The sequence below is a fragment of the Hypanus sabinus genome, chromosome 6 (assembly GCF_030144855.1).
Source record: "Hypanus sabinus isolate sHypSab1 chromosome 6, sHypSab1.hap1, whole genome shotgun sequence".
NCBI lineage: Eukaryota > Metazoa > Chordata > Chondrichthyes > Myliobatiformes > Dasyatidae > Hypanus > Hypanus sabinus.
Genome location: NC_082711.1, coordinates 12,746,783 through 12,890,961, shown reverse-complemented (window position 1 = coordinate 12,890,961; position 144,179 = coordinate 12,746,783). Strand labels below are relative to the sequence as shown.

At 47.3% G+C, this 144,179-nt stretch overlaps 1 protein-coding gene across 1 annotated transcript; it reads right to left on the bottom strand.

Moving 5' to 3' along the window:
• Nucleotides 1-81,595: 81,595 nt before the first annotated feature.
• On the bottom strand, nt 81,596-128,409 carry ghrhrl (growth hormone releasing hormone receptor, like). The gene is made up of 12 exons (XM_059971316.1): nt 128,307-128,409; nt 124,737-124,844; nt 121,844-121,941; nt 112,515-112,612; nt 110,772-110,904; nt 103,398-103,551; nt 101,406-101,466; nt 91,904-91,973; nt 89,188-89,279; nt 86,105-86,234; nt 83,157-83,198; nt 81,596-81,694 (listed from the first exon to the last, which is right to left on the bottom strand). The coding sequence occupies exons 1-12, from the start codon at nt 128,407-128,409 to the stop codon at nt 81,596-81,598; spliced, it is 1,188 nt and encodes a 395-aa protein (XP_059827299.1).
• Nucleotides 128,410-144,179: the final 15,770 nt, after the last annotated feature.

The following is a 144,179-nucleotide window of genomic DNA, read 5'->3' as shown; positions in this document are numbered from 1 at the left end:
CATACACACACACACCCACCCACACACCAACACCATCACACACACATCCCAAAACCACACACACATACCACACAACACACACCAACCCACACACACCCAATCCCACACCCACATACCCAACACACACACCCAAATACCACACACCCACCCACACACCCAAACACACACACCCAATACCACACACCCCAAATACACACACACCCAAATACACACACCCCCAACACCACCCCACACACACCCCCAAATACACACATCCCCCAACACACCCCCCCAAATACACCACCCCAAACACCCACCCACACACACACCCCCAAATACACACCACATCCCAAATACACCCACCACACACACCCAAATACACACACACCCCAAATATACACACCCCCAAATACACACCCCCAAATACACACCCCCCCACAATACACCCCCCCAAATACCACACCCCCCAAATACACCACACACCCCACCCCAAATACACCCCACACCCCAAATACACCCCCAAATACACACACCCCCAAATACACACACCCCCAAATACACACACACCCCCAAATACACACACAGCCCCAAATACACACACCCCCCCAAAACACACACCCCAAATACACACACACCACCACACACACCCACCCCCACCCCAAATACACACACACCCACCCCCAAATACACACCCACCCCACCAAATACACACACACCCCACCAAATACACACACACCCCACCAAATACACACACCCCACCAAATACACACACACCCCCAAATACACACACACACCCGCAAATACACACCCACCCCCAACTACACACCCACCCCCAACTACACACCCACCCCCAACTACACACCCACCCCCAACTACACACCCACCCCCAACTACACACCCACCCCCAAATACACACACACCCCCAAATACACACACACCCCCAAATACACACACACCCCCAAATACACACACCCCCAAATACACTCATTCACACACATTCCAAATACACACACATTCCAAATACACACACATCCCAAATACACACACATCCCAAATACACACACATCCCCAAATACACACATCCCCAAATACACACATCCCCAAATACACACATCCCCAAATACACACACATCCCCAAATACACACACATATCCAAATACACTCATTCACACACATATCCCAAATACACTCATTCACACACATATCCCAAATACACTCATTCACACACATATCCCAAATACACTCATTCACACATATCCCAAATACACTCATTCACACACATCCCAAATACACTCACATCCCAAATACACACATATCCCAAATACACACATTCACACACACATCCCAAATACACACACACATCCCAAATACACACACATCCCCAAATACACACACATATCCAAATACACTCATTCACACACATATCCCAAATACACTCATTCACACACATATCCCAAATACACTCATTCACACACATATCCCAAATACACTCATTCACACATATCCCAAATACACTCATTCACACACATCCCAAATACACTCACATCCCAAATACACACATATCCCAAATACACACATTCACACACACATCCCAAATACACACACACATCCCAAATACACACACATCCCCAAATACACACATCCCCAAATACACCCCCCCAAATACACACACCCCCAAATATACACATTCACACACACATCCCAAATATACACACATATCCAAATACACTCATTCACACACATATCCCAAATACACACACATCTCAAATATACACACCCCCAAATATACACACCCCCAAATACAAATCCCCCCAAATACACACTCCCCCCAAATACACACACATCCCCACCCCAAAATACACCCCCACCCCAAAATACACCCCCAAATCCCAAATACACCCCCCCCCAATACACCCCCCCCAATACACCCCCCCCCAAATACACACACACCCCCAAATACACACCCCCAAATACACACCCCCCCAAATACACACACACCACCAAATACACACACCCACACCCAAATACACACTCCCACCCCCAAATACACCCCCACCCCCAAATACACTCATTCACACATATCCCAAATACACACACACAAATCCCAAATACATTTGTACACACCCCCTAAATACACCCCCCAAGTCACACACACCCCAAAGACATACACACACAAACACACCCCAAACACTCTCACACCAAGTACACACACTCTAAAGATACACTCTCCAAATACAAACTCCCCCTCTCTCCCCCCTCTCTCCCCCCTCTCTCTCCCCCCCTCTCCCCGCTCTCTCTCTCTCCCCCTCCTCCCCCCCATCCTTCCCCCCCCCCCAAGTATACCCACACACTCCAAACACACAAGCAAGGATTTTCTCTGAGGGGTGATCATGTTAAGTGCCGAGCTGAAGTTAATGAACAACTTTCTGGCACAGGAGGCATCACTCTCTCGGTGGGACAGGATGGAGTGAAGGGCTGAAGTTCTGGCTCCATCGGTGGACTGGTTTGCAGAGCAGGCGGACTGGAAAGGGTCCAATGTACTGGAAGGTGAGATTTTATACGATCCATTACCAGTGGCTTGAAGCACTGTTGATGTCAGTGCCACTTGGCGGTAATCATTTACACCAGTTACCGTTGCTGTCTTGGGCACTGCAATGATAGTGGCTTCCATGAAGCCTGCAGGGACAGCGAGCAATTGTAAAGAGATATTAAAGATGTACATGAAGACCTCTGTTAGCTGGGCCACACAACCCCTCAGCTCCTGACCAGGTATGTAGTCCAGCCCCGCAGATTTACCCTGGCTAGGATCCCTGTGGCCAGATAGGGGTCTATTCTTCAGAGGGAGAGCAATCTCCTTGTTGACTTCATTCAATATGTCAAAGCGCACAAGAAGGAATCTCACCTATCAGGAAGGGAGGTGCCGTGGTCATTGATACGCAGGGTGGATTTGTAAAAGGGGTACAGTTTACATTCCGAGCCTCGTGCTCCTGATATCACTAAGGTACCTCTGAATTTTCTGTGAGTACTCTTGCTTTGACTTCCTGATGACATGGGAGAACGTGTCCCTTGCTGATCTTAAACTCATCCCCAGATCAGAAGTGGAGAGAGTGAGCAGCTTCAAGTTCCTGGGTGTCAAGATTTCTGAGGATTTAACCTGGTCCCAACATATCGATGTAGTTATAAAGAAGGCAAGACAGAGGCTATACCTTATTAGGAGTTCTTCTATAGTTGTACTGTAGAGAGCATTCTGACAGGTCCACGTCACTGTCTGGTATGGAGGGAGGGGCTACTGCACAGGACCGAAAGAAGCTGCAGAAGGTTGCAAATCTAGTCAGCTCCATCTTGGGTACTAGCCTACAAAGTACCCAGGACATCTTCAGGGAGCGGTGTCTCAGAAAGGCAGTGTCCATTATTAAGGACCCCCAGCATCCAGGACATGACTTTTTCTCACTGTTACCATCAGGTAGGAGGTACAGAGCCTGAAGACACACTCAGTGATTCAGGAACAGCTTCTTCCCCTCTGTCATCTGATTCCTAAATGGACATTGAACCCTCGGACACTACTTCACTTTTTTAATATACAGTATTTCTGTTTTTGCACATTTTTAAATCTATTCAATATGCGTAATTGATTTACGTGTTTATTTATTATTATGTTTTATTTTATTTATTTCTCTCTCTCTCTCTCTCTCTCTCTGCTAGATTATGTATTGCATTGAACTGCTGCTGCTAAGTTAACAAACTTCACGTCACCTGCCGGTGATAATAAACCTGATTCTGATCTTAGGGAAGTAAATGGCGCCCTGTAAGCACTTTACTTTCATCTTTGAACTTTGAACTCTGTGCGCTCTGTCAATCCTCAAATGACAGATTGTAAGGTGAAAGGGAAGAGCATCAAGGGATGATAAGGGGGAGAAAGGACTTGGGGAGGATAAGGATCAATAATGTGAGTTGGGCTGAATAACCTGGTAAATTCTTTTACAGCAGTTAATGTTAAACTGAGAGAAAGTGAAAATGATGAGAACAAATCAGGTTCTAATCTGCTGGCTGGGTCACCAATACTCTTGTTTGCAAACAAAGAGTTCTGTTCAGTTTGAACAGAGAACTAGCCAATTAATCCACTGAGCTCGTGCTCATTCAACATCGATCCTGGGAGGCGTGCAGGACTTCTGGCAGTCCTGACCTTGGGCCTGTCTGGACAAAGATTGTCCTCTCAATCAGAAACCTGATGCTATCTTTTCACAGTCTCATGGTGCTCTCCGATTCGATCCTGGACCAGGACACACTTTTGACCAGTTTATAACTTTCATTCACTGCTTACCTCAGCTGGTGGGCTACTTTTGGAGACAAATGTAAAAACACTTGGGGCTCTCAGCAGCCATTTTATTGGGTACCTCCTCTATTTAATAAAGTGGCCACTGAGTGTATGTTCATGGTCTTCTGCTGCCGTAGCCCATCCACTGCAATGTTTGACATGCTGTACATTCAGAGATTCTCCTCTGTATATCACTTTCGTACTTGAATCACTCTGACCACTTTTATTAATGAAGTGTCTTCTCTCCCGAAGCTGGACAGTTTTGTTTGTATTTTGTATCATTCTCTGTAAACTCTAGAGACTGTTCTGTATGAAAATCCCAGGGGATCAGTTCCTGAGATACTCAAACCACCCTGTCTGGCACCAACAATCATTCCATGGTCAACGTAAATTAGATCACGTTTCTTCCCTGTTTAGTCTGAACAACAACTGAACCTCTTGACCATGTCTGCATGTTTTTATGCGTCGAGTTGCTGTTACCTGATTGGTTGATTAGAGATAAAGAGCAATGTATAGATGTATCTAATGAAGTGGCCACTGAGTGTAGATGTTGATGAGGGGACGGGGTTTACAGGGAGTCTGGCAGATCTGACCTTTGGCAGATGCAGCCAATGAATGTCACCTCGATCAGAAGAAAGGAAATTCTAGGCCATTTAGCCTAACCTCAGCGGCTGGGAAAGTGTTGGAGTCTATAGTTAAGGACGAGGTTTTGTGGTACTTGGAGACTAATGATAAAATAAGTCAAAGTCAGCGTGGTTTCTATGAAGGGAAAACTTGCCTGACAAATCTGTTAGAGGTCTTCGAGGAAGTAACAGGCAGGGTGGACAAAGGAGAGGCAATGGATGTCATTTACTTGGATTTTCAGAAGGCATTTGATAAGCTGCCACACAAGAGGTTGTTTAACAAGATAAAATCATATGGCATTATAGGAAAGATACTGGCATAGGTAGAGGAAAGACTGACAGGCAGGAGGCCTATAAGAATAAAGGGGGCCTTTTCCAGTTGGCTGCCAGTGACTAGTGGTGTTCCTCAGGGGTCAGTATTGGGGCCGCTGCTTTTCACATCGTTTGTCAGTGATTTGGATAATGGAATTGATGAGTTTGTGGCAAAGTTTGCAGATGATACAAAAATAGGTGGAGGGGTTAGTAGTGCTGAGGAAGCAATGTGATTGCAGCAGGATTTAGAATAATTGGAAGATTGGGCAAAAATGTGGCAGGTGGAATACAGTATTGAGAAATGTATGATAATGCATTTTGGTAAAAGGAACAACGGTGTGGACTATTATCTAAATGGGGAGAGGTGCAGAGGGGCTTAGGAGTCCTCGTGCAAGACTCCCAGATGGTTAATTTACAGGTCGGGTCAGTGATAAAGAAGGCAAATGTAATGTTGGCATTTATTTCAAAGGGAGTAGAATATAAAAGCAAGGAGATTATGCTGAAACTTTATAATACACTAGTCAAGCCACACGGAGTATTAGCAACAGCTTTGGGCCCCATATCTCAGAAAGGATGTGTTGTCATTGGAGAGAGTCCAGAGGAGGCTCACGAGGATGATTCCAGCAGTGAAGGGGTTAATATATGAGGAGCATTTGACAGCTTTGGGTCTGTACTCACTGGAATTTAGAATATGTGGGGATCTCATTGAAACCTACTGAATGTTGAAAGGACTAGATAGGATGGATGTGGAGAGGATGTTTCCTGTGGTGGGGGTATCCAGAAATGGAGGGCACATCCTCAAAACTGAGGGGTGAACTTTTAGAACAGAGGTAAGGAGGAATTTTTTAGCCAGAGAGTAGTGAATTTGTCAAACGCTCTGCCACAGGTTGCAGTGGATATATTTAAGGCAGAAGTTGGTCATTTCCTGATCAGTCAGGACTTCACAGGATATAGCAAGAGCACAGGTGTATGGGGTTGAGTGGGATCTGGGATCAGCCATGATGGAATGGTGGAGCAGACTCGATGGGCTGAATGGCCTAATTCTGCTCCTATGTCTTATGGTCTTATGGGTGTATCCATGCATGGCTCATGGTGCTCTCCCATCGGATTATGGACCAGGATATGTTTTTGACCAGTTTGCAACCATCATTCAATGCCCATTTTCTCAATGCTCAACTCAGCCAGGCTGAGGAGGGGTCCTTTTGGAGACTGGAATGTAAAAGTACTTTGGGCTATTTCTAAGCTGTGTTACTCTGTGATTCCATGACCAAGCCAATCTCCATGTGTCATCACTGTTAAGTAGACTCTAAAATCTTGCTCTTGTTCCTTAATCACATCGTATTTACTTGTACACAAGACCAGCCTGGCCCCCACCATCAACCTTTTCTGAAGTCTGAATAGGGAAGAAATGGCTAATATGAGGGGGCATAACTTTAAGGTGTTTGTAGGAAAGTATAGGAGGGGATTTCAGAGATAGAATTATTTTTTATTCAGGTACTGCTGGATGCATGGAATGCCCTGCTTGGGATGGTGGTAGAGGCAGATACATTAGGGGCATTTAAGAAACCCTTGGATAGGCACATGGATGAAAGAGAAATGGGAGGCCCATGCTGAAGGGAAGCATTGGATTGATCCTGGATTGGGCTAAAAGGTCTGCACGATATCACGAGCCAAAGGGCCTGTATTGTACTATGAAGTTCTAGCGTATGTTCCATGTTTTATGAGCAAGTGGGGAGTCAGCAGCTTTAAATTCCAGCCTGGTAACATAACTAGTGACCTGTCCTGGGCCCAGCGCATAGATGCAGTCATAGGGAAAGCACACCAGAGTCTTTACTTTCTTAGGGGGTTAAGAAGGTTCGGCTTGTTACCAAACTCTCTAACAGATTTCTACACGTACACTGTTGAAAGTACCCTGACCTGTTGCATCGCGGTCTGGGCGGGCAATTCCAATGCACAGAAGCATAAGAAGAGAGTAGTGGACTCAAACCAATACATCATGGGCACGCCCCTTCCCACAATTGGTAGCATCTACAGGGGGCATGGTCTCAAAAAGGCAATATCCATCATCAAATATCCCCGTCGGCCAGGCCATCAAAACAGAAAATGCAAATAAGCGCAGGTGAGCTTTCTTGCCTGAGTGTTTACCGCCATTGAGGCTGTTGGAACTGCTTCGTGTGTCGAGCAATTGTTTGAATTTGTTGTAGAGTTTTTCGTAAATCCATTTGTATTTCTTTGTTTTCCTGTAAATGTGAATGCCTGCATGAAAATGAATCGTAACATATACGTACTTTGACAATGAAGTTTACTTTGAACTTTGTACTTATATTTCCCATTGCGAAGAGATTGCGGCGCAGCCCAGCTCTGTGGAGCTGTCCAGCTCTTTGGTTCTGAATACTCGCGCCGCGTGTAATGGGGGAGGACGCGCAAAAACCCAGGAAAATAAGAAAGCCCTTCTCACCTGCCCAGTCATTCAATATGATCTCGGCTGATTTTTCAAAGCCTCTATTTTTATTCTATGCCAGTTCCCTCAGCCCCAAAAACTCCCAATCTTTTTTTTAAAAAATAAACTTATCTCACCTCCTTGTTAAACACCCACGGTAGTCTAGCCTTCACAACTCGCTCGGATTCAGAGCCGAGTATATTGTCACATGCAGAAGCACATGTGTGTTCAGCTGCAATGAAAAACTTACTTGCACTAGATAACGCACAGAAAATGCTGAAGGAACTCAGCAAATCAGGCAGCATCTAGGGGGGGAGGTGGGTGGGGGGAGAAGGGGATGATGCTTCTGGCCAAAAGAAAGGGAAGAAGCCAGAATAGGAGGGTGGGCGAGGGGGAGGAGCACAAGCCGGCAGGATATAACTGAGACCAGCTGAGAGGGAAGATGGGTCGGGGAAGGGCCGAAGTGAGAAGGTAGGAGGTGGAAAATGTAAAGTGCTGAAGAAGGAAGAATCTGCAAAGAGAGCAGAACAGACCATGGGAGAAAGGGAAAGATGGTGGTGAAAGCCGGCGAGGAGAAGAGAAGGGGGTAAGAGGGGAGGTAGAATAGGGAATGGAAAAAGCGAAGGGGGTGATTACCAAAAATCAGTGTTCCTGCTGTCAGGTTGGAGGTTACCCAGACAGAATATGATGCATTGCTCCTCCAACTCGAGAGCGGCCTCGTCATGGAGGAGGTCATGGGCTTTGAACAACACTGAGCCTGTAATGGACGACTCAGATTTGAGGAGAGATTGGAAAGGATAGGCTTGTTTCCCCTGAAATAATGGAGGCTGAGGGAATATGAAAAACAAAGAAGCACACGTTTAAGATTAGGAGAGATCAGATTTGCTTTATTTGTCACATGTACGTGAGGATGTGTGGCTGGTGGGTAGTGGGGTGTGGGCAACCCGCATGCATCACCACATGTGTCTGCAATGCCCACAGCTCACTAACCCCATCCCGTATGCCCTTGAAATGTGAGTGGAGACCAGAGCACCCGAAGGAACCCATGCCATCATGAGGAAAACATACTAACTCCTGAGAGACAGTGGTGAGCATTGAACCTTGACTGCTGATCACGGGTACTGTAAAGTATTATGCAACCCTCCATGCTATCATACATAAGGCGAGAGAAAGGAGCTTTATGTGAAATTGAGGGGAAAGTTTATTTTTTAGACAGAGAGAGTCTGACATCTGAAGCTCACTGGGTGCTGAGGTGCTGGAGTTAAATACAATCACTACTCTTAGAAAAACACAATGGGTAAGGCATAGAGGGTATGGACTTATTGTAGGCAAATAGGACTCAAATTGTCTTCATGGGCATGATGAGCTGAAAGGCCTGTTTGTGTTTGTACAGTTCCTTGACTCAATGATAAACCAGTACCTGATTTATCTCTAAGATCTATGGCTCATCGTTCAGAAGGTGTGTGGTGTGTTACAGTATTGAGTTCAAGAGCCATGAGGTAATGTTACAGTTCTATAAAACCCTGGTTAGACCTCCTTTGGGGTATTGTGTTCAGTTCTGGTCTCCTCAGTATGAGAAGAATGTGGAAGCTTTAGAGAGGCTGCAGAGGGGATTTACCAGGATTCTCCGGATTGGAAAGCATGTCCTATGAGGACTGGTTGTGCAAGCTAAGGCTTTTTTTCTTTTTGGACCAAGGAAGAAGAGATGACTTGATAGAGTGAACAGCCAGAGACTTTTCCCCCAGATGGAAATGGCTAATACCAGGCATATTTGTGAGATGATCGGAGGAAAGTGTAGCCAGGATGTCAGAAGTAACATTTTTTACACAGAGTGGTGCGCGCATGAAGTGTCCCTCTCGTAACGACAGATACAACTGGAATATTCAACAGGCTCTTAGGCACATGGGTTTTAGAAAAATAAAGAGTTATGTATGAGGGAAGTGTTAGATTGGATAGGTTAAAAGGCTGGCACAACATCATGGGCTAAAGGGACTGTACTATACTCTTAATGTTTTAAGCAACACACACAAAATGCTGGAGGAACTCAGCAGGCCAGGCAGCATCTGTGGAAAAGTATTCTGATGAAGGGTCTCAGCCAGAAATGTCAACTGTTCACTCTTTTCCATAGATGCTGCCTGGCCTGCTGAGTTCCTCCAGCATTTTGTGTGTGTAGCTTGGATTTCCAGCACCTGCATATTTTCTCTTGTCTCTAATGTTCTCTGCTCTATGGCAGTATCCATTTTGAGCACAACATTTCCCCACACTACATCAGTGATGGCATTTTACATGAAAATGTTACCTTCAAAGCTCCAATTACATTTAATTGTGGCCTTGTGATATACTTGAATGCTTAAGCTCTAATTATGACTCAAACCTCAATCTGACACTTAATTGTAGGTCAAACTGCAATAAAATTAAAGACTCATACAATACAGAATAGCTCATTCATTCATCATGTGCTGAGCCATATGATATTGCTGATCATGGTCTTCTGACCAGCACTGTTCTGGGCAAATTTCTCTACTGAAGTGGTTTGCCATTGCCACCTTCTGGACAGTGTCTTTACAAGATGGGTGACCCCAGCCATTATCAACACTCTTCAGAGATTGTCTTCCTGGCGTCTGCAGCCACATAACCAAGACTTGTGATCTGCCCCAGTTGCTCATACAACCATCCACCACCTGCTCCCATGGCTTCATGTGACCCTGATTAGTGGGGGGGGGGGCTAAGCAGGTCCTAGACCTTGCCCAAGGGTGACCTGCAGGCAAGTGGAGGGAAGGAGTGCCTTACACCTCCTTGGTAGGAGCATATACAGGCTATTCAATGTCCATTCAGAAATCAGATGGCAGAGGGGAAGAAGCCATTCCTGAATCATTGAGTGTGTGCCTTCAGGCTTCTGTATCTCCTCCCTGATGGTAGCAATGAGAGGAGGGCAAGTCCTAGATTGTGGGGGTCCTTAATGATGGATGCCCCCTTTCTGGGGCATCAGTCCTTGAAGATGTCTTCGATACTATGGAGGCTAGTGCCCATGAAGGAGCTGACTAAATTTACAACACTCTGCAGCCTACTTCAATCCTGAGCTGTAGCCCCTCCCCCTCCAGACCAGATGGTGATGCAGCCAGTAAAAATGCTCTCCACAGTACATCAGTAAAAAGTTGTGAGGTGACATACCAACTCTCCTCGAACTCCTAATGAAATATAGTCACGGTCTTTCCTTCTTTATAGCTGCATTGATATGTTGGGTCCAGATTAGGTACTCAGAGATCTTGACCACCAGGACCTTGAAGTTGCTCACTCTAACTACTTCTGATCCCTCTGCAAGGACTGGGGTGTGTTCCCTCATCTTACCCTTCCTGAAATCCACAATCACCTCTTACATCTTACTGAAACTGAGTGCGAGGTTGTTGCTACGGTACCACTCAGCTAGCTGGTATATCTCGTTCCTGTACACCTTCTTGTCACCTCCTGAGATTCTACCAACAATGGTTGTAACATCAGCAAATTTATACATGACATTTGAGCTGTGCCCAGCCGCACAGTCATGGGTATAGGGAGTAGAGCAGTGGGCTAAGCACATACCCCTGAGGTGCTCCAGTGTTGATTATCAGCGAGGTGGAGATGTTATCACCAATCCGCACAGATTGTGGTCTTCCATTTAAGAAACTGAGGATCCAATTGCAGAAGGAGGTACAGAGCCTCAGGTTTTGTAGCTTATCAATTAGGACTGAAGGAATGATGAGTTAAACACTGAGCTACGGTCAATGAACAGCAGCCTGGCATAGGTACTTGTATTGTCCAGATGATCCAAGGCCAAGTGGAGAGCCAATGAGATCGTGTCTGCCATTGATCTATTGTGGCAATAGGAAATTTCTGTGGAGTTGATTCAGGCCATGACCAACCTCTCAAAGCATTTCATCACTGTAGATGTGTGTGCAACTGGATGATAGATGTTAAGGCAGCTCACACTGCCTTCATGAACACTGGTATAATTGTTCTTTTGAAGCAGGTGGGAACTTCCAACTGCAGCAATGAGAGATTGAAAATGTCTTTGAACACTCCTGCCAGTTGCTTGGCACAGGTTTTGAGAGCCCAACCGGGCACTTCATCGGGCCTTGTCACCTTGCGAGGGTTCACCCTCTTGAAAGACAGCCTGATGATGGCCTCTGAGACAATGATTACGGGGTCACTGGGTGCTGCATGGATTCTCATAGCTGTAATTATATTCTCCCTTTCAAACCAAGCATAAAAGCTCATCTGGGAGTGAGATCATCCACTTTGGAAGGAATAATAGAAGAGCAGATTATTATTTAAATGGTGAAAGATTGCAGCACGCTGTTGTGCAGAGGGAATTGGAAGTGCTTGTTCATGAATTGCAAAAATTTGGCTTGCAGGTACAACAGGTTATTAAGAAGGCAAACAGAATGTCGGCCTTCATTGCTAGAGGGATTGAATTCAAGGGCAGGGAGGTTATGCTGCAACTATACAGGGTACTGGTGAGGCTGCACCTGGAGTACTGTGTGCAGTTCTGGTCTCCATACTTGAGGATGGATATACCGGCTTTGGAGGCAGTGCAGAGGAGGCTCACCAGGTTGATTCCAGGGATGAAGAGGTTAACCTATGAGGAGAGTTTGAGTCACCTGGGACTGTACTCTCTGGAATTCAGAAGAGTGAAAGGGGATCTTACAGAAATATACAAAGTTTTGAAAGGGATAGATAAGATAGAAGAAGGACAGTTGTTTCCATTGGTAGGTGAGACTAGAACTAGCAGACGTTGCCTCAAGATTCAGGGGACAAGATTTAGGACAGAGATGAGAAGAAACTGTTTTTCCCAGAGAGTGGTGAATCTGTGGAGTTCTCTGCCCAGGGAAGCAGTTGAGGCTTCTTCACTAAATATATTTAAGATAAGTTAGATAGAGTTTTACATAGTAGGGGAATTACGGGTTATGGGAAAAGGCAGGTAGATGGAGCTGAGTTTACAGACAGATCAGCCATGATCTTATTGAACGGCGGGGCAGGCTCGATGGGCCGGATGGCCTACTCCTGCTCCTAATTCTTGTGCTCTTATTCACATTGTTGGGTTTTGCTTTGTAGCAAGTAAAGTCTTGCAAACCCTGCCAGAGAGGAAGTAGAAACATAGAAAACTTACAGCACAATGCAGGCCCTTCGGCCCACGGTTGTGCCGAACACGTCCCTACCTCAGAAATTACTAGGCTTACCTATATACCTCTGTAGGTGTATCCGATGTCGCCTCCAACCTCATTCAGAATTCCTCCTTGGCTCTTGAAATGGCCCTCTGCAGATCATAGCAGGATTTCTTGTACAAACCTGGGTAGCCAGACTTAAATGCCACAGATCTAGCCCTCAGCGGACTACAAACCTCCTACAATCTACAATAAGTTCTCTCAGGCACACACTGATCCACGCACGTTTTAATGAAGTCAGTAGCAGCTGTGGTGTACTCATCCAGGTTCGAAGATGAATCCCTGAATACAGTCCAGTCCACCCGATTCAAAGTCGTCCTGTCAGTGCTCCTGTGCTTCCCTTGTCCAAACCTTCTTGGTCCTCACTGCTGGTGCTGCAGTCTTCGGTCTCTGCCTGTATTCAGGGAGTAGAAGTACAGCCAGGTGATCAGACTTCCCGAAGTGAGGGTGTGGAATAGCACGGTAGGCATGCTTGATGGTGGTGTAACGGTGGCCCAGTGTGTTGGTTCTACAAGTGATTTGTTGGTAATAATTTTTCAATGAAGGGGTTAACGTATGAGGAGTGTTTGGCAACTTTCGGCCTGTACTCACTGGAATTTAGAAGAATGCTTGGGGATCATGTTGAAACCTACTGAATGTTGAAAGGACCGGATAGGGTGGATGTGGAGAGGATGTTTCCTTTGGTGGGGGTATCCAGAAATGGAGGGCACAGCCTCAAAATTGAGGGGTGACCCTTTAGAACAGAGGTAAGGAGGATTTATTTTAGCCAGAGAGCAGTAACTCTGTGGAATGCCCTGCCACGGACTGTGGTGGAGGTCAAGACCGTGCATATATTTAAGGAAGAAATTGATTGTTCTCTGATCAGTCAGGGCATCCGAGCATATGGTGAGAAAGCAGGTGTACGGGGTTGAGTGGGATCTGGGATCAGCCATGATGGGATGGTGGAGCAGACTCGATGGGCTGAATGATTGTTGAAAGAGGTAGAAGGCCATGGAAGAAAGAAAAATGGGGGGAGCGCCAGAGGGAGGCAATGGACGGGCAAGAATTTCTCAATCTTCCAGTAATATTCCCCCCCCCCTTCACCATTTCCCATCCCTTGTCTCTCTCTCATGTTATCTCCTTGCCCACCCATTGCCTCCCTCTGGTGTTCCCCCCCCCTCAACCTTTTCCTTTCTTCCATGACGATCAACTTCCCAGCTCTTTGCTTCATCCCTCTCCCTCCAGGTTTCACCTGTCACCTGGTGTTTCTCTCTCCCTTCCCCCAACTTTTAAATCTACTCTTCAGCTTTTTTTCTCCAGTCCTGCCGTAGGGTCTCGACTCGAAACGTCGAGTGTACTCTTTCCACAGACGCTGCCTGACCTGCTGAGTTCCAGCAGCATTTTGAAGCTTATTGAGGGGATTGAATGGTGAGCTGCAGTCGATAAAGAGCATCCTGATGTATGCAGCTTTGCTGTCCGGGTGTTCCAGGGTTGAGTGAAGAGCCAGGGAAATGGATCAGTTTTGTCAGTGGGAAAACTGAAGTGGATCCAAGTCACTTCTCAGGCAGGAGTTGATATGGTTCATCACCAACCTCTCAAAACACTTCATCACTGAGGTTGTAAGTACTGCTGGACAATAGTCATTGAGGCAGGTCACCAGCTTCTTCTTGGGCCTGTTTGAAGCAGGTGGGTACTTCAGACTGCCGAGTGAGAGGTTAAAGACATTGGTAAATACTCCAGCCAGTTGATCAGCACAGGTCGTTAGTACAGGTACCCCATGCAGGCCAGATGGTTTCTGTGGATTCACCATCCTGAAGGATGCTCCCACATAGGCCCCAGAGACTGAAATCACAGGGTCATCAAGGGCTGTGGGAGTTTGTGATGCATCCTCCATATTTTGATGGTCAAAGCAAGCATAGAAGGCACTGAGCTCATCTGGAAGTGAAGTCTTGTTGTCACCTATGTACTTTCACACTAAATTTACTTCGACTTTTGAAGATGAAAAATAAAGAAAAGCTGGCCAATGAGATAAAGGAGGATAACAGAAGTTATTTCAGATATATGAAGAATAAAGGGGAGGAAGAGTGGATATCGGACCGCTGGAAAATGATGCTGGTGAATTAGTAATGGGGGACAAAGAAATTGCAGGTGAACTTAATAAGTATTTTACAACAGACTTCACTGTAGACCAGGGATGGCCAACCTATGGAGCATACACCAAAAGTGGTGCATTGCACCCCAGTGATAATAGTAAAAAAGTAAGCCTATTAACCAAAAACCGATTTGTGGGAAAAAAGAATCTATAACAGGAATTCAAGTAGCTTAGAGCTAGAAATGGGTTTTACCGAGAATAAATCTAAAACTTAGAAATTATTTTTAGCGATTTTATTATTTTGTGCACATCTTTTGGTGAATGTTATCTTCTTTCACATTAATCTGTTTTCAATTTTATAAAAATGTTCAATGAGTCAAACTGGGAAAGAAGGACGTCTGTTCTGCAGTCGTTCCATATCTGTTCAATACGCGTTCGATTCTTGTCTGATCCTGAGGTGCCAGGCGTCCGCACCAGCGGTGCGTCGCAGGTTTTTGCCAGTCAGTTTACAATTGACACTCGTGCGCTACAGAGTTGTGTTTTGTTCATCCTTTGTGAACAGTTGCAGTTTTGTACTTTTTTGAAAATTAAGCCTTGTTTTTACGTTCAGTTACCCATCACAGTGCAAAAGAAAAGCAGAAAGTGATAGTAAGCGTGAATTCAATGAACAGTGGGAAAATGAGTTCTTATTTATAGCGGGTCCGTCAGGTAGCTTAACAGTTTGGCACAGTCGAGATGGGCCGAAGGGCCTGTTTCTGTGCTGTAACATTCTGTGACTCGATATGAATGTCCGTGGCAGTTGCCATGGCAACAGCCAGCTTCGAGAAGAACCTGAATGGTGGATCGCCTCTCCGATCCCAGCCGAGGTCAACACGTGCCCTTGGCCATTGAGGCTTCCTGACAAGACAATCACTGCTTTAAGGACCTTGTACTGGTGTCAGGCTGGTGAAAACCTTTTCACGACGGCAAGAATGACAAGAAAGCTTCACTCGAGGAACCCTTAAGTCAACAAAGAAATTTGTTCAGTGCACTTGAGGATATTCAGATGCACAAATAAGCAGCCTGTCAAGGTATTACTGATTCTTCTAAAGCACCCTGGAGTGAAGTGGGGGAAAAAAATTGACTAATACTCTGTCTTCCGCTACCTTTACTGGAGGAATCCTTAAGTTGTCAAAGAGATTTGCTCAGTGCCCTTGACAATATCCAGATGCACGAATAAGTGGCCTGGAGTGAAGTGGGGGAAAAGAAAAACTGCCTTTTCAAAAGCTTGCCCGGACAATAAGGCATTCCTCAAATCAGGATCAGAATCATTAACACTGACATGTGCCATCCTGGCCACTCTCCCTCATCAGTCAGTGACACCCAGCATCACGTTCTCTCCTCCTGCTTAGAATCGGGTTTATTATCATGGATTCACAGAGTTACAGATGATCAGACACAGGCCCTTTGGCCCATCTCGTCCACACCAAACTATTACGCTGCCTGGTCCCATCTACCTTCATCTGGTCCTTTTACCACTCTTTACCTTTACCCCTCAAACATCAGGATCTTGAACCAGAGGGGATAACTTCACTGATCCCATCATTGAAATGTTCCCACAACCTGTGGACTCACTTTCAAGGACTCTTCATCTCGTGTTCTCAATATATTTTTGTTTTTTCTTTTTTTTTTCTTTTAGTATTTGCAAAGCTGCTGTGTTTTGCACACTGGTTATTTGTCTATTCTTCATCTCACGTTCTCGATGTTTGGTATTTATTTAGTTGTTATTATTTTTGGATGCTGAAAGTCATTGATTGTATATTGGTTATTGGATTTACTGAATACGCCACATGCACATCGAAGACTACAATGAAATGCACAATTTGCATCAATGACCAGCACGGTCCAGGCAGCTGCTGATCAATAATGAAACTGAAACGTGAATCTGTGAGAAGCTGCCCCTTGGGTCCCTTTTAAATCTTTCAACCCAAATCTACGTCCTTCTTTACTCTCTCTTCCTGGGAAAAAGAATGTGTGCATCCACACTATCTCTGCCCCTCATGATGTTATACAATTCTATAGATTCACCCTTCAGTCTCCTACACTCCGAGGAATGAAGTCTTATCCTGAACAGCCTTTCCCTATAACTCAGCCCTCAAGTCCTGGCAATATTCCTTAAATCAATGAATCTCACCGATACAATAGATTAGTGTGCTCTCATTTCTGAGGGGTACGATGAACCTAACCCTTTTCACATTGTTTGTCAGTGATTTGGATAATGGAATTGATGGCTTTGTGGCAAAGTTTGTGATTGATATGAAGATAGATGGAGGGGTGCGATTGCCGCAGGATTTAGACAAATTGGAAAAATGGGCAAAAATCTGGCAGATGATGGAACAGTGTTGGGAAATGTATGATAATGCATTTTGGTAAAAGGAACAATAGTGCGGACTATTATCTAAATGAGGAGAAGGTTCAAACATCAGAGGTGCACAGAGACTTGGGAGTCCTCGTGCAAGACTCCCAGAAGGTTAATTTACAGGTTGAATCTGTGGTAAAGAAGACAAATGCAACATTAGCATTTATTTCAAGGGGAATAGAATATAAAAACAAAGAGATAATGCTGAACCTTTACAAGACACTAGTCAGGTTGCACTTGGAGTATTGTCAACAGTTTTGGGCCCCATATCTCAGAAAGGATGTGTTGTCGTTGGAGAGGGTCCAGAGGAGGTTCACGAGGATGATTCCGGGAATGAAGGGATTAACATATGAGGAGAGTTTGGCAGCTTTCGGCCTGTACTCACTGGAGTTTAGAAGAATGCGTGGGGATCTTATTGAAACCTACCAAATGTTGAAAGGACTAGATAGGGTGGATGTGGAGAGGATGTTTACTCTGGTGGGGTATCCAGAACCAGAGGGCACAGTATCAAAATTGAGGGGTGACCCTTTAGAGTGGAGGTGAGGAGGAATTTCTTTAGCCAAAGAGTGGTGAATCTGTGGAATGTTCTGCCATGGACCACGGTGGAGGCCAAGTCTCACGGGTATATTTAAAGTGGATGTTGATAGTTTCCTGATCGGTCGGGGCATCAAAGGACATAGCGAGAAGGCAGGTGGATGGGGTTGAGTGGGATCCAGGTTCAGCCATGATGGAATGGTGGAGCAGACTCGATGGGCTGAATGGCCTAATTCTGCTCCAAAGTCTTATGGTCTTATAGGGAGAAGGCTGGGGAGTGGGGCTGAGAAGGGAAAAAAAAGGATCAGCCATGATTGAATGGAGGAGCAGACTCGATGGGTGAAACAGCTTAGTTCTGTTCCTATGTCATATGGTCAGTCTAAGGATGTGCTGGGGGCAGCCCACAAATGCCACTAGGCTTCCAGCACAAACCCAGCATGTTCAAATGACTGAACTGTACACCCTAGGAGCATGGGAGGAAACCCACGCGGTCACGGGGAGGATGTACAGACAGTGGCGAGAATTGAACCCAGCTTGCTGGGGCCGTCATGGTGCTATGCCAACCACAATGCCAGGCCTAAGCCAGTTTGTGTATGAATCAGCTGAGCCCGCCGGCTGGGTTGTGACCCCCTCCGATGTGGGAGGCCGTGTGTGGCATGATAGCGTAGCAGTTAAAGTTATACAATCAGTGACCCAGGTTCAATTCCCGTCACTGCCTGTAAGGAGTTTGTACGTTCTCCTCGTGACCGCGTGGGTTTCCTCCGGACGTACCGTCAGGGTGACTGAGTTGTGCCCAAGCCATGTTGGCGTGTGGTGACACATTCTGACTGCCTCGGCACATCCTCAGTCTGTGCTGGATACTGACACAAATGACACATCTCACTGTACAGTTTGATGTACTTGTGACAAGTAAAGCTAAACTTTGAATAAATTCCTGACCGTAATTTTAAAACCCAGACATTACGGAGATAATAATTGAGCTCTGGGAATAGGAGTAAACCATTTAGCTCCTGCCCTCCCCATCAATATAGTTCAAACTGATCTTCACATCTTCAGCCAAAGGATGGTGAATCTGTGGAATTCGTTGCCGCAGACATTGTGGAGGCTAAGTTATTGCGTATATTTAAAGTGGAGGTTGTCAAGTTCTTGATTAGTCAGGGCATCAAAGGTTATGGGGAGAAAGCAGGAGAATGAGGTTGAGAGGAATAATAAATCAGCCATGGTTTAGAAGAAATAGAACAAATGGCAGAGTAGACTCGATGGGCTGAATGGCCATCGTTTGTAAGTTATAGGAGCCATTCTGCTCCTATACCTTATGGTCTTAAGGAGATTTTGTGAATGCTGAACACATAAATCAGGTTGAAAATAACTAACAGCCTGCTGGAGGAACGCGGCAGGTCGAGCAGTGTCTGTAGAAGGAAAGGAATTGTCAAATGTCTCGGGCTGAAGCTGTGTGTCAGGAGGGAGGCTGTTCCAGCCGAGGTCCTCCGGCAGATCGATTGTTTCACAAGGACACTGCGTGGATTAGGAGAAGTTCACAGTTCAAAGTATATTTATTACCAATGTACATATATGTCAGCAGGTACAACACCGAGATTCATTTTCTTGCTGGCAATCACAGTAAATCCAAGAAACACAGTACAATCAGTGAAAGACTGCCCCCTACAGGACAGAGAGAGGTAGCGCATAATCGGGTTGGTTGTTTCCTGTGGCTGATGGGAAAAGACACAGAGGTTTATAAGAGTGCAAGATGCTCAGAAAGGGCAGAAGGTTTGAGTCTTTTTCTCAGGTAAAAGTATAAAATACAAGATGTACAGTTAAGGTCAGAGGGGAAAGTTTAAAGGAGATTTTCAATGAAAGTGTTTGACACGGAGAGATCATAAAACATAGGGGCAGAATTAGGCCATTCAGCCCATCGAGTCAACTCCACTATTCCATCATGGCTGACTTAGTTTCCCTTTCAACACTATTTTCCCACCTTCTCCCTGTAACCTTCGATGTCCTGACTAATCAAGAATCTATTAGCCTCCCAGTGACTTGGCCTCCACAGCCACTTGTGGAGAGCAATAGGTTCCTGGAACAGGCTGCCAGGGGTGCTGAAAGTGGCAGATGTGAGAGCATTTAGGAAATACTTAGACAGAACCCTAACAAGAAGGGACTGGAAGGATTATGGACTGTGTGCAGTTTAAACTGGTGTCTTTATTCGCTGGAGAGTAAAAGAATGAAGGGAGATTTCACAGGGGTATACAAAATTATTGGGTTGTGGGGTGGAGCTACATCTCTATCAAAGGAGAAGGAGGTATAAGGTTCTCTTTCCCTCTGTTAGCCTGCAGGTCACCCTTGGGCAAGGTGTAGCACCTGCTTAGCCCCCCCCCCCCCACGATAAGGATCATGTGATGTCAGGGGAGCAGGTGGTGGATGGTCGTACGAGCAGCTGGTACAAGTCCTGGTCATGCGACCACTGATGCCAGGCTGACAATCTCTGAAGAGAATTGATAATGGCTGAGGTCGCCCATCTTGTAAAGACACTGCCCAGAAGAAGGTGGCAATGGCAAACCACTTCTGTCGAAAACTTTGCCAAGAACCGTCAGGTCATGGGAAGACCATGATCGCCCATGTCATAAGACACAGCACATAATGAGGATGCTACAAAGTTATGAAGGGTGTAGAGAGGGTAAATGCAAGCAGGCCTTTACCACTGAAGTGCAGTGGGGTTAGAACCAGAGGTCATGGGTTAAGGGTGAAAGGTGAAATGTTGAAGGGGAACCTGAGGGAGAACCTCTTCACTCAGAGGGTGGTGTGAGTGTGGAACGAGCTGCCAGTGGAAGCGGGTTGAATTGCAACATTTAGGCAGATTTTGGATAAGTGCATGGATGAGAAGGATATGGGGAGCAATGGTCCAGGTGCAGAACAATGGGACTAGGCAGAAGATCAGTTTGGCATGGACTAGATGGGCTAAAGATCCTGCTTCTGAGATGCAGCTCTCTATGACTCTGTCTCTGCCCATCATAATTTTATACCCCTCTATAAGATTACCCGTCATTCCCTGACGCTCCAATGAGCAAAGTCCCAACCTGCTCAACCTCTCCCTTACAACCAAGCCCTCAAACCCTGGCAGAGTCCTCGGCGTGAGATTCGGACTCACCATCTTTGCCCTGTACACTACCCACTCGGGCTCTTCACTACAGTTGCTGGTCTATCTCACGTGGGCATGCCTCGTCCCCAGAGCTTCCATTGTACAGAGAACATGCAGATCATCAATTAAGCCCTGCCGCGGTTTCCATGGGAACGTTCTCCCGTGATACAAAAATCTTTGGAAGTTCATTGCTGCTTCTGTTTGCCCGGCACTGCTCACATCAATGTAGTTGGAGAGAGATTTCAGCTGTGTGGAATTGAAAGTCAAAGTAAATTTAACATCAAACTGTGTAACCAGTATGTCGTCATATATTATCTTGAGATTCGTTTGCTTGCAGGCCTTTATAGGAAAACAAGAAATACAACAGAATTTATGATTTAAAAAAAAAAGCATGCCACAATACCCTGAAATGGGAAGTGGAGTAGCCAGAGATCATGGTACATATTGGTACCAACTACACAGGTAGGAAAAGGGAGGAGGTCCTGAAAACAGACTTTGCTTCAGTATTCACCAGTGAAAAGGACCTTGGCAATAGTGGGGATGGCTTACAGTGGACTGAAATGCTTAAGCACATAGACATTCAGAAATAGACAATAGACAATAGGTGCAAAAATAGACCATTCGGCCCTTCGAGCCTGCACTGCCATTTTGAGATCATGGCTGATCATCTACTATCAATACCCGGTTCCTGCCTTGTCCCCATATCCCTTGATTCCCCTATCCATTAGATACCTATCTAGCTCCTTCTTGAAAGCATCCAGACAATTGGCCTCCACTACCTTCTGAGGCAGTGCATTCCAGGCCCCCACAACTCTCTGGGAGAAGAAGTTTTTCCTTAACTCTGTCCTAAATGACCTACCCCTTATTCTCAAACCATGCCCTCTGGTACTGGACTCTCCCAGCATCTGGGACATATTTCCTGCCTCTATCCTGTCCAATCCCTTAATAATCTTATATGTTTCAATCAGATCCCCTCTCAATCTCCTTAATTCCAACGTGTTAAAGCCCAGTCTCTCTCACCTCTCTGCATTAGACAGTCCGGACATCCCAGGAATTAACCTTGTGAATCTACGCTGCACTTCCTCTGCAGCCAGGATGTCCTTCCTTAACCCTGGAGACCAAAACTGTACACAATACTCCAGGTGTGGTCTCACCAGGGCTCTGTACAAATGCAAGAGGATTTCCTTGCTCTTGTACTCAATTCCCTTTGTAATAAAGGCCAACATTTCATTAGCCTTCTTCACTGCCTGCTGCACTTGCTCATTCACCTTCAGTGACTGATGAACAAGGACCCCGAGATCTCTTTATATTTCTCCCTTACCTAACTCTACACCGTTCAGATAATAGTCTGCCTTCCTGTTCTTACTCCCAAAGTGGATAACCTTACACTTATTCACATTAAACGTCATCAAATAGGATGTGCTGGAGCTTTTGAAAAGCATTAAGTTAGATAAGTTGCTAGGACCGGATGAGATGTACCCCAGGCTACTGTGGGAAGCGAAGGAGGAGATTGCTGAGTCTCTGGCAATGATCTTTGCATCATTATTAGGGACGGGAAAAGTACCAGAGGATTGGAGGCTTGCAAATGTTGTTCCCTTGTTCAAGAAAAGGAGTTGAGATAACCCAGGAAATTATAGAGCAGTGAGTTTTACTTCAGTGGTGGGCAAGTTGTTGGAGAAGATCCTGAGAGGCAGGATTTATGAACATTTGGAGAGGCATCATATGATTAGGAATAGTCAGCATAGCTTTGTCAAGGGCAAGTTGTGCCTTACAAGCCTGATTTAATTCTTTGAGGTTGTAACAAAACACATTGATGAAAGTGAAGCAGTGGATGTAGAGTATATGGATTTCAGTAAGGCATTTGATGAGGTTCCCCATGCAAGGCTCATTCAGAAAGTAAGGAGGCATGGGATCCAAGGAGACCGAGCTTTGTGGATCCAGAATTGGCTTGCCCACAGAAGGCAAAGAGTGGTTGTAGACGCGTCATATTCTACGTGGAGGTTGGTGATCAGTGGTGTGCCTCAGGGATATGTTCTGGGACCCTTACTCTTTCTGATTTTTATAAATAACCTGGATGAGGAAGTGGAGGGATGGGTTAGTAAATTTCCCGATGATACAAAGGTTGGAGGTGTTGTGGATAGTGTGGAGGGTTGTTGGAGGTTTCAGCGGGATATCGATGCAGAACTGGGCTGAGAAGTGTCAGCTGGACATCAACCCAGATAAGTGTGAGGTGGTTCATTTCGGTAGGTCGAATTTGAAGACAGAATATAATATTAATAGTAAGGCTATTAGTAGTAAGCGTAGAGGATCACAGAGACCTTGGGGTCCATGTCCATAGGACACTCAAAGCTGCTGTACAGGTTGACAGTGTTGTTAAGAAGGTGTATGGTGTGATAGTTTTCATCAACTATGGGATTGAGTTCAAGAGCCGAGAGGTAATGTTGCAGCTATGTAGGACCCTGGTCAGACCCCACTTGGAGTACTGTGCTCAGTTCCGGTCACCTCATTACAGGAAGGATGTGGAAACCATAGAAAGGGTTCAGAGGAAATTTACAAGGATGCTGCCTGGATTGGGGAGCATGCCTTATGAGAAAAGGTTGAGTGAACTTGGCCTTTTCTCCTTGGAGTGACGGAGGATGAGAGGTGACCTGATAGAGGTGTATAAGATGATAAGAGGCATTGATTGTGTGGTTAGTCAGAGGCTTTTTCCCGGGGCTGAAATGGCTAGCATTAGGGGGCATAGTTTTAAGGTGCTTGGAAGTAGGTACCAAGGGGATGTCAGGGGTAAGTTTTTCACACAGAGTGGTGGGTGTGTGGAATGCACTGTCAGTGGTGCTGGAAACAGATACAATGGGGTCTTTTAAGAAACTCTTAGGTACATGGAGCTTAGAAAAATAGAGGGCTCTGTGGTAGGGTAATTCTAGGCAGTTTCTAGGGTAGGCTACATGGTCGGCGCAACATTGTGGGCCGAAGGGCCTGTAATGTGCCATAGATTTCTGTGTTCTGTGATCTAAGCTAGTATGAGGTGACATACACGTACCTGAAAATAGCTATTTGTTTGTCTTTTGACTGTCAGTTTTTGAACTTCAAAACCGTACATAAACAAAACCTGAGAAACAGCCAATGTGAAAAAAAAGCAAATGTGCAAGTGAAGTAAAAATAATAGTGGGAATGTGAGTTGTAGAGTTTGAAAGTGAGTGCCTGCAGGGTTCACTGAAGCATCTACACCAGACCAGGAGCCTGATAGTTTTAGGGCAACAACTACAATAACTGGTGGTTACAAAGGTCCTGGATTACTTTCCCCAATAGACTACTGAAAGTAGATGGACAGGGTGCTGAAAAGGTGTCTGACACATTGTCCTTCGTCAATGAGGGCACTCAGTCTGGAAGTTGGGTTGTACAAGATGTTGGTAAGGCCATATCTGGAGTATTGTATTTCAGTTTCGGTCACCCTGCTACAGGAAAGATCTCTAAACTGGAGAAAATGCAGAGAGTGGATCCAGGACTCGTGGAACTGAATTGGGCAGGTCGGGATGTTTCTCTCTAGAGTATGGTAGAATAAGGGGTGGTATTATCGAGGTGCTTAAAGTTATGGGGGGCATAGATAGGGTGAATCGCAGCAGACCCAACACCAACTACAAGTCACTGGCAGCCAACCAGAATTAGGGGAGATATCCAATGCAAAGAGCTGGAGCAGGAACTGGCAAGAGAAGGGTGGTACCAGGTGAGAGACTGAACATTGAGATAGAGAGTGGGACTGGCCCTTCTGGCCCTCCAAGCCAGGCCACCCAGCAATCCCCTGATTTAATTCCAGCCTAATCACAGGACAATTTACAATGACCAATTAACTTATCAACCGGAATGTCTTTGGACTGTGGGAGGAAGCCAGAGCACCCGGAGGAAATCTACACAGTGGAAATTGGACCTCTGTAGCAGTTAGCACAATGTTTTACAGTACCGGTGACCCAGGTTCAATTCCTGCCACTACCTGTAAGTTGTCTGAACGTTCTCTATGATCGTGTGGGTTTCCTCCCCCAGTCCAACGATATGTACCAGTTGGTAGGTTAATTGGTCCTTGTACATTGTCCCATGATTAGGCCCAGGTTATACTGGGGGTTGCTGGGTGACCTGGCTTGAAGGGTCGGAGGACCTGTTCCACACGGTATCTCAATAAATAAATGAAAATAAACTACACCACCAAGTAGCCCAGGGCTGGGAGGCTTTCCTCGCCATTCCCAGCACAGATAAAGGGACTAAACCCAAAGCGTTCCCTCCACAGATGCTACCTGACTCACAGAATTCTTCCAGCATCTTGGTTGTTGTTGCAGATTGCAGCATATGCGGGCCTTGTGACATCATTACTATCTACAGGCGAGTCAGGCATCACTTCTACTAATTGCCAAATTTTTACAATATGTATGTTATTTATATTTTTAAAAGCACAAATCAAATGATAAACTTTGGACAGACGCTGTCAAAAGTGACTTCTGCCGTTGTTTGTTCTGCGACTGATCTCTCCGAGTGCCGATGCGGGGGCTTTGAAAGATCAAAGGCTCTGAGCTGCCCTGTCTCAACAGGAATAGAGAGCTGGGAGTGGCGTCTCAGGGTGCTGTGAGGGAATACAGGAAGGATGGTGGGCCGAGGAGGAGGAAATCAGAGGCCTTCAGACTTCAAGGTGGAGGGGGGGGACACTCAACAGGTAGAGATGACAGGACACCGTTTCAAAGTGGATGATCTACAGCAGAAGTTGCTCTTAGTCAATCACTTGCAAACCTGACAAGGAGGCAGGGGGCCAATGGGCCTGGTTACCATGGAAACAGGAGTTTTCAGTAAGCTGCAACTCAGATAAAGGTAGAGAGAAAGATGGTCGTTATTTGCCACATCTACATGGATGGGAGGGCTATGCTCGATGGGACTAAGATTAATAGTTTAGCACACACCTGAAGGCTCTGTTTCTGTGCCTTGGTGTTCTATGACTCAATGGCATTACATACATTGAAACTTAAAGGGAAATGTATCGTTTGCGTCAATGGTGTCCAGCCACAAGTGTTGCCATGCTTCCAACGTCAACATAGAATATCCACAACTCACTCACCCTAACCAGGTCCCACAATCACTCACCCTAACCAGGTTCCACAACCCTTCACCCTAACCAGGTTCCACAATCCTTCACCCTAACCAGGTCCCACAATCCTTCACCCTAACCGGGTTCCACAACCCTTCACCCTAACCAGGTCCCACAATCCTTCACCCTAACCAGGTCCCACAATCCTTCACCCTAACCGGGTCCCACAATCACTCACCCTAACCAGGTTCCACAACCCTTCACCCTAACCAGGTTCCACAATCCTTCACCCTAACCAGGTCCCACAATCCTTCACCCTAACCGGGTTCCACAACCCTTCACCCTAACCAGGTCCCACAATCCTTCACCCTAACCAGGTCCCACAATCCTTCACCCTAACCGGGTCCCACAATCACTCACCCTAACCAGGTTCCACAACCCTTCACCCTAACCAGGTTCCACAATCCTTCACCCTAACCGGGTGCCACAATCACTCACCCTAACCAGGTCCCACAATCCTTCACCCTAACCAGGTTCCACAATCACTCACCCTAACCAGGTCCCACAATCCTTCACCCTAACCAGGTCCCACAATCCTTCACTCTAACCAGGTCCCACAACCCTTCACCCTAACCAGGTTCCACAATCACTCACCCTAACCAGGTTCCACAATCACTCACCCTAACCAGGTTCCACAACCCTTCACCCTAACCGGGTTCCACAATCCTTCACCCTAACCGGGTTCCACAACCCTTCACCCTAACCAGGTCCCACAACCCTTCACCCTAACCAGGTTCCACAACCCTTCACCCTAACCAGGTTCCACAATCCTTCACCCTAACCGGGTGCCACAATCACTCACCCTAACCAGGTCCCACAATCCTTCACCCTAACCAGGTTCCACAATCACTCACCCTAACCAGGTCCCACAATCCTTCACCCTAACCAGGTCCCACAATCCTTCACCCTAACCAGGTTCCACAATCACTCACCCTAACCAGGTCCCACAATCCTTCACCCTAACCAGGTCCCACAATCCTTCACTCTAACCAGGTCCCACAACCCTTCACCCTAACCAGGTTCCACAATCACTCACCCTAACCAGGTTCCACAATCACTCACCCTAACCAGGTTCCACAACCCTTCACCCTAACCGGGTTCCACAATCCTTCACCCTAACCGGGTTCCACAACCCTTCACCCTAACCAGGTCCCACAACCCTTCACCCTAACCAGGTCCCACAATCCTTCACCCTAACCGGGTTCCACAATCCTTCACTCTAACCGGGTGCCACAATCACTCACCCTAACCAGGTCCCACAATCCTTCACCCTAACCAGGTTCCACAATCCTTCACCCTAACCAGGTCCCACAATCCTTCACCCTAACCAGGTTCCACAATCACTCACCCTAACCAGGTCCCACAATCCTTCACCCTAACCAGGTCCCACAATCCTTCACCCTAACCAGGTCCCACAATCACTCACCCTAACCAGGTCCCACAATCCTTCACCCTAACCAGGTCCCACAATCCTTCACCCTAACCAGGTCCCACAACCCTTCACCCTAACCAGGTTCCACAATCACTCACCCTAACCAGGTTCCACAATCACTCACCCTAACCAGGTTCCACAACCCTTCACCCTAACCGGGTTCCACAATCCTTCACCCTAACCGGGTTCCACAACCCTTCACCCTAACCAGGTTCCACAATCACTCACCCTAACCAGGTTCCACAATCACTCACCCTAACCAGGTTCCACAACCCTTCACCCTAACCAGGTTCCACAATCACTCACCCTAACCAGGTTCCACAATCACTCACCCTAACCGGGTTCCACAATCACTCACCCTAACCGGGTTCCACAATCCTTCACCCTAACCAGGTCCCACAATCACTCACCCTAACCAGGTTCCACAATCCTTCACCCTAACCAGGTTCCACAATCACTCACCCTAACCAGGTTCCACAATCACTCACCCTAACCGGGTTCCACAATCACTCACCCTAACCAGACATCTTTGGACTGTGGGAGGAAACCCACACGATCACGGGGAGAACGTACAAACTCCTTACAGACAGCGGTGGGAATCAAGATTCAATATTAAAGTATATTTATCTCATGTACATCGAAATATAGAGTGAAACGTGCCCTTCACATCAACAAACCATACACCTGGGGGTAGCCCACAAGTATTGCTACGTATTCTGGGCGTGTCCACAATGCTCGGTAGAATCGAACCGCGCTATTACAGCTTATGCTTTAAACTGATGGTACTATGGTCATCGGGTCAAGTTTACAGCTACAATCAAGGGGGACTTTCGGAGTCTCTGACCTCTCCTGTGCTTATTGGAGACATAAGACAAGGCAGGAAAATGGATCTGGGCTTGTACTTGCTAGAGTTTAGAAGAATGAGGGGCAATCTCATTGAAACCTAACAAATTTTGAAAGGCCTAGATAGAGTGGATCTGGAGAGGATGCTTCCTATAGTGGGGAAGTCTAGGAGCAGAGGGCACAGCCTCAGAACAGAGGGGTGTCCCTTTAGAACAGAGACGAGGAGGAATTTGTTTAGTCAGAGGGTGGTGAATCTGTCGCAAACAGCTGTGGAGGCCAAGTCATTGGGTATATTTAAAGTGGAAGTTGATAGGTTCTTGATTAGTCAGGGCATCAAAAGTTATATGGAGAAGGCAGCAGAATGGGGTTGAGAGCGACAATAAATTAGCCATGTTGGAATGGCAGAACTGGCTCGATGGACTAGTGGCCTAATTCTGTTCCTATTCTTATGGTCTTATGGAATCTGAAACACCAAAGGACTCACTGGACAAGCAGAGAGTCTTTTGGAGTATTGTGTGTGATTTTGGTCACCCTATTACAGGAAGGATATGGAGGCTTTGCAGAGGATGCAGAAAAGATTCAGCAGGATGCTGGCTGGATCAGAGAGCATCAGCTTTCTGGAGACACTGGAAAACCTGGGTCCTTTTCTCTGGAAGCATTGGAGGGTGAGTGGAGATCCAGTGTAGGCTTGTATAACTATGAGGAGCACAGATAAGGCGAGCACTCAGAGTCCTTTTCTCCAGGTTCGTTTGTTAAGTGCCATGTCATACGAAATGGGAAATCAAGATCTTTCCACGACCATGACTGTCCTTTGCAAATTTTTCTGCGGAAGTGGTTTTTGCCATTGCTGCCTTCTGGGCAGTGTCTTTACAAGATGGGTGACCCCAGCCATTATCAACACTCTTCACAGATTATCTGCCTGGAGTCAGCGGTCACATAACCAGGACTTGTGATCTGCACCGGCTGCTCATACGACCACCCACCACCCGTTCCCATGGCTTCATGTGACCCTGATCAGGGGCAAAGCAAGTACCACACCCAAGGGTGACCTGCAGACTAGCGGAGGGAAGGAGCACTTCACACTTCCTTTAGACCATAAGATACAGGAACAGAATTAGGCCATTTGGCCCATCGAATCTGCTCCACCATTTCATCATGGCTGATCGAAAATTTCTCTCAGCCCCAGTCTCCTGCCTTCTCCCCATATCCCTTCAAGCTCTGACTAATTAAGAATCTATCAACCACTGTCTCCACGGCTGTCTGTGGCAAAGAATTCCACAGGTTCACCACTCCCTGGTAAAAGAAATTCCTCCTCATCTCCATTCTAAACGGACAACCCTCTATTTTGAGGCTGCGTCCTCTGGTCTTAAACTCTCCCACCACAGGAAACGTCCTCTCCACATCCACTCTATCAAGACCTTTCACCATTCGATAGGTTTCAATGATGTAACCCTGCATTCTTCTTTTTTTTAAAAAATATTTATTTATTAAATTTTAGAAATTACAAAGAATAAATGTAATAGTAAAATAGTAAGAAAGATATTAACCCTTCCCCCTCCCCTTAACCCTTCCCCCCCCTTAACCCTTATCTAAAGAAAGAAAAAAGGAAAGAAGAGAAAGATTGCCTGGATATCGGAGGATCCCCACATGCTCCATGGAGTTCAAAATAATTTTGATTTTATTTTTTACTTTCCCCAATTACTATAATTTTATCTTCAAAGGACCTATGTATTTAATCCTATCTTTTGTAACCCAATCTCTCTTTAATTTCTTATGTTCTGTTTCTGTTAAATGTGTTTCTTATATAAAAAAAGCTATATCTCCTTTCAGTTTCTTAATATATGTTAAAACTCTTTTTCTTTTCACAGGTCCATTAATTCCATTAACATTAAAACTTAAAAAATTAAGTAAATTAATCATTCACAGTACCTTGGGAACTCTTTAAAATTCCCCATGTTGCTATGAGTCTCTCCCCAATCATCCAGGCAAAAAAGAAGAAAAATAGAAAAAAAATAACTAATATATAAGAGAGAAAAAAAAACAAAATACCCCCCACTAATGTTGCAATTAGAAAGAACACAACATTACCCCCCCCCCATTTTATGGGTCATGGCAATCGCCATGATTGTACATGTGAAACTCGCAGCCATCAATCAGGAGCACCTCCAGCTCCCCCGCAAAAAAAAAGAAAAATATATCAATAAAGAAAAGAAAAAATATATAATAATTAATGTCTCTACTCTCAATTAATACTCCTCGACTGTTTTTTTTCTTATAAATGTCCATCAGGTCCAACCTTGTTTCAGCCTTCATCTTTAGTCCATTTCATTTCTATAATTCTTTAGTCCTCTTCATGGGCATCAGGTAATTCTTGTACAAATTCCTCCGCTTTCCGGTAGTCAACGAAGAATCTTCTTCCTCCATTATCCAGGAAAATTATCCATTTTGCTGGATAGCTCATTAAAAATTTATAGCCCTTTTCCCATAAAGATTTTTTCACTGGATTAAATTCCTTCCACTTCTTCAACAGATTGTAGCTTATGTCTGGATAAAAAAACTCTTTTCCCTTCTACTATCAATGGCCCATTTCTCTTTTTAGCACCTTGAATAGCTGCCTTCAAGATCATTTCTTTATCTTGATACCTTAAACATTTAATCAAAATTGATCTTGGATTTTGATCTTGTTGAGGTCGTGGTCTTAAAGCTCTGAGTGCTCTTTCAATTTCAATTACTTGGCTTCCTTCTTTCATTTCCAAAATTTCCAGAATTCATTCTTGAAAGAATTTTATTGGATTTTCTCCTTCTGTACCTTCCATAAGACCAACAATTTTAATATTATTTCGTCTACTAGAGTTCTCAAACGCATCCATTTTTTCCATCATCCGTTTTCTTTCTGTTGTCCAGGCAAGATTATCTTATTCTATCTTATCTATTCTTTCCGTGTTTTCTTTGACTTTTACTTCCATCTCTTTAACTTTATTATCCATCTTCTTTTGTTCTTCCACCACATTGTCAAGTGTATTCTGTATGCTTCTTATATCTGTTCTTATAGCTTTAAACTCATTTGCCATATCTGTTCATAACTTTTAATTCATTGTTTATATATATCAGGATATCTTTTGTGTCTCCTTTAATCTCTTCCTACTTTTCTTCTTTTTCTTCTGGATTTCCCAAAGAGTCTGTTTCAACTTCCAACTCACTTTCAATTTCACTTCCAACCGTAGTTAAAGCTTGTATATTTATTAACATCTGTTCATGCATACTTTCGTGCATGCGTCGTTATTGCCGTTTCTTCTTAGACATTGCTGCAACTTCTTTTCCCGCATCATCAGAAGTGCCATGCACTTCGTCGGGAGAAGATCCAACGTGAGTCCGAGGCTTCACCAAGACGGCTAGGCCTTTTTCCCCGCCGATTTGCGAAGTAGTAGTTTTCTTCTGTCTCAGTTTAGGAGCCATATCAAAAGATAATCCTGAGTTACTTATAAGTAGTTTCTAATAGATATTTGTTAACTCTTCTTCATTTAAACCTTATTTCATTACTTTTTGCGAGGGAGCCGGAATCCCAACGTCCCGACCCTACGTCATCACGTGACGTCCCCCCCCCAACCCTGCATTCTTCTGAATTCCAGTGAATACAGGCCCAGAGCCATCAAACGCTCTTCATATGACAAGCCACTCAACCCTGGAATCATTTTCGTGAACTTCCTTTGAACCCTCTCTAGTCTTAGCAATCCTTTCTAAGATAGGGGGCCCAAAACTGCTCACAATCCTCCAAATGAGGCCTCACTGGTGCTTTTTGAAGTCTCAACATTACAAGACTGCTTTTATATACCAGAACTCTTGAAATGAATACTGAGATCACATCTGCCTTCCTCACCACCGACTCAACCTACAAATTAACCTTTAGGGAACCCTGCACGGGAACTCCCACGCTTCCGTTCTTCTGTATTTTCTCAGTTAAACTAGTCCCATTTGCTCATGTTTGACTCATTTCCATCTAAACCAGGGGGTCCCAGCCTGGGGTCCATGGACCCCTCAGTTAATGGTAGGGGTATATGACATTAAAAAGGTTGGGATCCCCTGCTCTGAACCTTTCGTATCTGTGTACCTGTACAAACGTATTTTGTTAAGTGATGTTGATATTCTGCTGTGAACATGAAGAGATACAGCTGTGTCCTCGTCGACACCCGCCAGATGTGGAGCTTCCAGATGTGAGCCTCAGCCTGCCCTTACCAGCTGTGGAACCTTGCCAGATGGGATCCAGCATGATTAGAGTACAGATGCAGGCACTTCAGCCCTTCTCGTTCCTGCCGGCCTCTTTGCTCTTCCACATTAGTCACATTGGTCCACATGAGGACAATGTCCACGTAGCATAGCAGCTAGCGGAATGCCTTACAGTGCCAGCAACGACTGACCTGGGTTCAACGCCTGCCCCTGCCTGGAAGAAGCTTGTCTGTTCTTCCTGTGACCGCGTTGGTTTCCTCCGGGTGCTGGGGCTCGCCCACTCATTCCGCAGACACACGACTAGTTGTGGCGCTGGAAGCATGGCGACAGTTACTGGCCGCCCCCAGCACGATCCCCAGACTGTGCTGGTCGTTGGCACAAACAATGCATTTCCCTGTACGTTTATGATGCACATTAACAAACGGTTCAAAGATTCAAAGTGCACTTAGTATCAAAGTATGTATGCGTTAAACCAGCCTGAGATCTGTCTTCCCAGCCAAGAAACAAAGAAAAATACGAATGTGTTCAAAGAAAATATCAAACACCCAAAGAGCAATAAAATGAAGCTTTGTGAAGTGAAGTGTAGTAACTAGAGTCAGTTTAGCACAGAAACCGGCCATTCAGCCCATCTAATCTCAGAAAGACTGTTATTCCACCTACTCGCCTTTGGACACATATGTAACCCCCTGGGTCGCCTCAGGCTTGCTCAGCTCATTCTTGTCTAGGGGGAGTAGCCTTCGGCCCCGCCAAACTGGGTAATCAGCTGGTGTGGATGCTGTGTGATGTCCCCGCCTCGCCCAAAAACAGACAGCACACCATATGCGATTAAATGAGTACAATTTATAAAGGTTACTATAACTAAGTGATTAATAACGATACAGTATATATGAAGAGAAAAAATAAAGAAAAGGCGCCAAACTTATCAAAGTCCAAACCACTTCGTACACAACCGTTGGAGCTCAATTACTGAAGTCTTCTGGCCACCATTCGATCCCCTCCGAACTCCTCGACTCGCAGCTCAGGACCCTCCGAGTGGTCAACCAAGCACATCTAGCTTCATCTCCTCTCCTCGGAGTACCTCCTGGCCTCGAACTCCCGCTTGGGGTCCGTTCCTCGCCCAGCTTACAACATCACGCCCTCTCTCTCTCACCCCCTCGCGCTGATCTCCCCAAAAGCCCGCCAACAATAGCTTACAGACTCAGAAGAAAGAACAACATTAATCCCAATTGGTTTACAAAGGGATACAATTCTCATTATCAGTAAATTTTCCAGCACTCTCTCACAACAAAGAAGCATTCCTACTTTTAACAAAACAAAGAAGCCATTTTGATTACATACACAGTAACAAAGAAAAAAGAAGAAACCCCCTTTACACATACATACAGTTCAGCTCACTGCCCACGATGATCACTCGTCTCTGCGCTGAACTGAGGCTGTCTCCCGGAACTAACGGACTCCCGGATCGTCTGCAGTGATGACTGGCTTCGTGGCTGGACACTCACTTTTGTCAACTGAAAGAGAAAGAATCAGATAGAGCTCTTAAAGATAGCGGGGTAAAGGGATATGGGGAGAGGGCAGGAACGGGGTACTGATTGTGGATGATCACAGTGAATGGCGGTGCTGGCTAGAAGGGCCGAATGGCCTACTGCTGCACCTACTGTCTATTAACTGCAGTCCTTTGCTTATTTTCATTATTTGCACCATCTGTTTTTTTCCTGCCCACTGAGGGTGTTTGATGGTCTTTATGGGTTCAGTTAAGTTTCTTTGTTCTGTCGCTGCCTCTAAGGAGACGAGTATCAGGGTAGCTTACACAGTATAACAAATGTGCTTTGCACTTTAAGTATTTTGTTAATAAATTTAATCTGAACTTTGAAATTTGAGCTGGGCCAAAGGATCGTTTCTGTGCTGATTAACTCTTCCAGCGCTACCAAGAATGCACAATCTCAACACAACTCCATTTCGGTACCCTCCCACCTGATGGCATTGAAAACAATTTCTCTGGCTTCCAGTAACCATCTCCTCTGTTTTCCTTTCCTCCTTTGTTTTCCCTCATTTCTGTGGCCCCAACACCCTCACAAATTGCCCACCACCCCCTGCCTTTCTCCGGTGGTCCACTCCTCTCTCCTATTGAGTTCCTTCTTCTCCAGCCCTTTGTCTCTTCCACCTATCACCTCCCAGCTTCTTACATCATCCTCCCTCCCCCAGCCACCTACCTTCCCCCTCACCCAGTCTCACCTTTCATAAACTCAAGGTGCTGGAAACCCTAAGTGGCACACACAAAGTCCTGGAGAAACTCAACAAGTCAGGCAGCGTCTATGGAGGTAAATAAACAGCTGACGCTTTGGTCTTGTAATGGTTTGAGGCCCTCACCCTCAACAAACCGCTGAGCTTTGCTTGTGATATTTACCCTCCCACCCCCTGTCGTGCAAACATGAACTGCTTCATTTTCTGTGCAGACATTCCGGGGAGACTGTTTTCATCAAACGTAAAACTGTCAGAGTCAGAATCAGATTTAATATCACAGATTCTGAAGATGCTGGAAATCCAAGCAACACCCACAAAATGCTGGAGGGACTCAGCAGGCCGGGCAGCATCCATGGAACAGAGTACAGTCAACGTTTCGGGCCGAGATGCAAAACGTCGACTGTTTACTCTTTTCCATAAACGCTGCCTGACCTGCTGAGTTCCTCCAGCGTTTTGTGTGTGTTATTTGTCGCTTGGTGGCACCAGTACAGTGCAATGCAAAAATTATTATAAATTACGATAAGAAATATGCACACATTTAAAATATTAAATTAAATAGCAGTACAAAAGAGCAAAAATAGTGACGGCGTGTTCATGGGTTCATTGTCCGTTCAGAAGTCTGATAGTAGAAGAGAAGAAGGTGTTCCTACAACGTTGAGTGAGAGTCATCAGCTCCCGTACCACCTCCCTGATGGTAGTAATGAGAAGAGAGCCCATCCTGGGTGATGGGTGACAGATGCCCCCTTTTTGAGGCATTGTCTTTTGAAGATGTCCTTGATGCTGGCAAGGCTGGTGCCCGTGTGGTTACAACCAACAGCTTTTTCCGATCCTGTGCATTGATCCCCCCCATAGCAGAACCAGTTCAGTATTGTAGGGCTGGCCCTTTGGCCCATGATGTTGTGCTAACCCTTTGACCTACTCTAAGATCAATCTAACCCTTCCCTTCCACATAGCTCTCATTTTTTTTTCATCCATCTAAGATTTTCCCAGTGGGGAATCTAGTCAGAATATTTTTCTGGGGGATTGCTTAATCGAGTAGACTATGTGTGGAAGAGGTTATTTATTGAAAGAATATTCCTCCCAAGTGAAGCTGATTGAAGTCCTTGCCACACAAAGTGATGATTCATTCAGTGAAATTGTTAATGGGAATGATGCACAACCCAAAAAAGATTCCTCTGGGAGCGAGTACTGACAGAATTATGTAGTTAAGGAGCCAGGGTTATTTATTATGAAGTTAGAGGGAAACTTCTTCACTCAGAGGGTGATGCAACTGTGGAATGGGCAGCCAGCGGAAGTGGTAGGTGTGGGATCGATTGCAGCATTCAAGAGCAATTTAGATAAGTGCATGAATGAGAGCGGTATGGTCCGGATGCGGGTCGATGAGACGAGGCAGTTTGGCACAGACTAGGTGGGCTGAAGGGCTCATTTCTTTACTGTAACGCTCTATGATTCTGTCTCTGGGGAGGTCGATGAGAGGTAATGCCTTATAGTGAGATGGTAGGCATGAAATGGGTTCAGTCAATACCTGGTGCCTATGATCAGTTCATTGGACCATTTTTCCTGGGATCAAAGAGTGAGTTCCATGAGACTGTTCAGCCCATCGAGTCAATGCTAGCTCCTGATTGAGAATGGGGAATGCTCTTTTACCCTGCAAGCCCTGTCAATCAATCTGCCATGTCCATTAAATGATTACAAGGATGCTGCCAGGACTGGAGGACCCAAGTTATAAGGAAAGGTTGAATAGGTTAGAACTTTTATTCTCTAGCATAGAAGACTAAGGGGGAGATTTGATAGAGACCAGGGGCATGCATGCAAGGAGGATTTGTCCACTCAGGTTGGGTGAGACTAGAATTGAGGGTGAAAGGTGAAACATTTGAGGGGAACTTCACTCGGAGACTGGTGAGAGTGTTGATGGGACTCGGCTGTTTCTGCGCTGTAGTACTCAGTGTCAATGATCAGCAAGCCTGTAGTGAGTGGAAAGAATTAGAACTCTCAGGAGACAACTGGATGGGCACACAAAGTCATGGAAGACGATAGGCAAGGAACAGGCCTTTCAGCCCATCTCATCCATGCTGACCTGAACTTCTGTCTAGTCCCATCTATGTGCACTCAGACTATACCCCTCCCATCAATGTCACTACCCCAACTGAACCTATATCTACTACAGTGACAGCTTGTTCCACACTCCCACCACCTGCTCCCCCTCAAATATTTCACCTTTCAACCCTTAACCGACGACCTCTAGTTCTAACAAGGGAAATGGCCCAATCAGGTCACCGGGTTGAGTCCAGTCCTCGAGCACTCAGTGAATCCTGCGTAGATGCCATGATGCAGACAGGAGTTTGTGTGCAAATTTAAAAGCAGGTTTCGCTTCCTTTTTCAGCCAGGCAGGCAAAGGACAGGTATGGGAAAAAAAAACAGGCAAAGAGTCCAACTCAGAAATGCAGAAATCCAAATCCAAATTTAGTAGTCCAAGATCTTGGTGCACAAATAGGATCCAAAAATGGCAGGCAGTAAGCAGACATCAAACACACACAGAAAAGCCTTTTTTTAAAAAAAAATACACCACAGGCTCTTGCTGCTAACAAGATCACACCTTCAGACTGAGCAAAGAAAGTACAGGAAGCAGGGTTTAAGTACACGGATGTTAATTGGGAGCATGTGAAGTCAATGATCAATAACTAGACAGCCCAATCAGTTCTGGTAAAACCCTTAGGGAGATACGTCTGCCCCTGCGGGCCAACCCCGGAATAGACTGGAGTGCTAACAGTTCTAATCTCAGCCAAACTGAGGGGAAAAGCCTGCATGCATGCATCCGAATATTTTTTATGCTTCGATAATATCTCTCCTCATTCTCCTACACCCCGTGGAATGAAGTCCTAACCTATTCAACCTTTCCCTATAACTCAAATAACTCATAAGTTTGCTCTGCGCTCTCTCAAGTTTAATATTTCATTGTTTTAAAATCTTTTTTATTAAGTTTACTATTTCTCCTGTAGATTAGTGAGCAGCCCAGCTGCACACAGCCCCAACAATGTCTTGTATGACTTCAATGTACCATCTCAACTCCTGCGGTCATTGCCCTGATTTGTGAAAGCCAACATGCCTAAAGCTCTCTTTATGACCGACTTAGTACTCAAATGATTTTCTCACACTTAGTCCAACACAATAAGCTACCGTACAGGAACAGGCCCTTCAGCCCATCTTGTCTGTGCCAGCTATGATGCCAATCTAGAGGAATCCCATCTTCCTGGACATGATCCAGATCCTGCCATCCCTGTCTCTTCATGTGCCTGTCTAAACAACTCCTAAATTTAAAAGGTGCAGCCTCAGACCTCTCTGTAGAACGGAGATGAGGAGAGATTTGTTTAGCCAACGGGTGGTGAATCTGTGGGAATTCATTGCCACACTTGGCTGTGGTGGTCATGTCATTGGGTATATTTAAAGTGAAGGTTGATATGTTCCTGATTAGTAAGGGTGTCAAAGGTTACGGGAAGATGTAGGAGAGTGGGGTCGAGAGGGAAAATGGATCAGAGCCGACATGCCAAATGGCCTAATTCTGCTCCTCTGCTTTCTGCACTTGTGGTCTAAGTGTTGCAGTCTTATCATTTTATGGAGTTTTCCCCAGGTTAGACCACACTTGGAATATTGTGCTCTGATTGTCTCATTATAGGAAAGCTTTAGAAAGGGTGTAGAGATTTACCAGGATGTTGTCTGGAGTAGAGGGCATATCTTTTAAGGAAAGGTTGAGTGAACTAGGGCTTTCCTCTGTGGAGCGAAGGAGCATGGGACGTGGCTTGATAGGGGTGTGCAATGTTAAGAGACAGACAGAGACTTTTTCCCAGAGTAGCAACGGCTGATATGAGAGGGTATAATTTTAAGGTGATCAGAGGAAAGTATAAGAGGGATATCTCTGGAACTCACAATCTACCTCGTTATGATCTTGCACCTTATTATATATCTTCACTCACTTTCATTGTAGCTGTGACTCTTTACTCTACATTGTTATTGTTTTACCTTGTTCTACCTGGGTAATGATCGGATCTGTATGAGCAGTATGCAAGGCCAGCTTTTCACTGAATCTCCGTACCTGTGACAATAATAAACCAATTCCAATTCTCATTCCTGTGCATCCAGGCACACACTCTCTGTAAAAAAAAACTTACCTGACACATCTCCTTTAAACATTGCCCCTCTCATCTTAAATGCCCCTCTAGTATTTGACATTTCTACCCTGGGACAAAAGGTTCTGACTATCCACTCTGTCTCTTCTTTTCAGAGTCTTACGAACTTCTATCAGATCTGAGCACCAGGGAAAACAACCAATATCAGCACTACCAATAGAAACTAATACTTTCCAGCAGCTGCCTAGTATTTCCCTACTACATAGCCCTTTATTTTCCCTAAGCTCCATGCCCCTCTTGAAAGACCCTATTGCATCCAGCTCTACCACCTTCTCTGGCAGAGCATTCCACACACCCACAACTCTCTGTGTGTAAAACTCACCCCTGACATCCTCCTTGTACCTACTCCTCAGCACCTTAAAATTATGCCCCCTCATGTTAGCCATTTCAGCCCTGGGAAAAAGGCTCTGGGCAACCACACGAACAATGCATCTCATCATCTTGTACACCTCTATCAGGTCACCTCTCATCCTCTGTCGCTCCGAGGAGAAAAGGCCGAGTTCACTCAACCTATTCTCGTAAGGCATGCTCCCCAATCCAGGCAACGTCCTTGTAAATCTCCTCTGTACTCTCTCTATAGTATCCACATCCTTCCTGTAGTGAGGTGTCCAGAACTGAACACAGTACTCCACGTGGGGTCTGACCAGGGTCCTATATAACTGCAACATTACCACACGGCTCTTGAACTCAAACCCATGGTCGATGAAGACCATCACACCATACGCCTCCTTAACAACACTGTCAACCTGCGCAGCTGCTACGGACTCGGACCCCAAGATCTTGCTGATCCTCCACACTGCCAAGAGTCTTGCCACTCATTTTATATTCTGTCTTCAAAATTGACCTTCCAAAATGAACCATTTCACACTTATCTGGGTTGATGTCCATCTGACACTTCTCAGCCCAGTTTGCATCCTATCGATGTCTCACTGTAACCTCTGACAGCCCTCCACACTATCCACAAAACCCCCAACACCTGCAAAAGGAGTATTTTCATGAACTGTCTGCAGGATGTTGCCATTGGTCGCATTTTTGCTGGCACCATCTTGAAGAGAAGTTGCCTTTTAAATCCCCTCACAACTTAAACCTGTGCCCTCCAGTTCTTGATCTCCCAACCATCAGAAAAAGACTGAGTTCATTCACACTATCTTGGCCCTTCATGCTGCTGTACAGGCTGTCTCCGTGTTGCAACCAGTCCACACACTCGGCTGTTAAGCGACAGGTTGGAAGTTCGAGCCCACCCAGGGCCTCTGGGGGTGGCACGGTAGTGTGGCGGTTAACGTAACACCACTAGAGCCCCAGTGACACTGGTTCAGCAGTTGCCACTGTCTGTAGGGAGTTTGTGCGTTCTCCCCATGTCTGCATGGGTTTCCTCCGGGTGCTCTGGTTTCCTCCCACAGTCCAAAGACGCAAGGGTTAGCATGGGTGTGAGGTGATTGGGCAGTGTGGGCTCATTGGGCTGGGAGGAACTGTTACCATGCTGTATCTCTAAATAAAATAAAATATCACCTCTCATTCTCCTATGCTCATTACCTGTGCTGAATAACTGCAACGCCGTAAATAAATGCTATTTTTGGTTCATCAGATATTTTGGATTAGTAGGTCAAAACTGGGCTAGGTCTCATTGAGTTGTAGAACTAGTAGAGGGGCCAAATGGCCTCTCATCTGCACTAATTTCCTTCTGAATCTTCACCTACTGTGGCTGCACACAACGTCCACTAGGCTGCGCCAGTTTAAACAACGCAGTGTAGCAGTCAGCGTGACACTATTACAGCTCGGGGCATTGTGGAGCTCGGAGTTCAATCCAGCACCGTCCGTAAGGGGTTTTCGGCATCAACGCACGGGTTTCCTCCCACAGTCCAAAGGCGAGCTGGTCAGGAGGTGAACTGGTCGCTGTAAATTCTCCTGGGTTAGGCCAGGGTTAAGTAGGTGCCAGGACAGCTTATTGGATTGGAAGAGGCTGTTCCACGCTGTATTTCAAAATATATAAATAAAATGTTTGTTTATAACGCAAACTTTCCAAATTACCAGCAAACAAATGCCAAAAGAAATCTCAGTCAATAAAACCTCCGGTGTTAAAATTACTTCAAAACCAGCCGCAGGAGACTGGGTTTATTCTTGCTGCCCAGTGTCAGTGTATAGCAGAGAGGAGGGAACAGAGCAGGAAGCAGATCGCTACTCATTTATAATTGATATGCTGTGATTGGTAACCAAGGCCATTTTTGTTAACATAATGTTTGCAATTGGGGAAATTAATTTTGAGCTAATGATATTGAATTCTGCTCCACAGACTGACCAGAATGATATACGATGTTGATATTAAATCAGCTGCAGAGATTCTGCTTGCTAGTTAATTAATGCTCATGGTGAAAAGGAATTTCCAATTATCACAGTTAGGCCCAGGCTTGCCAGAGAGAAGAAACAGTACACGCCCGAATCCAACCGAATGACGAGTGGGTTGATGCATGCAGTGACCACTTTATTAGCTACACCTGCTCATTAATACAAATACAGAGAGGAGCTTGCCCACGTGGATTGGTGAGGATACTGGCAGAAGTTTCTGGGAATAGTTCACAAGGCACAGGATAGATATGTCTCACAGAGGAAAATGTTCTCAAATGGCAGTGGTAGGTAACCGTGGCTGACAAGGGGAGTTAAGGACTGCATAAAAGCCAAGGAAAGGGCACAGAAGGCAGCAAAAGTTAGTGGGAAGTTGGGTGGATTGAGAAACTTTTTAAAATCCAACAAAAGGCAATTAAAAAAGCTGTAAGGGAAAAGATGAAATATGAGGGCAAACTAGCCAATGATAGAAAGCTGGATGCCAAAAGAAGGTTGGAATGAAGTTGAATCTAGATCTGGAAAATGGAAAGGAAACATAATATTGGAGTGATTTCAAGTGATAGAGAGGAAAGGCGGGGTAGTTTGAAAATAAGGAAAGAAGTCTTCAAGGCATTGTTTAAATTTGACCTAAAGCAGCCTTCTTCAATCAATCTATTTAAATTAACTACAGAGTTAAAATCAGCCATAGAGAATATAGATTGTGCTGGTACCTTAAGAGAAGGTGATGTGTTAATTGTTTGTAAGGATAAGAAACAGCAGTGAGAAGGCATCATATCTGAAGAGCTGGCAAAAAGATAGCATCTACATTGCCTAATGAAAATAAGGGTGCAGAGGGACTTGGGAGTCCTTGTGCAAACTCCCAGAAGGTTAACTTACAAGTTCAGTCTGTGGTGAAGATGGCAAATGCAATGTTGGCATTTATTAAAAGGGGACTAGAATATAAAAGCAAGTAGATAATGCTGAACCTTTACAAGACACTAGTCAGGTTGCACTTGGAGTATTGTCAATAGTTTTGAGCCCCATATCTCAGAAAGGATGTGTTGTCATTGGAGAGAGTCCAGAGGAGGTTCACAAGGATGATTCCAGGAACATATGAGAAGCATTTGGCAGCTTTGGGCCTGTACACACTGGAATTTAGAAGAACGCTTGGAGATCACGTTGAAACCTACCAAATGTTGGAAGAACCAGAGAGGGTGGATGTGGAGAGGATGTTTCCTCTGGTGGGGGTATCCAGAACTAGAGGGCACAGCCTCAAGTTTGAGGGGCAACCCATTAGAACATAAGTAAGAAGCAATTTTTTTTTAGCCAGAGTAGTGAACCTGTGGAATGCTCTGCCACAGACTGCGGTGGAGGCCAAGCCCATGGGTATATTTAAGGTGGAAGTTGATCGTTTCCTGATCGGTCAGGGCATCGAAGGATATGGCAACAAGGCAGGTGTATGGGGTTGAGTGGGATCCAGGATCAGCCATCACAGAATGGTGGAGCAGATTCAATGGGCTGAATGGCCTCATTCTGCTCCTATGTCTTATGGTCTTCCTTCATGGAAAATGGCAGCATTAGTGCCTATTCTAAAACCTGCAAATCCCCATCGGATCCTTCTGGTTATAAGCCAATGCCATCTGTGTAAGCTTATGGAACGTGTGGTAATAGAGCGGTGGAGTTAGACTTTGGAGAAGAGTTTTATCAGAGTGGATTTCAGAATAACATTGGATTCAGTTTTATGTTTCGGAGATGATTCCAGGAAAACACCAACAAATAAAGAAGTTGTAATAGCGGTATTTTTGACATTGAGAGAGATGATATGTTCTGAAAGGATAGTCTTTTGATTAAATTATGGAAATTAGGAATGAGAGGAAAGCTATATAATATTTTTTGTTTTTTTATGTGGACAGTCTAGTCAGATATGGGTAGGGAAGGTATATTTGGGCTTCAATGAGATAGAGAATTGAACCCCACAAGGTAGTATTTGTAGCCCTTTATTGTTTAATATTGTTATTAATGGTATTTTCTCTGAGATAGGTACTGGAGTGGGTAAAGCACCGTGCAGGTGATGGAGCTTTCTGAATTAGAGGCAGAAATGTCAATTTAACTGTAAATAGGATGCAATTAACTATTAGTAAGGTCTAACAGTGGGCAACTAGATGGGGTTTTATGCTTTCAGTGGCTGAAACACGAGTTATGGTCAAACCCAAAGAAATGTCAGTGGAAAGATTGCTCGGCATGTGGTTGAGTAATAAGCTGACATGGAAGCACCGTATTAGTAAGATAATCGATAAATGTAAAGGGGTATTACTGTACCGGATTATGTGCGGCTTATGGATCAGCTTCATCTTCAGATTTAAAGCATTTGCATATGATTCCAGCACGGGTTTAAGACGGTGTTGTGGTGCAGTAAGGTCGTCTCCTGTTTCAGCTTCACTGGTTGAAACGGGACCGTTACCCTTACAGTTGCAGAGGTTGAAGTTGTTGTTAACCTACTGGGTTCATCTGAGGGGTAAGGAAATGATGACCTTGTTGGGAACATCACAAGAAGTTTGGGGTGGCTGGGTTCTCATCACTCTAGGGTGTGCTGGATTGTGCAACAAGTCCCACTGCAGCTTTCTAAGTAACCCCAGCTTGGTTTTCTCCCCAATGACTTTAGTTCATTTTAGGCTACATGATTTAATGAAGTCCAAGGATCCTGATAGTTCTGAGAGTCTGTCGGTTCATGAATATGGTAAGGAAAATTATTGTGCTACGTTAACCATTTTACTGATGGATCAAAAGATAATTTAACAGGGAATGTTGGTGTGATTGTTTTTGTGCCTAAGTTACAGGTACCAATAAAAACACATCTAATTCACTATTTATCAGTGTATACAGCAGAATTGGTTACTGTCATTTTGGTCTTACAAAATGATTGCTGGTGGAGGAAATTTTTCCTTTCAAAGTTGTAATTTGTTCAGATTATTTTGATTAGTCTTAAAAGAGGCCATTCTAGCACTAGGTCAGATTTACTTCCGGAAGCTCTTCAAACTTTATTTCACATTCGAAGCATTGGTCTACGTATCTCTTCTAATGGGTCTCTGCACACAGAGGTGTTGAGGGGAACGAGCCGGTTGATAGTTTGGCCAAAAAAGCTGTTAAAAGTTCACCTGTGGACTTCCACCTAGCAAAGCAGAATCTCAGGGGTTGGTGGGGCTAAGAATTAGGGGATTATGGCAAGACCTGTGGGATAATGGGAATAAGGGGAGACACCTTTACAGAATACATGAAACTGTTGGATTGAATGGGAGAAGCAGGTAAAACAAGAAAGGAAGGAATTAGATTGACTCAACTTAGAATTGGGCATCCTGTGCTTAATTATTCCTTGTGTCTTATTGGAAAACATCACTCTGGGGTGTATAGGTTTTGTCATCATGAAACCGTTGAACACATTCTTTTACAAAGTGAAGCATATAATTTGGAAAAAAATCAAATACAGACCTTGCTGTGATCTTTGGGGGTTGATAGCTTTCATTTAAAAACTTTAATTTATAGAAGTGACTTTATTTTAACTCACAGTATTGTCTTTCATTGTTTACAGTCTATAGGGCTTTTTAGGGTAATTTAGTTTTCGTTTGATAAATAACTAATAGGGGTTTTATTTCCCAGTTCCCTACCCCACACTCCAGTCCAGTTAAAGACAGTAATGCATCTTTCAGTTGGACTGGTAATTGCCATTAAAAGTCAAGGGGTTCAGTTGTTGTTCAGTCCAAACATCATAATGAGGAAGAAATGTGACCTATGTGACTTTGACCGTGAAATGATTGTTGGTATCTCAGAACCTGGTGATTTCCTGGGACTTCCATGCAAAACGTTTTTAGAGTTCACAGGAAATGATGTAAAAAAAACAAACAAAACTCTAGGGAGTGGCAGTTCTGTGGCAGAGTATGCCTTGTTAATGAAAGAGATCAGAGGAGAATGGCCAGACTGGTTCAAACTGACTGGAGGGAGACAGCACATGTTATTTGAGTGTTGTGCAGAAGAACATCTCTGAATGCACAACACGTTGAACCTTGAAGTGGACGGGCTACAGCAGCAGACGACCAAACAGACACTCAGACTACATCCACACCGCCAGATAAATCCATAACCGAAGCTTTTTCTCTTCGTTTTTACCCTCCACCCACACTAAAACGGCGTTTTCATCTCCTGAAACCAGAACTTTTCAAAAACGCTTTCCAAGGTGGATATTTTTGCAAACGCTGCTCAGGCAGATCAGTGTGGACGGGGTAACCGGAGACTTTTGAAAACGCTATCAGACGGCAGCGTGCTATTTCATTGTTTTACTGAACGCAACCTAACAATTTCAGAACAGATAGCAACGAGACTGAAGCCAGAAGAGTTAGAAATGTACTCACTACATACTTTGACCCATAACTTACTGAATAAATAAGTATACTCACTTTGCCCTGTTTTCTGTCCTTGCTAGTGTGAAGGTGGTTTACCTATTTATGCAAGTACTTGTCTGACAATGGATGTGTTACAGCCTAATGTAACATTGTATGGAAATACAAGATAACACTGATGCAGACATGTTTTATACATTTAACAAGTTGCCTTATTAATGCAACAGAGTTTGTCAGTTTTTCAATGTTCGTCGTCAGCCGGGTCAATCTGTCCGTGAACTCCCTATCGGTTGCCTCCATATGCTCCAGTATTTTTTTAGTTTTAAGTTTTCTGCATGAGAGCCAACAGCTGTCCATCGTTTTAAGTTTTCCTAGTCTGTAACTGAACAAAGACACACTTTCACGGCGAGATTCGACACCAAACATGTCGCTTCTTTTCGATAGGTGCATCCTGCGCATGCGCAGGAGGAGGAGATTCGCCGAAATCTCCGTTTCAGTGTGGATAGAGATCGTTTCAAAAACGCATAGTGTGGACGGCTATTGTTTTTATGCAAAACCAACGTTTTCAAAATTATCCAGTCTAGTGTGGATATAGCTTCAGTGGCCATTTCATTAGGTATTAAATGTGCCTAATTGCACCATTAATGGTCGATTGTTTGCGTGCAGCTCCGAGTGTATATTAAATGACAGACAAACAAGTGGGTTGCAATTGAGTGTTTATCTACCATGGACAGTTCCTCAGGATTGAGAATAACTTGCCTAGTATAGCAGAGCAGTTAATGCAATTGCTTTGCTGAATCATTGATCAGGGTTCAATTCCCACCACGGTCTGTAAGGAGTTTGAACATTCTCCCTGTGATCGTGTGGGCAGCCTCCCACATTCCAAACTTGTCCGGTTAGTCAATTGTGGGCACACCATGTTGGGGCTGCCAGTGTGACAACACTTGTGACCCGTTAACCAACTAACCTTTAAATCTTTAATCTTCATTCTACCTCGTTGCACTGGGTAATGATCCGATCTGCATGAACAGTGTGCAAGTCAAGCTTTTCACTGCATCGTGGATCCTGTGACAATAATAAACCAATTCCATAGCCAAAATTCCATCACATGGGGTACGGATCCATAGTTCCCTGAAAGTGGCAACAACTGTCAACAAGGTGTCTGGTCCTCTGCCCTTTGTCAGTCAGAATACTGAGTACAGAAGCTGGGATGACCCAGTATAGCTCTAGAAGATCATATTTGGAGGACTCCCCCTACCCTCTACTTCAATTCCCACTCTGGCTTCTTTTCTCTTCTCCTCATCTCCCTCTGATGCCCCTCCTCCTTCCCTTTCTCCCATAGCCTACTCTCTCCTCCTGTCAGATTCCTTCTTCTCCAGCCCTTTACCTTTTCCACCAATCACCTCTCAGCTTCTCACTTCACTCCCTCTCCCCCACCCCCCTGGTTTCACCTTCACCTTCTTGCTCAGGGATGGCCAACCTGTGGCACATTGCACCCCAGTGATAATAATAATTCTCATGCAAGAAGTATTAACCAAAAACCGATCTGTAAAAAAAAATCTATAACAGGAATTCAAGTAGCTTTGAGCTAGAAATGGGTTTTACTGAGAATAAATCTAAAACTTGGCAATTATTTTTAGCGATTTTATTATTTCGTGCACATCTTTCAGCAAATGTTATCTTCTTTCACATTAATCTGTTTTCAATTTTAAAAAAATGTTCAATGAGTCAAACTAGGAAAGAAGGACGTCTGTTCTGCAGTCGTTCCATAACTGTTCAATACGCGTTCAATTCTTGTCTGATCCTGAGGCGCCAGGCGTCCGCACCAGCGGTGCGTCGCAGGTTTTTGCCAGTCAGTTTACAATTGACACTCGTGCGCTACAGAGTTGTGTTTTGTTCATCCTTTGTGAACATTTGCAGTTTTGTACTTTTTCGAAAATTAAGCCTTGTTTTTACATTCAGTTACCCATCACAGTGCAAAAGAAAAGCAGAAAGTGATAGTAAGCGTGAATTCAATGAACAGTGGGAAAATGAGTTCTTATTTATAGCGGGTCCGTCAATGTTGTGCATTGTTTGTGAAAACACTTTCTCACATAATAGAAGACATGATCTTAATAAACACTATAAAACACAACATCAGACTGAAATAGAAGGAAAACTGAAGCTGGTGCTTGGGTCTGAGTTACGGAAAGAATATTATGATTAAGAAAAAGGAAGAAATCAAAAGAAGACAAAATAGATTTGTTCAAAGTCTCATTAAGGTAAGTAATGTTTATTTTGTTTTATATTAAATCAATATATCATGTAAAAATGCTAAAAATGTCTATATTAACATATTTTTACAAGAATTGAATGGGGGTACAAGAGTTGTATGGCGCATCTGAACTCGTGTGTGAAAAAGTTGACGCATGGGATGTAAAAGGTTGGCCACCCCTGTTCTAGCTACTCCTTCCCCCCCCCCCCAATCTTCTTATTCAGGCACATTCCCCCTTCTTTTCCAGTCCTGACGGGTCTCAGCCCAGAACATTGACTGTTCGTTCATTTCCACAGATGCTGCCTGACCTGCTGAGTCCCTCCAGCATTTTGTGTGTTGCTCTGGATTTCTAGCGTCTGTAGGATCTTTTGTTTTTGAATTGGAGGGCTCCGTACAGGTTTGGTGACCCTGCTACAGAGAGGATGTTACTAATTTGGAGAGGGTGATGAAAAGATTTATGAAGCTTTTCTGGAACTGGAGGGCTTGGGTTATACGGAGCAGCTGGTAGAATGGGATGGTTTTCTCTGCAGCCTAGGAGACGGGGGTGGGGGCAGGGGGGGTGACCTTATTGAGGCTTATAAAATCAGGAGTGGCATTGACAGGTTGATTTGGCCTTTTTACCCAGAGTAGGAAAGTCCAACACAAGAGGGTATAGGTTTAAAGTGAGAAGGGAAGATTTAAAGACGACACAATGGGCAATGTTCCCTCTAATTTGTAATGACCAGAGTGAGCAAAAATCTTGTGCTGTGTAATTTTTTGCCCATTGACAGCAACATGTGAGCACTGAATAATTTCTTCAATAAAAACAGTGTAAATAAGCCAGTTCGAAAATCTGCAGTCAAATCATCACAAACTCCACGTTGTCAACACCGTCCGCATCAGAAACCGGAAAAGGAAATGTGACTGTGCATGATTGGCTTAACATGCCAACGAGTTGGAGGGTGACAACCTTTTGTGTGCAGTTTAAATTCCTTTGTGAGCTTGTAGCAAAAGATGTGTGTGCATGTATACACACACATCTTAAAGGGAACATTAACGACGGGCAAAGTTTTCACACCAAGAGTGGAGCGTGTATGGAATGAGTTACTAAAGGAAGTGGTAGGGTGGGTACAATGATCACATTTAAAAGGCATTTGGACAGCTACATGGATAGGAAAGTTTTAGAGGGATGTAGGGCAAATGCAGACAGATGTTGGGTAACTTGGTTGGCATGGATGAGATGAGCCGAAGGGCCTACTTTTCTGTTGTATTACTCTTTGACTCTCGCACAGTCTTGCTTGTCCCAAGATTCTGGGTACGTGGGGTGTATTGGTAGAGTAGAAGTTAGGGCAATCATTTTACAGCAACTGCGGTTATCAGTTGGGGTTCAATTCTGGTGCCATGTGTAAGGAGTTTGTACTTTCTCCCTGTGACTGTGTGTGTTTCCTCCAGGTGCTCCTGTTTCCTCCCACATTCCAAAGACATACAGGTTAGGGTTAGTAAGTTGTGGGCATTTTATATTGGTGTCAGAAGCGTGGCAAAACTTTTGGGCTTTCCCCCTGCACATCCTTGCACTTCATTGATTGTTGCCACAAAAATGATGTATTTTACTATATGTTCCTTTTTGTTTTGCTGTCCACGTGAAAAAATCTTTATCCTGGACACTTGTTCTCCACTCTGAGCCTCTGTTAGGCCTACTTCTAACGTTACCTCACTCCCTGCACATACAAGCACCTCCCAGTCTCTGCCCAGGTAATAGGATTCACTTACCATCTCATTCCAGACTCATCACCGGCAGCCTATTTAACCCCGCTTCTCATCCACAGTCCTTGTTCACTCATTGAACCAGTCGGTCTCAACCAACTGCTCCCTGCCGAACGTTGACCTTGTTGCCTATGCTGTCTAGTTTCTGTTCACTCTAGTTGTATGGCCCCTCGTGGTTGGTTATTTTGCAGTCTACGATGAAAGATATCGTTCATCTCTGCTGCTCTTGAGTCAAGCCTCTTCTACATTTCCTGACAGCTATCAGCGTCCACCCTTGAACCTTCTGCCATCTGGTCACACCCAGGAAACTGCTCTGAAATGAGTGTCTGTTTTGGGTGCTAATGGTGGGGCAAGAGAACAACATCACTTCCAACTTGTACACCACCCCTCCCTCCACCTTCTCCCCCCTTCATTTCCAGTCCTGAAGAAGCATCTTGGCCTGAAACATTGATATTGATGCCACCTGACCTCCTGAGTTCCTCCAACATTTGGACATCTTCCACCTATTCCCTTACAGCTTCATCTCCTGTTTCCCCATCGCCTGGTCTCATTGATGATCTGTCAGCTTGTACTCCTCTCCCTCCCCCTCACCCCCCCAACTTCTTATTCTGGCTTCCACCCACTATCTTCTCCTGCTGAAGGGTCTTGGCCTGAAACGTTCATTTCCACAGATGCTCGCTCACCTGCTGAGTTCCTCCAGCATTTTGTGTGCGTTGCTCTGGAGTTCCAGCACCTGTAGAAACTCTTGGGTCAATAATGTGGGCCTCCTCTTCCCTTCTGCAAATGTTATGCAGCATAAAAATATTCCATTCTGTCAACATCTTCAACAGCAACTAAATTACCAATTCTGAATATCCTGTCCATGCCATACTGGGTGTTCCTTTTCTGCCATCTGAAGCTCTGGGTCCTCCCACTCTACTACAGCACACAATTTAAGAAGGCGACGCGTTGCCAGGGAAACTAGGTAAGGCAATGCTGTTGACCATGTTAGTGACACTCATGTCTCACGGATGAATTGAATTTTTTTCACAGAAGTTTGACACGTACCTCATAAAGCAATAAATACTCAGTGGCCACTTTATTGATCACCTCCTGTAGCTAATGACAAGGCCACAGTGGGCATGTTCGTGGTCTTCTGCTGATGTTGCCCACCCACTTCAAGGTTCGACACGTTGTGCTTTCAAAGGCGCTCTTCTGCACACCCCTGTGGTAGCCCGTGGTTACTTGAGTTACTGTCGCCTTCCTGTCAGCTTGAATCAGTCTGGCCATTCTCCTCTGACCTCCCTCATTAATGAGGCGTTTTCACCCCCAGAACTGCCACTCACCGGACGTCTTTTGTTTTTTGTTTATTGCACCATTCTCTGAAAACTCTGGAGACTGCATGTGAAAACCCTGGGAGATCGGCAGTTTCTGAGATACTCAATCCACCCCATCTGGCACCAGCAATTTCCATGGTCAAAATCACTTCAGTCACATTTCTTCCCCATTCTGAACAACAGCTGAACCTCTTGATTGTGCCTACATGCTTTTATGCATTGAATTGCTGCCATGAGATTGGCTGATTAGGTACTTGCATAAACAAGCAGTCTCCCCATTCTGAATAAAATGACATTCAATTTTATCAGCAGAGGTTTTATGCAGCTGAGGATTTCAAAATATCTGTTGACACACATTGCTTCTCATTGAGAACTGATCAAAGAGATTATTCTTTTATCTCTCTACATATGCCAATGAGTCATTAACTTGCATTTTTGTTTAGAGTTGTATCAGCAAGAGATCAAAACTATAACAAGCTTACACATAAGTTGGAAATCCAGAGCAACACACACGAAAAGCTGGAGGAGCTCAGCAGGTCAGGCAGCATCTGCGGAGAAGAGCAGAGTTGATGTTTCAGACCAAGGTCCTTCCTCAGGGCTGGAAAGGAATGGAGCCAGAATAAGGTGCTGGAGGGATGGAAGGAAGTACAAGCTGGCAAGTTAGACCAGTGAGGGGGTAAGGTGGGTGGCTGGGAGGGAGGGATGAAGTAAGAAGCTGGGAGGGGATGGGTGGAAGAGATCAAGGGCTGAAGAAGATGGATTCTGATAGGAGAGGAGAGTGGACTCTGGGAGAAAGGGAAGGAGGAGGGGCACCAGGGGAAGTTGATGGGCAGATGAGAAGGGGTGGGGACAAAATGGGGAATAGAGAAAGAGAGAAGGGGGAGAAGAGAAGGAAATTACCAGAAGTTAGAGAAATCGATGTTCTCATTGATTTGGAGGCTACCCAGATGGAAAATGAGGTGTTGCTTCTGCACCCTGAGAGAGTAATGAGCTCAAATCTTTCCAAGAGCCTGTGCCCAAGGTGGTGATAATATTCTTTTTTAAAAATTCTCTCATGCCATGGTAATTTTGAGTAGAGATCATCATTGATTAATGAATTATTAACAATAATTATAGATTTTAAAAGGAAAATGATTAATCCTTTCACTTATTTGCATGAATAATGTATCTTTTTATTATAGGTGAGTTTTAAAGAATTGAAGAGTGGCACAACATGTTGTGTCTCTACAAAACGTTCTGTGTGCCTTTTTAGGCACGCGTTCCAAAGGTTCGTCACCTCTGATTTACAAGGTTCTTTAAAACATGAGAGGAGACCATTTGTTTCCCAAATTCTATGCTGGTTCCCAAAATGACCCCATTCCATCACATATTTCCTTGTATTGTCTCCCTCAAGTTCACTAAAAGGCCCCATTTACACTCGCCAATTACCCTCAAACCCAGGGCATTTTTGGAACATGGGGAGAGTACTGAGGACTTGATTATTAACACTCTTTCCTTCAATTGACCACAAGTCACGCTGGTGCATTGAAGGTGGGAAGCTTTGCCATGAATCTCTGCCTTCACCAAGAGGTGGCTCCTGGTCTCTGGGTCTGGTCAATTAGTTCCAAGAACTTGTCATGAGCTTTAGTCTTGGGGTTGATGAGTGTAAAGCACTCCTGGATTCTTCAGTGAAGGGAGCAGTTCAGGCTGGTGGTCCAAGGCTAGTGGTGCTCCACTGGGGTTGGTGACGGGACCTCTGTTTGTGATGTATATTAATATAGGTGGGGGGGCTGGTATGTCTACAGATGTCATAATGATTGGTGGGGTTGTGGGCAGTGTAGGGTGGCAAGGGTTGGTACAACACTCTACAGTGATCAGCGATCGGGACTCAATTCCTGCGGCTGTCTGTAAGGAGTTTGTCCATTCCCCACAGGACTGTAAGGCTAGTACATTGTGGGCATGCTACGTTGATGTGGAAACAGGGCGTGGCTGTGTTGTGGGCAGACCGCGAGTGTCGCTACGCTTCCAGCACCGACGTAGCATGCCCACCGTTTTCAGCAGAACGACACAAAGGATAACACAGCAGAACATACCGACCAACAAAGCAACAGCAGCAAAACAACACCCTAACCCTAACCCTACCCACACACACACTGTTACTCAGGCCGAAATAGAGGACTCTCCAACAATGTGCTTTAGCTTCTAATATTTCTTTAAGTTTTCACCCTCATCCAGCAGGCTGCGTTCACTAAAGACTCAGATTTCTACAGGTGTACTGAGGAGAGCTGATTGCATCACCATCCAGGGTGGAGGTGCCACGGCACCGGATTGGAAAAAGCTGCCCAAAGTTCCAAATTCCGCCTGGCAATGCCGCAGAAAGGTGGCATCCATCATTAAAGAAGCAGAAAACCTACAGTGCGACACAGGCCCTTTGGCCCAACCTTAGAACCCTAGAAATTGCCTAGGGTTACCCATAGCCCTCTATTTTCCTGAGCTCCATGTACCTGTCCAGGAGTCTCTTAAAAGACCCGATCGTATCCGTCCCCACCACCGTCGCTGGCAGCTCATTCCACGCACTCACCACTCTCTGTGTAAAAAACTTACCCCTGACATCTCCTCTGTACCTGCTTCCAAGCACCTTATAACTATGCCCTCTCATGCCAGCCATTTCAGCCCTGGGAAAAAGCCTCTGACTATCCACATGATCAATGCCTCTCATCATCTTATACACCTCTATTCTCTCTATACACCTCATTCTCCGTAAGTCCAAGGAGAAAAGGCCGACTTAACTCAACCTATTCTCATTTGGCATGCTCCCCAATCCAGGCAACATCCTTGTAAATCTCCTCTGCACCCTTTCTATGGCTTCCACATCCTTCCTGTAGTGAGGTGACCAGAACTGAGCACAGTACTCCAAGTGAGGTCTGACCAAGGTTCTATATAGCTGCAACATTACCTCTCGGCTCCTAAATTCAATTCCACTATTGATGAAGGCCAATACACTGTATGCCTTCTTAACCACAGCGTCAACCTGTGCAGCAACTTTGAGCGTCCTATGGACCCCAAGATCCCTCTGATCCTCCACACTGCCAAGAGTCTTACCATTAATACTATATTCTGCCATCATATTTGACCTACCAAAATGAACCACCTCACACTTATCTGGATTGAACTCCATCTGCCACTTCTCAGCCCAGTTTTGCATCCTATCAATGTCCCGCAGTAACCTCTGACAACCTTTCAATGTTTCTCTGTAATGTTCACTGCTGAGGTAACAGTTTCTCTGTAACAGCAATGGCTGGAGATAACGGGACTGTGGTATACATGTTAGTCAATCAGAGATTGCTGTTGTATGCATCCACACAAATGTGATTTCCCAGTTTGGCGAGGCCAAAGGCTGATTCCCCTAGACACGAGCTGGGCGAGCCTGAGGGCTCCACACTATCCACAACACCCCCAACCGTCGTGTCATCAGCAAATTTACTAACCCATCCCTCCACTTCCTCATTCAGGTCAAAAGTTCCCTTTCACCCAGGGTATGCCCTCTTCTCATTGCTACCATCAGGGAGGAGACACACACAATCAATGTTTCAGGAGCAGCTTCTTTTCCTTTTCAATCAGATTTCTGGATGGACAATGAACCCATGAACACTACCTCTTTTTTTTTTGGATTACTATTTAATCAAACTTTTGTGAATATTCCTTATTGTAATTTATTATTTTATTATGATGTGTCGCACTGTACTGCTGAAAAACAACAATTTTCACAGCACATGCCAGTGATATTAACCGCGGTTCTGATTCAATGCACCTCACCATCCTCCCTATCTGTCTCGTCTGTCGATTTGTGTCAGGAATAGCTGCTGAGCAGCACTTTTAAAAATAATCAGGGAAGACTCGTCTTGAAGCCCCAGCAGTGAATAATGAACGCGGGTTAATAAAACATGTTCATGTGCAGCCTGGCGCTGGGAGAACGATTGATGTCAATAAATAAAACCTTCAGAAGCTTCCCTGTTGGAGATGTTGCCAGAAGGAGTGGAGTACATTGACCACAGAGCTGTTGCCATGGCAATCGTTTCCACTTTTCCAAACTTGCCGTTGCATCTCATTACAGGGCCTGCAGGTCTCTCGTGCCAGGGAATGTCCAGTGCCAAGCTTCTGCCTGCATGACAGTGAACTGACCACTGTTTTTCATCCCCTTATATAAGGAAAGATATTCTTGTGTTGAAGGAAGCTTGAAAGGGCTGTATCCAGGACAGGGAGGATGGGAAACAGTTTCTTCTCCCCAGGCCGTGATACCACTAAGCTCCCTGCCATCCCTCAGGTCTCACCACATGTGAAGTGCTAATAGTGTTGTACCATAGAACACGACCCACATAATCCTTAAAAAATAGTACTAAACTCACACTAACCCATAACCCTCCATTTTTCTTTCATCCATGTGCCTGTCCAAGAGGCTCTTAAATACCCCTAATGTTTTAGCCTCCACCACCATCCCTGGCAAGTCATTCCAGGCACTCACAACCCTCTGTGTATAAAACTGACCCCTGATGTCCCCCCTAAACTTCCCTCCATTAATTTTGTACATATGCCCTCTGGTGTTTGCTATTGGTGCCCTGGGAAACAGGTACTGACTATCCAACCTATCTAGGCCTCTCATACTCTTGTAGACCTCTATCAAGTCCCCTCTCATTCTTCTACGCTCCAAAGAGAGAAGTCCCAGCTCTGCTAACCTTGCTTCATATGACTTGTTCTCCAATCCAGTCAACATCCTGGTAAATCTCCTCTACACACTCTCCATAGCTTCCACATCCTCCCTATAATGAGGTGACCAGAATTGAACACAATACTCTGTGCGGTCTCACCAGAGATTTGTAGGGTTGCAACATGACCTCTCTACTCTTGAACTCAATCCCCCTGTTAATGAAGCCTAGCATCCCATAGGCCTTCTTAACTACCCTATCAACCTGTGCAGCGACCTTGAGGGATGTATGGATTTGAACCCAAGGTCCCTTTGTTCATCCACGATCTTAAGTAAGTTCACTTTTAATTTGTGCCGTTTAATTTATCGGTGGTTATGTGTTGTGTGTGAGTTATATGTACTGTGTTGTGCACCTAGGAACGTTTCGTTTGGTAGCATACGTGTACACAGACGCTGGGGATCATCGCGGTGATGAAAGATGCAACAACGGGAGGATGCTCTGCACAGATTTAGGCCTGGTTACAACAGATACGCCATTTCAACGGAAAGCCAGCTTCAAAACGACCCGGAGACACCCTCGATCGAAACACTGGCACCTCCTGCACTCCAGCCTGGTGCGCCAAAAGGATGTGTCGGATGTTCTACACACCAGGGTCATGCCAAGCGGATCACTGACCGGTCAGGGTGAAGGTCTGGCTCTATCAAGCCAGCAATCAGGAAGAGGGGACCATGGTGGATATGCTCTTTGGCCTCTGAGATCTATTCCAGACAAACCACTCCTCCCATCACGTGGTGCTGTCTAGACCCGACAACAGCAGCGTCCAAGGTAGAATACAGAGACAGGTGCAACGTGATTAGTAGCCTGCTCTCACGGAACGAACACTGCACCACACAGACACCAACAACACTTGAGCTTTCTATGAATTGTTGCGTGCTGCGTATGGTCTAACTGGCCAGATTCAAGCCCCTCTGTGCCCATCCGACGCCTCTAGCCTGCTGGCGGACAAGGAAGCCAACATGGGGTGACGGACAGCCTTTTCAGGGATAATCATCGAGTACAGGAAGCATCCGTTGAAATGATCGCCTAGCATGGGGTCAGGCTTAAGTTTGATGGACCGCCAACTCTGGGTGAGGCTGAAGCCGCCATTTCCAAGCTGAAATGCCGTGAAACCGCAGGCACTGATGGCATTCCAGCAGAAGTGTGCAAAATGGATGGAGACGTTATCCTGAATGAACTCGCAAATCTGTTCACACTCTGTTGGGAGAAAGGTCCAGTCCCAAATGGCCTGTATGACACTGTAGTTGCCTCTCTGTGCAAGAACAAAGGGGAGAGGTCGGATTGCTCAGACTACAGAGGCTTAAGCCTGCTGTCCCCCACCGGGAAGGGCCTCGGCAGATCTCTCTTGGAGAGAATCATCCCAACCATTGCCTCACAGAGAGTCAGAGCAGATTCAGATAAACAGAGGCAGCTCCGACATGATCTTCATCCTCAGCAAATACAGGAGAAGTGTTGTGAACAGGACACGGGACTGTACGCAGCATTCTTTGACCTGACCAAGGCCTGAGATGGCCTCTGGAAGATTCTGTCGAAGTCCGGCTCTCCCTGAAATTCCTCAGCATCCTGCAGCAGCTCCATGAAGACCAGGGTAGTGACCCATTCCCCGTCAGTACAAATACTCTTTGTCATCTTTTTCAGCAGGAAGGAAAAGAGACCACCGTAAGACCACGAGACATAGGAGCATTCAGCCCATCGAGTCTGCTCCGCCATTCCATCATGGGTGATCCCGGATCCCACTCAATCCCATCCACCTGCCTTCTCACCATATTCTTTGATGCCCTGACCGATCAGGAAATTATCCACTCCTGCCTTAACTATACCCACGGACGAGGCCTCCTCCACAGTCTGTAATAGAGCCTTCCACAGATTCACGACGCTCTGGCTAAAAAAAATTTCCTCCTTACCTCTGTTCAAAAAGGTCACCCCTCAATTTTGAGACTGCGTCCTGTAGGTCTGGATACCCCCACCAGAGGAAACATCCTCTCCACCTCCACCCTATCTAGTCCTTTCAACATTCGGGAGGTTTCAATGAGATCCCTCTGCATTTATTTCATCCCACCTTGGAGAGCACCTACTTGCGGTTCTGCACCGACTGAAATATCTCTGACCTCTGCCAGCTTCTCGCCCGAGCAAACACCGTGCAAGAGCCCGTTCTCGAGCTGCCGTGTGCAGCCAACTGCTCTTCTCACTCACACAGAGAACGAGCTACAGGCTGCAGTCACAGTTCACCAAGACTGCAAGGGCTTTCAGATTAATGGTCAATCTGAAGTAAACTATGATCCTCCATCAGAAGCCCCCCCATGGCATTTACCCCCCCCCCCCACCTCGGATCACCATTGACGACCACCCTCTCTCCGCGGTAGAGCAGTTCACCTACCTGGGCAGCGTCGTCTCCAAGGAGGGACGTTGACCATCGACAAGTCAGAGCCAGCAGTGTCATCGGGCGCCTCCAGAAATGTGTGTGAAAGAACCGCCAGCTGCGTCTGTCCACAAAAACCCAGGTGATCAGGGCTGCCGTCGTCAGAACACCGCTGTACGGTTCCGAATCCTCGGTCTTGTACCGCAGGCAAATCCGGTTGTTCGAGCACTTCCACCAGCGCAGCCTCCGCTCCATCACGGGAATCAGCTGGCGGGATCGTGTCTCCTGGGGAAGGCTCAATTGCCAAGCTAGTAGCCACTTTGCTGCTCCCATGGACAACGCCAGGTTACCGAAAGCTCTACTCTACGGAGAACTCTCTCGGGGCAGGAGAGATCGTGGTGCCCCACGCAAGAGGTATAGAGACCCAATTAAGTGGGAGCTCTCTCGGGAAAATATCGAGGTCAATGAGTGGCAGCAGCCGGCTCGTGACGGAGTCCGCTGGAGAACGCAGATCCACAGAGCAGCCTGAGGAATGTAGAAGAGCAAGCACTGAAGAGAAAAGGAAGGATCCTACTGCCCAAGCACCCACGTCCCAGCTGTTCCCATATCCCTACCGGTACCGGGCCTGCAGACCCCGAATTGGCCTTTACAGCTGTCATGCCATATCTCCTGAGGACTCTCCTTCCCTCCTCATCTTCGCAAGCGAAGAACCAGCCATCAGAAACATACATGGACAAAATGACGATAAACTCAAACTGTAACTAAAGGCCTGGTTTTTGTGGAACAGGTTGGGCCAAAACTTGGAGTTTACAAGAACACAAAGTGTAATTGAACTGTATGTTTCTGAGGGGGCTCAACGTACTCAAACACCTCACTCACCCAGACATTCGCTCTTGGAGATAGAGCACAGTAACAGGCCCTTCCATCCTCACGAGCCCAGTTACACCCATCTGACCAATTACCCCACTAACTCTGGAATGTGGGAGGTTCATCACCAGATTTAGGAACAATTAGGCCTTTGAAGCAACTTCACACCCCGTCATTGAACTATTCCCTCAACCAATGGACTCAGTTTCAAGGACTCTTCATCTCATGTTTCCCCCTCCTTCACCACTCCCCAGCCCTTTTCCCTCTCTCACCTCATCTCCTTGCCCACCCATCACCTCCCTCTGGTGCTCCATCCCCTTTTCTTGCTCCCCTGGTCTTCTGTCCTCTCCCGTCATACTCCCCCTTCTCCAGACCTGTATCTCTTTCACCAATCAACTTCCCAGCTCTTTACTTCGCCCCTCCCCTCCTTCTCGGTTTCATCTATCACCTTGAGTTCCTCCCTCCCCGCAACCCACCTTCTAACCCCGACTCCTCAACTTTTTTCCTCCAGTCCTGATGAAGGGTCTCGGCCTGAAACATCGACTGTATCCTTTTCCATCGATGCTACCTGATTTCCTCCAGCATCTTGAGTGTGTTGCTCAATATTTATTGCCTATTTATGTATTATTATAATTATTATTTCTTTTTGTATTTGCACAGTTTGTTGTCTTCTGCACTCTGGTTCAACGCCCAAGTTGGTGCGGTCTCTTATTGATTCTGTTATGGTTATTATTCTATAGATTTATTGAAGATGCCCAGAAGGAAATGAATGTCAGGCTTGTCTATATAGTGACATATAAGTACTTTAATAATAAATTAACTTTGAACCCAGAGGAAATGCACACAGTCATGGAAGAATGGTACACAGGTCCTTACAGACAGGAGCAGAATTGTTGTCACTGTGATGGTGTTATGCTAACTGGGCCACCCTTCTACCTGACCCCACCAAGCAAAAGACAAAAAATCCTGGAAGCACACACCACCAGGCTCAAAGACAGCGTCTAACCTGCTGTTATAAGTTTACTAAATGGTCTCCTAGTACGGTACGGTAGGCTTATTCAGAAAGTCAGAAGGCATGGGATCCAGGGAAGTTTGGCCAGGTGGATTCAGAATTGGCTTGCCTGCAGAAGGCAGAGGGTCATGGTGGAGGGAGTACATTCAGATTGGAGGGTTGTGACTAGTGGTGTCCCACAAGGATCTGTTCTAGGACCTCTACTTCTCGTGATTTTTATTAACAACCTGGACGTGGGGGTAGAAGGGTGCGTTGGCAAGTTTGCAGATGACACAAATGTTGGTGGTGTTGTGGATAGTGTAGAGGATTGTCGAAGGTTGCAGAGAGACATTGATAGGATGCAGAAGTAGGCTGAGAATTGGCAGATGGAGTTCAACCCAGAGAAGTGTGAGGTGGTACACTTTGGAAGAATAAACTCCAAGACAGAGTACAAAGTAAATGGGAGGATACTTGTGAGTGTGGAGGAGCAGAGGGATCTGGGGGTACATGTCCACAGATCCCTGAAGGTTGCCTCACAGGTAGATAGGGTAGTTAAGAAAGCTTATGGGTGTTAGCTTTCATAAAGTCGAGGGACAGAGTTTAAGAGTCGCGATATAATGATGCAGCTCTATAAAACTCTAGTTAGGCCACACTTGGAGTACTGTGTCCAGTTCTGGTTGCCTCACTATAGGAAGGATGTGGAAGCATTAGAAAGGGTACAGAGGAGATGTACCAGGATGCTGCCTGGTTTAGAGAGTATGGATCATGATCAGAGATTAAGGGAGCTAGGGCTTTACTCTTTGGAGAGAAGGAGGATGAGAGGAGACATGATAGAGGTGTACAAGATATTAAGAGGAATAGATAGAGCGGACAGCCAGCTCCTCTTCCCCAGGGCACCACTGCTCAGTACAAGAGGACATGGCTTTAAGTTAAGGGGAGGGAAGTTCAAGGGGGATATTAGAGGAAGGTTTTGAGGGGGAATGCACTGCCTGAGTCAGTGGTAGAGACAGATACACTAGTGAAGTTTAAGAGACTACTAGACAGGTATATGGAGGAATTTAAGGTGGGGGGTTATATGGGAGGCAGGGTTTGAGGGTCGGCACAACATTGTGGGCCGAAGGGCCTGTACTGTGCTGTACTATTTATTCTATGTTCTATGTACAATAAAAGGAACTCTTAAGCTCACAACCTACCCGCCATGACTTTGCACCTTATCGCCAGCCGGCACTGCCCTTTCTGTGTAACTGTAACACTTTATTCTGCATTCCGTTACTGTGCTCCCTCGTACCGACTGGATCTGTATGGACGGCATGCAAGCTGCAGAGGGCTGTGGAGACAGCTCAGCACACCACAGAAACCGGCCTCCCCTCAGAGGGCTCTGTCTACACCTCTCACTGCCTCCGCAAAGCAGCCAGCACCATCAAAGGCCCCCACGCGGCCCGGACATCCAGTAGAACTGAGAGATCTGATGCATAATTCCTTGAAGGTGGCACTTAGGGCCGTAGTGAACAAGTCTTAAGTCCATACTGACATCTGTAGTAATCCTATTTGGTCGCGGCTGATCGTCAAGACATCGAAGGCTATTGACCAGCTGCCGGTTAATAGGATGGCTGTAGATGGTCAGCATGGGCACACAGTCATAAAGCAGGGAAACAGGCCTTTCGGCCCAACTCACCCATGCTGGCCATGGGGTCCAACAAGCTACTCCCATTTGCCCTCATTTGCCCTCCACTCCTCGAAACCCCTCCTAATTCTGTACTTATCGAAATGTCTTTCAACTATTCTTATTGTACCTGCTTCAAACACATCCTTCAACATTTTACTTGATGCATGAACATTGAGCCAGACTGTGAAATAAATCCAGCTTTTGCATCGATGACCAGCACAGTTTGAGGGGGGTGCTGGGAGCAGTCCGTAAGGGTCTCCACACTTCCAGCATCAACATAGCTTGTCCACGGCTCGGCTGCACGCCTTTGGAACGCGGGGGCAAACCTGGGCACGCAGGGCAAATCCACACGATCACAGGGAGAATGCAAAAATGTCTTACAGGCAGAGGCGGGAATCGAACTCTGACCGGTGATCACTGGCGAGGCTGTGCTGCGAGCATGGCCACGCTTTCATCGCTAACATAGTGTGCCCGAGCCAAGATATCGATCCTCTGGCAGCTCCTGCTATATACGGACCACCCTTTGCACGAAGAGGTTCCTGTTTGTTCAACCTCTACCCTCTCTCTTTCGACCTTTGCCCTCTAGTTCTCGAACACCCCCCCCCCCCACACACACACACCCCGGGATACAAGGCAGTGTGCGGTCGTAGAGTCGGTGTCTCTGCTCAATATCTCCATAACTCTGCGAGTCTGTGTACAATGACCAATTACTCTACCAGCCGGTTTGTCTTTGGATTGTGGGCGGAAGCTGGAGCACCGGAAGGAAACTCTCGTGGTGACGGAGAGAACATACAAACTTCTTACAGGCAGTGGCGGGAATTGAACCTGGGTCGCCTGTACTGTACAGCTTTGTTCTAACCACTACACTACCATGTTGCCCTAATTACTAAGTGGCAAGACCATTGAGAAAGTGGTGGAATAGAGACACACTGAACATTCTTAGAACAATACAGCACAGCGTAGGCCCTTCGGCCCACAAGGCTGTGCTGACCGATATGAATCTACTCCACAATCACTCTAACCCTTCCCCCTACACAACCCATTAACTCTCCATTTTTCATTCCGCCATGTGTCTATCTATGAGTTTCTTGAATTCTCTTCTATAAGATATCGGAGCAGAGTTAGGCAATTCATCCCATCAAATCTGCTTCACCATTCGACCATGACTGATATCTTTTTCCTCTCAACCCCATTCTCCTGCTTTCTTCCCATAACCTTTGACGACTCTTCGGATTAGGTCCGGAGCATCCTCAGTGATTTTGGTGTCATTGGCCGGCTGCTCCAAGGGCCAGTCCATCCAGGGAATTCAGGAAAATAACACAGATCCCTGCAGAACAGGTGACATGGTTAGCGTAATGCTTTTCAGTGCCGGTGACTGGCGATCGGGGGTTTAATCCCGCCACTGCCCGCAAGGAGTTTGTACGTTCTGCCCATGGCTGTGTGGGTTTCCTCCGGGTGCTCTGGTTTCCTCCCACATTAGCGAGCCATGGGCCTGCTTCGATGGTGCCAGGAGTGTGGTGAGACTTGTGGGCTGCCCCCAGTACATCCTCGGACTGTGTCGGTCACTGACGCGAACAAGGCATTTCACAATATGTTTCATTTTTCAATATACGTCTGACAAATAAAGCTAACCCTATCGCATCTAGAAACAGACCAGTCAGCCTATCGAGCCTGTACTGACCATCAAACACCCTCTTCCACTAATCTCATTTTTTCAATTCTACTATCCGTTCCCTCCATGCTCTACCGTTTGCCTATGCACCAGGAGACCATTTACAACAGAGCACAGTTAAACCCTGAGAGGGTCACCGCGGTCTCCCTTCCCCCATATTATGACGTTACGTTGTATGCAAAGAGTCTGAAGCATTGTTGAGGATCCCACAATCTCTCTGACCCTCTACCGTCAGGAAGGAGGTACGGGAGCATCAGGACTGGGACTGCCGGAGTGGGTAACGGTTTCTTCCCCCTCGCTGTGAGACTAATGAACACCCTGCCCCCACCAAGGTCTCGTCACTGGGACAGTGAGCTGTTTACCTCTGCTGTGCACTACATGCACCTTGAATTATATTTCATTAACTTATTTAGGGTAATATTCTGGTTTATGTGCTGTGTGTGATAGGTTTTGTGGGTACACTGTGGTCCGGAGGAATGTTGTTTCATTTGGTTATATACGCACAGTCAGATGACAACCTGAGAGACTTCAGATGCTGGAGTCCGGAGCCACGGACAAGCTGCCGAAGGAACTGAGCAGATCAAACAGCATCTGTGAGAGGAGAGAACTCTCACAGACTTTCCACTTTTCACAGAGAAATGTCAACAATTCCTTTCCTTCCACAGAATTTCTCCATAAGAGTCAGAGAGTGTAGAAAAATAAAGCTCAGAAACAAGCCCTTTGGCCCATCTAGTCCATGCTGAAAAAGATATAAAAGCAGAATGGAGGAAAATGTAATCCATTATGTATTCTGTATTGTGTCTTTCCTTCAATAAAAAATATATTTAAAAACAGCCTACTGCCATTGGCCTGCACCTGGAGCATAGCTCTCCATACCCCTACCATCCATGTACCTATCCAAACTTCTCTTAAACATTGAAATCAAGCTCACATGCACCATTTGTGCTGGCAGCTGATTCCACACTCTCAAAAATCTCTGAGAGAAGACATTTTCCCTCATGTTCCCCTTAAACTTTTCACCTTTCACCCTTAATCCTTGACCTCTAGCAGAGCGTCCATTGAGACAACTTACAGCAGTCAATGAACAAACCAACTCGTGTGTCTTTGGATGTTGGGGGAAGTCCGGAGCACCTGAGAAAACCCATGGAGTCAAGGGGAGAACGTGCGAACTCTACGCAGGCAGCACCCGTTGGGGTAGAACGTGGGTGTCTGGAACCGTGGGGCAGTGATGCTGTGAGCTGTACCACTGCAAACCAAAGATCAAAGCAATGCCCATCCTTCCCAACCACCAATCTCACTTTAAGATTCAAAGTGCAGAAGATGCAAAGGGAAATAAAAAGGACAAAGGAAGACAATGTTAGCATCATTTCAGACTGTAATACTGGGGCTTTTTATAAGCCACTGCTCAGACTGCACGGGGTATCGTGAGCTTTTTTGGGACCCTTGTTTAAGAAAGGATGTGCTGGCATTGATCACAAGGAATAAAAGGGTTGATGTATGAGAAACTTTTGATAGCTCTGTGCCCATACTTGCTGGAGGTCAGAAGAATGGTGGGGGGGGGGATCTCATTGAAGCCTATTGAATATTGGAGAGCCAAGATAGAGTAGACATGGAGAGGATGGTGGGGGAGTCTAGGTACAGAGAATAGGATGTCCTTTAGAACAGAGATGAAGGAAAAATTCTTTTGCCAGATGATAGACAGCTGTGGAGGCCAGGTCATTTGGTATATTTAAAGTGGAGGTTGTTAGTAAGGATGTCAAAAGTTACGAGATGAAGGCTGGAGACTTGGGTTGAGAGGGAAAATAAATCAGCCATGATTGTATGGCAAAGAGACCTTGATGGGCTGAATGGCCTTTGGCATATGGCCTAATTTATTCAGCCAGAGGGTGGTGAATTTGTGGAATTCACTGACAGACATAGGACATATTTAATGCAGAAAATGATTGGTAAGGTGGTTAAGGAGTGGAGACTGGGTAGAAAACAGCAGAGTTGATGGGCCAAATAGCCTATTTCTGTTCCTACCTCTTATGGTGTTATGGTCCTATAAGCAACTAGTATAAAGCCCCTTTCTCAACTCACCATTCTCAATTTAAGATTCAAAGTGCAGAATATACGTGGGAGATTCAAAGGGCATCTTCGGTACATACTAGATGGGCTGAAGGGCCTATTATGGTGTTATAGTGTCCAATGTCTCTAAGATGATAGAAAACATCAGCATCAAAGTTGCATGAACAGCTTTGGGAATGATTATTGTGGACTTTCCTCGGCCTTCACAGGAAGTAGAGATTCTTCTGGGTTTTCTTTGCTATGGAGCTGGTGTTGAGGGACCAGGTGAGATTCTCCACCAGGTGAACACCAAGAAGTTTGGTGCTCTTAACAACCTCTACCGAGCCGTCGATGTTCAGCGGGGAGTGGTCGCTCCGTGCCCTCCTGAAGTCAACAACCATCTCTTTTGTTTTGTTCACGTTCAGAGACAGGTTGTTGGCTCTGCACCAGTCCGTTAGCCGCCTCTCTGTAAGCTGACTCATCTCTCTTTACTTCCTTTCTTTAATAAGAGAACAACATTTTCAACCCTCCAATCCTCTGTTACTTCTCCCGGCCTATGGATGATGCCAAGATCATTGCCAGAGGCTCAGCTATCTCCTCCCTTGCTTCCCATTCTAGCCTGGGGTATATCTCATCCAGACCAAGTGATTTACCTGACAATGCTTTTCAAAACTCCAGCAATCCTCTTTCTTAATGTCTACATGCTCAAGCTTTTCAGTCTGCTGTACGTCATCCCCACAATTGCCAAGGTCCTTTTCACTGGTGAATACTGAAGCAAAGTATTCATTAAGTACCTCTGCTACCTCTTCCGGCTCCATGCACACGTTTCCACTGTTGCTCCTGATTGGCCCTATTCTCACACAATTCGTCCTCTTGCTCTTCACATACTTGTAGAATGCCCTGGGGTTTTCCTTAATCCTGCTCACTAAGGCCTTCTCTTGGCCCCTCCTAGCCAGGCAATCTTGTAATTTTCTTGAGCCATAACAGTACCTAGTTTCTTCAACCTTTTTGGTAAGTTTTTCTTTTCTTCTTAACTAGATTTTCTAAATCCTTTGTACACCATGGTCCTTTTACGCTCCCATCCTTTCGCTGCCTCAATGGAACATACCTATGCAGAATGCCATGCAAATGCTCCCTGAACATTTGCTACATTTCTGCTGTGCATTTCCCTGAGAACATCTGCTCCCAATTTATGCTCCCAAGTTCCTCTCTGTGTGGCATCCGTTAGTCTCGTGTGACCATGGATCTGTGCCCTCACCAGGGTTGTATGGAAGATCGGCAGCTGCCCATGCAGTGAGTCTCCCCTCTCCACGACACCGATGTTGTCCAAGGGAAGGGTAAGGGCTGATACAGCTCGGCACCGGTGTCGTCGCAGGAGTTGCCAGAACGAGGTTGAAGGCAACGTCGGACTGCCTTAGGGACTCCAGCTCCGGATTTGTCCTCGGGGTTTACTCCCGAAGCCTTTCCCATGAGTGGGTATGGCCGCAAGGCAGCGGAGGTTTGAAATCAGAGTTTTCCCTCTCTTAGATGGACTGCCTTCCCGGGCTGACGAGCTCCATCTACCCGAAGCACTGGTTTTAAGGCGCTGGGACCCGCCTTCACCCCTTCTCCTGTCAGTAGAAACAGTTCCACCGGGCTTAGAGGCTAAGCCACATGAGAAGGCCAGGGGTTGGACTTGGTTGTCAGAGGCTATTTGAGGCGCACGCTACGAGGAGCTTGGCCCCACTACCACTCCTCTGCTTGACAACCTTGGAACCAAGTTTGCATTTTCCCAAATTGCTCCTATCCCTCTCCAGTGTGATAGAATTGTGATCACTACCTCCAAAATGCTCTCCCACTGAGAGATCTGACACCTGACCAGGTTCATTTCCCAATACCAGATCGAGTACAGCCTCTCCCCTACCTGACTTATCTACATATTGAATCAGGAAATCTTCCTGAACACACCAAACAACCCCCACCCCATGTAAACCCCTGGCTCTAAGGAGTTGCCAGTCAATATTAGGGAAGTTAAAATCACCCATCGCAACCACCCTATTATTCGTGGACTGTTCCAGAATCTGCCTCCCTATCTGCTCCTCGATGTCTCTGTTACTATTGGGGGGGGGGTCTATTAAAATACCCAGGAGAGTTATTGCTCCCTTCAGAGTCAGAGTTATTGTTTCTGACTTCCATCCAGAACGACTGAGTTGACAATCCCTCCACGACTTCCTCCTTTTCTACAGCCGTGACACTCCCTGACTACCAATGCTACTCCTCTACCTCTTTTGCCTCCCTCCCTCTCTGTTCTTTTTGAAACATCTAAAGGCCGACACACTCAGCAGCCATTCCTGCCCCTGAGACATCCAAGTCTCTGCAATGGCCACAAAGTCGTAGTTCCACATATTGATCCACGGTCTCAGCTCATCTGCCTTGTTTATGAACTCCTTGCATTAAAATGGACACATCTCAAACCGTCAGGCTGAGTTCATCTTTGCTCTATCATCTGCCTGTCCTTCCTCACAAACTCCCTACAAGCTGTCTTTACTTGTGAGCCAACTGCCCCATCCTCTGCCTCTTCACTTCAGTTTAAACCCTCCCCATAGCATTAACAGCCCTCCCTCCCAGGATATTGGTTCCTCTCCAGTTCAGGTGCAACCCATCCCACTTGTACAGGTCACCCCTTCCCCAGAAAAGTTTCCAATGATCCTAGAACTTGAAACCCTGCCCCCTCCCCCCCACCGCACCATCTCCTCAGCCACTCATTCACGGGCGCTATCTTCCTGTTCTGACCTTCCCCTGCTCGTGGCGCTGGGAGTGATCCGGAGGTGACCACCTTGGAGGTCCTGCTCCTCGGCCTCCTTCCCAACTCCCTGAACCTACCATGCAGGACCTCTACCCCCCTCCTGCCTATGTCCCTGGTACCAACCTGTACCACCACCTCCAGCTGCTCACCCACCCCTTCCAGAATATTCTGCAACTGCTCAGTCATTCTGAACCCTAACACCACACTATCCTGCTGAACACAAATTTCACTGCAGACGCTGGGGTCAAATCAACACGTACAAACAAGCTGGAGGAACTCAGCAGGTCAGGGCAGTCAACGTTTCGGGCCGAGACCCTTCGTCAGGACTGAAGAAGGAGGGGGCAGGGGCCCCATAAAGACGATGGGGGGAGGGGAAGGTGCAGGTGAAAATCCAATCAGGGGAAAGATGAAGGGGTGGGGGAAGGGGATAGGCAGGAGAGGTGAAGAAGGGGAAAGCACTATGGGTAGTAGAAGGAGGCAGAATCATGAGAGAGGTGATAGGCAGCTGGAGGAGAAGGCAGAGTGAAACTGGGATGAGGGAAGGGAGGGGAAGGGAATTACCGGAAGTTGAAGAATTCAATGTTCATGCCAAGGGGCTGGAGACGACCCAGACGGTATATGAGGTGTTTCTCCTCCAACCTGAGTTTGGCCTCATCATGGCAGTAGAGGAGGCCATGTATGGACATATCCGAATGGGAAGGTGAAGCAGAGTTGAAGTGGGTGGCAACCGGGAGGTCCTGTCTGTTGTGGCGGACGGAGCGGAGGTGCTCGACGAAGCGGTCCCCCAATCTGCATCGGGTCTCGCCCATGTAGACGAGGCTGCACCGGGAGCACTGGATGCAATAGATGACCCCAACAGACTCACGGGTGAAGTGTTGCATCATCTGGAAGGACTGTTTGGGGCCGTATCTGCTCCCAGGATGAGGCTTTCCATTCCAGGATATCTCAAATGTCCTCTTTCTTTAAGAATCGTGGTTTCCCTTCTGCCATCATCAATGATGTCCTCACCCGCATCCCCTCCATTTCCCGCACTTCAGCTCTCACCCCATCCTCCCGTCACCACAACAGGGACCGTGTTCCCCTTGTCCTCACCTACCACCCCACCAGCTTCCAGATCCAGCATATTATCCTCCGCAACTTCCGTCACCTTCAACAGGACCCCACCACTAAGCACATCTTTCCCTCTGTACCCCTCTCTGCTTTTTGCGGGGATCGTTCCCTCCGCGACTGCCTGGTCCACACGTCCCTCCCCACAGATCTCCCACCTGGTACTTATCCCTGTAAGTGTAAGTGCTACACCTGTCCCTACACCTCCCCCCTTACCACCATTCCGGGCCCCAAACAGTCCTTCCGGGTGAGGCAACACTTCACTTGTGAGTCTGCTGGAGTCATCTATTGCATCCGGTGCGGCCTCCTCTACATTGGTGAGACTTGATGCAGATTGGGGGACCGCTTCGTCGAGCACCTCCGCTCCGTCCGCCACAACAGACAGGACCTCCCGGTTGCCACCCACTTCAACTCTGCTTCACCTTCCCATTCGGATATGTCCATACATGGCCTCCTCTACTGCCATGATGAGGCCAAACTCAGGTTGGAGGAGCAACACCTCATATACCGTCTGGGTAGCCTCCAGCCTCTTGGCATGAACGTTGAATTCTTCAACTTCCGGTAATTCCCTTCCCCTCCCTTCCCTCATCCCAGTTTCACTCTGCCTCCTCCTCTAGCTGCCTATCACCTCTCTCATGATTCTGCCTTCTACTACCCATAGTACTTTCCCCTTCTTCACCTCTCCTGCCTATTCCCTCCCTGCTTTCCCTCCCCCACCCCTCGATCTTTCCTCTGATTGGATTTTCACCTGGCACCTTCCCCCCTCCCCCCACTGTCTTTATGGGGCCCCTGCCCCCTCCTTCTTCAGCCCTGACGAAGGGTCTCGGCCCGAAACGTTGACTGCCCGACCTGCTGAGTTCCTCCAGCTTGTTTGTACACTCTCCTGGTGTCTCTTTTGTTGCCACAGAATCTTCTACCTGTCCCCTAACTATCAAGTCCCCTGTGACTATTGCTCCACCTGATTTCACCCTCTCCTTCTTCCGCTCAGAGCCGACCGCAGTGCTACTGGTCTGGCTGCTGCTGCCCTGCCCAGATAGGTCACCCCCCCCCCCCCCATCAGTATCCGAAGGGGTATACATGCTGCTGAGGGGAATGGCCACAGGGGGGCCCTGCACTGACTTCCTTCTCTTTATCATTTTCGATGTTCCCCCATCTACTCCCCAAATTCTGCCCTCTGGGTGTAACCAGCTGTTCAAAAGTCGCTTCTATCAACTGCTCTGCCTCCCAGATGATCCTAAGTTCATCCAGCTCAGCTCCAGCTCCTCAATCTGCCACCCTGCCTGCACTGTACAATGGGCAACCAAGACCAATAGTGAAAGGAAAGTTCTACCCTTCTTACCTGTTTGCTTGGCCTCAGCCTCTGGAGTCAAAGCCTTGGAGTTCCCACTCTGACTCCAGCCCCCACTCCAATGATGGCCGCTCCGGGACACCCGCTCTCTCCTTTATGGTTTAAAAGATATGACCAGCCACCACACGAGGAGAAAGAGCTCACTGTGTCTGGTGGTGCTGCGGCCGCCGATGCCCCTGATCTTCCCACACCTGCACACCAGCTACTCTGAAGAGCTGGGGTCACCCGTCTTGTAAGGACACTGCCCAGAAGAAGGCAACGGCAAACCACTTCTGTAGAAACATTTGCCGAGAGCAATCATGGTCATAGCCCACGGCACACGACACAGCACATAACCAACAAACCAATCAGTACACAAACTCGCCAAGTTTGAACATTGGGTGACAAACATCCTAAATAAAAAACTTGGTAAAAGTTTGTTGTAGCATAAAAAATTATATATTTTTTATTTTACAAACACATAGCAAATGTAATATGAATTTCTGCTGTGCATATATATTATTAGAGTCATTTGATAAATATCTTTGGAAATTCAGAGTCTTCATTTGGATATTTGTGCCCCTCGCCCTCCGCTCCACAACATCCCCTGAGAGGAGGGAACTCTCACCCGGAACTCACGAGCACAGTTCCCCAAGGCTGGAGGGACACCCTCGGGGAAGATACACTGCATCTCACAGGCTGTACTGACCAGGTGGACACAAAGAACTCCTTGACGCTGCTGTGAAGCGTGGCGGGTTCTTCCCATTGTTTATCCGGTGGCTGTGAGAAATCCCCTCTGGTTGCAATTGTGGTCCACTCTTCCTGTGCCTCAGCTGGATACCGACATCTCCTACGAGAAAGAAGGCTCTCCCTGCGGTATAGTGCTCCTCCGGTAGGTGCTGTGATACCAAAGAGCGTCCCCTCCACAACCAGGGTCACGTCAAAATACCAGCCGTGCTCGGTTTTGACTTGGACCATCTCATCAGAGAGGGCTACAATGGCTTATGCCTCTCACTTGGGATCCTCAGGGAAACGGAGAGATGAGCTTCTCCACAACAGGGTGTGTTCAGACGGTGACAGAGCAGCCAGCTTCGACATTTCACCTGTGTTGCACAAAAGGGACAGGAGATGATTGGGGACAGCTCAAACATCCACATTCCCAAGCCTGTGTCGACATAAAGACCCTGCCAATTGCAAAAGAAAGCAGCCTGTCTGAAGCATTGGGGCTCGGTACAGCAAACATTGACCCAGGAAACTGCCGATAGTTGCAGTCACAGCTCAGCACATCATGGAAACCAGCCTCCCTCCCATGGATTCTGTCTGCACTTCTCACTGCCTCCGGAAAGCAGACAGCATCATCAAAGACCCCTCCCCTCCCAGACGTTCTCTCTTCTCCCCCATTCTACTGAGCAGGGCATGCAAAACCCAAAAGCTCGTATCACCAGCCTCAAGGACAACTTCTACCCCACTGTTATCAGTTTCTTGAAAGGACCCCTTGCTCCAGACCCTGCTCTCTTCTCACTGCTTCCATCAAGAAAAAGGTGCAGGAGCCTCAGGACCCACACCACCAGGTTCAGGAACAGTTACTACCCCTCCACCATCAGCAAGGAGGTACAGGAGCCTCAGGACTCACACCACCAGGTTCAGGAACAGTTATTACCCCTCCACCATCAGCAAGGAGGTACAGGAGCCTCAGGACTCACACCACCAGGTTCAGGAACAGTTATTACCCCTCCACCATCAGCAAGGAGGTACAGGAGCCTCAGGACTCACACCACCAGGTTCAGGAACAGTTATTACCCCTCAACCATCAGGAAAGAGGTACAGGAGCCTCAGGACTCACACCACCAGGTTCAGGAAGAGTTATTACCCCTCAACCATCACACACTTGCACCAGAGGGGATAACTTCACTTGCCCCACCATGGAAATATTTCCACAACCTATGGACTCACTTTCAAGGACTCTTCATTTCATGTTCTCAGTATTTATTGTTTATTTATTTTTTATTATTTCTTTCTTTTTGTATTTGCACAATTTGTTGTCTTTTGCACTCTGGTTGAATGCATCAGTTGATGTGGTCTTTCATTGATTCCATTATGGTTATTATTCTATTACGGATTTATTGAGTATGCCTGCAAGAAAATGAATCTCAAGGTTGTATATGATGACATATATGCACTTTGACAATAACGTTACTTTGAATTTTGAAACTGGATGCTTGATCTCAGTCTACCTTGTTATGATCTTGTTTCCCTGCACTGCACTCTCTCTGTAGCTGTTACACTTCACACTGAATGGTTACCGTTTTACCTTGTTCTGCCTCAATGCACTGCATAATGATCTGATCTGTATGAACAAGAGAGGTTTCTCACTGTATCTTTCTACATAAGACAGCAATAAACAAATTCTAATACTGAGGTTAACTCTGCACCAACGGCCCCAAGCCCGGCTGCGAAAGGAGGAGTGTCGAGCATGGGATGAACAACCCCTTCCCGTAAAAACGCAGAGATACAGAAATGTCAGCAGAAGCTTCACAGCTCTCTCTTGAGAGGTCCCCAGAGAGACGGAGAGGAGATCAGAGCAGCATTGAAAAGTTCTATCCATCAGCTACTTCTATCTGACCCTTTGAGCAATCAGGACAGGAGTCACATTTTATGTTTATTTTTAATTTCCTTTCACACACTGCAATGTAATTGTGTGCGGATTAATTGCAAATAAACACTTTTCACTGTATCTAGGTACTGGTGACGATAACAAACCCATTACTGAATCTGAATGGCAGGTTCATGGAGAACGTGGTGGAAAAGAGACACAGGACAATAAGAGGTCAGTTATTTAAAACAGAGTTGAGGAAGAGCTTCTTCTCCCAGAGAGTTGTGGAGGTGTGGAATGCACTGCCTCGGAAGACGGTGGAGGCCAATTCTCTGGATGCTTTCAAGAAGGAGCTGGATAGATATCTGATGGATAGGGGTATCAAGGGATATGGGGACAAGGCAGGGACTGGGTATTGATAGTGAATGATCAGCCATGATCTCAGAATGGCGGTGCAGACTCGAGGGGCCGAATGGTCTACTTCTGCACCTATTGTCTATTGTCTATTGACATACATAAAACGGTACGTCTCAGTGCAGGCCCTCTGGTCCATGTTATTGTGCTGACTGATACAAACCTACTCAAAGTTCAAAGCAAATTTTATAATCAAAGTACATATATGTCACCATATACAACCCCAAGATTCATTACCTTGTGGGCATACTTAGAAAATCTATAGAATTGTAACCATAACAGAATCAATGAAAGATCTCCTAACTAGAGCACTCAAACAGCAATAAACATCCAGAACATGAGATGAAGAGTCCTTGAAAGTGAGTCCGTAGGTTGTGGGGACTTTTCAATGATGGGGTGAAGTTGAGTGAAGTTACACACACAAAATGCTGGAGGAACTCAGCAGGCCAAGCAGCATCTATGGGGAAAAGTACAGTCAACGTTTTGGGCTGTAAAGGACAGGTTTCAGCTCGAAACATCGACTGTACTCTTTCCCATAGACGCTGCCTGGCCTGCTGAGTTCCTCCAGCATTTTGTGTGTGTTGCTCGGATTTCCAGCATCTGCAGATTTTCTCTTGTTTGTTGAATGAAGTTATCTCGTTTTGGTTCAAGAGCCCGATGGTTTTGAGGTAGTAACTGTTCCCGAACCTGGTAGTGGTGAGTCCTGAGGCTCTGCACCTTCTTTCTGATGCAGCGGTGAGAAGAGAGCACATTGTCAGTGGTGGGAATGGATGCTGCTTTCCTGTGACAGCATTTCATGAAGATGTGCTCGGTGGTGGGGAGGGCTTTACTCATGCCGTATCCACTATTTTTGTAGGATATGTTATGCCCTCTTGTATTAGGCACATGTTGGAATTAATTTAACTAACTTCAACCACTAGCCTTCAGATTCGAATATGCATTGAGATTAAATTTAAAATGCAGATCAGAGCAGTAAAATGCAGATTGGACAGACCAGGAAACAGGCACTTAACTAATTGTCTACAAATGCACAAACGTGATCAACATGGGTATGATAGTAATTAACACTTACTTTGGGTGTGATGGTGGGAAGATCAAGGTATTCAAACTGTTGCATGTAGTTCAAAGGAAGCACTGTATGTATGGATTTGTTTGAATTGTTCCAGATTTTTCTTTGATCTTTGGCACATATAATGTGGTGTAGGGCTGGACAGGCATAACAGACCTTGCTCCAAAAGGGAGGGAGGGAGGGTGGGGGTATGTCTGTTTCTGTCTCTCTCTCTCTCACTCTCACACTCTCTCTCTCTCTCTCTCTCTCTCTCTCTCTCTCTCTCTCTCTCTCATGACTGCATAGGCTGTCAGCATTTTTGTAATAGGAGGTGTGTGAAGGGAGAGGAGGTGTTGGAGTTGTTAAAATACATTAGGACCAATAAGTCCCCGGGCCCTGATGGAATATTCCCCAGGCTGCTCCACGAGGTGAGGGAAGAGATTGCTGAGCCTCTGGCTAGGATCTTTATGTCCTCATTGTCCACGGGAATGGTACCAGAGGATTGGAAGGAGGTGCATGTTGTCCCCTTGTTCAAAAAAAGTAGTAGGGATAGTCTGGGTAATTACAGACCAGTGAGCCTTACATCTGTGGTGGGAAAGCTGTTGGAAAAGATTCTTAGAGATAGGATCTATGGGCATTCAGAGAATCATGGTCTGATCAGGGACAGTCAGCATGGCTTTGTGAAGGGCAGATCGTGTCTAACAAGCCTGCTAGAGTTCTTTGAGGAGGTGACCAGGCATATAGATGAGGGTAGTGCAGTGGATGTGATCTACATGGATTTTAGTAAGGCATTTGACAAGGTACTACACGGTAGGCTTGTTCAGAAAGTCAGAAGGCATGGGATCCAGGGAAGTTTGGCCAGGTGGATTCAGAATTGGCTTGCCTGCAGAAGGCAGAGAGTCGTGGCGGAGGGAGTACATTCAGATTGGAGGGTTGTGACTAGTGGTGTCCCACATGGATCTGTTCTGGGACCTCTACTTTTCATGATTTTTATTAACGACCTAGATGTGGGGGTAGAAGGGTGGGTTGGCAAGTTTGCAGATGACACAAAGGTTGGTGGTGTTGTGAATGGTGTAGAGGATTGTCGAAGATTGCAGAGAGACATTGATAGAATGCAGAAGTGGGCTGAGAAGTGGGCAGATGGAGTTCAACCCGGAGAAGTGTGAGGTGGGACACTTTGGAAGAATAAACTCCAAGACAGAGTACAAAGTAAATGGGAGGATACTTGGTAGTGTGGAGGAGCAGAGGGTTCTGGGGGTACGTGTCCACAGATCCCTGAAGGTTGCCTCACAGGTAGATAGGGTAGTTAAGAAAGCTTATGGGATGTTAGCTTTCATAAGTCAAGGGACAGAGTTTAAGAGATGCAATGTAATGATGCAGCTCTGTAAAACTCTGGAGTACTGTGTCCAGTTCTGGTCACCTCACTATAGGAAGGATGTGGAAGCATTAGAAAGGGTACAGAGGAGATTTACCAGGATGCTGCCTGGTTTAGAGAGTATGCATTATGATCAGAGATTAAGGGAGCTAGGGCTTTACTCTCTGGAGAGAAAGAGGATGAGAGGAGACATGATAGAGGTGTACAAGATATTAAGAGGAATAGACAGAATGAACAGCCAGCGCCTCTTCCCCAGGGCACCACTGCTCAGTACAAGAGGACATGGCTTTAAGGTAAGGGGTGGGAAGTTCAAGGAGGATATTAGAGGAAGGTTTTTTACTCAGAGAGTGATTGATGCGTAGAATGCACTGCCTGAGTCAGTGGTGGAGGCAAATACACTAGTGAAGTTTAAGAGACTACAAGACAGGTATATAGAGGAATCTAAGGTGGGGGGTTATATGGGAGGCAGGGTTTGAGGGTCAGCACAATATTGTGGGCCGAAGGGCCTGTAATGTGCTGCACTATTCTATGTTCTATATTTTGCTGAATAAAAAGACGGCTTCAATACTACCACAAACAAGAGAAAATCTGCAGATTGGGTACAGAGATGTCAGGGGTAAGTTTTTTGAGCAGAGGGTGGTGAGTGTGTGGAAAGGGCTGCTGACGATGGTGGTGGAGGCAAATAGGATAGGGTCTCTTAAGAGACTCCTGGATAAGTATGTGGAGCTTGGAAAAATAGAGAGCTAAGGGTAGCCCTAGGTAATTTCTAAAGTAGGGACATGTTTGGCACAGCATTGTGGGCCGAAGGGCCTGTACAGTATTATGCTGTAGCTTTTCTATGTTTCTATGTTCTATATTTCTAGATGCTGGAAATCCAAGCAACACACACACACACACACACACACACACACACACACACACACACACAGTGCTGGAGGAACTCAGCAGGCTAGGCAGCATTTATGGAAAAAAACGTACAGAATTGTAATTATATACAATTAGACATTGCAGGCCAAGACCCTTCAGCAAGACTGGAAAAAAAAAGATGAGGAGTAGATTTAGAGGGTGGGAAAGGGGAGGGGGAAACATAAGGTGACAGGTGAATTTAATTACTCTTTTCCATAGATGCTGCCTGGCCTGCTGAGTTCCTCCAATTCTTGGTATGTGTTGCTTCAATACTACCAGTATCTCTCTCCAGTGACATCATTCACCAACACCTCTTAACTTCTTGTACAACTTTATCAAGTCACCTCTCATTCTCCTTTACCCCAAAGGGATCTTCACTCTGCAAGATCTTATCCCTTTACTCACGTCATTTGGTGACAATGTGCGCAATGATATCTGGCTCTTATCTTCTAGTAAACCATTGCCTAACCGACCACCCCCCAACTGAAACCACTACCTCCACATCAGCCTCTCCTCTTCACAACCCCACAGCAAACTTCTCCCCCCAAACCACTACCTCCACATCAGCCTCTCCTCTTCACAGTCACACAACACCCTTACACTTTATATACAGTACAGTCAACCAGTTTACTGCAGGTATATACCCTATCCTATGTAAACTCACTTACTAGTACATCTGTTATTTATTTATATTTATTGTGTTTTTTATGCTTATCACGTTGTGCTGCATCAGATCAGGAGGAACAATCATTTTGTTCTCCTTTACGTTCCTGTACTGATGAATGACAATAAACTATCCTGAGTCTTGCATCTTGTCTGTAGGGGCTGAGGGGTGACGTTACAGAAAGTCATAAACCCAAGAGCGGAGTAGATAAGATAGTCGATAGTCCTTTTCCCCAGTTGGGGATCCAACACTAGGGGGTAGAGGTTTAAGATGAGAGGGGAGATATTTAAAGGGGATCTGGGGGGAGGGTGGATATTGAGTGTATGGAATGAGCTGGCAGATTACAATGTTTACAAGATAATTGGGTGGTAGATGAGATGAGATTTAAATCACATACACCAGGCTGCAATGACATCCCTTGTTCAAGTGAAGCTCTCAGAGTAAACTGCACATAACTCCAGGGCACTATGGGAGTAAATGGTCATCATAAATGAGTTCAAACCAACAGGATTGTCTAAAATACCAGAGGGAAAACTGAATTAATGCAAAAGAAATGCTGCTTCAGGTCCAGTTGCTGCTCATAAAGAGGAAAGGATTAAAGGTGAACAAACACAGACAGACAGACAGACATACTTTATTGATCCCGAGGGAAATTGGGTTTCGTTACAGCTGCTCCAACCAATAATAGTGAAGAAATATAGCAATATAAAACCATAAATAAATAAATAAATAATTTTAATCATGCCAATGGAAATAATTCCAGGACCAGCCTATTGGCTCAGGGTGTCTGACACTCCGAGGGAGGAGTTGTAAAGTTTGATGGCCACAGATAGGAATGACTTCCTATGACGCTCAGTGTTACATCTCGGTGGAATGAGTCTCTGGCTGAATGTACTCCTGTGCCTAACCAGTACATTATGGAGTGGATGGGAGTCATTGTCCAAGATGGCATGCAACTTGGACAGCATCCTCTTTCCAAACACCACCGTCAGAGAGTCCAGTTCCACCCCCACAACATCAGTGGCCTTACGAATGAGTTTGTTGATTCTGTTGGTGTCTGCTACCCTCAGCCTGCTGCCCCAGCACACAACAGCAAACATGATAGCACTGGCCACCACAGCCTCGTAGAACATCCTCAGCATCGTCTGGCAGATGTTAAAGGACCTCGGTCTCCTCAGGAAATAGAGACAGCTCTGACCCTTCTTGTAGACAGCCTCGGTGTTCTTTGACCAGTCCAGTTTATTGTCCATTCGTATCCCCAGGTATTTGTAATCCTCCACCATGTCCACACTGATCCCTTGGATGGAAACAGGGGTCACCGGTGCCTTAGCCCTCCTCAGGTCCACCACCAGCTCCTGGCACATTGGCACATTGGTACTTTGGCACACTGGCACAGGCACATTGGACTGGCTCAGGTAGGCATGGACGAGTTGGGCCAAAGAACCTGTCTGTATGGCTCTCCAACATCAGATAGTTCCCCCATTCTCTCTGCTTGTATCAGAGGTTTGGCCTGCCAGGCTCTCTTCAGTGTACATTCTGCACTAACCAAGAACATAGAACAGTTCAGCAAAGTACAGGCCCTTCAGCCCACAATGTTGTGCTGAACTTTTAACCTTCTCTTCAGATCAATCTAACCCCTCCCTCATACAGTGCCTATAAAGAATATTCACCCCCCCCCCCCCGGAAGTTTTCATGTTTTAAAACATTGAATCACATTATTTGTCTTTTTTGACATTGATCAACAGAAAAAGACTCATTTGTGTCAAAGTGAAAACAGATCTCTAACAAAGTGATGTTAATTAATTACAAATAGAACTATAAAATAATTCATCAAAAACACACCATCCCTACCATGAAGCACGGTGGTGTCTGCATCATGCTGTGGGGGGTGCTTCACTGCCGCAGACCCTGGAAGGCTTGTGAAGGTAGAGGGTAAAATGAATGCGGCAAAATACAGGGAAATCCGGGAGGAAAACCTGATGTCGACTGCAAGAAAACTGTGACTTGGGAGAAGATTTGTTTTCCAGCAAGACAATGACCCCAAGCATAAAGCCAAAGCTACACAGGAATGGTTTAAAAACAACGAAGTTAATGTCCTGGAGTGGCCAAGTCAGAGTCCAGACCTCAATCCAATTGAGAATTTGTGGCTGGACTTGAAAAGGGCTGTTCACTCACAATCCCCATGCAATCTGACAGAGCTTGAGCAGTTTTGTAAAGAAGAATGAGGAAAAATTGTAGTGTCCAGATGTGCAAAGCTGATAGAGACCTATCCACACAGACTCAGGGCTGTAATTGCTGCTAAAGGTGCATCTACTAAATACTGACACGATGGGAGTGAGTAATTATGCAATTATCTTATGATTAATAATTGTAATAAATTTAGATCAATTTGTAGAAATTAGTTTTAATTTTGACGTCAAAGAGTCTTTTCTATTGATCAGTGTCAAAAAAAGTCAAATTAAGCCCACTGTGATTCAATGTTGTAAAACAAAAAAACATGAAAACTTCCAAGGGAGGAGAATCACCAAGAATTGAAAGTCTGCAGATGCTGGAAATCCAAGCAACACACACAAAATGCTGGAGGAACTCAGCAGGCCAGGCAGCATCTATGGGAAAGAGTACAGTCAACTTTTCAGGCCGAGACCCTTCAGCAGTTCTGGAGAAAAAAGGACGGATGAATAGGCACTGTATCCAAATTAAATTTCATTTGCCATCACTTGGCCCACTTATCCAACTGTTCAAGTTCCCACTGCAACTCTCGACCTTCCTCCTCACTATCACGGACACCACAAAGTTTCTAGTGTTATCTATAAACTTACTAACCGTGCCTTAAACATTCTCTTCCAGAACATTGCTACAGATGAAAACTAGCACTGACCCCTGGGAAACATCGCTAATCAAAGATCAAAGTAAATTTATTATCAAAGTACATATACTGTGTCGCAATACATACAATCCTGGGACTCGTTTTCTTGCAGGCGTACTCAATAATCCAAGACAGACTAATAACCATAATAGAAGGAATGAAGGACTGCACCAACTTGGTGTTCAACCAGTGTGTAAAAAACAAGAATATTTTGAAAAAAATAATAAATAAATAAGCATTTGATATTTTGAACATGAGATGAAAAGTCCTTGAAGGTGAGTCCATAGATTGAGGGACAGTTCAATGATGCTTGGCAGAACAACACTGGACACAACAAGCCCGTTCATCACTCCCACCCATCCACCCACACACATACTGAGTCCTCCAAATGTCTCCAGCCTCTAGAGAACTCGTGGAATCACAGATACAGGCTTTCTACATCCCTAATGGACACAGAGATTCACAGACTTGGGGCCTTGACCTCTGGGCTTCCGACTAACCATCTTGCTTCAATCTAGACCTCTGATTGATCTTCAGGGCTCAAACACTGGTGCGGGCCGAGGACCCACTGACGGTGACATCTGAGAACCCTGGGTGAGAACCCCAACTCTCTGCTTCTTACCATCAAACCAACTGAGTATCCAATGAACCAACTCTCCCTGGATTTCATGCAGTCTACCTTCCCATAGCAGCCTACCGTGTAGACATTTATCAAAGGCTTTACTGTAGACCATATAGACAAAGTCTATCTCTCTGCCCTCTACTTTCTTGGTGACTGTACCAAATGCATGAATCATAAAGTTAAAGTATGCTATATCCATTGAGGAGTTTGTTATATAATTGTGTGTAGGAAGTAAAGATGGCTACCCGGTGCATCACTGACCTTGTGGCATTAGGTCCATCCCAGTGAGATACAGTGCGTGCTTCCTTGCGCAGAGGCATCAGGGAGGGGGTTTCGAAACAATTGTTCTGGCTGTTGTGTGGGGAGGGGTGGGGCACAGATTCTGTCTGGACTGGGGAGAATAAGTTGCTGAGATATGTAACGTGGGATTGACGGGGGATCTGCTTTGACCTTCGGCACGGAGTTCAGCAGGACGTATCCATCAGGCTCCTTCCGATAACAGGCACGGCCACATAGCTGTCCATCTGTCGCCTTAGCCACCTCCGGTATATTTCGGTCTGTACCTGGTGGGGGGAAGGGACAGTCTATTTATACATTAATAACACCACACTGAGCAAACAGGGGCAATCCCCTCATCGGGAACAATCCGTCCTCTCTCCGTCCACGACCATATTGAATAGCTGGAGGGGCCGAGTGGCCTCGCCATACAGTGACCCTTCAGGTAAATGCTGGCAATCATAGAGTTAGAAATAGGCCCTCTGGCCCACTCTCCATGGCAACCAAGGTGAAAAACAGAGTTAGTGCCGAATGCCTGTGTTTTGCCACAAAACCTTCCTATTTACCTGTCCAAATGACATTTAAACGTTATAATTATATTCTGGGTGGCAGGGTGAAGATATGCCTCTACCAAAGGTTAAGGTCTTCCTTCCCTCCACTAGCCTGGGTCACGTGAAGCCATGGGAGCAGGAGGTGGACGGTTGTATGAGCAGCCGGTGCAGATCACAAGTCCTGGTTATGTGACCACTGACACCAGGCAGACAATCTCTGAAGAGTTTTGATAATGGCTGGGGTCACCCACCTTGTGAAAATACTGCCCCAAAGAAGGCAATGGCAAACCATTCTGCAGAAACATTTGCCAAGAACAGTCAAGGTCATGGACAGACCGTGATCACCCATATCGTACAACGTGGCACGTAATGACAAATTGTAACCCCTCTATGTGGCAGCTCAATCCGCACAGCCCCTCCCCTCTGAGAGTAGTACGATGACACTGATGGTTACAAACGCCAGCGCGTCCAGTCACAGTGGCCACTCTGGCTCCAGCTAACGGGGTAATTGTTCATCCTTTACACCTTCCTTACGGTCGCAAGGCACTGCTAGATGTTAACAATACCAAGTACTGCAGGACGAGCCCACTAGAGGGTTGTTGGACAGCAAGTGAACTCTGCAGCTTGGGCTTATTGTGTACCCTTGATGCACCATCAATAACTCTCGGAGACAGGAAGCGAAGATAGGCTTTTATTAGCAGCGAAAAGGGAGCACAATATCTCGGAGTCTGAGGGAGGAGCAGTGCCCCAATCGCCTTTATACAGGGGTCTGTGGGAGGAGCCACAGGAGCAGTCAGCAGGGGGGCTTGTCCAGACAGGTAGACATAGTTTACCACAACCCTCTTGTCCTAGACTCCCTCAGCATGGGAAACATCCTTTCCACATCTACTCTGTCCAGGCCTGGGAAGTGGAATGGGAATGGGTGGCCACCAGGAGATGCTGCCTTTTGTGGAGGATGGAGCGGAGGTGCTCAACGAAGCGGTCCCACCATCAATGCCGGGTCTCACTGACGTACAGGAGGCCGCACCGGGGGCACCGGGTACAATAGACGACCCAGACAGACACACAGGTGAAGTGTCACCTCGCCTGGAAGGACTGTTCAGGGTGCTGACTGTTCCATCCAGTAATGGAAAATTACTTTGGATGGTGACTAAAGGAGAGGCCCTCAGTTCACGTTTTATTTCAAATTTCCACTCACCTCCTGATTCAGAAAGCAGTACAGGATTCCCACTGTCAAACCCTGTGCAGGAAGGAAGGGAGTGCCATCAGTAATAATGTCAAACATTATTAAATAAGAGGGAGGGGAAAGATTGTTTTGTGATACAGCATGGTGACAGGCCCTTCCACGCCAATGACCCCGTGACGCCCAATTACGCCTGTGTAACTAATTAACCAATAGGGAAAGCATACAAACTCCTTGCAGACAGCGGTGGGATTGAACCTGGGTCACTGGCGCCGTAATAGAGTGATGCTAATCACTACGTTACCATGGTGCCCATTTATAAGGGACTGGAGAGGCCAGTACTTCACAAGCAGGGTGGTGAGAGGTGACCTTATAGAAATAGTAAAACTATGAGATGTGTAGATAAGATGGACAATCACTGTTCTTTCACCAGGATGGGGTAGTTCAAAATTAGGAACAAAGATTTAGGGGAAGAATGTTAAGATTTAAAAGAAATCTGAGGTGGCCAGCATGGACTATTTGGGCTGAAGGGCCCGTACCTGTTGTGTATGAATATATAATTATATTGTTCTAATGACTCTATAACCATGAATGATTTCTCCTTCACAATTGTTGGATGAAAAGACTCTGGTCATTTAATTATCCACGTGGATAGAAGATTGGCTGACTGGCAGAAGGCACAGACTGGGGATACAGATGGGCTTTTCTGGTTGGCTGCTGGTGACTACTGGCGTTCCCCAGGGATTGGTTTTGGGACTGCTTTTCACATCATACGTCAATGATTACGATGATGGTATTGATGGCTTTGGGGCCAAGTTTGTGGATGATAGGAAAATAGATGGAGTGTTGTGGAAACAAGGAGTCTTCAGGAGGACTGAGATTACGACAATGGGCAAAGAAGTGGCAGATGGAATACAGTGTCAGGAATTGCATTGTTATGCACGTTAGTAGAAGGAATAAAGGCATGGACTATTTTCTAAATGTGAAGTACTTTCAGAAATCAGAGGTGCAAAGGGAATCGGGAATCCTCGTGTAGCATTTCCTAAAGGTTAACTTGCAGGTTGAGTTGGTGGTGAGGGAGGCAAATGCTATGTGAGCAATCATTTCGAGAGAACTAGAACATGAAAGCAACAACATAATGCTGAGGCTTTATAAGACGTTGGGCAGACCACACCTGAGCACTGTGAGCAGTTTTGGGCCCCTTATCTAAGAAAGGACGTGCTGACATTGGAGAGGGTCCAGAGGAGGATCACAAGAGGAACCAGCCTCCCCCCCATGAACTCTGTATACTTCTCACAGCCTTGGTAAAGCAGCCAACATCGTCGAAGACCACTCCCATCCCAGACATTCTCTCTTCTCCCACCTCCAATCAGGCAGAAGATACAAAAGCCTGAAAGCACGAACCACCAGGCTCGAGGACAGCTTCTGTTCTGTCAAATGAACCCCTTGTGCATTGAAGATGAACTCTTTGATTGCTCAGCCTATCTCGTTGTGGTCCTCGCACCAGACTATCTGCCTGCACTCACTCCGTATCTTTAACACTTTATTCTGCAGTAACACACACAAATGCTGGAGGAACCCAGCAGGTCAGGCAGCGTCAATGAAGGAAATAAAGAGTCAATGATTCAGGCTGCGACCCTTCATCAGGACTCACTTTATTCTGCATTCTGTTATTGTTTTCCCTTGTGCTACCTCAATACACTGATGTGATGAAATGATCTGTATGGATGTCATCCAAAACAAAGTTTTTCGCCATATCTCAGTACTTCAAGTCATACAGCACAGAATCCTGCCCTTCGGCCCAAGTGAGCTATACTAACCAAGATTCCCATTTAAGGGAAATCCATTTGGCTGAGCCAGAAAGTCATGTTGCACTGCTATAAACTTTTCGTTAGGCTGCAGTTGTGTGAATTTCTGGGCAGGAAGGATGAGGAGTCTATGGAAAGGCTGGTTCACCAGGATTAGAGAGTATGAGCCAAAAAGCGGGATTGGACCAACTTGAGTTGCTTACTCTGGAAAGGTGGAGGCTGAGGAGAGACCTGATTAAAGTTTATAAGATTAAGAGAGGCGTAGGCAGCGCTTTTCTTACAGTTGTGGAGACCAAGTCATTAGGTATCTTTAAACTGGAGTTAAAGTGGTTCTTAATGAGTAAGAGTGTCAAAAATTATGGGGAGAAGGCAGGAGAATGGGGTTGAGAGGGAAAGTAAATCAGTCATGGTGGTTTAGTGGGCCAGACGTAAAGGGCCAAATTCTGCTCCCGTGTTTTACAGAACTGGCATTTAAGGTGAGGAGGAGAACTTCTATGTAATAATGTGAGGGGTGACGAGGTCAGAAACCAAGTGCAGAGGAATGACAGGCTCTGATGCAGAGTCGGCAACCGGCGTTTGTTCATAAGTATTGGAACAAGCGAGATGAAAGCTAGGACCCCAGGATTAGCGATAATCAGGAGTCCACTTAAACAATACGAGCACCATGGAATCCCGAAGCCCATCAAAATAAACTTAACAAGCTTAAACAGAAAGGAGCAGCAGACCGCATTACAGATAAACACAGGAAAATCTTACTAAACAACAGCTGCTGACCGATTCACATGCTCTAAAAAACCTTGGAAACTAACGCTCTCTGGCCTGATGAGATCATTACAGTTTAGTGGTGATGGGGGGGTCAATTTTGTTTATGTATTCAGAACCGGGTATCTGGAACAGGCTGCCAGGGGTGATAGAGGCGGGTGGAATACGGGTGTTTAAGAGCCTGTTAGACATACACCTGAGTGTGCAAGGAATGGACAATGTGCAGGCTGAAGAAATACAGTTTCATTCAGCACCATGTTCGGTGCAGACATTGTGGGCCAAAGCTCCTGTTCCTCCGCAGTTCTATTCTACGTAAACAGTACAGCGTGAAGGTAAGAGGTGAAAGGCTCCCTCAGACGTTACCATCAACACACAGCTCGAAGTTCACCTGACCTGAAATGACCCGATGCAGAGCTCGAGGTACAGCCGGACGGCCATCACGGCCCCGTCTGGAGGGAAGGCACAGATGATGTAGTGGATCCCAAACAAAGGAATGAGAAGTAACGTGGACTTTGTCAGCCGCCTGTAACAGAGGAGATGAGTCAGCAAGAGACTGTAGGGGGCCCAAAACACTCAGTGATTATTAAAAACCATTGTGGAGTAAAAGGCCTCACAATCTACCTCGTAACGGCCTTGCACCTTATTGGTCCAGACAAAACTTTCAGAATATAGAGCAGTCATCCTCCCTACATTACTGTATGGAGCCGAATCATTGATCTCCTACTTAGACATCTGAAAGCCCTGAAATAATACCACCCAACAGTCTTTATGAAGGATTTTGAGCGTCAACTTTTAGTACAGGCACACTAACACTAGTGTATCGGAAGAGGCCAACATAAACAGCATCTCCACCACGATAAAGCAACACCAACCCCAACGGCTCACAATGATGATCTAAGCAAGGATGTTCTGGTGTTGGGGGCAGTCCAGAGGAGGTTCACAAGTGATCCCAGGAATGAAAGAGTTAATATATGAGGAGCATGTGATGGCTCCTGGCCTGTCCTCACTGGAAATTAGAAGAATGAGAGAATGGGGGAGGGTGGGGATCTCATTGAAACCTATCAGATATTGAAAGGCCCAGATAGAGTGGGCGTGGAGAGGATGTTTCCTGTAGTAGGGGAGTCTAGGACCAGAGGACACAGATAGAGTGGATGGGGAGAGGATGTTTCCTATGGTGGGGAGTCTCGGACCAGAGGACACAGACAGAGTGGATGTGGAAAGGATGTTTCCTATACTGGGAGAGTCTGGGACCAGAGGACACAGATAGAGTGGATGTGGAGAGGATGTTTCCTATAGTGGGACTCTAAGACCACTCTAAGTAAGTCCCACTCTAAGTGGGACTCTAAGACATCTAAGACCAGAGGGCTTAGATGTCCCTTTAGAACAGAGATGAGGAGGAATTTCTTTAGCCAGAAGGTGGTGAAGCTGTGGAATTTATTGCTTCAGATGGTTTGCAAAGACATTGTCATTGGGAATATATAAAGGGGAAGTCAATAGGTTCTTAATTAGTCAGGGTGTCAAAGGTTACAGGGAGAAGAGAGGAGAATGGGGTTGAGAGGGATAATAAATCAGCCATGAGAAGACTCCAATGGAACAAACGGCCTAATTCCACTCCTATGTCTCATGGTTCTGTTTCCAGTCATCTCTCCCCACCCTGAAAGCTGCAGCCTCTACTTCAGTCACCCTAAGCAGAGGGATTAAGACTGTGCTGCCTGTGCATCCATGAAAAGAGAGGTTATTAATTGATAACAGTCCCCGTCAACCTTATAGAATAGAGATCCTCCGCAAGCAGAGTCACTTGAACAGAGCAGTCCACTGACTCTACCTGGAAATACAAGTTTATAAAGTTATGAGAAGTATTGCTACAGTGGACCGTCGGTACCTTCCCCCCAGTATCTAATTCCAGGGAGCGTGCATTTACAGTGATAGGGTGAAAGTTCAAGAGAGATGCCCAGGGCAAGTTGTTCTTTTCCACAGAGCGGGGCAGAGGTGTCCAGAATGCGTTGTCAGCGACGATGGTGGAGGCAAACACAATAGTGGAGTTTAAGAGGCTGTCGGATAGGCGCACAGACTCAATTGCGTTTTGTACCGGGGTAGGGGGATTCAGGAGCCTTGTTGCATTTTGTGTGGGGGGGGTGTTTGGGAGTCGATGTTCTTGTTGTGTTTTTGCTAGCTTTTTTGTGCAAGGAGAGGGCAATTTTGGGGGCAATGCTCTTGTTGCATTTCGTGCAGGGGGGAGTTTGGGGGCTGATGTTCTTGTTTCATTTTGTTTGGGGGAGGATGATTTTGGGGCTACTAATCACGTTGGCGTTCTTTTCTGTGTGCAGGGGAGGGGGTGGCTTTCCTGTTTCTCTCTGAACAGATCTCCACATTTTTTTTGTCCCACGGCTACCCAGAGAAAAAGCATCTGAGAGTTGTATACTGCATACATACTTCGATAATAACTGAGCCTTGGCTTATCATGAATCCATCAGCCTCCACCTTAAATACACCCAATGACCTGGCCTGCTGTGGCAATGAGTTCCAGAGAGGCACCGCCCTCTGCATAAAGAAATTCCTCCTCACCTCCATTCTAAATGGACGTCCCTCTATCCTGAGGCTGTGTCCTCAGGTCTCAGACTCCCCCACCACAGGAAAGATCCTTTGCATCCACTAAACATTCAGGTTATGCTGGAAAGTTGTGGGCATGCTATGCTGGTGTCAGAAACGTGGCGACATTTTGAGGGTTGCCCTTTGGACTGTGTTGGTCATTAAAGCTAAGGAACACGTTTCACTGTATTTCATTTCATGTAGGGTTTGAGCACAGTAACCGACCCTCCTAGCTCAACAACACCACACCCCCCGCCTCCGCCAGTTAACCTACTCATCTGTACATCTTTGAAATGTGCGAGGAACAGCCGGTAGGAACCCACATGGTCTCATACAAACGCCTTACTGACAGCCTGGTAAAATGTTACACTCACCACTACACTATCCTGCGGCCCTCACTGATGTCACTCAGTGCTCTTTGCTGGTGCCACAATGGCATTACACTAACTGTGCTGCCCATTCGATATTCTGATGCCACTATGTGCCATCTTGTATGATGTGGACAATCATGGTGACCCTGATTGTTCCAGGCAATTTTTTCTACAGGAGTGGTTTTCCATTGCCGCCTTCTTCTGGGCAGTGTCTTTATAAGACGGGTGACCCCAGCCATTATCAATACGCTTCACAGATTGTCTGCCTGGAGTCAATGATTACATAACCAGGACTTGTGATCTGCACCGGCTGCTCCCGTGGCTTCACATGACTCTGATCGTGGAGGGGGGGTCTAAGCAGGGGCTACACCTCACCCAAGGGTGACCTGCAGGCCAGCAGAGGGAAGGAGCACCTTACTCCTCCTTTGCTATCTCCACCCTTCTACCCATGTTCCGAGGTACACGTGACAAATAAAGCTAATCTTTAAAACCTTTTACTTTCTTCATTTCTCCTACCTGTACTGAGAGGAATTGGCAAGGCGCATCTCCCCTGGGATTAGCTTTTGGACCAAGATTCTGACGATGTTCATAAAAAGTACAAAATTGATCTGCAGAAGCAAAAGACAAGTCAGATTAAACGAGGAATACAACACGAAAACAGGCCCTTCAGCCCAGCTTGTCCATGCTGACTGAGATGACAATGTCAGCTCGCCCTAGTTGCCTGCATTTGACCCAAAGCCTTTCCTATCCATCTATCATCAAGATGCCCCCTATTTAGGCCATGTCCTCTTCTCAATATGATCATTGGGCAAGAAGTCTTAGGTCCCACACAACCATGTTCAGGAACTATTGGGCTCCTGAACCAAACTTCACTCACCCCAACACTGAACACAATCCATAGACTCATTTTCAAGGACTCGACCGCTCATTCCCTCTGTCATGGTATGTACGTATTTTGATTTGCACATCGGTTGTTTGTTAGTCTTTCTTTGCATGTAGTTGTTTGTGGATTCTACTGTAGTTCTTTGCTTTCCTGTGAATGCCCGCAAGAAAATGAATCTCAGTGTTGTATATGTTGACTTACGCTCAATGGCCACTTAATTAGGTACACCTGTACACCTGCTCGTTAATGCAAATTTCTAATCAGCCAATCATGGGGCAGCGACTTAATGCATAAAAGCATGCAGACATGGTCAAGAGGTTCAGTTGTTGTTCAGACCAAACATCAGAATGGGGAAGAAATGTGATCTAAGTGACTCTGACCGTGGAATAATTGCTGGTGCCAGATGGGGTGGTTTGAGTATCTCAAAAACTGCTGATCTCTGGGGATTTTCACACACAACAGTGGTTCCCAATCAGGGGGTCATAGTTCCCCTTGCTTAACGGTATTGGCATTGTCCATGGCGTAGCAAAGGTTGGGAATGCCTGTTCTAGAGTTTAAAGAGAATGGTGCAAAAAAAACCAAAAAACGTCCAGTGAGTGAAAGTTCTCGGGGTAGATGAAAATGCCTTGTTAATGAGAGAGGTTGGAGGAGAATAGCCAGACTGGTTCAAGCTGACAGTATCTCAAATAACACTACAACTGTGATGTCAGAAGAGCATTTCTGAATGCACCATCAAACCCTGAAGTGGACGGGCCACAGCAGCAGAAGAACGTGTACATACTCTCAGCAGCCACTTCATTAGGTACAGGAGGTAACTAATAAAGTCCCCATCGAGTGTATATGCACTTTGATAATAAATTTATTTTGAAACAAACTTTAAAGCAGCACTCAAATAGGTGGAGGAACTTAAGCAGGTCAGGCAGCAACTATGGAGGGGAATAAACAGTCAACTTCTGGGTCTTGGCACTCAGAATAATGGGACGTCCCTTTAGAACAGAGATGAGGAGGAATTTCTTCAGCCAGAGGGTGGCTAACCTGTGGAATTAGTCACCACAGATGACTGTGGGGGCCAAGTCACTGGGTGTATCTAAGGCAGAAGTTGATAGGTTCTTGATTGATAAGTTGGTTAAGGGTTATAGAGAGACGGCAGGAGAACGGGTCACTAAAACAAGCAACCGTGACTGAATGGCAGAGCCGACTTGATAAGCCAAATGGCCTAATTCTGCTCCTATGCCTTCTGGTCTTCTGTAGAGAGAGGGTGGGACAGTAACCCAGCTGTTGGCACAATGCCATGTTCGTGTTTGGGTGCTGCTTTCTTGTGGATTCTCTCCTTGTCGATGTGCTGGGAAAGGCTTTGACTCTGATGGGCTGGACTATATCCACCACCGTTCCTGAACCTGGTGGTGTGGAAATTACGGAACTTGTACCTTCTGCCTGGTGGTCATCTCCTCCTCACTGACGATCAAAGATGCATGCTTAGCCCACTGCTCTACTCTCTCCACACCCACAACTGTGAGGCTAGGCACAGCTCATCAAGGAGGAGGTACAGGAGCCTGTAGGCACACGTTTCAGTACTGCACCACAAAACAATCAGTTTTACAGCATATGTAAGTGATAACAAACCTTTATGAGGAGTTTGAAGAGATTTGGCATGTCAACAAATATACTCACAAACTTCTATAGTAGTGCCATGGAGAGCATTCTGACAGGCTGCATCACTGTCTGGCTTCTGCACAACACCGAAAGAAGCTGCAGACAGTTGCAAATTTATTCGGCTTCATCTTGGGTACTAGCCTACAAAGTACCCAAGACATCTTCAAGGGGCGGTGTCTCAGAAAGGCAGCGTCCATTATTGGACCTCCAGCACCCAGGGCATGCCCTTTTCTCACTGTTACCATCAGGTAGGAGGCACAGAAGCCTGAAGCCACACACTCAGTGATTCAGGAACAGCTGCTTCTCCTCCGCCATCTGATTCCTAAATGGACTTTGAATCTTTGGACACCACCTCACTTTTTTTTAATATGCAGTATTTCCTTTTTTATACGTTTTTTTAATCTATTCAATATACATAATTGATTTATTTGTTTAGTTATTATTTTTTTTATTTTATTTATTATTATTTTGTTCTCTCTGCTAGATTATGTATTACATTGAACTGCTGCTGCTAAGTTAACAAATTTCACGTCACATGCTGGTGATAATAAACCTGATTCTGATACTTGACACAGTACATTAACAACATTTAAAATACATTTGGACATGTTTCAGTCTTATATGACATAAGCACACGTTCCAGACCCACTCCGCCCACCCTTGCTGCCTGGTGTGAGAAGACCCCATGGTACTTACAGCAACAGAGGCGACAATCGGTCCTTTGATAATCCACCAGTAGGGGGAGCCGTCTATAATATCCCAGCACCTGAAGACAGAGTCAGATATTGATGTCTTTCCTTTCTCCAGCTGTAATTTAGACACTGCCACGGGCAGAGTTAGCAAACCAGCAACGCCCTCAGACCACTCATTGCCACTCAATGACAACAACAAAGAGATTCGTTAGGGTCACTGCTTCTCAGCTCCAGACCCCCGGGTTCGATCCTGATCTCTGTCGCTGCCTGCGTGGAATTGGCATCTCTCCCCGTGACCTGGGTGCCCTTTATCTACCTATCTGCAGCTAGGTGGAGTTGTAGAGGGAGCTTTTGACAGGTTGGCCTAATAAGTATTGATCACAGGAATTGGGATGTCATGTTGAAGTTGTATAAGACATTGGTGAAGTCTAATTTGGAATATTAGTGTGCAGTTTTGGTCACCTACCTACAGGAAAGATATCAGTAAGATTGAAAGAGTGCAGAGAAAATTTACAAGGATGTTGCCGGGGACTTGAGGATCTGAGTTATAGGGAAGGATTGAACGGGTTGGGTCTTCATTCCCAGAAGTATAGGAGAATGAGGGGAGATTTGAGGGAGGTGCACAGAATTATGAGGGATACAGATAGGGTTCATGCAAGCAGACTTTTTCCACTGAGGTTGGGGGAGACTAGAACTAGAGGCCATGGGTTAAGGGTGAAAGGTGAAATATTTAAGGGGAACATGAGGGGAAACTTCTTCATTCAGAGGGTGGCGGGCATGTAGAATGAGCTGCCAGCAGGATAGGTATATCGATGAGAGAGCTATTGGGGGGATTAGTCCACATGCCAGTTGATGGGACTGGGCAGGATAATGGTTCAGCACAGACTAGATGGGCCAAAGGGCCTGTTTCTGTGCTATAGTGCTCTATGACCTGGCTGCAGTTGCCTCTGGTATGTTGGTGAAAGGTAGGATCTGGGGCAGTAAAATGGGGTTGAGGTAATGGGGTGTTTGTAGGCCACTCGGACAGTGTGCAGAAGGACCTGTGTCCATGACTCCATTATGCGTAGCTTCCTCAAATCACTCCACAATGCCCAGTGGCCATTCTGCCCAATGGGTCCATGCTGGTCCTCATGGTCCAGGTAACAATTAACTTTATTTGCCACACGTACATCAAAACAGACAGTGAAACATGGTGTTCTTGTGTCAACAACTAACACAGACCTAGCCTGTGCTTGGGAGGTGGAGGGGCAGCCCACAAAGTGTCACCACGTTTCTGGTGACAGCACAGCAAGCCCACAACTCACTAACCCTAACCGTACGTCTTTGGAATGTGGGAGGAAACTGGAGCACCCGGAGGAATCCCACGTGCTCACGGGGAAATTGCACAAACTCCTTACAGACAGCTGCAGGAACTGAACTGCGATTACTGACACTGCGGAGTGCCGCATTAACAGCAATGCTACCGTACTGCCCCGCAAGCTTCCTCCATCACCTCCCGTTCCTCCCTCCTTCACTACACAGAACAGGAGCATGTTCCCCACGTGAGAACGATGCTGACTTAAACTAATCCCTTCTGCCCGTACACAATCGCTATCCCTCCGTTCCCTCTGTATTCCTGCATCTTTCCAAGACTTGGGAATGTCACGATGAGCTCTGGCAATGTCGGAACCCAAGTGCAGAGGAAAGGCAGACTCCAACATAGAGACAGTGACCAGTTTTTCTCATAGTAATCCCAAAAGAGCATGAGTGAAAGCTCAAGAAGTAACATTCTCAAAACGAGGACCCCGCAATCACCACTGATCAGGCATCCACTTAGATAATAGAAGTGATGCAGAATCCCTGAGCCGATCCAAATAAATATAACAAGCTTAAACAGAAAGCAGCACATTGCACAGAGTGAGGGACGCAACAGAAAATGGCAGGAACTCGAAACATTTTTAATGACTCTCATTAAACAACAATTAACCATTTCAGGTTTTCTTAAAGACCTCAGAGCCAAATGTTCTCTGGTTCCCTGCACCGTCTGTAAGAGCTCATTACAGGGCAGTGGAATTTACCCAATGTCCAGTCCTGCTGAGCATAGACTGAGTGGCCTATCCCTGAACATATATGCCCAGTGTTCTCCCAACCAATTATGGGATCGTGCTGCATTTCTGAATTGTGACCATGACTGCCCTTCAAACTGGCTGCAAAGTGGTTTGGGACGCACAAAGCCCTATATAAATGAACATCTGACCTTTCCACCAACTAACTAGAATACAAGGTTAACGGCAATATTCTTGGCAGTGTGGAGGAACAGAGGGATCTCAGGGTCCATGTCCAGAGATCCCTCAAAGCTGTACACAAGTTGATAGTGTTGTTAAGAAGGCGCTTGGCGTGTTGGCTTTTACAGTCAGGGGATCGAGTTCAAGAATTGTGAGGTAATGTTGCAGGTAGTGCTTCTTGGGGAGGTTTAAACTAAATTTGCAGGGGGCGGGGATCCAGAACGTGAGGGAGGATAGTGAGAGGAAGAATAAAGGACAGGTGGGGACTACACGGTTCCGGAATATTAAGTGTGTAGTAGAGGAAGGTGGGGCGGAACAAGTGATAAGGAGGACTCATGTACAGAGGGATGGTCTGACGGAACATGGAGTTAAATGTGTTGAAAGAATAAGTAAATTTAGGAAGGACAACAAAATTCTAGGGGCGTATAGCCCAATGGGAGTTCGGGGAGCTGGGTTAAGCACAATAGGCAGCGATTCAAACAAAGAGAGGAGAAATGAGCTAAAAATTCTATATCTGTATGCACAAAGTGATAGAAATAAGGCAGATGAGCTTGAAGCCCAGATGCGAATGGATAAATATGATGTTGTTGGGATAACGGAGACATGGCTGCAGGGAGATCAGACCTGGGAAATGAATGTTCAAGGGTATACGTGCTATTGTAGGGACAGAAATGTGGGCAGAGGGGGTGGGGTGGCCCTGTTGGTGAGGAATGAGATTCAGTCCTTTGCAAGGGGGGACATAGGGTCAGGAGAAGCAGAGTCTGTGTGGATAGAATTGAGGAACAGTAAGGGCAAAAGGACCCAAATGGGTGTTGTCTACAGGCCACCAAACAGTAGCATGGATATTGGGTGCAAGTTGAATAGGGAGTTAACATTGGCATGTGGCAATGGTAATGTCGCAGTAGTTATGGACGATTTCAACATGCAGGTGAACTGTGAGAATCAGGTTAGTGCTGGACCACAGGATAGGGAGTTTGTAGAGTTCCTACAGGATGCATTCTTGGAACAGCTTGTACGAGAGCCGACCAGGGACAAGACTATTCTGGATTTAGTGTTATGTAATGAACAGGATTTGATAAGCGGTCTCGCAGTAAAGGAGCCATTAGGAGGTAGTGATCACAATATGATAAGCTTTTATCTACAATTTGAGAAGGATAAGGGCAGATCGGAGGTGTCAGTGTTGCAGATGAACAGGGGAAACTATGGAGCCATGAGGGAGGAGCTGGCCAAAGTTGACTGGACGGATAGCCTAGCAGAAAAGACAGTGGAACAGCAATGGCAGGTATTCTTGGGAATAATGCACAAGGTGCAAAATCAGTTCATCCCCCGGAGAAGGAAGGATTCAAAGGAGGGAAAGGGGCCACAGTGGTTGACAAAGGAAGTCAGAGATTGCATAGCAATAAAAAAAGGAAGTATGACAGAGCTAAGGTGAGTGGGAGGACAGATGATTGGGAAGTTTTTAAGGAACAACAGAACTTAACTAAAAAGTCAATACAGGGAGAAAAAAATGAGGTACGAACGCAAGCAAGCCAGGAATATAAAGGAAGATAGCAAAAGCTTTTTTAGGTATGTGAAGAGAAAGAAGATAGTTAAGAACAATGTTGGGCCCTTGAAGAATGAATTGGGTGAAACTGTTATGGGAAACAGAAATGGCAGAAGAATTTAATGAGTACTTTAGATCTGTTTTCACTAAGGAAGACACAAGCAATCTCCCAGATGTATGGATGGGCCAAGGACATAGGGTAACAGAGGAAATGAAACAGATGACATTCGGAAGGAAACGGTGTTGAGAAGACTGATGGGACTGAAGGCTGACAAATCCCTAGGTCCAGATGGTCTGCATCCTAGGGTATTAAAGGAGGTGGCTCAGGAAATTGCGGATGCATTGGTAATCATTTTCCAATGTTCCTTAGATTCAGGATTAGTTCCTGAGGATTGGAGAATGGCTAATGTTAACCCACTTTTTAAGAAAGGAGGGAGGGAGAAAACAGAGAACTATCGACCTGTCAGCCTGATATCGGTGGTGGGGAAGATGCTAGAGTCCATTATTAAGGATGAAATAGTGGCATATCTAGATAGCAGTGATAGGATTGGGCCGAGCCAGCATGGATTTACCAAGGGCAAATCATGCTTGACTAAAAATGGAGTTTTTTGAGGATGTAACCAGGAAGTTAGACGGGGAGATCCAGTGGATGTAGTGTACCTCGATTTTCAGAAGGCATTTGATAAGGTCCCACATAGGAGATTGGTGGGTAAAATCAAAGCTCTGGGCATCAGGGGGAAGACATTGACATGGATAGAAAACTGGTTGGCAGATAGAAAGCAAAGGGTAGCGGTGAATGGGTGTTTCTCGGAATGGCAGGTGGTGACTAGTGGAGTGCCACAGGACCACAGCTGTTTACAATTTACATCAACGATTTGGATGAAGGCATTGAAAATAACATCAGCAAGTTTGCTGACGATACTAAGCTGGGTGGCAGTGTGACATGTGATGAGGATGTTAGGAGAATTCAGGGTGACTTGGATAGGCTGGGTGAGTGGGCAGATACTTGGCAGATGGTGTTTAATGTGAATAAGTGTGAGCTTATCCACTTTGGGAGTAAGAACAGGAAGGCAGATTATCATCTGGACGGTGTAAAGTTAGGTAAGGGAGAAATACAAAGAGATCTAGGAGCCCTTGTTCATCAGTCACTGAAGGTGAATGAGCAAGTGCAGCAGGCAGTGAAGAAGGCTAATGGAATGATGGCCTTTATTACAAAGGGAATTGAGTACAAGAGCAAGGAAATCCTCTTGCATTTGTACAGAGCCCTGGTGAGACCACACCTGGAGTATTGTGTGCAGTTTTGGTCTCCAGGGTTAAGGAAGGACATCCTGGCTGTAGAGGAAGTGCAGCATAGATTCACGAGGTTAATTCCTGGGATGTCCAGACTGTCTTATGCAGAGAGGTTAGAGAGACTGGGCTTGTACACGCTGGAATTAAGCAGATTGAGAGGGGATCTGATTGAAACATATAAGATTACTAAGGGATTGGACAAGATAGAGGCAGGAAATATGTTTCAGATGCTGGGAGAGTTCAGTAACCAGAGGGCATGGTTTGAGAATAAGGGGTAGGTCATTTAGGACAGAGTTAAGGAAAAACTTCTCCCAGAGAGTTGTGGGGGTGTGGAATGCACTGCCTCAGAAGGTAGTGGAAGCCAATTCTCTGGATGCTTTCAAGAAGGAGCTCGATAGATATCTGATGGATAGGGGAATCAAGGGATATGGGGACAAGGCAGGAACCGGGTATTGATGGTAATTGATCAGCCATGATCTCAAAATGGCGGTGCAGGCTCGAAGGACCGAATGGTCTACTTCAGCACCTATTGTCTATTGTCTCTATAAAACCATGATTAGACCACACTTGGAGTGTTGTGTTCAGTTCTGGTCACCTCATTATAGGAAGGATGTGGGAGCTTTAGAAGGGATACAGAAGAGATTTACCAGGCTGCTGCCTGGTTGAGACAGATGAAAGGCTGAGTAAGCCAGGGCTTTTCTCTTTGCAGTAAAGGAGGAGAGAGGTGACTTCACAGAGATGTACAAAATATTGAGAGGTATATATATATATATATACATGGTGTGGATAGGTTGGACAGCAGACTTTTTTCCAGGACTGAAAAGGGAATTCAGCTTGAAGCTGTTTGAAGGGGAGTACAGGGTGGAGAACCAAGGTAGTTTTACACAGGGAGTGGTGGGTGTGTGGAATGCACAGGGTGAGGGGTGAGGCACATTAGGGAAATTTACGAGACTCTCAGATAGGCACATAGATGATAGAAAAATAGAGGGCCGTGTGGGGGGGGGGGTAGGGTTAGATTAATCTTAGAGTAGGTTCAAGGGTTAGCACAGCATCATGGGCCAAAGGGCCTGCACTGTGTTGTACTGTTCTGTTCTATATTCCACCCTTTGTCGCATCCAGTTCTCTGGTACAGAAGCTTCTCCGTTTCCTGGAGACGGGTGCCTGACGGTTAGTATAGACTTGATGGGCTGAAGGGTCTGTTTCTGCACCTTACTGCGCCAGACAATCTGTTGGAGGGTCTCAATAGGTCATGCAGCATCCGTTGGGTGGGGGGGACGGGAGGAACATTCGACGTTTCAAGTCAAAACCATGAATTCAGATGGAAAGTGGAGAGATGAGGTGGGCAGTCTCACCAATGTCTTATACAACTTCAACATAACATCCCATCTCTTGTTCTCAATACGAAGGCCAATGTGCCAAAAGCTTTCTTGACAAACCTATCAACCTGCGATGCCACTTTCAACAGTGATAGTCTGTCAGCAAAGCCTGGAAATTCCTGCAGATGTACCGTGGAGAGTTTTCCGACGGGTTGCATCAGCGTCTGGTACGGCGGCTCCAACGCACCGGATCACGAGATGCTTCAGAGTGTTGCAGACTCAGCCAGGTAGATCACAGGCACAAGCCTGCCCACCAGTGCGGACGTCTTCAAAAGGCAGTGCCTCAAGAAGGGGGCATCCGTCACTGAGGACCCTCGCCACCCAGGACATGCCTCCTTCCCACAAGGGAGGCAGTGACTCAGCGTTCTCCCCCTTTGCCATCAAGTTTCAGGACACTCCATGAACACTACCTCACTTGCACTATCAATTTCCTTGTTTTCTACTTTACCTTAAACTAATTTAATTATGTCTTGCACTGTCACGAAAGAAAACTAATTTCACAACTACTTTCAGTGACAATGAACCTGATTCGGAATTATAGATGGAGGCGGAAAGAGAGGGAAGGAAAAAGACCTTGGTCCCATTCACCTGGAATTCCTGTTTCACCACTTCCCTACCCCTCTCCTCGCCACCCTCAGTCCTGATGTAGGGTCTTGACCCAAAACGTCAACAGTTCCTCCCCCACCAACGCTGCTTGACCTGTTGAGTTCCTCTAGCAAATTGCTTGTTGCTTCAGATTCCAGCATCTGCTTTTGTGTCATTTATCATGTGGCTTGTTTAATGTGGGGCGATATATCTCCTTCATTGAGCACAGAACAGGCCCTACCTCTTACAATGTCGAGCCGAACCATTAACCTACTCCAAGATCAGTCTAACCCTTCCCTCACGCATAGCCCCCATTTTTCTATCAATGAGGTGCCTATCTAAGAGTGTCTTAAATAGCCCTAATGTACCTGTCTCTACCAATGCCCCCGGCAGGGAGTTCCACACACTTTCCTCCAATCTACACCAGATACTGTCCCTATACTTTCCTCCAATCACTTTAACGTTTTGCCCTTTGTACTAGCCATTTGCACCCTGGAAAAAGGCCTCTGACTGTCCACTCTATCTATCACTTTGATCATCTTGCACACCTCTAGCCAGTTACATTTCATCTTCCTTCTCTCCAAAGAGAAAGGCCCTAGCCCACTCAACCTTTCATCTTAAGACATGCTCTCTAATCTAGGCAGCGTCCTGGTGAATCTCCTCTGCACCCTCTCTAATCCAGGCAGCATCCTGGTGAATCTCCTCTGCACCCTCTCTAATCCAGGCAGCATCCTGGTGAATCTCCTCTGCACCCTCTCTAATCCAGGCAGCATCCTGGTGAATCTCCTCTGCACACTCTCTAATCCAGGCAGCATCCTGGTGAATCTCCTCTGCACCCTCTCTAATCCAGGCAGAGTCCTGGTGAATCTCCTCTGCACCCTCTCTAATCCAGGCAGCATCCTGGTGAATCTCCTCTGCACCCTCTCTAATCCAGACAGCATCCTGGTCAATCTCCTCTGCACCCTCTCTAATCCAGGCAGCATCCTGGTGAATCTCCTCTGCACCCTCTCTAATCCAGGCAGCATCCTGGTAAATCTCCTCCGCACCCTCTCTAATCCAGACAGCATCCTGGTGAATCTCCTCTACACCCTCTCTAATCCAGACAGCATCCTGGTAAATCTCCTCTGCACCCTCTCTAATCCAGGCAGCAAGCTGATAAATCTCCTCCGCACCCTCTCTAATCCAGGCAGCGTCCTGGTGAATCTCCTCTGCACCCTCTCTAATCCAGGCAGCATCCTGGTGAATCTCCTCTGCACCCTCTCTAATCCAGGCAGCATCCTGGTGAATCTCCTCTGCACCCACTCTGATCCAGGCAGCTTCCTGGTAAATCTCCTCTGCACCCTCTCTAATTCAGGCAGCATCCTGGTGAATCTCCTCTGCACCCTCTCTAATCCAGGCAGCATCCTGGTGAATCTCCTCTGCACCCTCTCTAATCCAGGCAGCATCCTGGTAAATCTCCTCTGCACCCTCTCTAATCCAGGCAGCATCCTGGTGAATCTCCTCTGCACCCTCTCTAATCCAGGCAGCAAGCTGATAAATCTCCTCCGCACCCTCTCTAATCCAGGCAGCGTCCTGGTGAATCTCCTCTGCACCCTCTCTAATCCAGGCAGCATCCTGGTGAATCTCCTCTGCACCCTCTCTAATCCAGGCAGCGTCCTGGTGAATCTCCTCTGCACCCTCTCTAATCCAGGCAGCAAGCTGATAAATCTCCTCCGCACCCTCTCTAATCCAGGCAGCGTCCTGGTGAATCTCCTCTGCACCCTCTCTAATCCAGGCAGCATCCTGGTGAATCTCCTCTGCACCCTCTCTAATCCAGGCAGCATCCTGGTGAATCTCCTCTGCACCCTCTCTGATCCAGGCAGCTTCCTGGTAAATCTCCTCTGCACCCTCTCTAATTCAGGCAGCGTCCTGGTGAATCTCCTCTGCACCCTCTCTAATCCAGGCAGCATCCTGGTGAATCTCCTCTGCACCCTCTCTAATCCAGGCAGCATCCTGGTAAATCTCCTCTGCACCCTCTCTAATCCAGGCAGCGTCCTGGTGAATCTCCTCTGCTCCCTCTCTAATCCAGGCAGCAAGCTGATAAATCTCCTCCGCACCCTCTCTAATCCAGGCAGCGTCCTGGTGAATCTCCTCTGCACCCTCTCTAATCCAGGCAGCATCCTGGTGAATCTCCTCTGCACCCTCTCTAATTCAGGCAGCGTCCTGGTGAATCTCCTCTGCACCCTCTCTAATCCAGACAGCATCCTGGTGAATCTCCTCTGCACCCTCTCTAATCCAGGCAGCGTCCTGGTGAATCTCCTCCACACCCTCTCTAATGCTCCCACATCCTTCCTATAGTGAGGGGACCAGAACTGGACACAGTACTCCAAGTGTGGCCTCACCAGGGTCTTATAGAACTGCAATATTACCCCCGGCTCTTGAATTGAAAATTTGTCATGTTTTACTTACTCAGTGTTCTCAAACTGGATTTTGGTAATTACCCAGGCAAGCATGCTGATAGTTGGAACACCTAGAGGAAGAGAAATGGCTCATTAGATGGCTGGACGTCAGAGATTTATTTCATTTTGGAAGAGAGCTGTGCAGGCTGTAAGTGGTGCTAGGCCTATCTGTCATCTCTATCAATGATCTGGCTGAGATCCTGACCCTGCTTTAACGAAGATGTGGCCCAGATCAAAGCGGCAGTGCTGAGAGACACTGAGTCTCCAGTAATAAGATCAAGAAACACAAGAGGGATAATTTTTTCAACTGCCCGCATAATTACACTCTAACATAGTTTGCAAGTGACACTGACTTTTTCCTCTTCCTTTCTTGTGGCAGCAGATACAGTGTGGTGTTTAAGAGACTCTTACGTGGATGTGGAAGGAATATGGATGTGCTATAGGCAGAAGGGATCCACTTATTTAGCTATTTAATTACTGGTTTAATTATTTCAGCACAATCTTCTGCACTGAAAAGCTTATTCCTGTGAAACACATAAAAATGCTGGAGGGACCCAGCAGGTCAGGCAGCGTACAGTATATGGAGAGGAATAAACGGTCACGGTTTCGGGCCGGGACCCTTCAGGACTGCACCGGGAGGGGGAAGACATCAGAATAAGAAGGTGGGGAGGAGGAGATGAAGCCAAGTGAGGTGGGTGGGGGAGAGGAGATGAAGAAGCTGGGAGGTGAAAGATGGAAGAGGTGAAGGGCTGGAGAAGGAGAAATCCAATAGGAGAGCATGGGAGAAAAGGAAGGAGGAAGGGCACCAGAGGGAGGTGATGAGAAGGGAAGGGTAATGGGAGTTCTATGAAGTCAATGTTTTAGGCCAAGACCCTTCATGTGGGGAGAGGAAGGAGTACAAGCTGGCAGATGATAGTTGAGACCCGGTGAGGGGCAAGGTGGGTGGGTAGGGGAAGGGGGCTGAGGGGTGCTAGGTGGAAGAGGTAAAGGGATGGAGAAGAGGGCAACTGATAGGAGAGGAAGGTGGACTGTGGGAGAAACGGAAGGAGGAGGGGCACCAGAGGGAGGTGATAGGCAAATGGGAAGAAGAGAGATGTAGGAGGAGGACCAGAAGGGGAGGGGAGAGAACTTGGTGATAGGTGAAACTGTGTTATTGGAATTGGTTGATTATTGTCACGTATACCAAGGTAAGCAAAATGCTTGTCTTGCATACTGCTCATACAGATCAAATCATCACACAGCGCGTTGAAGTAGAACAAGGTAAAACAATAACAGAATGCAGAATAGAGTGTAAAGGTTACAAAGAGAGTGCAGTGCAGGGAAACAGTAAGGGGCAAGATCATGACGAGGTGGATTGTGAAGTCAAGAGGTCAAGTTATCGTACCGTTGAATAGGGATGGAAGCTAACTCTGAGTCGGGTGGTACGTGTTTCCAGGCAAGGACAGTACGTTCCACGTACGTTTGCTTTGGACTGCACAGCGTCATCGTCCAGGATCCCCCATCCTCCAGGCCAGGCTCACGTCTCAGTGCTACCATTGGGAAGGAGGCCCAGGAGCCTTTGGTCCCACACCATCAGGTTCAGGAACAGTTAACACCCTTCAACCATCAGAGTCCCGAACCAGCGTGGATAACTTCACTCACCACAACACTGAACTGATTCCACAATCTGTAGACTCACCTTCAAGGACTCTACAATTCATGTTCTCAGTATTATTTATTCACTTTTTATTATTTGCACCATTTGTCTTCTTTTACAAGTTAATTGCTTGTCAGTCTTTGCTTACGTATAATTTTTCATAAACTCAATTGTATTTCTTTATTTTCCTGTAAATGCCCGTAAGAAAATGAATCTCAGGGTTGTATATGGTGGCATAATACGCTTTTTAACAAATTTACTTTGATCTTTGAGGTGAGGGAAGTTACTCTATAGGCACTGGATGCATCACAACACGGGACTCTCTACTGCCACGACCTCATCAGGTGCTCTGACTGCAGTACCTACCCCACCCGAGCAGGCTCCACCACCAGATGGAACTCCTAACGTAGGAGAAGGAAGCCAGTAGCAGTGAGTTGAGATACAGAGCCTCCACCAGCAGCCAGAAGTAATTCGTCATCATGGAGAAATAGCAGAACACCACGGCAATCTTACATCCCACCTGCAGCAAAGGAACAGTGGTAGTGTTAACCTTGGAAAGTATTGCCTCCCTGCACCCTCTCTAGTAACGATGTCAGTCAATTCTGCCTCCAGAATCCATGGGACCAACAGGTGTATTTTGGGAAACTAAGGGATGCATTTTTGAAGTTAACTAAGGGAGGGCAGATACACCAATAGCAGGGCAGAATCACCAATGATAGGGCAAATACACTCATAGTAGGACAAATATACCAATGGTAGGGCAGATACACCATTAGTAGGGCAGATACACCAATAATAAGGCAGATACACAAATGATAGGATGGATACACCAATAATAAGGCAGATACACCAATAGTTGGGCGCCGAGGAATATTGAGAGACATTGTTAAAAGCAACAAAGTACTGCTGAGGTGTTATAAGGCATTGATCAGACTGGATTTGGAATATTGTGAACAATTTTTGGCTCTGTATCTGAGAAGAGGATCTGGAGGAGGTTCACAAGAATGAAAGGGTTAACTTATGAGGAGCACTTGATGTCTCTGGGCCTGTAGTCGATGCAGTTCAGAAGAACAAAGGGAGATTTATGTATTGAGATATGGCACAGAATAAGCCTTTCTGACCCTTCGAGCCATGATGCCAAACAATCCCCCAGTTTAACCCTAGCCAAGTCATGGGACAATTTACAATGACCCATTCGGAATGCGGGAGGAAACCAGAGCACTAAGAGAGAAGTCCACATAATCAAGGGGTGAACGTACAAACTCCTTACGGGCAGCGGCTGGAACTGAACCCGGGTCGCCTGTACTGTAAAGCGTTGTGCTAACCACTACACTACTGTGCCACCCCCATCTAATTATGGAATATTTAAAGGCCTGGATAGAGTGGATGAGGAGAGGATGTTTCCACTAATAGGAGAATCTAGGATCTGAATGAACAGACTCAGAATAAAACTGAGATTACACAGAGGACAGACATGTGAGATAATGATCTATGTTTAATTTATGTTTCTCTTGTGAATGCTGCTTATCTGATGCTCTCTGCCTGCAATGCTGCTGCAAGCAAGATTTCCATTGCAGATATGTACTTGTGCAGATGACAACAAACTCGATTTTGACTTTGAGGTATGGAAGACGTTTCAGGGAGACTCCAGACCCAGCAATGTGGCTGACCAGTGTGGTAGTGTGATGCTATGACAGCTCGGGACGTGAGAGTCTGGGGTTCAATTCTGGCACCCTCCTTAAGTGAATTTGCACGTGTGTTTCCTCCAGGTGCTCTGGCTTCCTGCCACCGTCCACGGACGTACCAGCTAGTAGGTTAATTGTGAGCCTCCCCATGATCAGGCTAGGGGTTAAATCAGTGGCTTTCCGGACGGCTGGGTCAAATGGCCGGAAGGTCCTGTTCTGTGCTGTATTTCTAATAAAATAAATAAAAAATAAACACCAGTGATGTCTGGGTCTTGAAAAAGCAAATAAGGTTAAAAAAGATGTGTTTAGCAACGAGGTGGGAGGGTTTCAGAAACGCGATGGCTGGAAATGATGAATAACAATGAGGAGCGGTATCGGGTTAAAAGAAATTGTAACGCCCTGGGGAAGGTTTCACTGCTAACGTAATGGTCTTTCCGTAGAAGCGGTGTTTGGGTCACATGGTTTGGAATGTGAGCCGTCCAATCTGGGGAGCGGGTATTTTTTTGTGTGCCTGACACCGGTGTGAGCGGGGGTCTTTGTTCAGCGAGAGATGAAGAGAGAAGATGCTGGAGAGAGCTGGTTGTAGGATCCGAGCCGGTGGGGACCGTGATTCGGTGGAGTCAGCTGCTGAGGGTCGGTGAATAGGAGTGACTTTAGAAAAGTTGAGCTCCAACCTGAGCACATTTGACTGTTTAATAATAATGGGCCCTTTTGGGTTTTTTCCTTTATTAACCTTCGTGATATAATTCGTTTAATCGTATGCAGTGTGCTGTCGGTTATTTCTCGGCACTGGGTTGTAACAGGGAAGCAAATCTCACTGCATCCTCACAACCGTCCCAATCTCACAGGTTTAGCGGGACTGGAGCAGGTATTCCCTGGACGTACGCAGCCCAAGGAAACTGGGGCTTCGAAGTAAACGGGTGAAATGTAACGCATGGAATAGTGGAGTCAATGACTTGCTTTTTATCTTTGGATCGAAGGATATAGAGCAAAGAGGAGTGAACATGGCTGTGTTGAAGAACTATCACAATCTAAATGGGTGAAAGTGCAGACTTGGCCCATTCTTGTCCCTAATGTATAGTATCCTATAGCACTACAGCACAGAAGCAGGCCCTTCAGCCCACCTAGTCCAAGCCATACCTTTTCTGCCTCGTCCCATTTGCACACTCCTGAACCATAGCCCTCCCATCCATGTATTTAGAACAAAGGACATAGTACAGTACTGCACAGGAACAGGTTTTTTGGCACACAATCTTGTGCTGAATCAGTTAAATTAGTCATCCAGTGGCCAACTGATCTCATCTGCCTATACTATATCTATTTCCGTCCATTTTCCTCACATTCATGTGCCTTTCTGATGTTTCTGCCTCTGCCACCATCCCAGGCATCCACTCTCCGTGTTAAAGACTTGCCTCTCGTATCTCCTTTAATAGTCGTTGTTTATTTAGCCAAACGGTAGGGTCCGCCCTCTGGCCCTTCGAACCACACCACCCCAGCGACCCCCGACAAACCTAATCGCAGCACAACTTACAATGAACTATTAACCAACCTGGGAAGCCTTTGGACTGTGTGAGGAAACCTGAGGGCCCGGAGAAACCCCACACCTTCCACAGGGAGGATATACTGAGGCCCCTTACAGAATGACAGTAGGATTGAACTCCAAACTCTGGAGTGCCCTGAGCTGTGATAGTGCCGCAGTGACCACCACGATACTATGGCACCCTTATCACCTTCACCTTAAATGAATTCCCTCTAGTATTAGAAATTTCAACCCAGGGAAAAAGGCACTCTCTGTCTACTGTATCGATGCCCCTCACAGCCTTATAAACCTCCATCAGGTCCATAAACCCTTCTTGGGCTTCCAGCCGGGTCTAGGTGTTGATTGCAAGTCAGCAGTAGCAGAACGTTGCATACGCGATGACTGCAGGGTTGGCTTTGAGAGCACAGAACTACTGTGCAACGTCAATGGCTTTTGGGAGCGCCCGGTTTCCTCCCACGGTCCAAAGATGTTCGGGTTAGAAGGCTAATTGGTCACACGTGTGTAACTGGGCGGCACAGCTCACTGTGTCGGAAGGGCCTGGTCCTGTATCTCACCTTGCTTCCACTTCCAGATCTTTGGTTCATCGGGTAGGTAAGGGACGGGAAGGGGCATGATGTCACTGGTCTTCCCCCTCACTGACTCCTGATGATCTATTGGGAAGCCAGGGACCCGTGACAGGAGGGATGTGGAGATGCTGGAGAAGATCTAGCAGAGGTTTTGTCTGGTCATTCAACTCGGCAGGTAAGAAAGCGTCCACGGAGAGAAATGGATGTTTAGAGTTGAGACCCTTCATCTTGACTTCTCATTGGTCCAGATGAAGTTTCTCAACCAGAAACGTCGGCAGATTTCTTCAGATGTACAATGGGGAGCATTCTGACTAGACTGGAGGCTCCAGAGCACAGGTTCAAGAGGCTGCCGAGGGTTGTAGGCTCAGCCAGCTCCCTCACGGACACAACCCTCCCCTCCCTCACGGACACAACCCTCCCCACTGTCGCGGACACAACCCTCCCCTCCCTCACAGATACAACCCTCCCCACCGTCACGGACACAACCCTCCCCACCGTCACGGACACAACCCTCACCTCCCTCACGGACACAACCCTCCCCATCATCACGGACACAACCCTCCCCTCCCTCACGTTCACAACCCTCCCCACCGTCACGGACACAACCCTCCCCTCCGTCACGGACACCACCCTCCCCTCCATCACGGACACAACCCTCCCCCTCCGTCACGGACACAACCCTCCCCTCCGTCACGGACACCACCCTCCCCTGCCTCACGGACACAACCCTCCCCTCCCTCACGGACACAACCCTCCCCACCGTCACGGACACAACCCTCCCCACCGTCACAGACACAACCCTCCCCTCCCTCACGGACACAACCCTCCCCACCGTCACGGACACAACCCTCCCCCTCCATCACGGACACAACCCTCCCCTCCGTCACGGACACAACCCTCCCCTGCCTCACGGACACAACCCTCCCCTCCATCACGGACACAACCCTCCCCTCCGTCACGGACACCACCCTCCCCTCCGTCACGGACACAACCCTCCCCTCCGTCACGGACACCACCCTCCCCTGCCTCACGGACACAACCCTCCCCACCGTCGCGGACACAACCCTCCCCACCATCACGGACACAACCCTCCCCACCGTCACAGACACAACCCTCCCCTCCCTCACGGACACAACCCTCCCCACCGTCACGGACACAACCCTCCCCCTCCATCACGGACACAACCCTCCCCTCCATCACGGACACAACCCTCCCCTCCGTCACGGACACAACCCTCCCCTGCCTCACGGACACAACCCTCCCCTCCATCACGGACACAACCCTCCCCTGCCTCACGGACACCACCCTCCCCTCCATCACGGACACAACCCTCCCCTCCGTCACGGACACCACCCTCCCCTGCCTCACGGACACAACCCTCCCCACCGTCGCGGACACAACCCTCCCCTCCCTCACGGACACAACCCTCCCCACCGTCGCGGACACAACCCTCCCCCTCCATCACGGACACAACCCTCCCCTCCCTCACGGACACAACCCTCCCCACCGTCGCGGACACAACACTCCGCTCCATCACGGACACAACCCTCCCCTCCATCGAGGACGTCTTCAAAAGGTGGTGCTTCAAGATGGCAGCGTCCTCCATGAAGGTCCCTCACCATACTGGACAGACTCGCTTCTCATTACTACCGTCAGGGAGGATTTAGGAACAGCTTCTTACCCTCCATCATCAGTGCTCTGAATGGTCCGTCACTGCTTTGCTTCCTTTTTGTACTAGTAATTTATTTTTGTATTTCTCTTTGTAATTTATAGAAATGTTTTATGTCTTGCACTGAACGGCTGCTGCAAAAATCAGATTTCCTGACATTCAAGCAACACACACAAAATGCTGGTGGAACACAGCAGGTCAGGCAGCATCTAAAGGGAGAAGCACTGTAGACGTTTCGGGCCGAGACCCTTCATCTGTCCTGACGCAGGGTCTCAGCCCGAAACATCGACAGCGCTTCTCCCTATAGATGCTGCCTGGCCTGCTGTGTTCCACCAGCATTTTGTGTGTATTGTTGCTTGAATTTCCAGCGTCTGCAGATTTCCTCGTGTTTCCTGGCATGTCAGTGATAATAAACCTGGATCTGTATCTGCTCCGTAGACGATGCCTGACCCACTGAGTTCCTCTGGCTTTTTGTGTGTTGCTCCAGTCTCTGGCATCTGCACCCTCTATTGTGTCTTCACCAGGATGCTGTCTGGATTAAAAGGCTTTTCCGTAAGGAAAGGTTGGAGCAACTTAGGCTGTCTTCTCGGGAGTGGCAGAGGCCAAGGGGAGATCCAATGGAGCTTTATAGATTTACGGTAGACACAGAAAGAGTAGACCAGAGTGCCCTTTGCCCCAGGGTAGGGGTGCCATATACTGGAGGGCATGTATTACACCGCAAGACCAGATGAAATGAGAGGAGAATTAGGGTCACTCAGCTCATTGAGTCTGCCCCACCGATTTATTACCCCTCTCAACCCCACTCTTCTGCTTTCTCCCCATGACCTTTGACACCCTGATTAATCAGGAACCGTACCAAATGACTTGGCCTCCACAGCCAGCTGCGGCAATGAATTCCACATATTCTCCACCCTCTGGCTAAACAACCTCTCATCTCTGTTCTAAAGGGATTTCCTGTTCTGAGGCCGTACCCTCTGGCGAGGGCTGACACGTTTGAAGGAGATTAGCAAGGTAAGTTTCTGATATTATCACACTGGGTCGCTGGGGATGATATTAAGACAACACTTAAAAGCATTTAAGCACGAGCGGACATAAGATAGAGGATAAAGACCTTGTGAACATAAGCAGAATTCAGCCATTTGGCCCATTGAGTCTACTCTGTCATCCAACCTTAGCTGATTGACCTCATTCTCCAACTTTCATCATGTAACTCTTAACCCCCTCACCAATCAAGAACCTATCAATCTCTGCCTTAAGTATACCCAATGACACAGCCTCTGCAGCCACTTGTGCAATGAATTCCACAGATTCACCACCCTCTGGCTGAAGAAATTCCTCCACATCTCTGTTCTGAAGGGTCGTCCATTATCGTGAGGGCATGTCCTCGGATCCTGGACTTTCCTACTAATTGAAGCATCCTCTCGCATGCACTGTATTCAAGGCTTGCAGAAGCTGGTAGGTTTCAATCAGACCCATCCCCCCCCCCATTGGATAAAGCCCCTATGTAGTTTCAGTTGGCATCATAGTTAGCACAGAGATGCAGAGCTGATGTACTAGCTTGTACTACAAAGCTGATGTTCTGTGTCCTAGCTTCTCATTGGGAGAGCTAGGGCCTTCATCGTTGGAGTGAAAGAGGTTGAGAGGTGACTCGATAGAGACTTTCAAGCTGATAACAGGCATAGATCGAGTGGACAGGCTTTTTCCCAGGGTGGAAATGGCTAACGCGAGGGGTATAATTTTAAGGTGATTGGAGGAAAGAATGGGTGGGATGTCAGAGGTTTCGTTTTTACACAGGGAGTGGTGTGTGCATGGAGCACGCTGCCGAGATGGCGACAGAGGCAGATACATCAGGGACATTTAAGAAACTCTTAGGGAGGCACATGGACGATAGAAGTTTATAAGATAATAAGAGGCATATATAGAGTGGGCAGCCAGAGGCATTTCCCCAGGGCAGAATGGCTAATATGAGAGGGCATAATTTTAAAGTATAGGGGTATGTCAGGGGAGGTTTTTAACAGAGAGTGGAATACCCTGCTCGGGGCAGTGGCAGAGACAGATACATTTTGGGGCATTTAAGAGATAGGCATATGTATGAAAGCAAAATAGGGGCTATGACGTAGGGAACAGTTAGATTGGTCTTGGAGTAAGATAAATGGTTGGCACGACATCGAGGCCCAGAAAGCCTGTATTGTGCTGTAATGGTCTGTGATTCCATTCTCCAAACCCTCCTGCCAATCCACCCATTCCAGGCCCATGCTCCAGAGGTCAAAGGTGCCTTACCGTAGAGAAGCTGCAGTGGTCAATGTCATTGTCACCGAAGAGAACGGCATCTTTGATAATCACAGAAAAGCTCCGCAGGATGAAGGTGATAAACAGCTGGATGTGGATGTAATTCCGTGTGCAATGTAGGTTCCTGGAAAAGTCCAAGTTTTGAGTTATCTTATCATCAAAGTACGTATACTGTATCCTGAGATTCATCTTCTTGCAGGCATTTACATAAAGACTGCCAAACAACCAAAGTGCAAAATACGTTAAATGATAGTGAGAACATGAGTCCTTGAAAGCGAGTCTGCAGGTTGTGGAATCTGCTTGGAGTTGAGCTGAGTGAGATTATCCACCCCAGTTTAGGAGCTTGATGACTGCGGGGTAATAACTATTCCTGAACCTGGTGGTGTGGGACCTAAGGTTCTTGTATCTCCTGCTCAATGGTGGGAGCATGAAGAGAGCATGGCCTGGATGTTGGGGGTCCTTGATGATGGGTGCTGCTTTCTTGTGGCAGCACTCCTCAGTGATGGGAGGTACTTTGCCTGTGATGGGCAGGTCTGTATCCAGCAACTTCTGACGACTCCTCCATTCTTGGCCGTTGGTGCTTCCACAGCAGGCCATGATGCAACCAGTTAGGATACTCTCCACTGTGTATCTGTCGAAGTTTGCCAAACATTTAGGTAACCAATCAATGCAAACTTCTAAGAGAATAGAGGCACTGTTGTGCTTTCTCTGAAATGGCACTTGCATGCTGGACCCAGGACAAATCCTGGGATATGTTAACACCAAGGTATTTAAAGTTATTGACCCTCTTCACCTCCAAAACTCCCAATGATAACTGGCTCATGGACCCCCAGTTTCTTCCTCTTTATGGCTTAGAGAAGATTAGAAATTGGAGCTGGTTGGGGAGTCAATCATCTTCTGTTCCACTTACGTTTAAGTGATTGAAGCAGATGTTTGAGACAGTAACTTATCTTTAAGAGAAACTTCGAGTCATACAGCAATACAATATGGCCCTTCAGCCCAACCAGTCCATGCTGATCACAGTGCCCACCCAACTGTTCCCAAATTCCTGTCCTGGGCCCATCTTCCTCCAGGTCCCTCCCCTCTGTGTACCTATCCACTGCGAATTGCCCCTGGTGTGTGGGTGAGCAGTAGAATCTGGGGGGGGGGTAGTTGATGAGGCTGTGGGGAGAATATAACCAGGTGAGAATAAATGGGTGGATTTGATGGGCTGAAGGGCCTTATGGCTCTCTGACTCAGAGAGGGAAAGGAGGAGAAACCTTGGGTTTACAGTAGGAGTCTTGGTCAGAGGGACATCACAGACCAACACTGAGGGAGACCTGTGCCACCAGCTTGATCCTCTTTCCTGGGGAGGGAAGGGGGATGTTGTGGAGAACAGCACATGAGCTCCCAGCTGTTCTGCTGATGTTTGTCATGTTTGCAATGTAAATTGCTGATGCAAGAAAAGCAAATTCTCATGGCATTTATACCCTGTGTACAATATTAAAGCTGAAACTTGAGGCCGAGGAAGATGCCTCCAAAATGCAGTTCTAGCTTACATCACAGAGGATGGATGTTCCTTGATGGTCAGCATGTTTATGGTGGGCTGAATGGCCTGTTTCTGTGTTCTGTTATGCCAGAGGAGGCTTATAGGGAATGTTGATGTATCACTCAAATCAGACTGGATGATTACAATCACAGCTTTCAAGAGAGTCTAACAATGGCACCTCAGAGGCGGCAGTGTGAAGTACCTACTGGAAGGCCAACAGGGTGATCACAGCGATGGTGAGCACAATGAGAGACAGACTGTAGCCCACGGTGTAGATTACCCGTATTGTACTGAAGTACGAGACCTGCATTGAAAAACAAAGAATATTCTCTCTTGTATCCAGGTTGTCATAACAACAGCACAGACAAGTCTAAGAGACATCCAGTTTCTGAATCTAATCACTCCGCCATTGACAGTTCTCGTCTTCAGTGACCAGATCCCTGAGCTCTGAAATCCCGTCCCTAAAACTCTCATCCTCGCAATCACTCTCTCCTCTCACGATGCCTTACCGTGCCAGGGATCCCGGCTCAATTCCTGCCACTGCCTGCAAGGACTTTGTAAGTCCTCCCCGTGACCGCATGGGCTTCCCGTGGGTTCCTCCCACAGTCCAAAGGCTTACCGGTTGGTAGGTCAACTGGTCATTGTGAGTTGTCCTGTGATTAGGCCGGGGTGGCTGGGTGGTGTGACTCAAAGGGTCTGTTCCACATTGTATCTCAATCAAATAAATAACCTACTTGCCACCTCAACATCTCCGTATGTTTTATAAAAGTCACCTTGGGATCTTAGAGCCTGTGGCTATACGGTTCATGCATTCAAGGATCACCTTGATTTGCTGTTTTCATCGACATGTATTAGAAACTCCGTGTCTTATTTACTTAGAGATACAGAGAGGAACAGGCCCTACCAGCCCAATGACTCACCAAATAACCCCAAACTAATCACAGGACAATGTACAATCACCATTTAACCCCCTAACTGGTACCTCTTTGGATTATAGGAGGAAACCAGAGCACCCAGAGGAAACCCACACATTCATGAGGAAAAGGTACAAACTCCTTACATACAATGCCAGAATTGAATGCTGAATACTGAGGCCTAAAGCTGTAATAATGTCGCTACCGAAGGTGCAACATGCAAAAAGAAACATACGATTATGAAGAATAAAGAATTATATAAAACATAAATAATTATATATACATTTAGAGGTTAAAGTACAGGTATGGAATAAAATGTGCATAAATATATTAATACCAGCATGTAATGTATATACAACATAAACAGCCTTATACAAAATGGTTTAGAGTGTTTGCAGTGGAGTGGCTGAGTTATTAGATAGAGAGGGGTGGGGGTAACTAGAATAGTTGATCAGATTAAAAGCGTGGAGGAAGAAGCTTTTAAGATGGCAACACACACAAAATGCTGGAGGAACTCAGCGGGCCAGGCAGCATCCACAGAAAAGAGTACAGTCGACGTTTCGGGCTGAGACTCTTTGGCAGGACAGGAGAAAAAGGATGAGGTCCGAGTAAGAGGGTGGAGGGAGGGGAGGATGAAATACAAGGTGGTGGATGATAGGGGAAACCAGGAGAGGAGGAGGGAGTGACGTAAAGAGTGGGAGGTTGATTGGTGAAAGAGATAAAGGTCTGGTGAAGGGGGAGTCTGATAGGAGAGGACAGAAGGCCACAGAAGAAAGGGAAGGGGGAGGAGCACCAGAGGGAGGTGATGGAAAGGTTAGGAGATGAGGTGAGAGAGGGAAACGGGAATGAGGAATGGTGAAGGGACAGGAGAGCGGGCCATTACTGGAAGTTCGAGAAATCAATGTTCATGCCATTCGGCTAGAGGCTGCCCATTAGCATTTTCCAGAAGGAAGCTTTTGGGAAAGGCATTTTGCAGGGTGGGGAGTGCCTGTGATGATTAATCCTTCCTGCTTCTTTGTCCTGAACACATACAAGTCCTGCAGGGATGGTAGACTGCAATTAATGACCTGTTCTGGAGCTCCACCTAGTTTCTGCCAGAGGGAAGTCCCATTTCTCGACAACCTGTATCCCCCCGCTACTCACTAATGCCCCGCTAATCAGAACATAGAACGTAGAGCTCATGAATGGGCCCTTCAGCCCTCAGTGTTGCACCAACCTAAGTAATCGAGTAATCCAATGCCTAACTAAACTAATCCCTTCTGCCCACACAATGCCGATAGGTGGATATGAGGTCGATTGCAACACTTGGGTTCATAGAGTTATAGAAAAGTACAGCACAGAAACAAGCCCTTCAGCCCATCTAGTCCATGCAAGACCATTTAAACTGCCTACTCCCATTGGTCGGCACTGGGACCATAGATATCCATACCCCTCCTATCCATGCACCTATCCAAACTTCTGTTCAACATTGAGATCGAGCTTGCGTGCACCACTTGTGCTGGCAACTCATTCCACAGCCTCATGACCCTCTGAGTGAAGGGGGTTTCCCCTCATGTTCCTTAAACTTTTCACCTTTCACCCTTAACCCATGGCCTCTAGTTCTGGTCTCGCTTAACGCGTAGAAAAAGCCTGTTTGCATTTACCCCCACAGAGCCTTCCCATCCACGTAGCAATCCAAACTTCAAGGTAAATTTATTGTCAACGGACCTACGTATCGTCAGAGACAAGGCTCAGATTCAATTTCCTCTGGGCATTCGCAGTAAATACAAGAAACATGATAGAATCAATGACAGACCGCCCCCCAACAGATGGACAAACAACCAAAGTGCAAATGACAACAAGCTGTGCAAATACAAAAACTAATGATAAATAAATAAGCAATAAATATTGAGAACATGGGATGAAGAGTCCTGGATAGGTTGTGGGAATAGTCTGGTGACGGGACATGTGAAGTTGAGTGAAGTTATCCCCTCTGGTGCGGGAACTGTTCCTGAACCGGGTGGTGTGAGTCCTGAGGCTCCTGTACCTCCTTCCTGATGGCAGCAGCGAGGAGAGAGCAAGGCCTGGATGGTGAGGGTCCCCGATGATGGATGCTGCTTTCCTGCGACAGCATGTCATGTAGAGTGGTGGGGAAGGTTTTACCCATGTTGGATTTAAACGCTATGATCAAACCCCCAACAACCCTTTCCACTCACACTATTCTCTGAGTGAAGGAGTTCCCTCTCAGATATTTGACCTTTTCCCCTTAACCAGTGACCTTTAGTTCTGGTTTCACCCAATCCAAGTGAAGAAGTTTGAAGCGGTGTGCTTGGATCGCGCTCTCCCCCTCTCCGTACGTTCTCTGTAACTGTAACACTGTCTTCTGCACTCTGTTATCGGATTCCCCTTGTTCTGTCTCAATGCACTACAATACAGTACAGGCCTTTCGGCCCACAATATCGTGCCGACCCCTTAACCCACTCCAAGATCAATCAACTCTTCCCTCCCACTACTCCTCCATTTTCCTATCATCCATGTGCCTATCTAAGGGTCTCTTAAATGTCCCTGGTGTATCTGCCTCTACCAGCATCCCTGGCAGAGTGTTTCATCACCCACCACTCTCTGTGCAGAATAAACTATCTCCGATGCTTTCCTCCAATCACATTAAAATTATGCCCCCCATATCAGCCTTTGCCTCCTTGGGAAAATGTGTATGTCTCTCCACTCTATCAATGCCTCTTATCATCTTGTACACCTCTATCGACTCATCTCTGATTCTCCCTCACTCCAAAGAGGAAAGCCCGAGCTCACTCAACCTATCTTCATAAGACATGTTCTCTACCCCAGGCAGCATCCTGGTAAATCTCCTCCTCGCCCTCTCCACATCCTTCCTTTAAAGAGACAACCAGAGATCGACATAATTCTCTCAAGAGTGCTCTAACCAGAGCTGCAACATTACCTCAGTTTGTGAATCCAGTCCCTCAACTAATAAAGGCCTACACACCACATGCTCTCGTAACCATGCCAGCAGTCTGCACGGCAACATTGAGGGATCTATCAACATCAACCCTCAAGATCCTTCTAATGATCTGTGTTGGTGGCATGCAAAACAAAGATTTTGCTCTACCTCAATACATGTGACAAGAAGAAGCCAATTACCACTTCTGTCTTTCTTTCTCCCTTTCTGATCCACCCAGGTTCCCTCTCAGACACCTTCCCAACTTTTTCCAGCTTCCCCTTACCCAGTTCCGTTCCTCCCCCCCCCCCCCCACACCTGGTTCCACCTGCCTATCACCCACGCACATCACACTTGGGAATACCTTTCCGAGATTCACTGGGGTTCCTTCTCACACGCCTCCCCCCATTCTTCCAATTTCTCCCGTTCCGTTCCTCTCCCCCCACCCAGTTTCATCGGCCAATCCCCCACACAGTCAATATATCGGAACTTATTGAACAGTACTTATCAGAGCTAGAACTGACTGAATAGGCTGAATGGCCTCAGCATAAGTTGCTTCATTTTCCAATAACTACATTAAACCATTAGCATTTAGAAAGGTACACACACAAAATGCTGGAGGAACTCAGCAGGTCAGGCAGCATCTATGGAGAGGAATAAAGAGTCGATGTTTTTGGCCGAGACCCTTCATCAGGACCGGAAAGGAAGAGCACAAAGCCGGAATGAGAAGGTGGGGGGGGGGGGGGGGGGGAGGGGAGGGGAAGGAGGACAAGGTGGCAGGTGATAGGTGAGGGGGTCGACTTGTTGAATAGGTGAGGGGGGGGATAAAGTAAGAAAGTGGGAGGTGATTGGTGGAAAAGGTAAAGCGGTGAAGAAGAAGGAACCTGATAGGAGAGACAGTGGACCATGAGAGAGAGGGGAGGAGGAGGGCCACAGAGCGAGCTGACGGACAGCTGAGGAGAAGAGAGGAGGTAAGAGGGAAGCCAGAGTGGGGAATAGAAGAGAGAAGGGAGGAAGTAGAATTTACTGGTGGTTAAGAGAAATCCATGGAGGACCACCCAGTCGGAATATGAGGAGTTGCTCCTCCAACCTGAGAGTGCCTAATCGTCATTTAACATTAAAAGTGCAAACAATGTAGATAAGATCGTTCAGACAGAAATGCGTATTGATAAAGCTTTGATGTCAGGTCTTGTTATTCTAGCGGCCAGATTAATGGAGCGTTTTCCTCATGGACAGGTGCCCAGCTGAAAGCGATCAATACTAACACTTTTCAGAGTTTGTGCGCACATTGGAACCCAGGAATTGCCAAACAAGGAGAGGCCAAGGTTCGTTGTATTTGATTTGTGTGTTCTGATAATGACATGGTAAAAGCTAATGATCTTATTGCGGTACAGAAGAGAAGCCGGCACAGAGCAAAAGACAAGGTTGCGATGCGTTAGATTTAGCACAGGGATCTGTAAGGCAACACACACAAAGTGCTGGAGGAACTCAGCGGGTCAGGCAGCATCTACAGAGGGAAATAAACAGTTGACGTTTCAGGCTGGAAAGGAAGGGGGTAGAAGCCAGAATAAAAAGGTGATTAGGCCACTCGGCCCATTGAGTCTGCTCTGCCATTCCATCATGGCTGATCTATTCTCACTGGAGGGAGGGGAAGGAGTACAAGCTGGCAGGCAATAGGTGCTAAGCATGAGAAAATCTACAGAAGCTGGAAATCTGAGCAACACGTGCAAAATGCTGGAGGAACTCAGCAGGCCAGGCAGCGTCCATGGATCTCGGCCTGAAATGCTGGCTGTACTTTTTACCACAGATGCCGCCTGGCCTGCTCCAGCATTCCGCGTGTGTCGCGAAGGTGATAGGTGAGACGAGGTGAGGGGGAAGGCGGTTGGGTGGATGAAAGGAGAACAAGATGAGAAGCTGGGAGGTGATTGGTGGAAGAGGCCAAGTGCTGAAGGAGAAGGAAGCTGATTGGAGAGGAGAGTGGGGCACCAGAGAGAGGCGATGGACAGCTGAGGGGAAGAGAAGAGGTGAAATATGTAAAGCAATTCCTGTCATAGAACAGAACAGTACAGGAACAGGCCTTTTGACCCACAATGCCAATGCCAAATTAAACTAATACCCTGCACCTGATCCTCCATTCCATGTATGTTCATGTCTAAATGTCACCGTCATACATAGATATCAAGATAGACTTTATCTGTAATAAAAAGAATTTACAAGAATAAATGATGCAATGCCTTTTCCATTTTTACGTTCATTACAAATTGTTCTATTACATTTCTGGAAGTAATAAGACTGTTGCCACTCATGTGGGTCCCTGGGGTACTATGCTACTACAATAATTTGAGGAGCTTCCTCACCCAACCCAGCCCCTCCCTGTCTAGTAGCAGGTGAACCCTACACCTCAGTTCTCTCACACCGAGTTCTTGTAGCGACTGCACCGAGATTCAGCATGGACTCAGCACTTAGTGTGTGTTGTTCAATGGGGATAACTGCAGGACTCGTCTCTTGCAAAGGAGTGGGCCGGAGAAATCACTATTCACCCTGCACGATCCAAACAGCCTTTTCCAAAATCTCCCTTCTGGAAAGCGCAGGGCGGGCTATTAAAACAAAAACTTCACACCATCTTAAAAGTTTCTTCCCCCTGACAGTTAATCTGATCAACCGTTCAAAGTAAATTTATTATCAAAGTACGTATACATCACTGTATACTACCCTGCAGTTTATTTCCTTGTGGATACAAAGAAACTCTATAGAATCGATGAAAAACTGCAGCCAAAGTCTAATCAGCCCCCAATTCTCCTGGTATTTATGCCTTTATACCAATTTCAAATTCCACTTAAAGTGCTAACTTTACTTTTTATATAACGTAAAGTCCAAAGTAAATTTATTAGGAAAGCACGTATATATCACCATATATTACCCAGAGATTCATTTTCTTATGGACATCTATAGGAATACAATAAAATCAATGAAAAATACACACAAACAAAAAATCTAGTCAGCCCCTCCCACATCCTCCTCTATTACCCCTGCCTCTGCAGTAAACTCAAGAACATTTTCAACCATTTTAATAACTGTTTACATTGTAAATGCATGCTGGTATTTATGTCTTTATGCATTTTTAAAATTCCATATCTGTACTTTAACCTCTAACTTTGCTTTCTATAAAATTCAAAGTTCAAAGTAAATTTATTAGGGAAGTTGGTACATGCCTCAGTACACTACTCTGAGATTCATTTGCTTGAGGGCATTCACTGTAGAATGAAGAAATGCAAACAAAACTCCACACAAAATCTGACAAATAACCAATGTGCAAAAGAAGACAAACTGCGCAAACTCAAAAAAAATCACAAATACACAGTAAACAAACTAATAATACTGATAGCATTGTAATCGTAATTGTTGAACATTGTTTTTTGTTGTAAGCTGCGGCAACACTTCACAGCAAATTCCTAATAAATGTAAAAAATTTATGGGGAACAAAGCTGATCTCTAATCCTTGACAGAGCTGATGACAGACCAGGTTTGAAAGCAGGATGTTACTAAAACCAGCAACACTTAAACGAGAAACAACGGTACCATGAACACAAGAGATTCTACAGTTGCTGGAAATCCAGAGCAACACACACAAAATTCTGGAGGAACTCAGCAGGCCAGGCAGCATCTATGGAGGGGAATAAACAGTCAACATTTTGGATTGAGAACTTTCATCAGGACTGGAAAGGAAGGGGGACGACACCAGAATAAAAAAGAGGGGTGGGGTGGGGAAGGAGGACAGCTGGAAAGCGATACATGAAACCAGATGGGTGGGAAAGGTAAAGAGCTAAAGAAGGGTCTTGCTGAGAGGTCTCAGCCATCCTCCAGTATTTTGTGTGTGTTGCTTGGATTTTCAGCACCTAGAGATTTTCTCTTGTTTGTGACTGAAGAAGGAATCTGATAGGAGAAGAGAGTCAACCATGGGGGTAAGGAAACATCAGGGGTAGGTGATAGGCAATGAGGAGAAGAGGTAGGAGTTCAGAGTGAGAAATAGACGAAGAGAGAGAGGGGAGGGGAAAATTGGAAAGAGTAATCGATGTTCATGTCGTGAGGTTGGACACTACCTGGACAGAGTATGAGGTGTTGCTCCTCCACTCTGAGAGAGGACTCTGGCAGAAAGGGAGGCTATGGCCCAACATGTCAGAACAGGAATGGGGATAGGAATGAAAACAGCTGGTCATCAGGAAATGGCGGAAGAGGAACCAGGACATGATAAAAAAAAGTCAAAGTCAACATGGTTTCCTTAAGGGGAAATCTTGCCTGACAAATCTGTTGGAATTCTTTGAGGAAATAACAGGCAGAGTAGACAAAGGAGAGTTAATGGATATTGTTTACTTGGATTTTCAGAAGGCCTTTGACAAGTTGCCATACAATACACTGCTTAACAAGTTAAGAACCCAAGGTATTACAGGAAAGATACTAGCATGATAGAAGATTGGCTGTCTGGCAGGAGACAAAGAGTGAGAATAAAGGGGGCCTTTTCTGGTTGGCTGCCGGTGACTAGTGGTGTTCCACAGGGGTCGATATTGGGACGGCTCCTTTTCACACTGTTTGTCAATCATTTGGAATTGATGGCTTTATGGTCTAGTTTATAAATGATACGAAGGGACAGATAGTGTTGAGGAAGCAGGGAGTCTGCAGAAAGACTTGGACAGATTGGGAGAATGAGCAATGAAGGGGAAGGTGGAATATAGTGACAGGAAGTTTACGGTCCTGCTCTTTGGTAGAATGAATAAAGGCATAAAATATTTTGTAAATGGGGAGAGAATTATAAAATCTGAGGTGCAAAGGGACTTAAGAGCCTTCATGCAAAATTCCCTAAAGGTTAACTTGCAGGTTGAGTCTGTGGTGAGAAGGCAAACGGAATGTTAACGTTCATTTTGAGAGGGGTAGAATACAAGAGCAACAATGTCATGCTGAGGCGTTGCAAGGCAGTAGTCAGGCCACACTGGAGTACTGTGGGCAGTTTGGGGCCGCTTATCTAAGTAAAGACGTGCTAGCAGAGGAAGTTCATGGCAATGATTCAGGGAATGAAAGGGTTAACATGTGAGGGGCATTTGATTTCTCTGGGCCTGTACTCACTTCAGTTTAGAAGAGTGGGGGGGGGGGGGCGGGAATCTCTCTGAAACCTATTGAATATTGAAAGGCCTAGATAACGTGGATGTGGAGAGGGTGTTTCCTGTCATGGGTGAGACTAAGGCCAGAGGACACAGCCTCAGGATAGAGGGACGTCCATTTTGAACAGAGATGAGAATGAATTTCTTTTGCCAGGGTTTGGTAAAGCTGTTGAATTTTTTGCCACAGGTGGACATGGAGGCAAAGTCTTTGAGTTCATTTTTAAGGAGGAGGTTGACAGGCTCTTGGTTAGTCAGGGCATCAAAGGTTACAGAGAGAAGGCAGGAGAGGGATGGTGGAATGCCAGCACAGACAATGAACCCAGTGGCCTGATCCTGCTCATTTGTCTTACGGACACAGACCCTTGGATATGAAGGGGGGAGTCTGCTGGCATATCCGGGCAGGGTATGAATGGAGCAACGAGTGAACAGAACGGGATATCCTTACAGACGCTCTACCACCTCACAAAGTGTCTTTCACTCACAGCCTCCTCCGAACGATCCCAGAGTGGAAGGCAAAGCTCCCCATCACTCACCTCTTCATTATGTGTTGTCTCAGTCGTCATACAAAACATTATGTCCGGTGGCAGTGCATCTGACCATCCTTCACTGGTACAATTTCTGTTGAGCACCCCTGCCAAACAGACCAAGCAAGCAGTCATTCAGAGGGCCCAACCATCACTTTGAAAACCTCCAGAATCCTTTCTTCACCTTGGCATTCCTACATGCAATCATTCAGGAATAACTTTCTTATTTTCCTATTTTTGCGCTAATTCCAACTTTCCACCATGTTATGTATTTTTATAACTCTCAGTAATCTTTCATCCTCAAGAGGCAATGCCTCAGGAGGACATCGTCTATCGCTAAGGACACTCACAATCCAGGACATGCCCTCGTTTCGTTACAATCATTACAGAGGAGGTACACTCAATGATTCAGAAACAGCTTCTTTCCCACCATCATCAAAGTTCAAAGTTTAAATTAAACTTATTATCAAAGTAAAGTATGTACAGAGTGACCACTTTATTAGTTACCCCCTGTACTTAATCATGGTACTGCGTGTATGTTTGTGGTCTTCTGCTGCTGTAGCCCATCCACCTCTAGGTTCGAGATGTTGTGTTCAGTGATGCTCTTCCTCACACCACCGTTGTAACGTGTGGTTCTTTGAGTTACTGTCACCTTCCTGTCAGCTTGAACCAGTCTGGCCGTTCTCCTCTGACCTCTCTCATTAACGAGGCGTTTTTGCCCACAGAACTGATACTCACTGGATGCTTTTTTTTGCTTTTCGCACCATTCTCTGCAAACTCTAGAGATAGTTGTGTGTGAAAATCCCAGGAGATCAGCAGTTTCTGAGATACTCAAACCACCCCATCTGGCACCAACAATCATTCCATTGTCAAAGACTCCTAGGCCACATTTCTTCCCCATTCAGATGTTTGGTTTGAACAACAACTGAACCTCTTGACCACGTCTGCATGTTTTTATGCATTGAGCTGCGGCCACATGATTGGCTGATTAGATATTTGCATTAATGAGCAGCTGAACATGTGCACCTTATAATATGGCCACTGACTGGATGTATCTCCATATCACCACTTAAATAATTTATCTGCAGGTATTCACAGCAGTACAAAGGCATAGAATGGAATCAGTGAAAAACTACACACAAAAACTGACAATCAATAAGCAAAAGAAGACAAACTGTGCAAATACAAAATAATCATATTAATAATAGCTTAAAAACAACTTACTTAATAAATATCACCATTCCAAACACGCATAACTTACAGAAATCGATAAGTGAGGAACACCAGAAATTTGCTGAATTAAGAGCGGAAATTGAAAGACTATGGAACATGAACAGGTTCATGTACATTGTCCCAATAGTAATATCGGGACAATGTTACCACCAGAACAGCCTGAAGTGTGTCTGGCTATACGCACGTCTCGGGTTTTACCAGCTGGAGCTGGAGCTGAGAAAAATAACAATATGGCAATAATAGTAAGTAAATAGTCAGATTATAGGAAGAGATACAGAAGAAGGAATTTGATAGGTGCCGCCCAGGGTGGTTTGTGTATCTCAGAAACTGCTGGCCTCCTGGGATTTTTATGCACACCAGACTCTGGAGTTTACGAAGAATGGCACCAAAAACAAAATACCATCCAGCGAGTGGCTGTTCCGTGAGCAAAAACATCTTGTTAAATCCACTCGCTGGACGTTGCTTTGTTTTTAGCACCGTTCTTTGTAAACTCCCGAGTAAATAAAGAACACTGAACATGAGTCATAGAGACCTTGAAAGTGAGTCCATAGGTTGTGGAATCAGTTTAGAGTCAAGGTGAGTGAAGTTATCTACACCGGTTCCGGAGCCTGATGTTTGCAGAGTAATAACTGCTCCTGAACCTGGTGGTGTGGGACCTGAGGCTCCTGAACCTGGTGGTATGGGGCCTGAGGCTCCTGAACCCAGTGGTGTGGGACCTGAGGCTCCTGAACCTGGTGGTGTGGGACCTGAGGCTCCTGAACCTGGTGGTGTGGGACCTGAGGCTCCTGAACCTGGTGGTGTGGGACCTGAGGCTCCTGAACCTGGTGGTGTGGGACCTGAGGCTCCTGAACCCGGTGGTATGGGACCTGAGGCTCCTGAACCTGGTGGTGTGGGGCCTGAGGCTCCTGAACCTGGTGGTGTGGGGCCTGAGGCTCCTGAACCCGGTGGTGTGGGACCTGAGGCTCCTGAACCTGGTGGTGTGGGACCTGAGGCTCCTGAACCTGGTGGCGTGGGACCTGAGGCTCCTGAACCTGGTGGTATGGGACCTGAGGCTCCTGAACCTGGTGGCGTGGGACCTGAGGCTCCTGAACCTGGTGGTGTGGGACCTAAGGCTCCTGAACCTGGTGGTGTGGGACCTGAGGCTCCTGAACCTGGTGGTGTGGGACCTGAGGCTCCTGAACCTGGTGGCGTGGGACCTGAGGCTCCTGAACCTGGTGGTATGGGACCTAAGGCTCCTGAACCTGGTGGTGTGGGACCTGAGGCTCCTGAACCTGGTGGTGTGGGACCTGAGGCTCCTGAACTTGGTGGTGTGGGACCTGAGGCTCCTGAACCTGGTGGTGTGGGACCTGAGGCTCTTGAACCTGGTGGTATGGGACCTGAGGCTCCTGAACCTGGTGGTGTGGGACCTGAGGCTCCTGAACCTGGTGGTGTGGGACCTGAGGCTCCTGAACCTCCTTCCTGTTGGCAGCAGCAAGAGAGAGATTTCTGAACAGTCTATGGACCCATGACTACTATCACTTTAGCACTATTTATTTATTTTTACAACATGGCATTTTTATGTCTCATGGCATGCTAGTGATAATAAGCCTGATTCTGAACACCAGACAGTTTTTTCTGATTAATCCAAAGCTTCTGACAAGTAAGTGCTTTGCAGATGTACAGTTCTTACCCAAAACAGGACTGAAATTCAGGAAGACTTTTGGGCAGGACACGTTGACGGTTTCTCCATCCTCAGCATTGGGCCAGCACAGCCCGTACTCCCAGACCATCCTGCACCCTGTAAACAATGACAGAGAGAGGGCTGAGGGAGTGAACCAACTTCAAAGTTCAAAGTAAATTAATTATCAAAGTACATTCTGTATATGTCACAATATACAACCCTGAGATTCAATTTTTATGGGCATACTTACTATATCTACGGAATAATAACCATAACAGAATCGATGAAAGACAAAAAACACAATCTGCAGTGTTTATCCTGTACATCTGTACTCAACACAAAGACTACCTCAACAACATTACCTCAGATTATATTGCTGGCTTTCTCCCTCAACTTGTACTAGTGTCATTATGTTATACAGACATCACAGCGTAGAAACAGGCCCTTTGGCCCATCTAGCCCATGCCAACCAGATGGTGATTGATCTATACTTATTGGTGGCTTTTTTTCATCACCGCTTCGGTTCCGGAGTAACAATCATCGGATGGTCCCAAGACCGGCGGTGAAAGGAGGAGGTTAGACACGGGGCAGCCATAAAAAGCCAGAGCTACTGAAACACCACCGCTCAGGGAGAGGGAGGATGGGTTCCACGGGAAAGACTGGCCCAGGTCAGAGGGTTCTGGGGAGCTGCTGTCACCAGTTGGGCTGATGGGTTGAGTACTGTTTATTATTTATTTAAGCAGGTACAGCGCAGAATAGGCTGCACAAGACCAAGCCTCATCTAACCCAAGCCTTATCACGGGACAATTTACGACGGCTGATTAACCTGCTAACTGGTATGTCTGTGGACTGTGGGAGGTCACGGGGAGAATGTATAAACTCCTCGCGAGCAGTGGCAGGAATTGAACTGGGTCGCTGGTTCTGTAAAGCGATGTGCTGTCCACTACGGCACTGTGCCGCTGGTCCTATCACCCGATCTACATGTGATAAATAAACCTAATCTTTAAAATTTTTTGTTTCTATTTTCCGTTCTTTGACCTGCACTGAAAGGACAGGTTTGTTGGAGCTGTTGGGGTGCGTTTGCATGAGGATGGGAACCAGAGTGAAGGGATTCATGATTGGACGGATGGTGAGAAAGCAAAGATGCGGTGCAGTCAGACTGTCAGGAAGGACAGGCAGGTGGCAGGACAGAATTGCAGCCGGCAGTGAGTATCAGTGTAGAATCGAAAAGGGTGGCAAGTACAGCCCTCAAAGTGTGGTATCTCAGTGCGCGGAGTGCAAGGAATGAGGTGATGATCTTGTTGCTCCATTACAGATTGTCAGGTATGATGTTGTGGCCATCATGGAATCGTGGCTGAAGGGTGGTTGTAGTTGGGAGCTGAATGTCCAAGGTTACAGATTGTACCGGAGGGATAGGAAGGCAGGCAGAGGGGGTGGGCTGGCTCTGCTGCTAAAGAATGGCATCAAATCAGTAGATAGATGTGACATAAGATTGGAACATGTTGTATCTTTGTGGGTTGAAGCCACAGGAGCAGGTGGTGGGTGGTCGTATGAGCAGCCGGTGCAGATCACAAGTCCTGGTTACGCGACCACTGACACCAGGCAGACAATCTCTGATGAGAACTGATAATGGCTGGGGTCACCCGTCTTGTAAAGACACTGCCCAGAAGAAGGCAACAGCACATCGCTTCTGTGGGAAGATGGTGATGGAAAGAACATAATCACCCATGTCATCCATAACGAACAAAACCTACGCATCGGATTCAGAGTAACAAACATTTCATTCTCCTTTACATTTGTGTACCGACAATAAGCGATTTTAGATCATCTGTCTAGTCTCGTCTACCTGAACGCAGACCAAATGTGTGCATGGCTCTGCCTTCCAGGTACCTATTCAATCTCCTCTAATGTTTATTTTGACATATCAGTTATACGTAATTTATACAAAGGTGTGTTTGCAATGTCAAAGTCAAAGTCAAGTTTATTGTCATCTGCACAGTTCCCTGTGTACACAGGAGCAATGAAAAACCTGCAGCGGTATCACAGACACAGAGCATCAGATAAACAGCAATTACAAGGAAAACACAAATCAAATTTAAATTAAAAACATTTTATACTCGTAATGAGCTGCTGTTGCAAAAAGCTGCTTTGAGGGGACGGCCCGGGCCCTTTTCCCAGGGTGGCGTAATCTTAAAGTGATTGAAGAAAAGTTTGCGGTGGCGTAGCAGTGTCACGGCTAGTGTAGCGCTATTACAGCATCAGCAACCCAGGTGCAATTGCCGGCGATGTCTGTACGGAGTTTGTGCGTACTCCCCGTGACGTTATGCCCGGTGCTGCACGGTCCTCCCGTGCGGGTTAGTAGGTTGCTTGTTACGCTACTGGCATTTCGGGGCAGTGTTGAAGGTCCTCCATCTCTGTCTGTATACAAGGATTCTTCACCACTGTTTTGTTTTACCAGTCAGGGCCTTTGACGTTTTCGGCATGGGTGACCCTACCAGGAGCCAAAGCAAAAGGCCCTGACTTCAGCCAACGTAGCTCTCCGGGTCAATGAGGCACACAAGCCTCCAGACCCTACAAAAAGGTTGTGGTCCTCTTGGAGGAGGTTAATGGGTGTAATCAGACTCGTTGGGCCGGAAGGGCCGGTTACTGTGCTGTATCTCTGGAAAGAGCAGAGAGCCCAGTATTCAGGGGCCATCTACCCTCAGTCAGATCCATCGCACAGACCGCATATTTGGCACATGGGCCTCCCAAAACAGGCACTGAGCTGTATCAAAGGAGCAGATGACCAGGGTAGGCAGTCGGCTTATTACTGTCACGTACCAGGGCACAGGGAGATAAAAAAAAACAGCTGTTTGCCTTTCATCCAGGCAGATTATTCCATACATGTGCTGACGTTGGAGAGGGTAGGGAGGAGGTTCACGAGAGTGATTCTGGGACGGAAAGGATTATCATATAAGCAGCGACTGAAAGCCTTAGGCCAGTACTTGCTGGAATTTATAAGAATGAAGGGGGATTTCATTGAAACCTATCAAATGTTGAAATACCTAAATAGATTAGATGTGGAGGGGCTGTTTTCTTTGGTGGGGGAATCTAGGACCAGAGGGCACAGCCTCAAAACAGAGGGACGACTATTTAGAACAGAAATGAAGAAGAAATTCTTTAATCAAAGGGTGGTGATTCTGTGGAATTCATTAACACCAATAGCTGTGGAGGCCAAATCATTGGTTGTACTTAAAGCAGAAGTTGATAGATTCTGAATTATTCTGAAAGGTTACGGGGAGAAGGTTGGAGATGGGTTGAGAGAGATAATAAATCAGCCATGATGGAATGGTGCACAGACTCGATGGGCCGAGTGGCCCAATTCTACTCCTATGTCTTACGGTCTTATGTTCATAGGAACATCGAGGTAATACAAACAAAATAAATTGCAGAATATAGTATAAGTACGAGAGATTCTGCAGATGCTGGAAACCCAGAGCGACACACACAAAATGCGGGAGGAACTCAGCAAGTCAGGCAATTAATAAACAGTCGACATTCCAGGCCGAGACCCTCCAGCAGGATTCAGGAGCTGCCTACCTGAGACTGAGGTGTTTCTAATCTCTCTGATCCTCCGTATGCATTCGTCCTTCTCCCGTTTTATCTCTAGCACCAGATCACACTCCGGGTGCAGCTTCGCCATTACCTAAACAAGGTGAAGCGGTTACATTCTGGAGATTCAAGGCAGTTTCTTCAGTACAGCAGAACAGCAGAGCTAAGTGATTGTTACTCCGGATCCAATGCAGCATAAAAACACACAATAAGCATAAACACAAAAAATATGAATATAAAAGCAAGTCTATAAAACACCATGTAACTGTTTCAGTGTGGCCGTAAATACATAAGGTTAGCTTCTATACATAGACTGACTGTAAGTAACCATATATCCATTACAGCACGGAAACAGGCTATCTCGGCCCTTCCAGTCCATGCCCAAAGCTTACTCTCACCTAGTCCCACTGGCCCACACTCAGCCCATAACCCTCCATTCCTTTCCTCTCCATATACCTATCCAATTTTACTTTAAATGACAATACCAAACCTGCCTCTACCACTTCTACTGGAAGCTCGTTCCACATAGCTACCACTCTCTGAGTAAAGAAATTCACCCTCACGTTACCCCTAAACTTTTGCCCCCTAACTCTCAAATCATGTCCTCTAGTTTGAATCTCCCCTACTCTCAATGGAAAAAGCCTATCCACATCAATTCGATCTATCCCCCTCATAATTTTAAATACCTTTATCAAGTCCCCCTCAACCTTCTACGCTCCGAAGAATAAAGACCTAACTTTTTCAATCTTTCCCTGTAACTTAGGTGCTGCATCACTGCCTGGTTCGGAAATTGCACCATCTCGGATCGCAAGACCCTGCAGCGGATAGTGAGGTCAGCTGAGAAGATCATTGGGGTCTCTCTTCCCACCATCACGGACATTTACTCTACACACTGCATCCGCAAAGGAAACAGCGTTATGCAGGACCTCACGCACCCCTCATACAAACTCTTCTCCCTCCTGCTGTCTGGGAAAAGGCTCCGAAGCATTCGGGCTCTCACGACCAGACTATGTAACAGTTTCTTCCCCCAAGCCATCAGACTCCGATTCAGTTTATTGTCATTTAGAAACCACAAATACAATGCAGTTAAAAAATGAGACAACGTTCTCTGGAATGACATCACGAAAAAGCACAAAACAGACCACACAAGAAAAACCACATAACGTTTGGTAATCCCCAGTCCAGAGTCCGGAGAGGCTGCTGCGTGTCGATATCGCACTACTGTCTTAGCACGTTCCTCAGAAAGGAACTACAAACCCAACAGACAAACCTAAAGCTACAAGACCCACACAAAACCACATAGTTACATATAGTTATAGTTAACATATAGTTTCAACAGTGCAGACAATACCATAATTGATGAAAGACTAACTGACAAAGACCACAGAATTATAACACATAGTTTCAACAGTGGAAAGCAATACCGTAATCTGATAAAGAGCAGTCCATGGCACGGTTTAAAAGAAAGTCTCAGACTCCTCAATACCTGAAGTCTAGACTGACACCTTGCCCTACTGTCCTGTTTATTATTTATTGTAATGCCGGCACTGTTTTTGTGCACTTTATGCAGTCTTGTGTAGGTCTGTAGTCTAGTGTAGCTTTCTCCATGTTGTTTTTATTATGTAGTTCAGTCTAGTTTTTTGTACTGTGTCATGTAAAACGTTGTCTCATTTTTACTATGCGCTGTACCAGCAGTTATGGTCGAAATGACAATAGAAGTTGGCTTGACTTGACTTGAAACCCAGGTAACATTCTAGTAAATCTTCTATTTTGTTGTTATCTTTCCTATAATTCTGTGACCAGAACTGTACGCAATACGAAGTGACATACGTCATTCCGTTACAAGAACATGAAGTGACACTAGGCACAGGAACATCTGAATGTAAGGTGACTGGCAGGAAATGGCGAAGTGACTAAGGGACTCTTGATAAGAAGATGTCTCCCAGCAGCTGGTCACAGGAAAACCCAGCAGCACAGTGGCAGGTCAGTGTGGAGTGTAAGCAACAAGAGGCAGCACTTGGGGGGGAGGGAGGATCTTGAACAGCGCACAGGAAATGCTGAACGAACTCAGCAGGTTGGAAATGAATGGCCACTCAGCGTTTTGGGCTGAGACCCTTCATCTGGACCGGAAAGGAAGGGGACAGAAGCCAAAATAAAAAGATGGGGGTTGTTGTATAAGCGGGCAGGTGATAGGTGAGACCAGGTGAAGGAGGAGGTGGGTGGGAGATGATTATAGGAAGAGGTAAAGAAGAAGGAATTTGATAGGAGCAGGGGTGCAGTGCTAGCCAGAGCGCACCCAGCGCATCTTTAAGAAAAAAGCCGAACTAAACAAGCTAATTAATTCGGTGCCGCCCAGGGTGGTTTGAGTATTTCAGAAACTGCTGATCTCCTGGGATTTTTATGTACAACAGACTCTGGAGTTTACAAAGAATGATGCCAAAAACAAAAAAAAATCCAGCAAGTGGATTTAACAAGATGTTTTCGCTCACAGAACAGCCTCTCGCTGGGAAGTCGATAGGTGAAAGAGACAGAAGGCCATGGAAGAAAGAAAAGGGAGGAGGAGCTCCAGAGGGAGATGATGGATGGACAAGAAGTTAACATGGAAGACAAGGGGATGGGAAATGGACAAGGAGTTGGGGGGGGGGGGGGGAATTACCAGAACTTTGAGAAATCAATGTTCATGACGTCAGGTTGGAGGGTAAAATGTTGTTCCTCCAACCTAAGTGTGACCTCACCACGACAGTGGAGGACGCCGTGGTTCGACATATCAGAATGGGAATGGGAAGTGGAATTAAAATGGGTGGCCACTGGGAGATTCCGTTTGTTCTGGCAGATGGAGCGTAGATGCTCGTTGAAGCAGTCTCCCAATCTGCATTGGGTCTCACTATTGTACATCCCCAGATAGAATGTATTTCAGAATCTCAGGACATCCCCAGATAGACATCTCTTTGCATAGCACCCTCTGGAATCTCAGGAACTCCTCAGGTAGACCTTTCAGAATCTGAGGATATCTCATTGCATTTTGTACCCCTTCCAAAGCAGAGTCACGTTTTAGCAGAGGAATGGCAACCAGACTGTGCATAGAATGATCCCGAAAGAAGCAATGCCTTCATGGCCAGATCGTTGATGCTATCAGCCTCCAGACTGTCGTGGAGTCAGGCCCGTCTGCTCACCTCTAGACAAATCCCATCTACCAGCAATTAATCTGTAGACTGCTACGTTCACCCGGGGTGCAGAGAGAGACATGGTTTACAGTCTCTACATTAATTTGGCGCCGAGGCAATTGTGCCACCAACAAAGCCATTGAGAACGTGTTCAAAGGGCAGTGTCTTGAAGTTCAAAGCAGATTTATTAAGAAAGTACGTATATATCGCCTCTCAAAGTCCAACCCCTAGTCACCCATCATGAGAGGTGGAACTGGGTAAGGCCGGCTGACAGGGCTCTGGCGGAACTGTATCGGCCAATCCCCTCTACAGGGGATACAATGGATTGCAGAAACATTGACGAATTCCAACCACACTATTGACTTGAGAGGACAATGGAGATGGGTGGTCATCGAAGGAGCTAAGGGTCATTAGTAAGCAGGTAACATATATGTCACCATATCCAACCCTGAGATCCACTACCTTGCTGATGTTCACAGTGAATACTAAGAAACTCAATAGAATCGATAAAAGGCTGTACACAAAGACAGACCAATGTGGCAACCATCACTAACAACCTCAGCATCTAGGAGATGCCCACTTCTCGTTACTACCATCACAGGAGACTGAAGACTCAATGTCTTAGGAAACATATCTTCTCCTCTACCACCAGATGTCTGGACAGTCCGTGAACCCCTGCGATATGACTCTATGATTTATGAACTCTACTCCCAACAAAACCTTCTGTGATTTGGAATCCATCCACCTACCACTGAGAAGAACTAGAGCTATCACAAAAATACTTTATTTAGAAATTCATTCAGTCACTGCTCCCAGCCAGGAGGGCCTCGTCATCCGTGTCCCCTCTTTATAAACATCTTGTAAAACCCACCTACCTCACTGATCCTATTCAGGTTGTTATGTACCCCTAGGGTTCATAGTTGCTGTGGACAATCACTTTAAAAATGTCAGGAGAATGAGACTGGCTTTTGGACACTGTTTGAGCTGTTACAAAAAGAGAGAGGGAGGTGTCCAGCGCAATGAGAGAGAGAGAGAGAGAGAGAGAGAGAAGGAGACAGAGAGAGAGAGAGAGAGAGAGAGAGTGAGAGAGAGAGAGAGAGAGAGAGAGAGAGAGTAAGAGAGAGTGTGTGAGAGAGAGAGAGAGAGAGAGAGAGAGGGAGAGAGAGAGAGAAGGAGAGAGAGAGTGAGAGAGAGAGAGTGTGTGAGAGAGAGAGCGAGAGGGGGAGAGAGAGAGAGAGAGAGAGCGAGAGTGAGAGAGAGAGTGAGAGAGAGAGAGAAGGAGAGAGAGAGTGAGAGAGAGAGAGTGTGTGAGAGAGAGAGCGAGAGGGGGAGAGAGAGAGAGAGAGAGAGCGAGAGTGAGAGAGAGAGTGAGAGAGAGAGAGAAGGAGAGAGAGAGAGAGAGAGAGAGAGAAACTGCTGGAAAGATTGGTGTTATGGTTTCTCTGAAAGTTGTTCAGCTTTCCGCAAGGACACTTGCCTGCTTGATACAGTTCCTGCGGAGAGAGGAGTGTGGAGCAGGTTGATGGACAGCTGGTGTCCAACGTGTGGAGATAAAAAGCAGGTCCGCTGATACACAGACAGACACACGGTTTTGGAGTCTGGATAAGCTTGATGTACCCACGGGAAGGTGGGGGTTTTGGAGGATCGATTTGGGGAAATCGATCAGCAGCTCTCGCAGTGCAGAAAGGGTGTAACCGATGGGGAGTTATTTGTGTGTCCAACCCTGGCCTGGGTTGATAACTCGACCACAGGAGAACGGTCACCTTGGTTATGGTCACAGTCGGTGACTTTAAAGGAAGAGAAGAGGAGAGAGGAAGGTTTGAAACAGAAGAAACCCAGTGACAAAGAGGTCACTGTTTGGACTCTCTCCTCTGTAGCCCGTAAGGGTGAGTTTGAGTTCCATTCGAATACGAAGGTGTGACTGTCACGTAGTTAATCCACAGGAGTGGGTTCTCTGGTGAGGGGGAAACCTTTGCGATTACTACTTGTGTGTTATCCTTGTCTGGGTGTGGTAGTTCACTGAAGAAAGTCACCCCTGTGGCAAGTCACTGTAGGAGTTATTTTGTATGTCATGGAACCGGATTAAGTGGCTATCACAGTTGTGTGTTTGAGGTAGCCTTGTGTGGAAACTACCTGTGTGTGATAATCCGGGCTTGGGTTGGTAGTTTTCCCATTTGAAGATGGTACATCAGTGATAAGCTACTGTGGGTGATAATCCATACGTGGATTCTGTTTGAGTATCCTGTGGCCGCCACTTTGGGATGACCCGTAGCTGATTTCAGGTGTTGTACCGCTTGTGTTGAAAGGATATTCGTTGAAGATCACTGTCGGTGATACTTTGTGTGTGGAGTGGAACAACTTCAGAAGATAAAACCTACTGTTATTGTTATTTTGGAATATCGACATAATTGCCTTCTCACAACATACGCCTTTGGATTACAAATCTCTCTCTCTCACCAACAACTGCAACCTCATGCACTGAACTGACCTTTCTTACATATCATCGTAAGACTGTACCCGTTTACCCCTAGGTTTGAAAGAGCCTAGTTTTGTTCCCATTTCCACACACACACATGTATATATATCTCATTGCTAACCTGTTCAATAGATCTGCATTCATAGTACAGTATTGCTTAGTTACTAATAAACGCTATTAGTTCATAGCAATACCAGACTCCAGAGTGTTTTCCATTTCTACTGGTTCTTTGACCCGGTCATGGGCACGTGTCAAGATGTTTTAGCCCATAGGACATTGGAGCAGGATTAGCTCTTTGGATCATTGAGTCTGAGCATCCATTTCATCATGGCTGATGTACTATCCCTCTCAACCCCATTCTCATGCCCTCTCCCTGACACCTTCGACACCTTTACTAATCAAGAACATATGAACCTCCACTTTCACTATACCCAATGTCTTGACCTCCACACCCATCTGAATCTATGGATTCCGCAGGTTCACACCCTCTAGCTAAAGAAGTTCCTCCACATCTGTGATCTAAAAGGACGTCCTTGTGAACTGAGGCCGTGTCCTCTGGTAAGATTGTATTGTTGGGAATGTGTTCACTGGGGCCGAAAGTTCATCGGGAGGATGTGATTATCCCCAAAAGACAATGCCTCAGAAAGGCAGCACCCATCATTCAGGTCTCCCATTTCGCAGGACAAGACCTCAGCTCATTGCTACCAGGAAGGACGTACAGGAGCCCAAAGACCCACACTCAACATTCTAGGAACAGCTTCTTCCCCTCCGCCATTGGATTTCTGAGTGGACAATGAACCCTTGAACGCTACCTCACTATTTTGCTCTCTTTTAGCACTAACTTACCGGTAATTTAGTATTTTAGATATCTCTTATTGCAATTAATAGCTGTTAGCTATTGCACTGCACTCCACAAAACAACAAATTTTATGTCATACACACAGTAGCCACTTTATTAGTCCAGTACACCTGCTCATTAATGTAGATTTCTAATCAGCCAATCATGGGACAGCAACTCAATGCATAAAAGCATGCAGACATGGTCAAGAGGTTCAGTTGTTGTTTGGACCAAACTTCAGAATGGAGAAGAAATGTGATCTAAGTGACTCTGATCGTGGAATGATTGTTGGTGCCAGATGGGGTGGTTTGAGTATCTCAGGAACTGCTGATCTCCTGGGATTTTCATGCACAACAGTCTCTAGAGTTTACAGAGGATGGTGTGAAAATCAAAACACATCCAGTGAACGGCAGATTTGTGGGCAAAAAATGCTTTGCTAATGAGAGGTCAGAGGAGAATGTCCAGACTGGTTCAGGCTGTCAGGGAGGTGACAGTAACTCAGATAACCACACATTACAGTGGTGGAGTGCAGAAGGGCATCTCTGAATACACAACATGTCCAACTCTGAAGAGGGTGGGTACAACAGCAGAAAGCCACAAGCGTACCTAATAAAGTGGCCACTGAGTGTGAGTCAGTGATAGCAAACCTGACTCTGATTCGAATTCAGGTGAAAAGTGTCTAATAAAGGTGAAAAAACGTACAGAAAGGATTCACAAGGATGTTGCCAAGGCTTGAAGTACAGCGAGAGACTAGGCAGGGCTGAGACTGTTTACCCGGAGTTTTGGAGGGTGAGGGATGATGATATGGAGGTTTATCACATCAAGAGGGGCATCAAAAGGATATTAGTCACAATGGCATGGTCAAGGCTGCAGAGGATTGTAGCTTCAGCCAATTCAATCATGGGCAACATCGAGGTCATCTTCAAAATGAGATGCCTTGAGAAGTCAGCATGTCAGCATCCATCATTAGGAACCCCCATCACCTACGGCAGGTTCGCTTCCCATTGCGACCATCAGAGAGAAGGTACAGCAGCCTGGGGACTAGACACTGAGGTACGGGGGCCCGGGGACTGGACACAGGTACGGGGGCCCGGGGACTGGACACAGGTACAGGAGCCTGGGGACTGGACACTGAGGTACGGGGGCCCGGGGACTGGACACTGAGGTACGGGAGCCCGGGGACTGGACTCTGAGGTACGGGGGCCCGGGGACTGGACACAGGTACGGGAGCCTGGGGACTGGACTCTGAGGTATGGGAGCCCGGGGACTGGACTCTGAGGTACGGGAGCCCAGGGACTGGACACTGAGGTACGGGAGCCCGGGGACTGGACTCTGAGGTACGGGAACCCAGGGACTGGACTCTGAGGTACGGGAGCCCAGGGACTGGACTCTGAGGTACGGGAGCCCGGGGACTGGACTCTGAGGTACGGGAACCCAGGGACTGGACTCTGAGGTACGGGAGCCCAGGGACTGGACTCTGAGGTACGGGAGCCCGGGGACTGGACACTGAGGTACGGGAGCCCGGGGACTGGACTCTGAGGTACGGGGGCCTGGTGACTGGACTCTGAGGTACGGGGGCCCGGGGACTGGACTCTGAGGTACGGGAGCCTGGGGACTGGACACTGAGGTACGGGGGCCCGGGGACTGGACACTGAGGTACGGGGGCCCGGGGACTGGACTCTGAGGTACGGGAGCCCGGGGACTGGACTCTGAGGTATGGGAGCCCAGGGACTGGACACTGAGGTACGGGAGCCCGGGGACTGGACTCTGAGGTACGGGAACCCAGGGACTGGACTCTGAGGTACGGGAGCCCAGGGACTGGACTCTGAGGTACGGGAGCCCAGGGACTGGACTCTGAGGTACGGGAGCCCGGGGACTGGACTCTGAGGTATGGGAGCCCGGGGACTGGACTCTGAGGTACGGGAGCCCAGGGACTGGACTCTGAGGTACGGGAGCCCGGGGACTGGACACTGAGGTACGGGAGCCCGGGGACTGGTCACTGAGGTACGGGGGCCTGGTGACTGGACTCTGAGGTACGGGGGCCCGGGGACTGGACTCTGAGGTACGGGAGCCTGGGGACTGGACACTGAGGTACGGGGGCCCGGGGACTGGACACTGAGGTACAGGGGCACGGGGACTGGACTCTGAGGTACGGGAGCCCGGGGACTGGACTCTGAGGTACGGGAGCCCAGGGACTGGACTCTGAGGTACAGGAAACTGGGGACTGAGGTATGGGAGCCCGGGGACTGGACTCTGAGGTACGGGAGCCCAGGGACTGGACTCTGAGGTACAGGAACCTGGGGACTGAGGTATGGGAGCCCGGAGACTGGACTCTGAGGTACGGGAGCCTGGGGACTGGACTCTGAGGTACGGGAGCCCGGGGACTGGACTCTGAGGTACGGGGGCCCGGGGACTGGACTCTGAGGTACGGGGGCCCGGGGACTGGACTCTGAGGTACGGGAGCCCGGGGACTGGACTCTGAGGTACGGGAGCCCAGGGACTGGACTCTGAGGTACAGGAACCTGGGGACTGAGGTATGGGAGCCCGGGGACTGGACTCTGAGGTACGGGAGCCTGGGGACTGGACTCTGAGGTATGGGAGCCCGGGGACTGGACTCTGAGGTACGGGGGCCTGGGGACTGGACACTGAGGTACGGGAGCCCAGGGACTGGACTCTGAGGTACAGGAACCTGGGGACTGAGGTATGGGAGCCCGGGGACTGGACTCTGAGGTACGGGAGCCTGGGGACTGGACTCTGAGGTACGGGAGCCCAGGGACTGGACTCTGAGGTACAGGAACCTGGGGACTGAGGTATGGGAGCCCGGGGACTGGACTCTGAGGTACGGGAGCCTGGGGACTGGACTCTGAGGTACGGGAGCCTGGGGACTGGACTCTGAGGTATGGGAGCCCGGGGACTGGACACTGAGGTACGGGGGCCCGGGGACTGGACTCTGAGGTACGGGAGCCCGGGGACTGGACTCTGAGGTACGGGAGCCCAGGGACTGGACTCTGAGGTACGGGAGCCCGGGGACTGGACTCTGAGGTACAGGAACCTGGGGACTGAGGTATGGGAGCCCGGGGACTGGACTCTGAGGTACAGGAACCTGGGGACTGAGGTATGGGAGCCCGGGGACTGGACTCTGAGGTATGGGAGCCTGGGGACTGGACTCTGAGGTACGGGAGCCCAGGGACTGGACTCTGAGGTACGGGAGCCCGGGGACTGGACTCTGAGGTACGGGAGCCTGGGGACTGGACTCTGAGGTACGGGAGCCCAGGGACTGGACTCTGAGGTACAGGAACCTGGGGACTGAGGTATGGGAGCCCGGGGACTGGACTCTGAGGTACGGGAGCCTGGGGACTGGACTCTGAGGTACGGGAGCCCGGGGACTGGACTCTGAGGTACGGGAGCCCGGGGACTGGACTCTGAGGTACGGGAGCCCGGGGACTGGACTCTGAGGTACGGGAGCCCGGGGACTGGACTCTGAGGTACGGGAGCCCAGGGACTGGACTCTGAGGTACGGGAGCCCGGGGACTGGACTCTGAGGTACGGGAGCCCGGGGACTGGACTCTGAGGTACGGGAGCCTGGGGACTGGACTCTGAGGTACGGGAGCCCAGGGACTGGACTCTGAGGTACGGGAGCCTGGGGACTGGACTCTGAGGTACGGGAGCCCAGGGACTGGACTCTGAGGTACAGGAACCTGGGGACTGAGGTATGGGAGCCCGGGGACTGGACTCTGAGGTACGGGAGCCTGGGGACTGGACTCTGAGGTACGGGAGCCCGGGGACTGGACTCTGAGGTACGGGAGCCTGGGGACTGGACTCTGAGGTACGGGAGCCCAGGGACTGGACTCTGAGGTACAGGAACCTGGGGACTGAGGTATGGGAGCCCAGGGACTGGACTCTGAGGTACAGGAACCTGGGGACTGAGGTATGGGAGCCCGGGGACTGGACTCTGAGGTACGGGAGCCTGGGGACTGGACTCTGAGGTACGGGAGCCTGGGGACTGGACTCTGAGGTATGGGAGCCCGGGGACTGGACACTGAGGTACGGGGGCCCGGGGACTGGACTCTGAGGTACGGGAGCCCGGGGACTGGTCTCTGAGGTACGGGAGCCCAGGGACTGGACTCTGAGGTACGGGAGCCCGGGGACTGGACTCTGAGGTACAGGAACCTGGGGACTGAGGTATGGGAGCCCGGGGACTGGACTCTGAGGTACAGGAACCTGGGGACTGAGGTATGGGAGCCCGGGGACTGGACTCTGAGGTATGGGAGCCTGGGGACTGGACTCTGAGGTACGGGAGCCCGGGGACTGGACTCTGAGGTACGGGAGCCCGGGGACTGGACTCTGAGGTACGGGAGCCTGGGGACTGGACTCTGAGGTACGGGAGCCCAGGGACTGGACTCTGAGGTACAGGAACCTGGGGACTGAGGTATGGGAGCCCGGGGACTGGACTCTGAGGTACGGGAGCCTGGGGACTGGACTCTGAGGTACGGGAGCCCGGGGACTGGACTCTGAGGTACGGGAGCCTGGGGACTGGACTCTGAGGTACGGGAGCCCAGGGACTGGACTCTGAGGTACGGGAGCCCGGGGACTGGACTCTGAGGTACGGGAGCCTGGGGACTGGACTCTGAGGTACGGGAGCCCGGGGACTGGACTCTGAGGTACGGGAGCCTGGGGACTGGACTCTGAGGTACGGGAGCCCAGGGACTGGACTCTGAGGTACAGGAACCTGGGGACTGGACTCTGAGGTACGGGAGCCTGGGGACTGGACTCTGAGGTACGGGAGCCTGGGGACTGGACTCTGAGGTACGGGGGCCCGGGGACTGGACTCTGAGGTACGGGGGCCCGGGGACTGGACTCTGAGGTACGGGAGCCCGGGGACTGGACTCTGAGGTACGGGAGCCCGGGGACTGGACTCTGAGGTACGGGAGCCCGGGGACTGGACTCTGAGGTACGGGAGCCCGGGGACTGGACTCTGAGGTACGGGAGCCTGGGGACTGGACTCTGAGGTACGGGAGCCCGGGGACTGGACTCTGAGGTACGGGAGCCCGGGGACTGGACTCTGAGGTACGGGAGCCCGGGGACTGGACTCTGAGGTACGGGAGCCCAGGGACTGGACTCTGAGGTATGGGAGCCCGGGGACTGGACTCTGAGGTACGGGAGCCCGGGGACTGGACTCTGAGGTACGGGAGCCCGGGGACTGGACACTGAGGTATGGGAGCCCGGGGACTGGACTCTGAGGTACGGGAGCCTGGGGACTGGACTCTGAGGTACGGGAACCTGGGGACTGAGGTATGGGAGCCCGGGGACTGGACTCTGAGGTACGGGAGCCTGGGGACTGGACTCTGAGGTACGGGAGCCCGGGGACTGGACTCTGAGGTACGGGAGCCCGGGGACTGGACTCTGAGGTACGGGAGCCTGGGGACTGGACTCTGAGGTACGGGAGCCTGGGGACTGGACTCTGAGGTACGGGAGCCCGGGGACTGGACTCTGAGGTACGGGAGCCCGGGGACTGGACACTGAGGTACGGGAGCCTGGGGACTGGACTCTGAGGTATGGGAGCCCGGGGACTGGACTCTGAGGTATGGGAGCCCGGGGACTGGACTCTGAGGTATGGGAGCCCGGGGACTGGACTCTGAGGTATGGGAGCCCGGGGACTGGACTCTGAGGTACAGGAACCTGGGGACTGAGGTACGGGAGCCCGGGGACTGGACACTGAGGTACGGGAGCCCGGGGACTGGTCACTGAGGTACGGGGGCCTGGTGACTGGACTCTGAGGTACGGGGGCCCGGGGACTGGACTCTGAGGAACGGGAGCCTGGGGACTGGACACTGAGGTACGGGGGCCCGGGGACTGGACACTGAGGTACGGGGGCCCGGGGACTGGACTCTGAGGTACGGGAGCCTGGGGACTGGACTCTGAGGTACGGGAGCCTGGGGACTGGACTCTGAGGTACGGGAGCCCGGGGACTGGACTCTGAGGTATGGGAGCCCGGGGACTGGACTCTGAGGTACGGGAGCCTGGGGACTGAGGTATGGGAGCCCGGGGACTGGACTCTGAGGTACGGGAGCCTGGGGACTGGACTCTGAGGTATGGGAGCCCGGGGACTGGACTCTGAGGTACGGGAGCCCAGGGACTGGACTCTGAGGTACAGGAACCTGGGGACTGAGGTATGGGAGCCCGGGGACTGGACTCTGAGGTATGGGAGCCCGGGGACTGGTCACTGAGGTACGGGAGCCCGGGGACTGGACTCTGAGGTACGGGAGCCCAGGGACTGGACTCTGAGGTACAGGAACCTGGGGACTGAGGTATGGGAGCCCGGGGACTGGACTCTGAGGTATGGGAGCCCAGGGACTGGACTCTGAGGTACAGGAACCTGGGGACTGAGGTATGGGAGCCCGGGGACTGGACTCTGTGGTACGGGAGCCTGGGGACTGGACTCTGAGGTACGGGAGCCCGGGGACTGGACTCTGAGGTACGGGAGCCCGGGGACTGGACTCTGAGGTACGGGAGCCCGGGGACTGGACTCTGAGGTACGGGAGCCCGGGGACTGGACTCTGAGGTATGGGAGCCCGGGGACTGGACTCTGAGGTACGGGAGCCTGGGGACTGGACTCTGAGGTACGGGAGCCCGGGGACTGGACTCTGAGGTATGGGAGCCCAGGGACTGGACTCTGAGGTACGGGAGCCTGGGGACTGGACTCTGAGGTACGGGAGCCCGGGGACTGGACTCTGAGGTACGGGAGCCTGGGGACTGGACTCTGAGGTACGGGAGCCCGGGGACTGGACTCTGAGGTACGGGAGCCCAGGGACTGGACTCTGAGGTACGGGAGCCCGGGGACTGGACACTGAGGTACGGGAGCCTGGGGACTGAGGTATGGGAGCCCGGGGACTGGACTCTGAGGTACGGGAGCCTGGGGACTGGACTCTGAGGTACGGGAGCCCGGGGACTGGACTCTGAGGTATGGGAGCCTGGGGACTGGACTCTGAGGTACGGGAGCCTGGGGACTGGACTCTGAGGTATGGGAGCCCAGGGACTGGACTCTGAGGTACAGGAACCTGGGGACTGAGGTATGGGAGCCCGGGGACTGGACTCTGAGGTACGGGAGCCCGGGGACTGGACACTGAGGTACGGGGGCCCGGGGACTGGACTCTGAGGTACGGGAGCCCGGGGACTGGACACTGAGGTACGGGGGCCCGGGGACTGGACTCTGAGGTACAGGAACCTGGGGACTGAGGTATGGGAGCCCGGGGACTGGACTCTGAGGTACGGGAGCCTGGGGACTGAGGTATGGGAGCCCGGGGACTGGACTCTGAGGTATGGGAGCCTGGGGACTGGACTCTGAGGTACGGGGGCCTTAAGAGGCAGATTCAACATTTTAGAAACAGCTTCTTCTCCTTCACCATCAGATTTTTGAATGGTCATGAATTCATGAACACACACCACTACTTTAGAAAATAGTACTAGTTGTACTGCCCTTTGGCCCTTAATGTTGTGCCGGCCCTCTAACCTACTCCAAGATCAATCTAAGTCTTCCCTCCCACATAACCCTTCATCTCTCTTCATATCTAAGAGTTTCTTAAATGTCCCTAATGAATCTGCCCTTATCGCTCTTTCTACACACACCACTCTGGTTGAAAAACCTTCCTCTGACATCCCACCCCTACACTTTTAACTAAACACCTCAAAGTTATGCCTCCTTGTGTTCGCCATTTCCGCCCTGAGACCATGAGCACATCTACAGGAAAGCAGCATCCATCATCTGGGACTCCAACCCCCCAGGATATGCTCTCTTCTCACTGCTGCCATCGGGAAGGAGGTACAGGAGCCTCAGGACCCACACCACCAGGTTCAGGAATGGTTATAACCCCTCAAGCATCAGGCTCTTGAACCAGAGGGGATAACTTCACCCAACTTCATTGACTCCAACACTGAACTCTCCCACAACCTATAGATTCACTTTCAAGGACTTTTCATCTCATGTTCTCAATATTTATTGCTGATTTTATCACTATTATTATTTCTTTCTTTTTGTATTTGCATGGTTTGTTGTCTTTTGCGCACTGGCTGAACACCCAAGTTGATGTGGTCTTTCATTGATTCTGTTATCAATTTATTGAATATGCCCACAAGAAAAACTCAGGGTTGTAAATGGTAACCCAGCTCAACTTTGATAATAAATTTGCTTTGAGCTTTGAAAAAGTCTTAGTCTATCCACTTATCATCTTGTAAACCTCTATCTCCTGTTCTCTTTTTGTACTATTCATATTTTATATATTCCTGTTGTAATTTATAGGAAGTTTTATGCATTGCACTGTACTGCTGCTACAAAACAACAAATTTCATGACATACTGTGATAAAAAAAACCTGATTTTCATTCTAAATTTTTGTCTAATACTCGACGGGAGGAGGAAAATTTGAAAGCGACCTGAGGGGGAAGTTATTCACACGCACAGGGTGATTGGATGGTATGACTGAGCTGCCAGAAGGCTCGGCAACCACATCTACACAAATACAAAGATAAGAAAGCTTTAGACTTGCAGGGGTTCCCTACCTGGGGTCCATGGACCCCTTGCTTAATGGTATTGGTCCATGGCATCAAAGGTTGGGAGCCCGTGCTTTAGAAGGATATGGAGCAAACATGGGAAACGAGACCAGCTCAGAAACGGGTGCTTAAAGGACAACTGGAACTACTTTAGAGAATGAATGAGGTTGGTTGGCATGGACGGGTTGGGCCAAAGGACCTGCTTCCGTACTGTTAAAATATCTCTTGACCAAGGCGCAATTAATGTGCCGTGACGCACACACAAAGTGCTGGAGGAACCCAGAAGGTCAGGCAGCATCTACGGAATGGAAGTGAATAAACAGTCGACGTTTTGGGCCAAGACCCTTCGTCAGGACTCAGGACTTAGATCTGCTCCCAACCCCCAACGTCTCCACTCTGACTGCCCACCTCCTTTGTTGCGTTTTCCAGGTTAACGACCAGCCAGTTCAATCACAGCGCCGATTGCGGTCGAAACAGCACACTTTCTGGTGTGGTTTCCTTGGCTATGCGCAGGGAGCCTCGCACAAGCAGGGCACCTCAGATGAAGACCTGAAACTAGAAATGTTTGCACTGCGGCATGTAATTTCACCCTTTAAGTGATTGACATTTTTGGATCCCCAGTTGCCTGGGCTTCAAATATTGGCTGAAGGGTCAGAGAGATGGAGAAATCCCATGCTGGTAACTTCCTCGACTGTATAATTACTAAGATCTTTTCTGGCAGTGGCTTCCTCGCACAACGTGACTCCCTAATCAAGCTCCGGAGAGAGGGAGTGGGATGGAATGGGGTGGGGGGGTACAGGTGTGGCAAAGGACCACCCCCCATGCCCTGGGATACTC

Coding starts and splice junctions, on each gene's coding strand:
- ghrhrl (XM_059971316.1), bottom strand. CDS start 128,409: ATGGCGAAGCTGCACCCGGAGTGTGATCTGGTGCTAGAGATAAAACGG. Junction 121,942..124,736: donor GAATTTCAGTCCTGTTTTGG/GTAAGAACTGTA, acceptor TCTGTTTGGCAG/GGGTGCTCAACAGAAATTGT. Junction 91,974..101,405: donor ATCCAGTTTGAGAACACTGA/GTAAGTAAAACA, acceptor CTCTGTCTTCAG/GTGCTGGGATATTATAGACG.